Source organism: Balaenoptera musculus, chromosome X (assembly GCF_009873245.2).
Source record: "Balaenoptera musculus isolate JJ_BM4_2016_0621 chromosome X, mBalMus1.pri.v3, whole genome shotgun sequence".
In the NCBI taxonomy this organism is placed as follows: Eukaryota; Metazoa; Chordata; class Mammalia; order Artiodactyla; family Balaenopteridae; genus Balaenoptera; species Balaenoptera musculus.
The window spans coordinates 38,087,830-38,226,381 of NC_045806.1; the positions used below are offsets into that span (position 1 = coordinate 38,087,830).

Below are 138,552 nucleotides of genomic sequence, written 5' to 3' on the forward strand. Positions count from 1 at the left end.
TACATCAGGTAGACATTCAGCTACTGAGGAATGAAGTAGAAAGTTATTTCATAGGCGACCAGGAAAGCCATGTTGCTTTCCTGTACTCCCTATCCACAGTTAGTTTTCAATCTACACATGGAAGGTTGTGAGACATTCTTGTTAAGTTTTTGCAAAACTAGCACAAATGAGAACACAGCTCTCCATAAAGCAGCCTGACTTTTGTAAGACAGTACATGGACTACAAGGGTGGGCCAGGCAAGTTCAAACACATCTGAGTTGAAGTAACTTTAAATGAGACATTTAAACAGATATTACTAACAGATTGTGCAATGTTGTAAGTCATGCACAGTGTAAATGTGATGAGTAACAGATGTTTTTCTCCTTATACTCCTTTTGTACATGGTTAGGAAGTGAAGACATGCACAAGGGTGATACAAGGTATTTTACAAGGGGTATTCATATACCATTCTGTGAAAATACCCCACCCCACATTTAAAAAATCACTTTTGCAAGAAAACCAATTACACATGAAAACCATTTTTTCTAGAAAGGCACAGAAGGCCACATACGTGGAATGCTGGAAGAAGTTCTTTACCAAGATGAAGCTGCAATTCAAAATTCTGTCTAGTTCACTGACAAAAGATAGCTGTTAACACCTAGAAACACTGCAGAACTCTTTTCTTGATGGTAAAATTGAACCATGGGTTTGTAATCTCTTCTTAAATGTAAAACTGTATCAAAGAATTTGGCATAGCCAAAGATGACCTATTGACTTTTTTAAAATAGTGGTTTTGAGATATAATAAACATATGAAAAAATTAACCCATTTAAAGTATTAAATTCAGTGTTTCTTTAGTATATTCAGGAGGTTGTGCAACCATCACCACCATCTAATTTCCAAATATTTCATCATCCCAAAAAGAAATTCCATACCTATTAGCAGTCATTTCCCCATCCCCTCTCCTCCCAGCCCCTGGCAAGCACTAATCTACTTTCTGTTTTTATGGATTTGTTTATTCTAGACATTCCACATATATAGAATCATACAATATGTGGCCTTTTGTGACTGACTTCTTTCATTTAGCATATTGTTTTCAAGGTTCATCCTTTTTATTGCTGAATAATATTCCATTGTATAGACATGACGAATTTTGTTTATCCATTCATCAGTTGATGGACATTTGGGTTGTTTCCATTTCTGGTTCTTATGAATAATGCTGCTATAAACATTTATGTACAAGTTTTTGTGTTGATGTATATTTTAAATTCTCTTGGATATATACCTAGGAGTAAAATTGCTGGGACATGTGATAATTCTATATTTAACATTTCAAGAAACTGACAAACTGTTTTCCACAGCAGTGGCACCATTTTACATCCCCAGCAGCAATGTAGGAGGGTCCAATTCTCCATATCCTTGCTAACACTTGTTACTGTCTGTCTTTTTTGTTTTAGCCATCCTAGTGGGTGTGAAGTGGTATTTCACTGTGGTTCTGATGTGAATTTCTCTAATGACTAATATGCTTATTAGCCATTTGTATTTCTTCTTAAGAGGAGTATCTATTCAAATCCTTTGCCTATTTTTAATTGGGTTATTTCTATATTGTTGAGTTGCAAAATAGCTTATTGATCTTAGTGCAAATGATTTAATACAACTGGAATTTAATTCAAAAAACCTTGGAGAAGTCAAGTGTTTTTGCCTTACAATGTGAATTAGGGAAGCTTTACCTTTTTTTGAACCAATACATTTGTGAAACAGATTTTTTCAACCCTTGTATCCATTAAACAAACAAGAAAATCAGAACTGACTGGATGTCCAGTATGACATGCATATTGTCTTGCCCAAAGACCACCCCAATTCAATGTTGTGATTCAAGCTAAGCAGCCTTCACACTGCTGTCTTTAAACTTCAACTTGCCTGTATTTAAAATATATTGTCTTGTTATTTAATGCATTAAGGTACATATTTTTATATTACAAGTTTGCTTTAAAATTGATACCTTTCAAATTATTTTATTTGAAAACCCATGTGTTTTATTTTAGACTTTTATATGCATTATTCTGAACTGCCGACAGATTTCAAACTAAGTAGTCCATGTGAAAAAGACACAGAACCCCTGCTGCAACTGCAGAGAAGAAAACACCTTCCAAAGGGCAGGAGAAATCACTGCAGCATTTTTAAAAATGCTATACTGAAATATAGCTAGTGACAATGAGCCTCTGGCTTATTTCTACCTCACTCTAATGTTGCATACTGAAATGGCCAATACTGTCAATTTGATTGGGAGCAACGGGAAAGACGAAGCCTCTGACTTTTCTATATGAAAAGTCTTTAACCCTTAAACGATGCAAGCAAACAGATATTTCTGAGATAGCTTGTTTGCAATTATTACAAGCAAATTTATAAAGCAGATTCTTAGATCAGCCCCAAATGGCAATGTCTGCACAGCTACATTTGATTTTTTAGAAAAACCTCTCAGCTTTAGCATTCTCACTGTGGGTAGCAGAGTTGATACTAGTTTGTAAATTTTTGCTGCTATATTACAGATGTAAGAAAGATGAGTTTTTCCGACTAAGTCAGATAGTGTAGAAATATAAACCAAAGTCCCTGGGATCTAATGCATCTAACTGAATATTCCTGCCCCGGTAAAAACCCTTATAGAGCAAAGCATGACAACCCTGGGGTCATTTGCAATGTGCCTAAGGCAGCTAGGAGTTACAGTGGGGTTATCTGAGGAAGACCCAGAACGTGGACTCACACACAAGATACACATAAATACTTCAATACACTGACAAGAAGGCTCTGTGATTTAATCAACAGGGTCCCCATTCCACGGTCTCAGAAACAAAGAGAACCAGTCAGTGGAGAATGAAAGTTTATACACTAGAAAAACTAGATAATCAGGAAACAAAGGATGGAGTAGGAGAGGCTTCCTACTGAGAGAATGATGAGTTTCCTGCTAAATTCCCTAATTCTAATATTATATATATATATATATTTTTGGCCTTGCCGTGCAGCATGTAGGATCCTAGTTCCCCAACCAGGGATCAAACCCGTATCCCCTACAGCAGAAGCACAGAGTCCTAACCACTGGACCACCAGAGAATTCCCTATAATTTTTTAATGGCAATATTTCTATCCATTTCAACCATTTTAGCACCTGCTGTGTGTCAGGGGCTAGACCCTGGAGATACAAAGATAAGTGACTGTTCTTGATCTCAATGATCAAGAACACACACACCCGGTCTTACTCAACTCAGCCAATCTACCCAGTAGTCTGGGACAAAATTTTGTGCTACCCTTGATTCATCTCATATCCCACAGCCAATTCGTCAATAGTCATGGAAGTTAAAGCTTCAAAGTTTTCAAAAATAGATCCACTTCTCACTACCTTCCATCACATCCACCTGAGCCACCACCATCTGCTAGACTACTGCCAAATCCTCCTAACTGGCCCTGCTCCATTCTCACCTCTGCACAGGTCAGGATCACCTATTGGCCACATATGTCAAGTATCACGCCCCTGCTTAAAACCTCCCAACAAGTTGACAATATACTTTACAAAAAATCCCAACTCTTTACCATGGTCTACAAGACTACATAATCCAGCCCCTGTCTGCCTTATTTCATTCCACTTTCTTCTTTATTCAGCACTCTTCAGCCACCCTGGTCATATTTCTGTCCTCTTGCACTTAGAGTTCTAGTAAAAAGCAACTCCCTCCCTCCAGGCATTCATTCTGCTGTTTACTTCCCATTCAGGTCTCTACACTAAAGAGGCCTCCCTCATAACCTTAACTAAAACAGCCACCCCTGCTGTAGTTACCCCAACCACATCACCCTGTTTTGTCTTTATGGCACCTGGTTCTAAACATTTTGATATACACGTGTCATCTCACTAATAGCACTAGTACTCATTCGAGACGCTGGGGATAAAGCAGTATGCCATGTCTTTGGGCTGCCTGACTTAGTGACAGCTACTCCTGGCTGTTCTTTCTGTTAGCTAAAGTTGCCTCTAAGTACAGTTATTTGATTTCTGTTTTGAACATTTGCTTATTCTGTTTCTTAAACGTATTCAATTACCTCCCTTGCTCAGCTTGAGACATCTTCCTCTCCACTTTACTTGCTCTTTTTTTCCCTATATGTGCTATTCTCAGAATCAGACATAAACAGACATTTACCTGATGCTTCTCATACAAAGATGAGCATCTCCTTCTCAATGCAAGCTTTGCCTATTTGCTGTCCTAGCAGTAGATCCTGCCAACGGTAACCTCATATGTATTAGGGTACCATTGAAGTTCCCAAGAGTCTTCTAATACAACACAACTATAAAGGGCTGAGAGTCTGTAGAGCAAAGGCTACCCTCCCTGGCCTCATCAGGCAAATGATTACATAGGTGTTATAATGAATGCACTAGGAAGTCTTTCACATATGACAAAAGTCTAACAGACGTCTGGGAGACCTGGACAAGTAGGAAACAAAACTAGATGACCCCGATTTGAAAAGGAACAGATTTGTTCTAGAGATGGACACTGGCGTGTCTGTTCCTTTTCAAATCGGGGTCATCTAGTAGGTGAGCAAATTAGAGTTGAGGGAAGCCTATAGCTTTTGGAACCAGAGTTTCCTCTCTCATTACAGGACTCATTCATTGATCAGTTGGATCAGATTAAACCAACCTCTCAGATTCTAGGGCTCCCATGAAGACCATGCAGCTTTGCAACTCAGATGTCTCTGAAAAGACTAGGACTACAGAGAAGCCACTGGGTCAGAAATACTAGCCCTATAATCTCAAGTAGTAACTGCTCTGATGCCTGCAGTGCCCGTGTTGCTACCGTCCCAGACTAATTGCATCAAGCTCACCCACTTGTCCAGTTGTTCTGTTCAGCTATAACTGAATATGGAACTACAAAATTCAAAACTCATAGGGAACAGAACAGCAACATTCTTTAGGTCTCAGCTTACTAGGGAGGGGGGACATGGGGCAGACCCACAGCTCTAGTCGTGAAATTTGGTAATCCAGAGAGAAGTCATGGCCCTTTCATCACAAGACATGTGCTCCCTGCACATACATGCATGATCAGTGGCATTGGCCCAATTGTTAAGCCCTGGAAGAGGTACATGGAGGTGAAGGAGGCAATGATCCAGCCCAATGGGCTGCCCAGCCTCTAAGTGAGTAGAACTGAGAATGGCTGGAGATCAGCTCTATTCACCTCCCCACACACATTTCCTGCTTACCTCCACTGAACAGGAGATGGGGCCCTGAAGCCAGCCACATTCACACTAGCCTCCACAGAGGAGGCATGTCCTACAGGTGAGCTGCTACAGTGTGATGCCCCAGGCTCAGAAAGTGTTTGCCCCTTCTACTAGGAAGCACCCTGGCCCAGCAGTAGACATTGACAAGCAGGACCTTACATTATATATCCCATCCCCCATGCTCATTTCATCCTTCTGAGCAGTGCGGCTGAATAAACCTGTCTCCAGTCCAACATGATGGTCTATTAAAGAGAATCAGCAGATTTGTGAACCCAGCCTTGGTCCAATAGTCCAGCAGAAAATGTAAGCCACCTGTTGATGGGGAGCCTCTGCTAGGAATGGGGCAGTATCTCATCAAACCACCCTGTGAAACAGACTTCTGTCTTACTTTACTGACTTTGCTGAGCCTTTGGCACTAGTATTCTTTAAGCTACTAGCCTCATCAGCATTACCACAAGATCCAGCCATTTTTTTCTCGGCTGTGCCACCAGACCTATCTACGCGTCCCACAATGCCTTGCTCCTCATATTCATACTTCAAGTGCTCCATCTCCACAAATATTTCAAACACAGAGCCAGGGGAGTTGCCTCTATGTTTTAACATACCTGCTCAACTGGCCTAGTTCCCAGGACCCAGCACATTGCAAAGGAGACTCCCTTCTGGAAGCCAGACAGATTGAGTTTGCTAACGCTAACTCCCAGCAGGAGTTGTTCCAGGGCTTGGCTAATGGAGAGTTCAACCTCTGCCATGTCACCAAGATCAGAGTGTAGCCCATCCTTTAATTGCTTTTGCTCCTTCACACGTGAAGGTCACAGGTCTGTGTTAAACTATACCTCTGGGATACCCCCAGTCTTGCCAGCCTTCAGGAAGGGCTTTTAGCTGTCACTGAAGCTGGAGAAAACAATCTGGCGTGGACAATGGATGGATGGCCACCTACAGCAAGGACAAAATCCAAGACTATGAATGGAATTAGGGCAATTTACCTGGGCATTGCCTCCTTGGGATACTGCTTCAGGTAGAGTCAATAGCTCCAAGAGGCTTGTGTTCACCTCTTCCTTCTGTCACACTCTTAACATAGAGATCCTTGGCGATTTACCTGACATAATAGGCAACCTTTGAGAAACTCTTTGTGACACCCAAATTTGACTTAGAACAAGGTATGGGAACTTGAAATCTTGCACTCTTCCAAGCTCTGAGTTTCTCTGGATTTTGTATGAATTCTCCCAAAGGCTGTCGTGGCACTACCCTAGAGGGCATCTTCAAAGAAACGGCTTATTCCAGACTTAACACAGGTACCACAGTTACCCCAGCCATGACCACCTTGCTTAGTAAAACTTCACAATGTGTGGACTAAACCACTTGATTTTCAGCCCAAGCCACATTTAGAGGATAAGCTCAAGCCTCGTCAAGCGTGCACCTACAGCTCCTCTCCCATCACTCCCAGTGAATATGCCATTTCATTTCTCACACATAACGTGAATGCTGCACGTCTCCTGCTTCAGCCAGCAATTTCTCGCCCCCAGAACAATTCCACACAAACTACAGCTTCTATCCCTCTGGCACCGATCACTGAATGCTCATCAGATGGACAATACCTGGGGTACATCACTCCTCCCCAGTATCCTAGAAGTCCCCAGCTGCCACCAGTCATTTAGCTTACTCCCATCAATGGGCTCTGTTGCTCAGGACTTCCTGGGGTTTTTTTGGACTAGTTACCCTTGTAAACAGAATGGATTATCCTCTATCTGATTTGGCAACTTGACTTTTTAACTGGCCACTTGCCTTTAAGATTTCTTCCATCCGTGTTTGACACAGCCTGCCGCACTGCTGCTTACTAGTCCATGTCCCTCTCTCTGCTTCCAAACACATGTGGCCCCCTTGTGGGGCCACCCTCAGCTCCATATACAACCAGCCCGCCCACACCCCCAACTGTTATTCTGCCCAATAGGTCTCTTCTCTTCCTAGGGCTCCCCCCAATGGTTTTACTCCCCAAGGGCTATCACAACATGGCCACAGCTCAGCTGAGCCTCTGTCCTGAGGCAAAACTACTGTTAGGTTCAATGTTACCTGTGGGTGCCTGAAAGAGTAGTCTATGTGATGTCTAGAGAGATTCAAAGGCAACTGCAGCCACACAGCGCCCTCACATGGTAAGGAGTAGTGGTGCAGCTGGGCAAACCTCTGCAAAGCAAAACCCGACTCAGAGCCCTAGGGGCTTCTGGCAACCAAACAGGAAATTCTGCAAAATTCTTGAGTCCAACAGAGTTTATGGACATGGACTGAAACCACTTACCCTTTCACAGACTAGGAAACTGAGAAGGAAATAGACATGCGCAAGGTAAACAAAGAAAGTTAGAGGCAGAGTCAAGGTCCTTGCAGGTCAAGTCAAGCCCCTAACACCTTAAAGGATATGACCTGACTTAATGCCTTTAGGCTCAATTTTTCTCCACAGCTAGCTGCTTAGGTATTTTAGAATAACATATCTGAGTTTAAGATGTGGAAGAAGTCACTTGTGGGTAAAAAGTAAAGTCTGAATCAGAGACTTAATGGAGAATAAGAAAAGTAAGTAAATTTTCTAGTTTGTTTCCCTCACTTGCAGACCTAAGATGAGAAATAAGGTATAACAGAGATAGAAAACCGAAGGGATTACCAGCCATTAACTTTAGCTTTTTAACATTCACGGGAACAAGATGCAAGTGATGCCTGGCCAAGGAAAGATTGTTTAGTCTCAAGTCAGGCCAGGCTGCTTTTCGTAAGTGAAGTTGTCCCTACGAAGATGAACTCATTTGGTTACCGAAGATTCTCACCAGGTTGTAGCAAAGACTGAGAAGTTTGTTGAAGAATGCCATTCTCCAAGAGAAACTTCTGTCTAGAAGCCAGCATAAAGGTATCTGAATTTCTTCCTTATTCTCAACTGTAAGATCAAGCTGGTCATGCAAGGGCAATAGGGGAGGGGGATTGGCTGCACACCAGGGGTAAAACTGCTTGCAGATGACACTGAGGCCCTGCTAAGCTACATTTTGGCCAAAATCTTGGCCATAAGCAACTTACAAAACAACCCCGAACAGCCAAAATCTGACAGGCTCAGTTCCCTTTCCTTCAGAAAGAGTCTTGCCCTGGTGCTTTTTGAGCGAACAATTTTTTCCTAGAAAACCAACCACCCACTGGCCATCTGTTTTAGTTCAATCAGCCTCAAAAGACCAGAGACAAACCTGTAGTCTGACAGAGTCAGGTTTGTTGACTCACTGCAATAAGTAAGAATGAACAACAAAGGAGTCATGGGGCATCTCCCACCAAAGGAAATGGTAGTTCTTGCAAGATTGGGGGAGTGGGGGAGTGGACCTTAGGTAAATGATGGGCTCCAAAGGAAAGCAGGGCCGTGTGTAAACACATCAACATCAGGTCTGCACTGCTATGTGGTCCCAAGCTCCTGTGTCCTTAGGGATAACAAAATTAATGCAGATGTGGAATGTTGTATCCTGAAACCCCTTATCTGCACCTGGGTTGGAAATCCAGACTGCTTTGCTCTGTCGTAGAGACTCAGACATTCCAGGCAAGAGTGGGGAGTTTCACCTTACTGATCTAATTTCAAAAAGTTAAGTTTCTGATAGTCTATGATTTTACAGAACAAAGTTTCTCATTGAGTAAGAAAGAAGTCATCAAAGAAGGAGATTTGGACTATATTTTATCAAATGCCTTTTTAGAACATGTTGTTATAATCATATGATTATTTTTCCTTTAATTTGCTGCTTTAATAGATTGGGTTGATAGATTTCCTGATCTCAAGCCACACTGGTCCCTTAGTCATACTGTATCTTTCTTTTGATATGTTGCCGGAGCCTATTTTCAGTTGTGATATTGTTCTATAGCTTTATTTCTCCCTCTTTTCTCCCTCCCGCTCTCCCTTCTTTCCTTCCTTCTTTTCATATTATCATCATCAGGTTTTCATATTAATGGTACTGTCATAAAAGAAACTGGAGTAATGTCTATGTTTTGCTTTAAGAAAAAATAGCATGTTCTTATGATACTTCACAGCTCTGATGACCTGGAGAGAAATGTTTCCTGATAACTTACAATTTACTTAATCTGTTATCTCAACTTGATGAATGGCAAGGCAGATTTTTCCCTTCTCAATCTATGCTAATTTTTACTGTATCATATCCAAGCAGGGCCTATCCATCTCCCATGATTTGTCTGCCAAGTGTTTTCATGAAATTAAGTCTTTGTCCAACTCTGATTAGGTCTTAAAAGTTCTAATGGTATTACAAGCAGGAAAAGCTGAGGTCATAGTGCTTTGCAAATGAGGAAACCCAAGATAAAAAAGCTTTCTCTTGAGTCCTAACAATATTAGAAAGGCAAACTCATACATGAACAAAAGTTAGACCAGGGAAGAGTTATCAAGGCAAGAGTCTAGAATAGGCAAGGTCAGTAACACTAGAACAGAACTAGATTTTCTAGTTATTCTATAGCAGCAAAAACTTCCACTGGAAACAGCTAAAGTAATAAAAAGAGATAACCCCTGCTGACAATTTGAGAAAGCCCTTTATTATTGCCTCTCTTACGATTTGATTAAACAAAGAAAGCTCCATGTTATTAGATTAGTTTTGGTCAACTGATTTCAGAGCCAAAGACAAATTACATTTGAAAGTCACTGACATTTGAACATTATTGAAATTTGAGGCCACTTCTACTGTGAGAGAAGAGCAAGCACACAAACCCTCCTGCAGCATGGAGGGCAGCACTACAGTGTCTAAGGTTTGTTTGGAGTTAAGACCAAGAATTTGCTTGGCTAGGAAAAAGAAATACACCTAGAGTCTCATCCCAACTCAGTCGCTTACTAACTCTGTATCCTTGGGCAACTACACATCCAAAGCTTCAGTTGTTTGAGTTATGAAGTACAGATGCCACTGAGATGCCTAAAGACAAAATGAGAACAAAAGTAGAAAAGCGTTGTGAGCTGCAGAGCACTGCACAGTGTAAAGTTATTATTGCTGATGGGCCAAGACCCTGATTCATTTGAGGCAAGTCTTAATGCCAAGAAGAAAGTCTGGTAGTGCCAATTTCAAGATAAGTCCTACCGTGACAGGGATAATCCACACATAGTAATAAATCGGTTTTAGAATTTGTTGGAGGGTTTTCTGAGAAATCCTCTTGTTTAAACTCACAGCTCCAGCACTGAAAGTTAATTGTATTCAGAAGAGAATTTACATGTGAAGGAACAAAAAAGAGAGATGAACAAGAATCTAAAAGGTGTCTCAAATCACTGATCTATGGTTGTCCCATGCAGTGACGGTCTCTAAAAAACAAATTACCTCGAATCAAATTTTAATGTCTGGTTTCTTATCTGTCCCAAGCAATGAAGTATTAGGCCGAACTTTCTAGTTTAGAACTTAATGGCAGACACCAGATTTAAATGTAGAAACTTAATTTCATTTAAGAATAAGAAGTTTAGAGCTGGAAAAAAAAATCAAAAGTGCCTGGATTAAGTGCTGCCTCTATTAAATCATTCTATTAGCACTTACTTTCAGTTGTTTGCTACAATTCCCACACAGGGCTGCACTTAGAAATTTACATGTTTCATCTTAATCTAGGACAAAGTAAAATTGGCCCTCTGCTCTAATTCATTGTTAACAAACCACTTTGCTACTCACTTGGACCACTAATTCCCAAAGACCAGAGATTGACAGGAGAAGAAAACAGCAGAGAGAGTTAACTAGAGAAAGAGCTATAGTGCCTAAAGAAAAGACCAACATAATTAAGAAGGGAGAAGTATGTATCCTGACAACATTCAGAAAACTTAAATGATGCTTGGCTGCTCTCTTTATCTAGACTGGCTTCCTGACCCGCTAGTTGAATACCAACACCTGAGTCTCATTTTTGACTTTATCAAACATGTACTCCCTTTTATCTTTTTTTTTAATAAATTTATTTATTTTATTTATTTATTTTTGGCTGCATTGGGTCTTCGTTGCTGCATGTGGGCTTTCTCAAGTTGCAGCGAGCCGGGGCTACTCTTCGTTGTGGTGCGCGGGCTTCTCATTGTGGTGGCTTCTCTTGTTGCGGAGCACCGGCTCTAGGCACGCAGCCTTCAGTAGTTGTGGCTCTCAGGCTCTAGAATGCAGGCTCAGCAGTTGTGGTGCACGGGCTCAGTAGTTGTGGCTCACGGGCTTAGTTGCTCTGCGGCATGTGGGATCTTCCTGGACCAGGGCTCGAACCCGTGTCCCCTGCATTAGCAGGCGAATTCTTAACCACTGCGCCACCAGGGAAGCCCCCCTTTTATCTTTTGACTCAAAGGTATTCCTGTTAGGAAATCATAGCCATCAATAGCCTATTGTGGGAAAAACTGATGAAATCCTAATATTAAGTCTTTAGTTACTAGTATTATACCAATGTTGATTTCTTAGTTTTGATAACTATACATGGTTATGTAAGATGTTAACATTAGGGGTAGCGAGGCAAAGAGAATACAGGGACTCTCTGTATTATCTTCCAATTCTTCTCTAAATCTAAAATTATTTCAAAATTTAAAAAAATATTAACCAAAAAAGCCTTCTGTGTGCCAGCATTGTGCTCCACAAGGCTGTGGTTGGCACTGCCAACAGCTGGATATGCCCTTACTCTGAGCATCCAACCCACCCTGCACGTGTGCTCTGGAAACTGACTCCTCTGATGAGGAGGAGGGATATTTCTAGGAGCAGAGTTCTGTCCACAGTGGGAGGCAACAAAGAATTCTGAGAGACTCGTCACTGCCTGTCTCACCCCCGCCCCCCTCCAGCATCAACTGGATTCTGGAGTTATCTAGAGGGTCTCAGAAGGAATGTGACTGCCACAGAAACCTTTACTACGGAACAGACTGTTAACCACTTTCTCTCCTCTTACAAATGCTCCTTGAAGGAAAGCTCATCTGCTACTCCACTGGCACGTGGGACACACGCTGCCAGGCTGATCTGCAGGCAGAGCTCTCCACTGACACACGTTGGCAGTCTGTTTTGATGACTGGAGTTTCTGCTCAGGCAGACCTAGGGGATGCTTAGCAATATCCTTAGCACCCTTGTATTGAAACACTCCTGCTAAGGATTCATGATAATAATCTAATGAGACAAACCCTGTAAAAGACCTTAGTGGTGGGACTTCCCTGGCGGTCCAGGAGGCAGGAAAGACTCCACGCTTCCACTCCAGGGGGCACAGGTTCGATACCTGGTCGGGGAACTAAGATCCCGCATGCCGTGCAGTGTGACCAAAAATTTTTTTTAATTTTTTTTAATTTTTAAAAAGACCTTAGTGGGTATTTTACTAGGTAGGGGTATTATGTGCTAGATGATTTTTTAGCTAATTACTTCCTTAAGACAATAGATTATTTACCCTCTCTTTGCCATAGGGTTCTTGACTCAAGTTTGGGATGTATTAAAGCTAACATTCTCTGCTCCCCTTCCTCAATATATCCTGTGGCCTTTCTTAATATTTAAAGGAGTTTTAAAGCCTCTTGGTTAAGCTGTATTTATTTGCAAGCTCCATTACTGAGCGGTCCAGGAGACTCAGTAAAAGCTTTTTACTGAAAAGGCAAATCACGCAGACTAAATCAATCAACTGTTTGTTCTCAATTTATCCAAAACTTTATATCATTCTTTAACCATCAGCTATAGATGGAAGGAAGGTAATATGAAGATTATTAAATAGTAAAAAAGGAGGGACAAGCTAATGTTTTGTATTATTCACCATAAGATGCAAGGAGCACTGGAAAAATAATGATGAATGAGACAAGCACCCTGCCTTCATGCAGCTTACATGCTTGCAGGGGAGAGAGATAAAAATTAATTAAACATAGACATCAGTAAAATAAGTCATCATAGATACTATGCAGGAGAGAAATAAGGGGCTGATATAGAAAAGAAGGTAGAAGGAAAGGGAAATCTACTTTGGAATGGACTGTCAGGGGAGGCTTCTCTGGGAAGATGACATCGGAGCTGAGACCTAAAGTAAGAAGGAAGCAGCTCCACAAAGATCAAAGATCAGAGGGGAAGAGCACGGCAGGAGCTTATGTAAATCCCTGGGTGGGAAAGCAGGGCGTGTGGGAGCAAGTGAAAATGAGTGGGGCTGCAGCACATCAAGCAGGGGCAAGTGGCCTATGACTGGGTTGGAGAGATGAGCAGAGACAAGTGATGCAGGGCCTTGGAGGTCATGGGATGAAAGTCTGCTTTTGTTCCAGGTACAGAGAGAAGCCAAGGAAGAGCTTTGAGCTATGGGGTGACATGACTGGTTTCAGACTTTAAGATTACTTTTGCTGCTACTTGGAAGGAGGCACTAAAGCAGATCAAGAGTGGAAAAAGAAAGCCAGTTCGAGGCTGCTGCAGCGCTCCATACCTGGACTAGGATGGTGCCAAGGGTGAGTGACTCAAGAGGGCAGATGCAGGATATATCTTGAAGAAAGTACTAGACTCTCCCGTGGATTAGATGTATGGGCTGAGGAAAGGAAGTATTATTGATATTATTAATAAAATAATAATACCTAAATCCAATAAATATCCCCTGAGAAACACTGCAGTAGGCACCATGAAATGTTCTGGAGCATGCATGGGTGGAAGGCATGGGTGATGGATGGCTCAGAGTGACGAATAAAGGTGGAAAAGGAAAGAGTGTCTACCATGTGACACATTGTTAGCATACATTACTTCACTGAGCCCTTACAAGACCACTGTGAGACTAAAATCCTTGTGTTCATTTTAGTGAGGAGGAAACCAAAGCTCAAGGACATTATGTACCGTGCCTGAGTCATGCTGCTAGTAAGCAGTAGAGCCAGAATTTCGGCCCACATCTGTCTGGTTCTAAAGCCTGTCTGTGCTTTCTTCTTTGTTCCACACAGCCCACAAGGAATTTACAAACCTGTGAGGGCATTTGAAGCTTAGGACAAAAATGTATATGTATACTTATGCCACAAAGTTTTATAAGTACTATAAAATGTAGAAACAAATTTCTAAAACAATTCCAATTGTGTGGGTGTACTGGTACAGAAAATCAAGGCATACAGTTGTCTCTCAAGATTTTCCTGCTAATCCTTGATGGAAAGGTAAGACTGTAAAAGAGTTGCTAAAAGCCAAACTATTTCTGTCTCCCAACATTTTGGACCATTTATCAAGTCCACCAGAAAACAACAGACTTTGGCATGACCACAAGATAGACAGGCCATGGTAACAAGAAGTGCATAAACTCGATTGTGTTGTGAAGTAAATCTGCTGCAGGACTGCAAATCAGTTTTGCTGCAAGTACTGAATCTTCGAGCTTCCCTGCAGTTTGACTTAAGCCTAATACTAAATTAAGTAAACATATTTTTTTCCATGGGGTAAGTCTGGGTTTTGACACATTAAATACAACTTTAGGTTAAATACAAATTTGAGGAGCAATGATAAGGCATGAAATCCACATGAGGTTTTTGCCTCTGACGAGGCATTGACTCCCTTAGAGAGGTCATTCATCATTCAAACACAGAAAGGGCAAAGAAAATTATTCCAAGTTTTTTAATATCATGAAGGTGGCACAGACTCATGAAAATTAAACAATTTTAAATGCAGAGTTTCCTGCAATTCTGTCCACAAAACCTTGAGATGTTGTTTTTCATTCTCTATAGATTGCTGGTTTCACTGCTCTCTGTGTGTCACAAGATAAAGTCAAAATTTTGGAAGGAAATAAAAGACCCTTTTCCCATGAATATTCATATGTAAGAAGCCCTCACCCTCAGCTACCCATCAGAGTGGATTATTGCATTAGTTACCTATGGCTGAGTAACAACTTACCCCAAAATTTGCCTAAAACAACAAATATTTATCAAACACTTTCTGTGGGTCGAAAATTTGAGTGGCTTAGTGGGTGGTTCTGATTCAGGGTCTGCTGTGAGGTCATAATCAAAATGTTGGCCACGACCGAAGTCATCCTACACTCAAAGAGAAGGAAAGCCTGGGGCCGGGGGGGATCCATCTCCAAGCTCACTCATGTGGCTGTTCGCCAGAGGCCTTAGTTCCTCACCAGATTGGTCATGCCATAGGGCTGCTTGAGTGTCCTCAAAACATGGCAGTTGGTTTCCCTAAGAGGAAATGATCCAAGACAGAAAAAAGCAAGGAGGAAGCCACAGTGCGATTATGACTTAGTCTTGGAAATTATACAGCATCACTTTTGCCATATGCTATTCATTAGAAGTGAGTCTCTTAAATTTAGTGCACACTTCAAGAGAAGGAAATTAAACTCTACATCTTGTCTTGAAAGGAGAAACTTCAAAGAATCTGTGAACTTATTTTAAAACCACCATAATCACTGAAGTAAAAAACTAATGTGCTTCCCCATGAAACAGAAGGAGTGGCTATTAAATATTAGTGGTGCTCTGTTGTGATTGCCTGTTAAGAGCGATGAGTTTCTTAGTAAGAAAACAAAATAATGGTGACCTACTGTATCATGTGGGAAATCCTTTTGATACAATGGTAGCCATCATCGATATCAGGCAAGCTATTCCAGAATCCCAGAGGTTACAGAACAGAAAGGTTCACAGGTCAAATCATGAAGCAAATAATAAACATACAGTTTATTAAATCTATTTCAAACACAATGAGAAGCAAGAAGGAAAAGATGGGATAGTTTAATACACTTAAGATAAGAGAAGCAGGGTGGAAGAACCACACACCTGAATCTTTAGAATGTCCTCTCTCTCTCTCCTTCTCTGCGCCATCAGCCTTCGCCCACTGATGATGCAGTTAGAAAACTATGTATTGTGGGTTCCAGAGACAGGCACTCCTAGACACAGATGTAGCCTGTCAATAAGCCTGCAGAACAGCTATGAGATTCATTTCTTTTGTTTGGGAAGAGCACGTGTGAAGTCATAACTGTACCCTACAGGATGCCACCAATAGGTGGCCAGTTTAGGGGTGACATAACTGTCAACCAGAAGTAGCATCATCATGATTTGATCTTGGTTTTTCCATTACTTTCTATCCATAAAAACACTCTTGTCTATTCTATTCTATACTCCATTTATTCTACCTATCTTTTAACATATCTTTTAGGTTACTAGCTTACTGTCTAAATTTAAAACCTCTTATATGTTCTGCCTGTCTCACAAGCTACATGCTTACTCATTATCTATACTTAACAGATCCTGTGAATTTTGCATATATCTTATGAGCTTCTAACATTACTATCTATGCTTAACACTTCTCATGGCTTTCATCTGTCCCATTTAATTTTCTTTTCCATAGCAGAATTGAATTATTGAATTATAGCAGAAATATCAATGGTACCAGTTGTATTATTCTCAAAATAATACCAAAAAGAGAGACATATTACACTGTATCTAAAAGCAGAGACAGCTCTTTGCTAATTGAGGGAATATTTTTTCTCAATATGTATTTGGATTATATGATCTCTAAAAGAAATGAGTGATAGCATTTAAAAGACGTGAGTAGGTCACTGAGTTCTGGAGCTGCATAGCTGACAGCTCTCCTGGTCAGTAGTAGATCTCTACCCATACACACACCCTTCCCCCACCACTGCCTGCAGAACAACTGGTGACAAATATCAAGGTCTATCGGGCAAAATGCAGGAGATTTAGTGATGACTTCAGGAACCGGACAGGATCCAGAGAACCTCTTGCAGGTTGAGTTCTCTGGAAGCAGATGCTGTGATAGAGTCTGGGGTACAAGATGTTTATTAGAGATCAATATGTTTAAAAGAAAGGGGAGCAGAGGGAGAAGCTGAACTACAGCGCAGGCCCAATACAGCCTAGTTCAATCCAGTGAGGATCTCTGAAGATAGGATTGTTCATCAGAGTTGCCTCCTATCAGGACAAAACAGCAGGGCCTTTATACCACTGCCGCCCTTAGTCACTGGATATGGGCTGCCCTGGAAGGGCATGAGCTCCCACAAGGCTGCTTTCTGCAGATGAGGCAGACCCTGAAGGCAAATCCTTCCTTGAAGAAAGAGCTGGGTAGTGCAGCTCTGTGTTGAATACAGAGCCACACCAATCTTCTTCTGTGGGATGGGATGTGGTTCTCCTGACAGGGAGGAGAGACTATTCAGATTGAAAGATTTGAAAGATAGTATTCTTGGGAAGCAGAGGCCAAAACTAAGGACAGAAAAGCCAATTAGGAATTAGGGAGAGCTGGCGAAGGGTGGCCTTCTCCAAGGGAAGACCTATGTCTCCGGGTGCATCCCTTGGGAGATGGAAAAGAAACTCAAATGAAACAAGAACTTTGATTTATATCTCTACTCTCTGTTCCTCTTTTCTAAAAACACTTTATCCCTTTAGGGACAGGGTAGCCAGAGGGAATCCTCCATATCTCCGAGAGAACACTGTGGTGATTTCCGGCCCTGGAAAGTTTCCCGCAGTTAAGCCAAAGGTAGCAGAAAGCACCAAGCTCCTAAGAGAAATGTTCTGGAGAGAACATATGCAGAAAATAAGACCAAACCTTTTGGCTATGGTTATAGATAAGCAGATGACACCTCTTAAGAAAGAAGGGAGGGATCCCAGCAAACTCCTAGTTTACTTAGAAACTTCCAACGTTGTGGAGTAAAGTAGCTTTTTCTGAGATGTGTGCCTAGGAACCAGAATATAATTCTAATCTAAATTCTGAATTTTTCAGTTCAGTCACAGGTTCCTATCAAAGGTGGGTAGATTAGTCAGGAAACAATAACAAACCCTAAAAGCTCAGTGGCTTAACCCGACAAAAGATTACTTCTCACTCACATTATACAATCAATACAGTCAATGGAAGACTGTGCTATACACTCAGTCACCCAAGGTATAGAAGCTCCACCATCTTGAAGCTATGCCATTTAGAAAACATGTTCTCCACCCACTTCTACATGCCAACTCATTATCCAGAATCCAGTGTCACGGCTACAACCTCAAGGCAATGGAATTTGGGAACTGTAACCGTCCTGTGTATCCAGACAGTAGAAAATGAAATGGCATTTGGTGAGCACATAGCATTGCCTCTTAGGTAATGAGGAACAGACGGCAGTATGGTTCTGCAGAAAATCCTGATGAACCTTAAAACCCACTTCTCAGTTACTCTTACTTTCATCTGGCCTAAATAATCCCAGATTTGGCACTGCATACCAGCAATGCCAAACAACTGCTTTTGGGAAGAAGACATTAAATTATACTTTTGAAACAAATTGGCATCTAGGGACTATTGCCTTAGCTTATCTATAAACCTTGAAACTGCTGGGGTATAAAAATGATGAGTAGGAAAAACTATATAAATATGCTCAGGTTCAAATAATATTTTAGAAAAAATCTTCACAAACTTAAGAAAACCGGAATCAACAGAGGACTGGTGGTCTGTCAAAAACACCAAGGAGCAAGATAAGCATTCTTCTACACTCTTCCTCAGAAAATAAGATTAAGTAGCTCATTGAGGCTGTTTCTGTGGATCATTTCTTCTAAATATATGAATAAAGAGAATTTTTCCAGAACATTCATGCCATCTAAACTGATAGATAAATATGGCATCTGAATACCTTTTATTCATTCCATCTCTTTCTCAGTTTAATAAAACCATGATAGGTATCGTGGGATGCCTCCTTGAGATGAGTAGATGATTTATTTCCAAACATGTATTCAACATATATTATGTGTGAGGCAGTTTCTTCGGAAGACATAACAGTGATCATACAGAAGAATTCTCTGCCCATTTAAAGCTTACATTCTAATGGATAAAGACAGACAAACAAATAATTCAGCAAGATAAATCGTGGGTCAAAATGTTGTAAGTGCTAGAGAGAAAAACAAAGCAAGGAAGACAAATGGGAGCTCAGATGGGAGCTGTCATGGGCTTCACGTCACTGTGAGATCATTCCTGGTGCTCTCAAGGCAGATAGTGAAGGGGGAAGAGGGCTTGGACATGGAGGTTTTGCCAGAAACGTGCAGAGCTCTGGTCTCCTTTTCATTCCTGTCAATGGTGATACGGAGACTGAGGAATAGATTATTGTAACCAGAGAATGCAGAGTTCTGGAACTCCCTCTGAACTCTTGCTCTCCATTGATTTTTCTGTTTTTCCCATTGAACTGTGCATTCCTTAAAAGCAGGGACTGTACCTACTGGGATTCAATAAATATTGGATGACTAAGTAAATCTCTATGAGATGCATTTTCAAGTGTTGTGGTATAATTGATTAGCTATCAATCTATAGGAATGGCTTGGTAATTGTGGTGGCTTTACAATGTGTCAGCTTGGCTAGGCTGAACTACATTTTCCAGAATTCCCTTTCTTGTATGTTTCCAGTTAGGGTCAGCAACAGGGGAGAGTCTTGGGAAATTTGGAGCACAGAAGGGAAGCAGCAGGCATTTTGTAGCTCATACATATTGTTGCTGATCTGCTGACTCACTCATTGGTGTGAGGCAGCAGCTGGACCTGCAACTGTTCTATCTTTCCCTGGATTCTCCTACAGCATCTCCAATTCCTGAGGCAGGTGTGTGTTTTACTCTTCGAGGAAGCATCACAGCCACACCCACTAAGGTCAGGGGCAACAAAAACTAACATGGATTTCAGTCTGTCCTTGTAGGGTTCTAACCTGCCTTTTCTCTTCCTCACTTTACAGCCATCTTTCCTTCCTGATTGCCTGCCCTGTGGGCTTCACATTCTAACATCAGACACAAAGATTTACACACACACACACACACACACACACACATCCTTGTGGCTCTGCCTCTCTAGTTGAACAGTAATGGATATAAATTTTTAATTATTAACGTCCCCAGGCAGTTAAGAGAAAATATAGCATCTGTGAAAAAACACTAGGATACTATAACAAAAGAACATTCAGAAAACAATCAGAGAGGAGCTTCAAGATGGCGGAAGAGTACGACGCAGAGATCACCTTCCCCCCCACAAATACATCAGAAATACATCTACATGTGGAACAACTCCTACAGAACACCTACTGAACGCTGGCAGAAGACCTCAGACTTCCAAAAAGGCAAGAAACTCCCCATGTACCTGGGTAGGGCAAAAGAAAAAAGAGAAAACAGAGACAAAAGAATAGGGACGGGACCTGCACCAGTGGGAGGGAGCTGTGAAGGAGGAAAGGTTTCCACACACTAGGAAGCCCCTTCATGGGCAGAGACGGGGGTGGGCAGTGGGGTGAAGATAAAGCAGACTTTAAAATAAAGAATGTTACAAGAGACAAGGAAGGACACTACATAATGATCAAGGGATCAATCCAAGAAGAAGATATAACAATTATAAATATATATGCACCCAACATAGGAGCACCTCAATACATAAGGCAACTGCTAACAGCTTTAAAACAGGAAATCAACAGTAACACAATAATAGTGGGGGACTTTAACACCTCACTTACACCAATGGACAGATCATCCAAAATGAAAATAAATAAGGAAACACAAGCTTTAAATGACACATTAAACAAGATGGACTTAATTGATATTTATAGGACATTCCATCCAAAAACAACAGAATACACATTCTTCTCAAATACTCATGGAACATTCTCCAGGATAGACCATAGCTTGGGTCACAAATCAAGCCTTGGTAAATTTAAGAAAATTGAAATCGTATCAAGTATCTTTTCCGACCACAACGCTGTGAGACTAGATATCAATTACAGGAAAAAATCTGTAAGAAATACAAACACATAGAGGCTAAACAACACACTACTTAATAACCAAGAGATCACTGAAGAAATCAAAGAGGAAATCAAAAAATACCTAGAAACAGATGACAATGAAAACACGACGACCCAAAACCTATGGGATGCAGCAAAAGCAGTTCTAAGAGGGAAGTTTATAGCAATACAACCCTACCTTAAGAAACAAGAAACATCTCAAATAAACAACCTAACCTTTCAACTAAAGCAATTAGAGAAAGAAAAGCAAAAGAACTCCAAAGTTAGCAGAAGGAAAGAAATCATAAATATCAGATCAGAAATAAATGAAAAAGAAATGAAGGAAACGATAGCAAAGATCAATAAAACTAAAAGCTGGTTCTTTGAGAAGATAAACAAAATTGATAAACCACTGGCCAGACTTATCAAGAAAAAAAGGGAGAAGACTCAAATCAATAGAATTAGAAATGAAAAAGGAGAAGTAATAACTGACACTGCAGAAATACAAAGGATCATGAGAGATTACTACAAGCAACTACATGCCAATAAACTGGACAACCTGGAAGAAATGGACAAATTCTTAGAAATGCACAACCTTCCGAGATTGAACCAGGAAGAAATAGAAAATATGAACAGACCAATCACGAGCACTGAAATTGAACCTGTGATTAAAAATCTTCCAACAAACAAAAGCCCAGGACCAGATGGCTTCACAGGCGAATTCTATCAAACATTTAGAGAAAAGCTAACACCTATCCTTCTCAAACTCTTCCAAAATATAGCAGAGGAAGGAACACTCCCAAACTCATTCTACAAGGCCACCATCACTCTGATACCAAAACCAGACAAAGATGTCACAAACAAAGAAAACTACAGGCCAGTATCACTGATGAACATAGATGCAAAAATCCTCAACAAAATACTAGCAAACAGAATCCAACAGCACATTAAAAGGATCATACACTATGATCAAGTGAGGTTTCTCCCAGGAATGCAAGGATTCTTCAATATATGCAAATCAATCAATGTGATACACCATATTAACAAACTGAAGGAGAAATACCATATGATCATCTCAATAGATGCAGAAAAAGCTTTTGAGAAAATTCAACACCCATTTATGATAAAAACCCTCCAGAAAGTGGCATAGAGGGAACTTTCCTCAACATAATAAAGGCCATATATGACAAATCCACAGCCAACATTGTCCTCAATGGTGAAAAACTGAAACCATTTCCACTAAGATCAGGAACAAGACAAGGTTGCCCACTCTCACCACTATTATTCAACATAGTTTTGGAAGTTTTAGCCACAGCAATCAGAGAAGAAAAAGAAATAAAAGGAATCCAAATTGGAAAAGAAGAAGTAAAGTTGTCACTGTTTGCAGATGACATGATACTATACATAGAGAATCCTAAATATGCTACCAGAAAACTACTAGAGCTAATCAGTGAATTTGGTAAAGTAGCAGGATACAAAATTAATGCACAGAAATCTCTTGCATTCCTATACACTAATGATGAAAAATCTGAAGGTGAAATTAAGAAAACACTCCCATTTACCACTGCAACAAAAAGAATAAAATAGGAATAAACCTACCTAAGGAGACAAAAGACCTGTATACAGAAAATTATAAGACACTGATGAAAGAAATTAAAGTTGATACAAATAGATGGAGAGACATACCATGTTCTTGGATTGGAAGAATCAACATTGTGAAAATGACTCTACTACCCAAAGCAATCTACAGATTCAATGCAATCCCTATCAAACTACCACTGGCATTTTTCACAGAACTAGAACAAAAAATTTCACAATTTGTATGGAAACACAAAAGACCCCGAATAGCCAAAGCAATCTTGAGACAGAAAAATGGAGCTGGAGGAATCAGGCTCCCTGACTTCAGACTATACTACAAAGCTACAGTAATCAAGACAGTATGGTACTGGCACAGAAACAGAAATACAGATCAATGGAACAGGATAGAAAGCCCAGAGATAAACCCATACACATATGGTCACCTTATCTTTGATAAAGGAGGAAAGAATATACAGTGGAGAAAAGACAGCCTCTTCAATAAGTGGTGCTGGGAAAACTGGACAGCTACATGTAAAAGAATGAAATTAGAACACTCCCTAACACTATACACAAAAATAAACTCAAAATGGATTAAAGACCTAAATGTAAGGCCGGACACCACCGAACTCTTAGAGGAAAACATAGGCAGAACACTCTATGACATACATCACAGCAAGATCCTTTTTGACCCACCTCCTAGACAAATGGAAATAAAAACAAAAATAAACAAATGGGACCTAATGAAACTTAAAAGCCTTTGCACAGCAAAGGAAACCATAAACAAGACGAAAAGACAATCCTCAGAATGGGAGAAAATATTTGCAAATGAAGCAAATGACAAAGGATTCATCTCCAAAATATACAAGCAGCTCATGCAGCTCAATATCAAAAAAACAAACAAACCAACCCAAAAATGGGCAGAAGACCTAAATAGACATTTCTCCAAAGAAGATATACAGATTGCCTACAGACACATGAAAGAATGCTCAACATCATTAATCATTAGACAAATGTAAATCAAAACTACAATGAGATATCATCTCACACCAGTCAGAATGGCCATCATCAAAAAATCTACAAACAATAAATGCTGGAGAGGGTGTGGAGAAAAGAGAACCCTCTTGCACTGTTGGTGGGAATGTAAATTGATACAGCCACTATGGAGAACAGTATGGAGGTTCCTCAAAAAACTATAAATAGAACTACCATATGACCCAGCAATCCCAGTACTGGGCATATACCCTGAGAAAACCATAATTCAAAAAGAGTCATGTACCAAAATGTTCACTGCAGCTCTATTTACAATCGCCAGGACATGGAAGCAACCTAAGTGTCCATCAACAGATGAATGGATAAAGAAGATGTGGCACATATATACAATGGAATATTACTCAGCCATAAAAAGAAACGAAATTGCGTTTTTTGTAGTGAGGTGGATGGACCTAGAGTCTGTCATACAGAGTGAAGTAAGTCAGAAAGAGAAAAACAAATACTGTATGGTAACACATACATATGGAATCTAAAAACAAAAATGGTCATGAAGAACCTAGGGGCAAGAGGGGAATGAAGACGCAGACCTACTAGAGAATGGACTTGAGGACATGGGGAGGGGGAAGGGTAAGCTGGGACGAAGTGAGAGAGTGGCATGGACATATATACACTACCAAATGTAAAATAGATAGCTAGTGGGAAGCAGCCACATAGCACAGGGAGATCAGCTCGGTGCTTTGTGACCACCTAGAGGGGTGGGATAGGGAGGGTGGGAGGGAGACGCAAGAGGGAAGAGATATGGGGACATATGTATAACTGATTCACTTTGTTATAAAGCAGAAACTAGCACACCATTTTAAAGTAATTATACTCCAATAAAGATGTTTTTAAAAAAAAGAAAACAATCAAAAGAAGTTATTAGAACTCAAAAACAAGATAGCAAAAATTTAAAAATTCAGTAGATGGTTTGGAAAATATAGATGAGGAAATCTCCCAGAAATTAGAGCAAAAAGATTGTGACTTCTGCCTTGCTCACTTTCTCTCTGGTTTTCTTGCTTGCTTGCCCTGATGAAGCCAGCTGTCATGCTGTGAGCTGCTCTAAGGAGAGGCTCGCGTGACAGGAAACTGAGAATGGCCTCCAGCCAACAGCCAGGGAGGAACTGAGGCCCCCAGTCCAAACAGCCCACAAGGAACTGAATCCTGCCAACAACCACATGAATGAGGTGGGAAGTGGGTCCTCCTCCAGCTGAGCCTTGAGATGACTGTGGCCCCAGCCAAGGCCTTGATTGCAGTCTCGTGAGAGACCCTAAGCCAGAAGACCCAGCTAAGGAGCACCCAGATTCCTGACCCACAGAAACTGGGAGGTAATAATTGTTTGTTGCTTTCAGGTGCTAACTTTTGGGGTGATTTGTAATGCAGCATTACATAACTAATATACTACTGGTAGGTGATCATTAATCTAAAATTAGTTGATCTGTATTCAGATCTGTTGTAAGTAAAGCATAAGCACTTATTACAGACATATCCTAATTCAATCATATTCAGGTTAGGTGGAAAGCATTACAGTTTTGGAGTATAATAAATGGTGTAAACTTTGTTCTAGTCTCTCTCCCTGACTAACAGTACCATGGAGTAAACTTGGCAGTGAACAACACGTTCTCAGAAGAGAAAGACAGGTTTCCATGGGTCTAGGACTAACTCCAGAATTTGGCAAATCTGAGAATCCTGAAGTCAAAGGAAAACAAAAGATGGATTTGTTTGTCAGTGATTAGGCTTTCCTGGGAAGTTTTCATAAGTGAATAACTCATATCCTGATATACCAAGATACCTAACCCTAGATGAAATGTGCAATTATTAACGTTGTGTCATGCATGTGTGTATGCAGAACTGCCTTACTATAAGTTACAAATCACTGAGAAAGGCCAAGGTTATGTAACTTCAGGATTAGTCTTAAACCTGAGATTCTTTTCTTGCTCTATGTTTTTAAGGGACTATGTCGATATGCCAAGTTGCGATATATTTATAATGTCAAATATGTATGTTGGTCTCATTTTCCTCTTCCAGACATTTGCACAGTATGTGCACCCATCATGTGATTAATAATTGTTCTATATTTAGGAAATATATTCCATGAAAGCAGTGACAGCTGTGGTATTTAGATAATGGTGCAAGGATTTCTGTATGAAAAAAATGTGTGTTACATAAGAGCTGCTTTTGTAGCTTTTAAACAGAGATTTCATATTGCAATGAATCTTTCATACATGTTTAAAAATATAGAAAATGAAGAAGATGAAATGAAGCCTACATTGCTGAGCTCTAAAGGAATTAGTAGTCTTAGATTACAACGCTCCTCATGTGATAGTCCACCAATATTATGCAATGCTCACTTAGTATTGATTTTTTTAGTATTTATTTTCTCACTTCAACTGTATGACTTGCTAAGTGAGTAGGAAAAACTCACTTGTCTTGTCTCTTCTTTATTACTCACACAGAACACTTCACTTCTAGCCACCAAATGGGGGGGGGTTTCCCCCACCAAGCAATTCTCTGAGACACTAGCTGGGTGTCCTATAATTCAATCCAATTTAATTTTGACACTATCTACCTAGAGTTAGCATCAGATCCTACAAGGTCAGAGTTCAGTCCCACAAGACTGCCCCACCCCAACTTCAGATGCCAATTACAAGTCCCAGGTTATCACCTATACTTCTGACCAACCGGCTATAAACTGAGTTCCCACAACCCCCTCCTTGGGTTGGATCATCTGCTAGAATGACACAGAACTCAGGGAAACACTACTTACCAGTTTATTATAAAAAGGATAAGATAAAGGGTACAGATGAGCATCCAGATAGAAGAGATGCATAGGGCAAGGTATGTAGGAAAGGGCACAGAGCTTCCAGGACCTCTCCCAGCACCTCCATGTGTTCCTCAGCCTAGAAGCTCCCTGAGCCCCGTACCACTGGAATTTTTATGGAGGCTTCATCATTTAGGCAAGATTCATCATTAACTCAATTTCCAGCCTACCTCCCCCTCCTGGAAGATGGGGGATGAGCCTGAACGTTCCAAGCTCCTAGTCATAGCTTGGTCTTTCTGGTGACCAGTCCCCATCCAGGAGCCCACCAAGCATTGCTTCATTAGAACAAAAGATGCTCCTAGTACTCTTATCACTTAGGAAATTACAAGGGTTTTACGAGCTCTGTGCCAGGAACTGGGGGCAGAGGCCAATATATATTTTTTCTATTACTTCACACTAAGAGACAGAACCAAATAAAAATACATGTAAACAACTATAGGAAAATATCGTAATAAAAACTGACTTTAATAACTTAAAACTCTCTAAACACAGGAGGACTGTCAAATTCACTTTTGATTACGGGACTAGGTTTTGAAAATGGAAGAACTGGCTAGAACAATTAGCAGAATTGCTTATTAAAAGAACAGCATATTTTTCCACGAAATTTAGGTTGTCTATTTAATGCTTAACTACTTTGGTAGGCAGTGATGGTTTAAACCAGGATAGCATTTACTTGACTTCAGGCCTGGAACATTTTTTTTAATGAGTATCAGAGGAAGAGTGCTGAAGAAATGTCTAACAATACACAGGAAACATCTATGCCTTTTCTTCACCTTCCCTTTAATCACCTAAAAGAAAGTTCATGCACTAAATCCCATGTAACTTATTCATACTAGACAGCCCCAAACTATCATTCTGAGTTAATTCACCATTCTAACATATTTCATTCATTCATTAAACAAATATTGAACACCTACTATAGGTCAGCTCCTTATGCTAGTTGTTGGGATTATGACAACAAAATAGAAACAGTTCCTGCCCTCATGAATCTTGCATTGTATGGGGGGGGTATAGATAATGCAACAAATGATTCTAATAAAATATGTAGTATTACAAAACAAATTTTAAAATGTAGTGTCATTATTGGAGGAGAATTAGGGGAACACGTGGCAGGGAGACCTAAACTACTGAAGGCAATCAGGGAAGGCTGACTTTCCAGCCAGGTAAAAGATGATGTCATTCATTAAGATAATAGAGGAGGGAGAGTAGTGATGGCAGGGGAAATGAAGAATTTTATTCTAGGCCTGTTGAGTGAGCTTACGGTGCCTACACACAAGTTATGATATTTTGGTGGCAGTTGGATGAATCTTGTCTGGAGCTCACAAGAGACCTCTGACTTGGGAGTCTCCACCGTATGGCTGGTAAAGGAAGCCCCAGGGGTAAATGAGCTCACCCAGTCAGAGGACATGGAATGGAAGAGAGGATGCCTAGGGCAATATAATGAAAGACAAAAACATCCAGAAAGAGGTAGAAGGAAAAAGAGTCGGAGAGAGAGCTACCAGAAAAGTAAATAGAAATCCAAGAGTGTACTGCTCCAGAAGGAAAGGGAAAAGAGTGCCTCAGGGAGAGAGGGAACATTGAGTGCCAAATAAAATGACAACTGGGGAATGTTAATTAGATTAGTGACAAAACACTTACTGATAAACTTGGCAAAACCAGTTTGAGCAGAGTGGTAGAGTCGGAATACAGATTGCTAGAGTGGGAGCTGAATTAGGAGAAACATCAAGTATAGACAATTCATTCTGGAAGTTTGGCTGTGCAAGGGAGTTGAGAGAGCTTGGACAGTGAGTGGGCAAGAAAATGAGAATGGATTGAATAAGCAATAGGTGAAGCAGATGAGACAAAAAGAAACTTTTCTGTCTTTCCCCCCCTCTCTCTCCCCTTTGGTAACCATAAGTTGTTTTCTATGTCTGTGAAACTAACACAGTATTGTAAATCAACTATACTTCAATTTTTAAAAAGAGAGAGCTTTTTTTCCTTTGTCTTTTGAATGGGAGCTATTTGCAGATTTACATTTTGATGGGAAAGAGTGTAGAAAAGAAAGGGTTAAAAATAAAAGTGGAGGAGGAAGATGGAGATGAAGAGGAAGAGAAGGAATGACAATGGCCAGAAATAATGAGAATACTAAGGAGAGAGAATTCAGAGCACAGTTTCTACTGCAACTGGAAGGAATGAGGAAAAGACTGGTGCGAATGCTGAGAAAGGTTTGTAGATGTAACTGCAGAAAGTTGAGAGGATTTTATTATCGGGTTTCCAGGCCGCATAAGATTAAAAATAAGAAATTAAAAGATGTGAACTTATTAGGGGCAAGTACATTGACCATTATAAAAGTAACAGTTGATCTTAAAGGCTATTCAATTCATTTATTTAACAAACATTCACCTAGTACTATAATAGGTTTTATGAGAATACTTTGATGAAAAAAACATTGTCTTAATTTTACAAATTGGTGAAAAAAAACAAGCTTCCCCCCTCAGTAAATAGTGACCTCACCATTCCACCACTCATCTAGTTGCTTGGAGGAGAAACCCAGGAGTCAACATGAACTCCTTCCTTTCCTTCACCTACCCTCAGCGCATGCGCGCGCACACACACACACACACACACACACACACACACACACACACACACACACACAACCCCATATCCAACTCACTGGGAAGCCGTGTCAATTCTATTTCCAAAACAGATCTGGAATTTGACTGGTATTTCCATCTCCACTGCCTCAATCTTGATCCAAACCACTAGCATCTTTCAGCTAGACTACTGCAGTAGCCTCTATTAAAGAATAAAACTTTAACTAAATTTTTAAAATCTTATTGGCTTTATTCAGCAATTCATGAATTGGGCAGCATCCAACCCAGCAGGATAGAAAGGAGCTCTGAGGAGTCATACAAGGTAAGAGATTTTATAGACAGATGGAAGCATAAACCAGGAAGTTGGACTAAGCAAAAAAGCAGATTGACTATTGCAAGATTACTTTCCTTTAGGGGATGGCAGGGGTTTATCAGTCAGATTACCTAACTAGTGCTGATCAGGAGATTCCTGATTGGCTGGTTTAAGATTCTATTACTGGGAGAGCCGAAACTGTAATTAAATTACATTTCAGTTTGGTAATGTGGGGCTTAGCATAAGCGACTCCATTTTGAGCCTTCTGTCTAGTCTTTAACACCTTCTAACTTGTCTCCTCCCGATATCCAGCAGCTAGAACGTAGATCAGATCATTATATTCGCCTATGTAAAACCTTCTAATGGTTTCCAACTGCTCAGAAAATAAAATCCAAAATTGTCACCATGCCCTGAAAGACCTTACATGTTTTCCTGACCACCTTTCCACACTTCCCTCATTCAAAACACCTCCTCCAAAAAAAAGAAGTTATCAAAACCTTAAAAAAAAAAAAAAAACCACCTCCTCCACACAGGGACAGGGACATAGGCCCCATCTTAGTTCCTAGAATATGCTAAATTCTTTTTCAACTTGGGGGCTTTGAACTTGCTGTTCCTCTGCCTAGAGCATGCTTCCCCTGGCTTTTGCATGACTGGCTCTTACTCAACCTCAGCGTCACTCCTGAAAAAGACCTTCCTTGATAATTTCACTAAAAGTGTTTCACTTTACCACCTATCATAGCACTTTAATGATTCCCATCATAACACTAAAGACAATCTGTAGTAATTTTATGTGTTTACTTTTGCTGTTTGTATTTCCCACTAGAATGTAAATTCCATGAGGGCAGGGACTATGTGTGTCTTGTCCCCAATTCCTAGAACAGTGCCTGGCATATAGCAAATATTCAAAAACGTACCTTGAATAAATGAATTGCTCAAAAACTAACCAATAAACAAGGCAGAATGAAAGTATACTGAATTACACATAAGATAAAATTTGTGAGAGCATATAAGAAGAGATGATAAATTCTCCTTGTTAAATAAATATAATTACAGTGAGATAGTGTTTAAGACAAAACTAATCTATGCTACTAGAAGTCAGGATGATGCTTTCTCTTGGAGGGGTGCAGGTTCTGTTTCTTTATTTGAGTGCTAATTACCCAGTTGTGTTCAGTTTGTGCACTTTTCTGGATGTATACTATATTTCAAAAAAAAAGTTAAAATTGAGGAAAAACAGCTTATATGGACCATATGACATCAAGGTACAACTGATGTTCATAATGGTGGCCTAAGTGATCAAAAAGATTAAGTTATGTTTATTGTGAACTACTTTCCAAAACTTCAAGTGTATAACATAGTTTTTAAAAGATTTCCGCTAAAAATAGTTAATATTATGCCACCGAGTTGGGTCTATTATCTGAAAAAATTGACTTAAGTGGAACACCTTGTACTTCCATGATGCTCAAGAAATAAAGTATTAATACATTAATGCCATTAGAACAACCGCAAGAACCAGGCCAGGACTACTGCCCCCATTTTACAGAGGAGAACACTGAGGCTCAGGGTAGTTACCTGATTTCTTTATAGGCGCACATGCAGAAAGCCTAGAGTCAAGTTCCTCTGACTCCAGGAGCAGTAAATTATGCTTCTCACTACTCTTTGTATGAGTACATGGTAATCTGGAAGAGAAGAGGCAGAGCCAAAGGGGTTGGGCCATCTCAGGGAGAAGGGTCTGATAAGAAAATGCTCTGAGTGCTGCCAATCTTCAAGACTCCCCTTAACATCTCCCTTGACTCCTCCTCACCTGCTGTGAGTGGCAATGGCATTTTTTTGAGCAATGAAACTATGATTCTTCATTAGGCATTCACCGTGCCTTACCATAGATATAGCTAGGTTCTGAGCACAGCCATCTTTTATTTCTAGGGGCCTCTGCGCATCTGTTCCCTAGTTGTAGATAGTAATATATATTTAAAGAGAAATGACCTTGCAAAATGAATATCCTCTTTTGGGGTATACAAATTTCACCTCAAAGCTGATTTAAGCATTCAAGCCAATGCCTGGGTAACCACTCTGTCAACATCTAAGTTCAAGACTGATTGATTTATGAACCAATCAAGGACTATCAAGTCCAGATTGAATGAGAATGTGGGACATTAGAGGAAAAGGAAGAAGTGAGACCCACTTTGGTACATAATGGTCTCAGGAAGTCCAGTTTTCCCAGAATCCTATCAGAGCTGGAGAGCTTGGTGCAGGCCTCTCCTTGGGCCAATAAGGTATGTGTAATTCAGATAAAACCCACATAGCCACACAGAAATGGCAGTTCTATGTCCCAGGAAGAGCACGAACTTGATCCAAAGTTCTAAGATAAAGCACTAGATAAGACCCAGAATTGATTGGACTTGAGACCAGATTAGGTTTAACAAAGCCATACTCAACTTCTCAGGCCTACAGAAGACCAGATATGTCAGAGAAGAAGTCAGTCGACCCAAAGAACTGCAAGTCTTGCCAGTGTTTTCAACCCTGTAGCAGATGCTGTGATCCATCAGCCCAAATTCCACCTTGAGGACTGAGACATTCATTATCCCCGTGGCCAGGAATTGCCAAAAGCCAAAAAAACAAAAAACAAAAAACAGCCAACTGCCACAAGGTCACACTCCCTCTCTAGGAGCAAACTTCATCCAATGACCAGTTAAGGTTGGGGTGGAAAGCCTAGTCCCATTATCTCAGGGCAGGATAACAACTCTGAAGGGCCATCCCAGCTTCAGAGCTCCCTGGGAAATCAGCTGAGACCTCTGCTGTGTCTGCAGCACAGTATACCCCCACCTGGTCCTGCTTCCTTCACTTCCCCGCAGATTGTGATCACCTGAGAATGATCCTGAATTTACCTCCTATACAATAAGCTATACACTAAGCTCTGGCTCAGTCAGTTTTCTGGGAACAGGGTTCAAACAAACTGTTACAAAATACAGAAGGTATTATAAGTTTGGGAAACAGAAAGACCATGAGTGCAAACAGCTAAAATACGAACGCAGCGGAAAATATCTTCCTTGGAATATTGTTTTGGCAGCGGTAAACTGAGACACTATGAAAGGAGGTCAACGTGAAACCGTCACAAAGCCCATTAACAATGCCGGGGAAATACAAATAGAATCTGGGTAATAAAGTCTAACCTTTTTCTTTTCCTTTGTGCTTTGTCTAGTTCCGCTTGCTCAGACGGTGCCGCGTGCAGAGTCCTTGCACCCAGCACTTAAGACCGGACCTCCTCGTGCGAAACAGCAACACCGACACGGGGATTCAAAATGGTGGCGGCGGGTCGTGCGCAGAGATGCTGCGCCCCGCCCTGCGATCTGGGCTGTGAGCAACACGCAGGCGCCGCCTCGCGAGAACTCCACCCCGCTCCCGCTATACAGATCTCGACAAAGCAGCCCCGCCCACAGCTTGGCCAGTAGCGGAGCGCATGTGCGAGCAAGTCCTGCCCGTCTTTGTTCAAGAATAAAAGCTTTCTTTTGCTTCTGAGCTGAACTCTGTCTCCTTCCATTGGCTCCAAGGACGCCAGGCAGAAGGACCCTTGTTGGGGACCAACTCTGGAGGGTCGGTAACAAAACTGCAATTAAAAAAAAAGATTTAGCTTAGACTTAGTTTTAGTTTTAGGGATGTTTCAACCTACGGCTATTTTAGAACTGGAGACCCAGGCAGAGGTGCTGATTTTTCTTTTGTGGTAAATTGTGCATGGATAGACCAAGGGTTGATATTTTTAATGTCTAAGAAGCTCATATACATCAATAAATAAAAGCATGGACACTTCAAAAGATATAAATGTTTAATGGTATGAGTAGATAACTCAGAAGCAAGCAAGTATTAAGAACAAACAATCTCTAGTAACTTAAAATGCAATTAAAACAAAGCAATATTTTCTCTATTAAATTAGCATATATTAAAAAATTATAAAACGCCGAACCCTGGTGAGGTTTCAATGCAACAAGTTCTTACTGCCAGTGGGGTGCAAATTGGCACAATCTTTTTGGGAAGTACTTTAACGTTTGATAGTAAAACTAAGAGATTAATATCCTTTGTTAAAGTAATTCCATTTCTTGGACTCTATCCTCAAGAAATATTTCCAAATATGGAAAAAGCTTTGTTCTACATATTTTTTTCATCACAACATTAATTCAATTTGCAAAAACATGAAAACAAATGTGAGACATTAAGTCTATATATACATCTGATGGGCTGTTACACAATCATAAATGATTACAAAGAGTTCATAAAAATTCGGAAAATGCCCATAACTTAATGCTAAGTGAAATTTAAAAAGATACATACATTCTGTATTTCCTCTCTGCTCTTGAGTGGAAAATTTCTCTTCCACCTGATATCGCTTTTGAACAATTATATCCCACATTTAAAATATTTTTTTCTCAACAACTTAAGATACTGAAAAGATATTGTGTATCTCAGTTTTACTTAATTTTAAGGTGATCCCTGTTGTCTTGGACATGGCGTCATTCACATCTGTCATCTCTAACAATCAGACAGAATGGTTCACTGAAACTTCGATTGGAACACAATACAATAGAAGGTTAAAACACTGTACCACTGTGGGATGACTTCAAGAATTTTAGGGTTTTTAAATAGTCCAAAACCCTGGATCATTGCCCTAACTGTATTTGCTCTAGCAAATGCAGTGAAAAGATTTTATTTACTGAACTACCAAAGGGAATTTGCCTCAAGGTGACTCAACCCATAAAGCCATCAACAGTAGAGCCCAAGGACTTTCTAGCAGCAAGACTGCATCCTGCTGGTGTTAGCTCTGGCAGGAAGAGTTGCTTCATCATTAACTAGTTAGTCCCTGTGTTATTTGAGTGGTGTACAGCCAGAAGTGATAGTAATGGCTTTATGTTTTGTACAAACATTCCAGAGCAAAATCTACAGTGAGGGACTAGAAACACAGACAAACTTCTATTGCATTTGTCTGCATTTTTCAAACAATAATTCTTGAGGGAGGAAATGCTCATCAGATAGCTTGGTCTGTGACTTAATTCCTTAGCATCACGGCCCTGGATGAGTTTAATACATATAAGTCTATTCCTTTACCAGAGCAGTACTTGGCAAATCACTTATGTATTATCAAAAAAAAAGCGTTCATCATCAAACAATCTGACTGTTTAATTTTACATTTCAAACCCAAAAAATGTGATGAGAAATGTATCATCTATCCTCCTGCCATATAAATTAGCAAAAATTATTCCTAATATGTGTTAAAATACCTTGGCTATGAAATATGAAGTCAATGGTTTTCTTATTTTTTAATACTTGAATTTTATTGTCTTATTTCTTCTCAGTGGGATATGATTTTCTATAAGAAGGTAATAGGAACCTGGATTTTAAGAGCAGATAACATTTGTTATAACAGTATGATTATTTGTCTCAACCACAGATTTACATGCACTCCTATACCAAAAACGAAAACAAAGGGAATTCCCTAGTGGTCCACTGGTTAGGACTCTGCACTTTCATTGCCAAGGAGGGTCTGGGTTCAGTCCCTGGTCAGGGAGGTGGGATCCCACAAGGTGCGCAGCACATCCAAAAAAAAAAAAAAAAAAAAAAAACCCGACTTTCTCCTTAGGTATAATTAGAGCAAGTCCATTTTGTCAAGACAACACTCAGTATTCAACAGAATATAGCAAAGATGTGGAGGAACTGGAACTCTTGTACATTGCTGGTAGGGATGTAAGATAGTACAACCACTTGGAAAACTGTTTGACAGTTTCTTAAAAAGTTGAACATATTCCCACTGTACAATACAGCCATTCCACCTGAAGGTTTTATCCAAGAGAAATGAAAGTATAAAACGATACAAAGTCTTGCACATGAATGTTCATAGCAGCTCCATCTGTAATAACCAAAAACTAGAATCAACCCAAATGTCCATCAGGAGGTGAGTGGATAAGGAAATTGTGGTACATCTACAATTGTCCAATATCTACAGATACCCCCTATCAGCAATAAAGAATGAACTGTTGATATACATAATAACATGGATGGATTTCAAAATAATATGCTGAATGAAGCCAGATAAAAAAGAATACATTCTATTTTGAGTCCGTGTATCCAACATTCTAGAAAATGCAAACTAATCTACAGTGACAGAAGGCAGATCGATGGCTGCCTAGGAATTAGGAGTTGGCAGGGGCAGGAGAGAAGGATGGCAAAGTGGCTCAAGGAAACTTTGGGGGCTGATGGATATGTTCATTTTCTTAAGTGTGGTGATGGTTTCAGGTGTGTATACATATGTGAAAACGTATGAAATTATACTCTTTAAATCCGTGCAGTTTGTTGTATGTCAATAATACCTCCATAAAGCCCTTAAAAATTGGGAGTTCCCTGGTGGTCCAGTGGTTAGGACTTGGTGCTTTCACTGACATGGCCCCAGATCCTGCAAGCAGCACAGTGCAGCCAAAAACAAATAAAAATAAATAAATAAATAAATAAATAATAAAAGGAATACTATTCAGTAGAACAAAGGTTGTAAAAAAACAATAAGATATGATGACTGAATTTCTTTAAAAAGGGATATAAAATTTATACATCCTGTCTTTTAAAGAATTGCTTGGAAAGCTACATTAGGACCAGCAGCAGAGCTGGAAGAATCTTCTGGAAGGGACAGTTACTTAGTGACTTTCTAGTCACTGGGTCATCAGCTATGTAATAATACCCCTGGGAGAGATAGAGATATTCTATTAAAATATCAACAATAACAATCTCTCCCTCAGAGGTTTGGGGAGAGCAAAGTAGAATACTGAGCAAATAAAATCCTGGCTCCAATATAATCTAAACTTCCTCCATCCAAGGGAGAGGGATATAAAAAATTAAAAGGCCCCTAGAACACACAGCAGGCACTCACCTAACAAATTGCAGCCTATTCTGTAGGCAAGGAAAGGTGGCTAGGAAGTGAATGTGAGGACACATATCATCCTGCAGAATCTCTTCTTTTCATAAAACTCCACCCATGGCCAATTTCCCCAAGCATCCATTAGTATTTAAAACTTAAACCCAATTGAAAGATTTTACATTTCACTTGGGTAAGAGCCAAGTAGAGAGAGAGAAAGAAAGAGAGAGAGTGATAGCAAAGAAAGGCCAGAAGCCTGGGGGTCTGCTATCCCTGATTGAATGTGCCAGCCAAGGAAGCAGATATCCTAAACAAGTTAGGAATATTGGATCTGTCTTCTTCCTCGAAGCAAGGGATTAATCCTACTGAATATATCTTCCCTCTGAGGCTGCTTTGGAACTGTTGTTTCACCCTAAATATTCTCTGGATCCTTTTGGAAAATGACTTTGAGATAACATGATGAGAATGAGCTTTGGATCTTGTTTATAATGACAAAACAGAAAGAATAGGTTCACACCTAAAAGTTCTGACATGGACAGTGGCAAGCGTGAAACAGGCAAGAAGATGATGAGAAAGACAAACAATACAAAAAGAAATGAGAGGAAGGGAAGAAAAACCCTAAGTTTGATTATTTGGGGGTAGGGGAAAAGAAAGGAAACTGGATTGCCTAGAAAGGCAGACCCTTGAAGCAAATGGGACTCTACAACATTTATTGATAGATACAGCTTCATAAGGAGATAATGATTAATTCAGCCTAAAAGAACAAATGAGATCATCCAGGCAGAAATTTATACAGAGGGAGAATGGAGCCCAGGTTGCAGCACAAATAAAGGGGTGACATTATGAAACATTTTGCTGCTCTTGCTGGTACATAGAATGTATGTGTAGGAGGTGGAGAGTGGGGCAGGTGAGTGGAGGGCCAAACAGGAAATTGACATTGGCAATATGATTAACTAGACTACTGATCTTGCTTGGAATTCACCAAATACCAGTATTTTAAAAATTGAAGTGTTAACGTTTCAATAGTGATACGTATATAAGTCAAGGATGATTGCTAATGGCTTGCGTGGACTATCATTCAGAAATAACTTCAGTGATGATGGTGAGCATGTGCCAATCTATGTAAGTATAATTACTGGCATGAAACTCAGACAGCTCCTGTCATATGGAAGTATGCAATCCCCTTGGGAAGCTGAACAATGCAAATAGAAATGAATACACAATCTAAGTTGTTGATAAGAGTTCAAGGTGGAAGCAGTCCTGTTGGAACAACTGGAAACTTGCCTGCAGTGGTAACTCCATGTAGCCCAAAGATAATAGGGCAGAAAAAAATTTTAGTCTAAGTGTTCAAAGGGCTGCTTGCTGTTTCTGCTGGGGCATCAGGTATTTATAAGCAAACCATGACTTTGACCTATCAAACGTGGTAGTTTTGTCCTTTGCTCCTCGATTGCAGGCAAGTGAGGTTTCCAAAATGGTGTAGGGAAAGAAAAGACTCTTTTTCCTCTACCCATCTTGGGTTCTCCAGATGAGGCCCTATAAAATAGACTAAGACAGATGAATAAGAAAAAACAAGCAGAATTTATTAACATGTGCATCATGCATGCACATGGGAGCACTCAGCAATGAGAAACTCGAGGAGTGGTTAAAACTTGGGCTTATATAGTCCCTTAAGAACAGAACAATAAATTTGCAGAGATTTGACAAGACAAAGAAACAGGGTTTTAGGCTTCCCAGGGTAGCAAGCTGTTGGAAGGTAAATACAGGGCAGAAACTAATGGAAGGTAAGGGTTATTTGTGGGGGTTCCATTTTGGTGCTGACTTTCCATCTTCTTCATGACCATAAAACTCTCCTGGGAGAGGGGATTTATGGCAGTCCTCATTTCTCAGAAGTGTCTGCTTTTATTTAGATAGGGAAAGCTCTGGAAGGCTTCATTTTGCTTCTGTTGATTCCCATTTGCCTCCAGATCAAAATAATCTTTATGCCAAAGTGACATTTTGGTGTGGCATATTCTGTTACCCTTTGATGGGAACAGGAAAAGTAATAGAGAATGGATTTCTCTGTCCCCAGGGACAGTGTTCCTGGGAGCATTATCCATGGAATTTACTCCCTCCTAGACTCAGCAGAAGCCAAACATCTGTTCTGATCATTCAAAAAATAATGACTGAGGGGCTTCCCTGGTGGCGTGGTGGTTAAGAATCCACCTGCCAATGCAGGGGACACGGGTTCAATCCCTGGTCTGGGAGGATCCCACATGCCACGGAGCAACTAAGCCCGTGCAGCACAACTACTGAGCCTGCGCTCTAGAGCCCATGCTCCGCAACAAGAGAAGCCACCACAATGAGAAGCCCGCGCACAGCAACAAAGAGTAGCTCCCGCTTGCTGAAACTAGAGAAAGCCCGCGCACAGCAACAAAGACCCAACGCAGCCAAAAATAAATAAATTAACTAAATAAATTATTATAATAATCACCATTTCAGATTTTAGTTACCTCAGGAAATTTTTTTAATTTTTTAAAAATTTAAAATTAAATTTTTTTAAAAAATTTATCTTAATGTATCACAGATGTAAACTGAAAGGATTTCCGTGGACACAGGTGCTCTGTACTTGTAGCAAGAGCTGTTAACTCCAGTTTTTTTTTTTAATTTGGAATATGAAGCAATTGAAAATAATGAGGCTGACTCATGCTCATACTTACCAATCCAAACTGTTCTAAAGAACTTTCACCTCCACACATAGGATCGTGGTGACTGATAACAGATATCAGGTCACACCTTCTCTTTTTAAACATTCCTTTCCAGCTCAGCAAATTTAGAATGGTATACTCACCATGCATATACACTGGGATTACAACCTCATTTTTGAAATATTTTAAGGCACTCGTTCACAAATAGAACACAGAAGTAAACATAGCTCCAAAGTCTCGCTTATCAGAGAGTCACTGATGCAGTTGACCATTAATCAGGATCCTGATCAGAAACACATGACAAATTCAGATGGGATTTTTGAATAGACTTTTTAAGAAGGGAGCATTTACAAAAGTATGAGCTGGATTAAGGGAACCAACAAGGAATGCTAAAGCACGCAGGGACTAGCAATGATGGAGAGCCATTACTTGGCCTGAATGGGCATGGGGAAGAAACAGTGTTAAGGGATCCCAGCTGAGAGTTGAGGCTGTGAAAGATGGCAGGACAGCTTTTCGCCGAACGCCGCCAATATGGTGTTCAGGCGCTTCGTGGAGGTTGGCTGGGTGGCCTACGTCTCCTTTGGGCCTCATGCCGGGAGGCTGGTTGCAATTGTAGATGTTATTGATCAGAACAGGGCTTTGGTGGATGGACCTTGCACTCAAGTAAGGAGACAGGCTATGCCTTTCAAATGCATGCAGCTCATTGACTTCATCCTCAAGTTCCCACATGGTGCCCGCCAGAAGTATGTCCGAGAAGCCTGGGAGAAGGCAGATATCAATGCAAAGTGCGCAGCCACAAGGTGGGCCAAGAAGATTGAAGCCAGAGAAAAGAAAGCCAAGATGACAGATTTTGATCGTTATAAAGTCATGAAGGCAAGGAAAATGAGGAACAGACTAATCAAGCTTCAAGTTAAGAAACTTCAAAAGGCAGCTCTCCTGAAGGCTTCTCCCAAGAAAGCACTTGCTGCTAAGGGGGCAGCTACGGCAGCTGCTGCGAAGGTTCCAGCAAAAAAGATGACCGCTACGGGTAAGAAGGCTCCAGCCCAGAAGGTTCCTGCCCAGAAAGCTGCAGGCCAGAAGGCAACACCTCCTCCAAAGGCTCAGAAGGGTCAGAAAGCTCCAGCCCAGAAAGCACCTGCTCTAAAGGCATCTGGCAAGAAAGCATGAGAGCGTAAGACACTGTTATAAACAGAATAGAGGTTCTTTTTGACATGCTGGCAAATCTGTTTAATGTATGGATTAAAGTCTGTTACTGGGGCCGGGATTATGAGGCAGATTGATGGTAGGGTTGTTAATGTTGTCATTGGAGAATCAGTTCCTTAGTCCCACTCTGCCCAGACTCAAAGTCATCACACAAAGTCATAAGTAATGTTCTCATGGGAAATCATAATAATTAGACGACTGGGTTAATTTTTTTCCCTTGTACAAATATATTTCCCATAAATAAGTAAAATCCCAGCTGCTTTTGATGGTTGAGTTTAGTAAATTTTCTTATAAAAATAAACTAGGAAAACAAATACATTAAGAAAAAAAAAAGATGGCAGGACAGAAGGAGTTAGAGGGAGGCAACCATGGCCATGACCTCACACAACTTGCGGGGGGGGGGGGGGGGGGGGGGGGCAGAGATGTTGATGTTGATGGAATAAACACCCTGAACTTTCTCTCCTACCCTTCACTCTCTTGGCAACCCCCACTCCTATGGCCCAACCCAACCAGAAGCTAAAAGGCAGGGGTGCCCAGGCCATGTATTCCATGGGAATCAGAGCAGGGCAGAGAAGGGTGGAAAATCACAGTGGAGAAGGGAGAAATGGAGACTAACCAGCACACGGCCTCAGCTTTTTTGAACAGTATTTATACAAAAGAACAAGTTGAGGAAATTGAAAGCAGTTATATGGTTTATAATTCAAGTCCCTCTTAAGATGATGCTTCTAAGGAACGTCTTGTTTGCCTGTCGTTCCACTTCCATATTGATCAAATTGTAGAGATAATTGTTTGTTTACCTTACCATTTTACATTGCCTTCCTGGTCCCAGTCAGTGGAAATGCCTGGAGCTGCATCTCTTAAGTGAGGCTGATTTGAGCTTAATTGTTCATCCGCTCCAAGGAGAGCACTGCCTGTTTGTTTGTTGTTGTTGTTGTTGTTGTTTTAATCATCTTGTTCAAATTCTGTCTTGAAATATTGAAAGTTAAAGGAATGATTTAAAGAGCATGGACTTCAAGTTGCCTAGAGCCACGTGATTCAGAGGGTTCTCTGACTCTTCGTCTATTTAGGTGAAGGGAAGAGTAAACACGTTTATAAATGTCAGACACGGCCCCTCTAGGGGCTATTGATGCAGACAGCCAGAGACGGCATTTAAAAAATTATCCAAAGGGCTTGATTCAATATCATTGCTGACCAGAAGTCTGGGAAAGAACTGATGTTGATGTGCTTGGAAAGACTTACCTTTCCCTGATCTTCTGTCACTGCACACAAGAACCTCTTTAAAGGGGCCAGCAGCTCTTGTGGTCTGAGTATAGAAACTTAACTTCAGCCCTTGACCAGCTGAGATGACATAGTTAGTTCCTATCTCATGGCTCTACATTCAATGCCCCACTCTGAACTTAAGTCACCTGTCACTTATTAAGAAACTCAACCACAAACGTTTCTATTTCTTCTTGTATGTGGTACACTCTTCTGAGAATTTCATTCGGTCCACATATGTCCTATCTCAGTGATACCGTCTCTGGTTATTACCATGATAATCAGTGTGGTTCCTTCCCACAGTGGGGCTATATCTCAAAGTATTATTCTGATTGTGTTCTATGATTTTCCCTGCCCCCTCTGCTCTCACTGATACACTCAGGGCCAATTTCACTCCTCCAGTCTACACTGTAGATGAAATAAAGATACATTAAGGGACTTCCCTGGTGGTCCAGTGGTACAGAATCCGCCTACCCATGCAGGGGACACGGGTTCGATTCCTGGTAGGGGAACTAAAATCCCACATGCCGCGGGGCAACTAAGCCCACGCGCCTCAACAAGAGAGCCCGTGTGCCACAAACTACAGAGCCCATGTGCTCTGGAGCCCGCACACCACAACTAGAGAGAGAAGAATCCACGTGCCACAACTAGAGAGAAGTTCGTGTGCTGCAATGAAAGATGCCTCAACCAAGATCCCTTGTGCCGCAACTAAGACCCGACACAGCCAAATAAATAAACAAAACAAAAAACAAAACAAAACAAAAAAAAGATACACTAAAACTATTCGGAACTTCCCTGGTTGTCCAGTGGTTAAGAATCCGCCTTCCAATGCAGGGGACATGGGTTTGATCCCTGGTCGGGGAACTAAGATCCCACATACCTTGGGGCAACTAAGCCCATGTGCCACAAACTACAGAGCCCATGCGTTCTGGAGCCCGCATGCCCCAACGAAGAGCCCGCCTGCCGAAAGAAGATCCCGAGTGATGCAACTAAGACCCGATGCAGCCAAAAATAAATAAATAAATAAAATATTTTTAAAACAATATTCAGAGAAACTTCTAACTTTTGTGTCAATGAAGAGTCTCAGAAATGTGTGTGCCAGCTTTTCCTCTCCCAGAGATTAGATGAGACAGAGTTTAGGCAAAGTGGAAAGAGATGGCAAAGTAGAGGCTCAAATGGAAGAAGGACTGAAGAATGGGAGGAATGAATTTTCTGCCACAATAACCAGAGTGCTAAGTAAAAGGGATCCCCCTCCCCCTCACCTTCCAACTGATAACCTCCAGACAAACAACTTTCAACAATATTGGACGTTTATAAGTTTCCTTTTCCACCCCATCCTTGATCAAAAGGTGGGGATGGGAGGCAAGAAAGGAGAATCTTTGCCCCTGGTAAGGTGGACCTAAACAGAAACAGTTGGGAGTATCCTTTTTGAGCGGGGCAACAGTAGACACATATTTACTGTTCCGCATTCATTTAAAGAACTATATCAGAAGGATTAAACTCAGCTGCTTGTGACTGAAAACTCTAAATAATCATGACTTAAACAAAAAGAAGTGTATCTCTCATGTAAAGAAGTCTGGAAGGGACTTCCCTGGTGGCGCAGTGGTTAAGAATCCTCCTGCCAATGCAGGGGACACGGGTTCAAGCCCTGGTCCAGGAAGATCCTACATGCTGTGGAGCAACTAAGCCCTTGCACCACAACTACTGAGCCTGTGCTCTAGAGCCCACAAGCCACAACTACTGAGCCCGTGTGCCACATCTACTGAAGCCCACACGCCTAGAGCCCATGCTCCGCAACAAGAGAAGCCACTGCCATGAGAAGCCCGTGCACCGCAATGAAGAGTAGCCCCCACTCGCCGCAACTAGAGAAAGCTCACGTGCAGCAACGAAGACCCAATGCAGCCAAAAATAAATAAAGTAAATTTATATTTTAAAAAAGTCTAGAAATGTACATACTCCTTACATCTTACTACTCTGCCAGCCTCCTTTTATCTCATGGTCCCAGATAACAATGTGAATTCCAGCCTTCATGTCTATATTCCAGGTAACAGGAAGGAAAGATGAGGGAACAATCCCTCCCTTTAAGAAAACGTCCTGGGAGTTTCACATGATATTTCCAATTATATCTATTTGCCAGAACTTAGTCACGCTTAGCTACAAGGGAGGCTGGGAAATTATAGTCTTTATTCTGGGCAGCAAAAACTGTGGATTCTATTTCTAAGGAAGAAATGGAAAACGGATATTGGGGGATAACTAACTGTCTCTTCCACAAAGATAATCACAGTGATCTTCTTTCATTTTGTTAAAAACAATACAACAAGTCCCAAATGGGATCACTTATGCTAAGCCCCACGTCATCATACTGAGACTTAATTACAATTTCAGCTCTCCTAGAAATGGAATCTTAAACTAGTCAATCAGAAATTACCTGATAAGGGCTTCCCTGGTGGCGCAATGCATGAGAATCTGCCTGCCAATGCAGGAGACATGGGTTCGAGCCCTGGTCTGAGAAGATCCCACATCCCACATGCCGTGGAGCGACTAGGCCCGTGAGCCACAATTGCTGAGCCTGCGCGTCTGGAGCCTGTGCTCCGCAACAAGAGAGGCCGCGATAGTGAGAGGCCCATGCACCACGATGAAGAGTGGCCCCCACTTGCCGCAACTAGAGAAAGCCCTCGCACAGAAACGAAGATCCAACACAGCCACAAATAAATAAATAAATAAATAAATAAAATTAAAAAAAAAAAAACCCCTGTGCCACCAGGGAAGTCCCACCAAAAGAGTTTTTAATTGATGAAACGATTCTAAAATTCATTTAAATATATAAGAATATATTAATAGAAAGAATATATAAGAATATAGTAAATAATTTGTAAGGAAGAGCATTGGGAAGGGATTAATCCTTCCTTCTGGTAAAACCTACTATAAAGCAACAATAAGTAAATCAATGTGGCATTGATGGCAATGTGGCAAAATAAGCAGGTCAATATAACAGAAGAAAGAGTTCAAAACCAGATCTCAGTATATGTGTTATATGAGGTAAAACAAATCAGTGGAGAAGGCAAGGATTCTTCAACAGATAGTTTTGTTATGATTGATTAACTATTTGTGTGTTTGGGGTGGGGGAAGGGGTGTTATTTAGAACCTCACCTTACAGCACATAACAAAATACACACCAATAGATTAGGATTAAATAATTCAGTTTTAAAATATCAAACCGTCAAAAAACCAAAGAAAACATAGATTTTATCCCTTCAGCTCTCTAAGTTTAAAAGCAACGGAAGGGAGTTCCCTGGTGGTCTAGTGGTTAGCATTCGGCACTTTCCCTGTCATGGCCGGGGTTCAATTCCGGGTTGGGGAACTGAGATCCTGCAAGCCAGTGGTGTAGCCAAAAATAAATAAATAAATAAAAATAAATAAATAAAATTTGTTTAAAAGCAATGGAAGAAGTCACTAAAGAATAGATAGACTCACATACATTTAAAATTTTTGCATATGTAAAATGCCATAAACAATACTAAAATATAAGTTGTAAAAGCTAGCTGCAGTGAAAATACCAAGCAAGTGGTTAATACGTTATTATATAAAGCACTTACAGAAATCAACTACAGAAAGACAGGAATTGATCATCTACTACAGAAGAAATTGAAATGGCTATTAAATATGTGAAGAAAGTGTTTTATTAATAACCAAAGAAACACTGATTAGAATAGCAATACCATGTTGACTTTCAGCTTTCAAGTTAGAGGTTAAAAAGCTAACTCGCTTAATGTTGGAGTTGAGGTGGTAAGAAGACAGCCATTCTTCGACATTGCTGATGAGGTATAAATCTGGACAATCTCTTGGGCAAGAAATTTGGTAATTTCAATCAAAGAGCTTTAAAGATGCCACCACTCTCTTACCCGTAATTCTACTTTTAGGATTCTATCTCAAGGAAATTCTAAGAAATATGTACAATATTTTATGCACAAAAATGTTCAACCCCATGTTATGTATTATATAAAAAATGGAAAGTACTAAATGCTTAATGTAAGAGGATAATGGTTAAGTAAATAACAGTCCGTGACATGAATATAGTGTAGTTTTTAGAAATTAAAATGTGGGTAAGTATTGAGTAATTATCCAAGTATTTTATATTCATTTGCTCATTGAAACCTCACTACAGAGATTCTCTTGGCCCTTCCAGGTGTACCCACCACTTTTCTCTAACCTGTTATGTTCCCTGAAGGCTGACCTGTCTGGACTGCATCAACAGGCTTCTTTGCCTTCTAGCTTCTGATTGGCTTGGGTCAATGGCGAGGACTAGCAGGAGATTGTTGGAGGGAGGGAGGAGAGGGAGGTTGGGTGTTATATGTCCTGGTACCCTCTCTCTGGGTTTCCTGTGGACTGACTGCCTTTCTGAACTAAAGGCCACAGCTAGTGTCAGGTAGCCCTTTCTAAACACCTCTGCCACCAGGTTCTGATTACTGCTCTCTCCCCCTACCCCTTTATAGTCATGCCTTCCTGCTGTCACCAGCCTGCGGGTACTGCACGATTCCTTGTGGTTTCTCTCCATCTTCCCACATCTTTTTATTTTTATTTATTTATTTTTTGGCCACACTGTGCCACTTGTGGGATCTTAGTTCCCCAACCAGGGATTGAACCCGGGCCCTCGGCAGTGAAATCTCGGAGTCCTAACCACTGGACTGCAAGGGAATTCCCTTCCCACATCTTTTAAAATACTTCCTTTGTGCTAGTCTCTTCAAATGAGGTGTGCCATTTTCTGCTGGAACCTTGACTGATACAACAACTTAAGAGATTCTACAGTTGAGGAGATAGGCACAGAGAAGTTAAGTAATTTGCCCAAGGTCTCAAAGGGAGGAAATAATACTTGTAGGATATGTCATAATTATTTATATATCTATCTTAAAGTAACTTGTACTGTTTTTATTACAAAAGATAAAATATACAATACAAACAAGTAAAATGAAGAGAGAAAATACTCACATTTCTGCTCATCTATTCCATCCATTATTTATTTAATAAGAGTCCTACATTTTTATCTCTAGCTGAACTCCTACTGCTTTAGAATACAGACTGAGGATCTCACTTTGGCCCAGCTGATCTCAGCAGCTTTGCCTCCCGCGCTTGTCCCCTTGCCATAGCTCCATGGGTTGCCTTTCAGCTGATCCAATGAACTATGTTTCTTTCTACCACAGGGCCTCCATCCACATTGTTCTCTCTTTCTAGGACATTTTTACATACCCCCCCTCCCAAAGTTAACTTCCAGAATGGTCTAGACGCCCGAACACTTTATCACTATGGACCTTTCCAAAATAATATTTATCAGAGTTTGAATTGACACACCAAGCAAGTGGTTTATTTCCTCTACAGCTCCTCTAGTAGGCTGTATGTCACTGAAGGTCTCCAGCTGTCTTGTGTCACATGTGTATCCCAAGTACCTTGCCCTGTGCCTAGCACGTAGTATGAAATCAAATATTTGAATGAAAATAAAGCAATGGGACTAATGAAAAAGTTGGACAGAATCACATTAGAAAGGGCTGAATTCTTTATTTCCTCTTTCTTTGCTTCAAAGTCTAAGACAATTTAGTCATAAGTCTCAACTCCTTTGCTAGAAAGTAAAAGCTATTAAAATTGGATAAAGAAAAAACTAAATCTGTATTTCTTTACAGTTTCTTCAACAAGATACTATTTGATACAAATGGAGGGGGGAGGTGGGCAGATGAGCAAGAGAAATGTTTGTAAGTGGGAATGGATACTAGTTAACTTCCCAGAGTTCTCAACACTTACTCTGAATTCATGTCAAAATTACATCTTTTTGAGGGCTCTAGTGATGACAAATTCAGCTCTAGGAGGATAAGGTGGAAATTTAAGGAAGGGATAAAACTAGCAAGACAAGAGGCTGACTGCACAATAAAATATACGCACTAAATAGTTCTCTTTTCAGTAGGATGGGGAAACACGTGTTTATTTGGTTCTGCACCTTAGTCATCCATTGACCTTCGCTTTTAAACTGCAGGTCCCACTTAATCTGTGATAGCTGAGTTCTTAATTTTCTCGCCTACTTGCTTCGATTTTGGTTAAGAACTTCAGCTTGAAAAACCCCATAGAGAACCAATAACTGCAAAGTCTCCCCCTGGGGGCAGTTCCCACCCCAACCCCCTCCCGAGGGAGGGAGTGCGACTGCGCAGACCTCACAGGCTCCTTGTGACGTCACAAAAGAGCCAAACCAGGTGGGGGGGGGAGGCCCTGCGACCACTTCTTCTAGGTCCGCTTCTTTCAGTACCCGCTTCCCTCAGCTCCCCCCCCTACCCCCGCTCAGTCCTCCCCTTTTAGTTAAAGCGTAAGAATAAAAGCACCAGGTTGAAACCCCCATGTGGCCACGCCCACGCTCTCGCCAGGCCACACCCCCTATTTCGGTGGCGTCGCCAGCCACCTGGCGGGAGGGTTCCCCGCGCGCGCGCGCGCGCGCGCCGCGTACAGGCGGGGAAAGCGGAGCTAGGCCACTTCAGCGCCTCGTCTTCCCACCCCGCAGTGGGCCCGGCTTTCGGGGCGGGTCTCCGAGGGTGAGGATCCGGGCCAGCTTGGGCGGGAGAGACGCGCGCCCGTGAGGGAGGGGCGGAGGAGAGCAGAACATCGCCCCCCAGGCCCGCCCCCCGCGCGCGCTCCAGAACAATGAGCGCACACAACTCAGCGGCCTCCTTCAGCTGCGGCGGCGGTGGCGGCGGCGGGAGCGGGCGCGAGGCACAGCGCGCTCCCAGAGTCGAGGACCCCGCTGCGCCGATCTCGAACCCGGCCTCCGCCTTGTGCGCGGCCTCGTCCTCTACGCCCATGTGGAGCATCCATTCAGAGTGGCAGACCGTCTCCCGTCAGTTTTCCAACCCCCTGTCGAACGCGTCCGCAGCGGACGCGGGGTGCTCCCGGAGACACAGCGCGCCCTCCCAACTCAGCCACGCTCCTGGCCTAAGAACTGACACAGACACCAAGGTTGGCCTCTGGGGCTTTGGCGCCCGCCTCCAGACCGACCGGATCCCTATGCCTGCAACCCGCTCGACCACCTCGGACGGAGCCGTCCCAGCCTCTAACTCGGACACCAGCAACCCCCGGGCATCTATACAAGGATCTGTCCCGCCCTCAGTATCCCCCCGATTGTCCCGACGTCAGTCCGCCCCACCCTCAGTACCCGACTCCACCCGGGTATCAGTACCAGGAACTTCTACAACCAAGAACTCCCTCCGAGGGTCGGTACAAGAATCCATCTCGCCCTCGATGCCCAGCTTCCTCAAAATACGGGCACCTCCACAACCCAGTAACACTCCCCAAGTGTCACTACTTGGGTTCACCCCGCCCTCAGTATCCGGCTTCCCCTGGGGTTCGGTACAAGGACCTCCTACACCCAGTAGCTCCCCCCAACTGTCAGTACAAGAGTCCAGCCAGGTCTCCATGCCCGACTCCCTCCGGCTATCTGCACCAAGATCTGCCCCGCTCTTGGGCTCTTCCCGAGAATCGGTACAAGGGTCTGCCCCGACCTCGGTTCTCAGCACCCCCGAGTGGTCGGTACGAGGATCTACCCCGCTTTCGGACTCCTCCCGAGTGTCGACACAAGAGTCCACCCAGCTCTCAGAGCTAGGTTACCCCCGAACATCGGTGGAAAAATCGGCTCCGCCCCCGGGTTCCCCGGGAGTACCAGTACCAGGGTCCGCTCCGCCCTCAGCGCCCGGCTCCGCCCGGGTATCGGTGGAGGAATCGGCTCCGCCCTCGGGCTCCCCCCTAGAGTCGGTAGAAAAGTCCGCTCCGCCCTTGGCCAGCCCCACTCCTCTACCCACGACCCGGGAGAGCCTCGACCAGAGCATGGAGAGTCAGGAGAAGGCGAATAGAGCGGGACACATGTTCGACGTAGTCGTGATAGGAGGCGGCATCTCAGGTCAGTGTGGACCGTAGCGCTAGCCTGAGGGACCCTGGCCGGCCTGGGGTGAGGGACTTGCAGCCGCAAGGTGGCGTTTGGTGGGGGTCTCCCTTGTGCATGCGAGAGTGCAACGGTGGCCGGGCCCGGGATCCTGCGAGGAGGGGGTGGGGTTGAGCCGGGTTTGCTGGTGGTGTGAACTGGGGGAGGCAGGCACAATAATTTTACTACTACTATGAAATACTAACATTTAATTAGCTCTTGCCGTGCAGTTATATTTAGCAGTTTACGTGGATTTTCTCAATCCTCAGCTGTCCTGTAAGGTGGGTACTTTATTCGTCCCTATTTTACAAAACCTAGAAACGGAGGTAACTCTGCAGATGTCAAATCACCTAACCGGGGAAGTGGCAATGATTTTCTCCCATTTAAGACCCTCACTCCTAATTCCTGAGGTAGCTGCTTTGCCTTACTGATTTCACGCCCTTTGCCCTAAACAGAACATCAGTCTACGGATTTTGGTAGTATTGAGTGTTATTCCCGTCCTGCTCTTCTCAAAGCGCTTTTCCTTAGAAAATTTGGTAACTGGAGAGGAAGGAGGAAGAATCTTTTAGGAAAAGGTTTTTTTAAAAACAAACAAACAAACGTGGGGGCGGGGGGAGAGGGGTGGGCTCTTAGTTTTAACCTACTCCAGCCTTTTTTTTTTAGAACTTGCAGAAAGTGTAAGGCATTTATTATCCAAAGGGAATCTCTCTGTGAAGCAGGGGCTGAGGGCAGATAAGGGAATGTCCTGTTTGTGTCTTTCCCCACTGTCTGAATCTTGCCCTGTGATGAGCCAGCTGGCAAGCCTGGGTTCCTCTGGTCCTGGCTTGGGTTTGTAGCTGACCAGCTGAGTGATGCATAAGGCTTTCCCAGATCTTCCTGGAAACCTCATCATGACTGATATATTAAATTTGTCACTTATGTTGTCATAATTGGTAAAATGTCTGAAATTTAGGAATTGTGTTTCAGCTCTAGCTAGAGCCCCACACTAGTCTGTCCACAACCTGGGAGAATGTTAACCATTTCTGAAATATACCTGCAGGATGTAATTTAGAAAGAGGGAAAAATAAGGTGGGAGGGAGTAAGTAGAGTGCCCCAAAATAGCCATTTTTATGTATAATCCTTTTGAGGAGACTCTTTTGGGTGAAGATAGCTTTTGACTTGGCCTGTTTTGGATAACGGTCTTAATCACCAGAGAAGAGATTGGCATGAGCTGTTGCTTTGACAACTCCAGCCAGTGCCAACAAAAACATGCATGTATGTGGGAGCATCAGGAAAGCAGATCCTGGTGGAGAGTACGAAAAAGAAGTATTTCTCTTGTTTCCCTTCATTCATTTATTAGCTTATTTATTCATTCAACAAACACTTGTTGACTGCCTGCAATGAAGTGGACTGGTGTTTCTAAAAGCCTAGTTCTTGTATGCGAACCTCCTAGAAGCAATGTGATTGTTCGTCACTGGAAAATAAACATGATGATAATGTGTTGTGTAAATTGATTAGGAGTTCTGTCTCTATTCCCATCTCTATACCATTCATATTTCACAATTCAAGGTTCTTTCTGGGATTTTATTCTTGTCTTTTTCTTATTCTGTGTTCCAGTATTCCTTAAGGAGCATTTTGTCTGTTACTTTTTCTCTGCCTGATGACTGGCTCTTTCTCCCTTTCCACACTTTCCTCCAAGTAGTTGGTCGTGAGCAGAATTGGATTTACCATGTAGCTGATGATGCTTATGCTATATGGCCTTACAACTGCAGGTCCCTTCTGGTTCTCATTCTAAATAAATAACCAGTTTCATACTGAATCTTGTATTTGTCTTTTTGCATTCTTTTTTTTTTTCTTGAAGAGGGCACCCAAATTATATAAGCTTCAGGCTCCTCAAAACCTGGATCTTTCCACGGTCACTATTAATTATTAATTTGTTCATTTCCCCTTGGGGGAAGAAGAGAGCATTTCTTGCACGGTAGTTCACACTCCTATTCCAGAACCCAACTTCCACTTCATCAGTGACAGTGGAAAAGGCACTGGGATTCCTTTAATATCATCTCTTATCAGTCAGATTTGATTTTAACACCCAAACTGACCAGAAACGTTGCTCCCTGGCTGTGGTGTCTTGCCAGATGGTTCACAACTAAAATGAAAGTAGATGCAAGTCTGGCTTAGGATAAACCCTGCACACAGACTGGGTGTTTCACGAGCAGGTGAGAGGCATTACTTCCCAAGGGTTCTCAAGCTCAGAAACACCTCATGTTTGTGTGTGCTTAGCGGTATCCCATGAATTACTTAATAGTCCCCATACCAGTTTTAAATGCTTTTGGATATTTCTTCTGTCAGAACTGGCACATTTTAATATGTTACCCACATGCTTATAATATATGGCCAATACTTTGCATCTGCAGTGTTATTCCTATTATATAACAAAATAGCTCCCAGAAGCGTACAAATCCTCAATTCCTCAAAAGCCGTCCATACGAACAGAATTATCTTTCATTTTTTTATAACTATCTCTGCACAAAGAATAGCAGCATCTTAATGTATCTCCTTTTTGTCATTAAAAATCATGGAACAGCATGTCTTACAGCCACGAAATCCCTTTTTCCTCCCACTCACCAATTAAGTAATTTTATGTACTCTATTAGTAATTGAGAAGGGAAGCCCCCACCCTGCACTCATTTGTAAGTAGTATAATGGTGTCTTCAACATGCTCTGGCCCTTATCCATCATCCATCATCTATCACCAAGTCCTTTTTGGAACTTCTTTCATGCCTTCTGTGACACTATTGGATCCTGAATTTTTATCCCACACTGATTGCTCCTTTTCTGTTCCTTTCATTGTGCCCATATTCTTGCGACCTTCTACTTTTGAAACGGCCTCGAGGTTCAGCTATTCATCACTTTGGGTCTCTTATGCACTCTCTCCCTCTCTTTTTCGTTCTAGGGCCTCACCTTTCCCTTTATCTATAGGAAGCTCTTAAATCTCTAGTTTGAATCCTTTACTTTCTCCCAACTCCTGTCCCATAGCTTATCTGCTCTTGGGTATTTCACACTTGACTGTCTTATTCTTACTTCATATTCAACATGTTCAAAAACCTCCTTGCCCTCCAACCTAGCTTCTCTTCCTCACTTCCTTGACTCTGTTCTTGGTACCACCATCCTTTCCATCATTTTTGACACATCCTTCTGTTTTATCTTCTACATCCAGTCAACAGATCCTTCTAACTCCTCCTTTGGGCTGTTTCCTCTCTTGTGTCTCCCCCATCCCCCGGACAGACCCTTAACCCCTTCAACTCACCAGGTTATGACCATCTTCCCAGTGGCCACACTTTGGGCTCTCCCTTCATGTCCATCCCAGACTTGATTTTTTTAAAATACTTCTCTCATCACCTTGTTCTGCTCAGGATGTTCAATAGTCTATTGCCAGCCTCTCAAGCTCCACCCACCCCTCCACATATCTAGTCCCACCTTGTTGGACCAGTAGCATTTCCCACCATCCCTAACATAGCTTTAGTCACACTGCTCTCTTGTCTTCAGTGCTACACCATGTTTATTTTGTCCCTCCATTCCTTCCCTGTTTTTATTTTTTTCCTAACACGGAAGTGCTTCTCTCTGAACATTTACATCCTATCCATTCTTCAATACAGTTAACGCTCTTTTCCTTGATCGTTCCGGTTCTCTTGATTTTTCTCTCCTCTTGTGGAGCTTGTAATCTATATCTGACCATTTGAACTTATTTTATGTCCTGTTTCTTGATGTTATTTTAAATATAGCAGTTGAGTCACTGACTTTACATGCTACTTCTTACTCATAAGCTGATACAGATACAACAAGTGACAGAAACCCAGTGGTATAAGATTTTAAAATCTGCTCCTAACTGAGAATTTCTGAATTAGCTCTCTTTAGGGAGAGAGGATAAAAGGAAAAGAGGGGGGGAAAACGCCCACCTCCGGGGGACAGTGCATACTTCAGAGTCTTTGGGCAAAAGGAGTTTTTAAAAGACAGTCTAGTCCAATCACGTAAGATTTTAATCCTCTCGACGGCATCTCCTTAGTAATTATCTGGCTGTAGCTTTGAGCACATCTAGGGAAAGGGAATTCTGTACCCCTCAAAGCAACTCATTATGGGTAGGGGTGGCCCTGGGGCCTGGACTCGTTCAAGCATTTTGGGAGCCTCTACCGTATGCCAGGCAGTAGCTAGATCACGGGGCAAGAGGTATATAATGAGGAGTAAGAAGTGTCCTTGCCCACAAGGTGCCCCATCCTCTTGCAAGAAGTAATCAAGTGAGAAAATAATTGACATGCACAGAATGAGGGAAATATTAATATTATGAATCTGAAGAAAATGCCAGGACCTTGAGAGATAAGTATGATTTTAACAGGTAGAGATAAGAGAGTGGAAAAAAGACACACCAAACAAGAGAGTATGGAGGAGCACAGATACGGAGTCAGGAGGCCCTAAGCCATACATGAGTAGTGTTTAATTTAAACCCATGACAAGAGTTCTACTGGAGGAAAACAGTTGCCTACTGTGCCTCTAGCGATGTGATCCTGGTAGTTAACTGAGATTACCCCAGTGTGCCACATCTGCCCCACAGTTAGCCAGGGCACAGTGAAAACACTTTCATCATAACACTGGATAGTCCTGGGTGATTAGAATTTTTCCACGTTTTTTTGAAATTAAATTCCAAGTGTCTTGGAGAGAGAGCTTTTTCCAAATAGTGACTAAGCAATAGAACCTCCCTATATTTGTATCCACGAGCTGAGCTCCACTAAAAGAACTGAGAGCATAGCCGCCCAGAACACTGTGCTGTGTAAGAGCAGCTGGGATGGAATCTTTCTCATCATCGGAGACAGAAAAGCCATTTCGCAAGAAGATTGACTAATGTTCTGAATCCTGCCAGCGAGTCCACAACATACCACAGTTTCCCTTTTTGCTGAAATACATCACCCTGAAGAATCATTTCTGCTAGGAGTGTTTTAGGCATTTTAACTCAGAACTTGGCAACACATACTGTACAGTTTTGTAGTGATTAAGGAAAGCTTACATTAAAAAATATGCCACTTAGTTTCAGTGCCTTGGTTATTTAGGTACTCTGAGGTTCACTGCCAGCTAAGCATGAATTTTCTGTCTTTCAGAACACTTCTTGGCCCTAATTTTGTTTTCTCAAAAATAAGCGAGGATTCTTTTACTTTATTAACTTTTAATGTTGAAGAAAGAATACAAGAATTACATTTATTTGGGTTCTGATTCTTTGATGTCTTCATAGTTGAATGAGCTTTGGGGTTTATCTGACATTTAATGGGCAGTTTTAACATTTGGCCAATACTAATTGATATGAATCTATCTATACATAATACTCAGCTAATGTGAAAAATATATTTAACAATAGATCTAGGGACTTCCCTGGCAGTCCAGTGGTTAAGACTCCGTGCTTCCAGTGCAGGGGGCGCGGGTTCTATCCCTGGTCAGGGAACTAAGATCCCGCAGGCCACGTGGTGCAGCCAAAAAAGGAAAAAAAACAAAACCCAATAGATCTAAGTATAGTATAATTATGTAAGTATAGTATAACTATAGTATAATTGGATCATAGAGACCAATAATTAAGAAAAGGAAATGTGGAAATCTGTTATTGGCAAATATTGGGTCATACGATCTTTGTACATGTGTGACATACACATATTTTACATATGATAAATCTTGCCAGTATTTGGATGCAAGTATACCCAAAAAGACTGAGGTGATATTGTAGTTTCATGTCACATACAGGGGTTTGCAAGAGTGTAGACATCCAATGAGCACTGGTTTGAAGACTACATTTGCATGTATGAGATAGATTTCATAATGACAGTTACTTTTCATCTTAAATTTGAGTGATCAGAACTGCACAAAATAAATCAAAAGAAGTCAGTTATATTTTTAAATGTTGTAAGTGTTTGAGACAAGTTGATTGTTAGGACTGCTTTCTCCTTTTATTTGAAAAATGTTTTACAGTTTACCAGCAATTTGTGTTTTCCTTTGGATAATCTGTTCTTTATTATGTTGTCATCTAGTCTTATGAATTAAGGCAGCTTCAAATCTTTGGACCACAGTTCTGTCATCTGTAAAATTAGAGGTTGGATTAAGTTATGTATGATATATCGTCCAGTATCTTTTTCAGTATAGTTGGCTTCCTAAAGGTCTATCTCTTCAGCTTTCTCTTTTGGACCCTCTCCCCAACACTTTTTCCTTCCATGTTGTATTCTGGAAATGGTTTTCGTCATCCATCATACTGACATCCTACACTAACTTAAATCAGAATCTGGGTCTGCCTTACAGGTGCTCATTCACACCTTTTCCATGGCTCCTCTGAGCCTTAGTTTAAAAGCCCTTTTCTAGTTGTTGCCAGGCCAAAGGAAAGAAATCCCACTTTACAGCAATATTCAGTTGATTTATTAGGTAAGACTGTCAATAAGAACATAAAAACCAGGTGATAAGCTTTGAGAGTTGAGTTAATTACATATTCACCATGTTCAAGGGTCACAGAATTGCAGCTTATAATAGCTCAAAGGAACCAAAACGGAGGCTCAGGAGGGTCAAATGCAAATGCCACAAAATTCTTAGTGGCAGAACTTGACCTTGGAATATACCCCGCCTCACTTAGGCTTGCTTTATAGGCTCATTCATAGAACTGCAGTAAACTTTTATTATTGTTTTACTTTGAGGCTTGATGCTCTAAAAACTAGTGGCTGTTGTTTCACAGTAATTCATATTTTAGACTATATTACATCGCATGTTACTGCTTCATGAACATTTTTTTTTTTTTTTTTGGCCGCCCGGCTTGCAGAACCTTAGTTCCCCGACCAGGGATAGAACCTGTGACCCTGCAGTGGAAGCACAGAGTCCTAACCACTGGACCACCAGGAAATTCCCCTGCTTCATGAACATTTAAATTTAAAAATATTAGGCACCCTATTAGGATGGATGACTTTTATATGAAGGATTTATTTCCTTTTTGAAAAGTCCATTCCTGGTGTTTTTAGGACAATGTATAGCAATTATTTGAATAGTTTAGATCAGTGGTTCTTAACCTTTTGGAGCAAATGTCCCTTTGAATATCTGATGAAAGCTATTGGACCTTTTCACCAAAAATCAAAGCATATTTTTATGCATAGACTTTTTTTTCCCTGCACCAGGCCAACATCTGATATTATGGAAATCTCTTAATTGTCACTGTTCCTATAATATAAAGATTTAGGGCTGATACTGAGACTCACAGAAGTGGTGAAAAATAAGAATTCAAAGGATTTATTAGGTCATTAGACAGTTACCAGTAATGAATATGTAAATAGACAATAATAAAAACAGTCAAGACATCTAGGCTGAAAAATAAGGCACCTGCATTTCCTACCTTAAGACCATGATAAATATAACAGTGAACCTGCCATGTTTTGAAAAGAAAGAATTTGGGGAGACAATATTGGTGAAGAAAACGGAAGGCTGTGGTGGTCGATGTGAGTTTTAAATAGTTTTCTAAGATTGGTGTTTACAGATTTTACGTATTGAATTGAAGCCATCGATATTAAATACACATTTCAATTTAATATGCATTTGTAATTACTTTATAAAGGTCATTGGTCATTGAAGGCATCTGACAAAATTCAGACCCAAATGGAGGAGTTAAGTTCTCTTAATTTATGTTAGTCCATTTGTCTCTCCAGTGACCGTGTGAGGCATAGGACCCCTCTATGTAGCAGGGGTTACAACCATGAACCTGAAGTGCCCTTGGTGTTTGAGGTTGGTTCAGGGCTTCAGTGGTGGCACAAAAAGGGAGAAGGAAATGACAGACAGGAAAGGGTTTCATGGAGGAAATAATGCTTGAATCCACAGAAGTGGATTCCACAGAAGTGCTGTGGATTTTGGATAAATTCTGAAATGTAACAAGGATGACCTTTCAGGTGACTTTTTTTTTTTTCAGATTAAATGAGTTAGCTGTGAGCTGTGGCTTAAGTGAAAGACTTTTTTCTTGCATGTCTGCATGTATTCTTCATTCATTCATTTATTTATTCATTCAATAAATATTGATCGAGCACTCATTATGTGATTTGAGCAAAATTTATGGGTTTTGCTTTTTCCCTTCTTTGGGAACATTGCTTCTAAAACTTTAGTATGAACCGTTGTTTGACTGTACTTTTTATTTTCCTCGGAGTATTCAGTCCAATAGTCCAAATGTGCAGTTATGTAAGAATTCTGTTGGTCAGAGATCACTTCACTGAATAATAGAAAATTAACTTAAAATATTTAATATGTGATGTACAGTATACACATTCATAGGTGGTGATGAACGTCAAAGTTGAAGAAAAATACCACTTTAAGAAATAAACAGGAAGAACTAGGAGAGCCAGCAGAACATAAGCCATAGCTACACTAAAGCTTTGCTTCAACACTTAGCTTGTGCTCTAGGCATTGTTCACTTGGGACCCTGCCCAGGTGAGTTTATTACTGTAAATATTTGACAGTATTTTAAGGGCTGAAACAAGCTTTCCCAAAGTGTATTTTTTGAGATGTAATTTTTTTTAAGGCAAAAGGTGGAGAAATGCTAAGTTAAATGAATCTCTTCACTGCAGGACTTATCAGAGCCTTTAATATGCCAGTGTGCACCATAAACGTCCCAGAAGGGGAAACAGCATATGTCCCAACTTCCATGAACATTGATACTTTTCCCCAGAGCATCTTGAGGACTAGTATTCCATAAAACATTTTGGAAATTGCTTCCTAACCACAGTGCATCCTAGTGTGCAGCACCTGAGGATAGCAGTGTGGAGTGCCCTTGGTGTATTTTCAGTTTCAGTGAAAGAATGGGGCAAATAATGAATTAAGGAGTAATTGCATTCCCTAAGTTGTGTGAGATCCATTTATCTAAAGTGAAGATGAATGCTGAACAATAATCAAATAAATTAGGACTGTCTAGACAACGAGTCTGTTGAATTCAGGGCAAATTGAAGTTAATTGTTAGCTTTTATCTATTTATCATTTGAGACAGTTCTGTCTTTTTAGCTTATCAAAGGGATCAGAAGATTTGGCATTTTCAAAAGCAGGTAATTATTTCTCTGAAAGGAAGCACAAAATACAGATGGATATAGATATAGGTAGGTAGATAGATAGATGATAGATAATAAGAATGGCTGTATTGTATGTATGTATGTATCGGGGACAAGTTTGTGTGCACATTGATATTCTCCATTCTCTTTTGCTAAAAAAGCGTAATACTGGTTCAAAGACCAGAAAATGTACTAGTAGTATTAAGAATCTGCGAATTTACTTGGGCATAAAGGTTTAAATGACCAGGCACCCTGTCCTTGTCAGTCTTTCTTAGTTGCTTGAGATAAATATAATCTAAGTAGCATTAGAAACTTCCCCATTGCCCTCATCCAGGTGAGCATGGTTTTCTTTTCTTGGTATGTGGTTCCTCTGTTCATTGCAATGAGTGAGCACCTGCAGCACGGTAGGCTCTATTCTAAGGATGCAAAGGTGTCTAACACATATAACACACTAGTTAAGAGGCAGATCTCTGGGCAAGCGGTCATGTTGCCTTGGACAAGGGCAAAAGGCCACAATGGTTTGGACAAGAGTGGCTAAGATTGCAGTGGTTGGAAGGAGCAGATGTATATAGAGTGCCAGGTGGTAATGTGTGCTAAGAAGAAAAATACAGCAGCTTGTGACAGATGATTATATCACTTGTCTGTATTGAAAGTGGGGTCACTGGACATTTTTCATGAGGAATATGCTACATTTCTAGGTTTGTTCTAGTCATTTGTTGTAGAAGGAAAATCAATAATTGAACTGGAAAGGGTAGCATGAGTCAAGTGGACAAATTTCTCTTTTTTCATAATGTGAATGTACTTGAAGAAGTAAGGTAAAGGAAAGAGCCCTTGGTGAGGTAGAGAAGGCAGGGGTACAGATTTATAGCCCAGGAAGCAAAGCACCATTTCGTCAAAGCCTTCGTTGCTGATATTAATTCCTTCTCCAGGTGTGCTGTGTGGCTTAAATCATTTCCTATCCCATTTCTGTGGGGTTGTAACCATCTCAGGACATTGGAAGCACTGCAGAATCTGTGGAAACACAGTTTCCATGGGCAGTGGCTTTAAGAAGCTGGAGCTTGGTTTGAGGTTGCCGTGGCAACAGCACTGCTGGCTGGATACATCATCTCACCCAGGCTCTCCTGATCTAATAACCAGGATTAACAATTGCCTGAACTCTCATATGAGGTGTGCTTTTAGCAGACTTGGTGTTTTTTTTTTTTAAGCCTCTCTAATAAATCCATTAACCTATTTTATGTTGGTTTCTCTAAAACCCAAATGGTTGAAGAGAGAGAAACCAGAAGAGGAATTATATTGTTGTTTTTTTTTAATAAATTTATTTATTTTATTTATTTATTTTTGGCTGCATTGGGTCTTTGTTGCTGGGTGTGGGCTTTCTCTAGTTGCAGAGAGCGGGGGCTACTCTTTGTTGCGGTGTGCGGGCTTCTCATTCTGGTGGCTTCTCTTGTTGCAGAGCACAGGCTCTAGGCGCGGGCTTCAGTAGTTGTGGCTCGTAGGATCTCAAGTGCAGGCTCAGTAGTTGTGGCGCACGGGATTAGTGGCTCCGCGGCATGTGGGATCTTCCCAGACCAGGGCTTGAACCCGTATCCCCTGCACTGGCAGGCGGATTCTTAACCACTGCGCCACCAGGGAAGCCCATATTGTTTTAAACTCATCATCCCTATTTAAAATACTTAATTGCAAAGTGATTAAAGTTTCTCTTGTGCCATAATCTGCTATTTTCCCTTTTTCAGGTTTTTGCATTTTGAAAGTGATCAGATCCTTGTATACATAATAGGGCTTTAACAAACTCTGTGCATTTAGCTTCTCCAGGCTCTCTACTGTCACAGAAAACCACAGGACATTTGGGAATTCGGGGCTCTTTTCCTCCTAATGGGCTCAGTTTGCCATGATTTGGGAGAGGAAGAGCTCTTGGTGCAGGTGCAGGGATATTTTGCCAGTGCCCGCTTAGACCTCTTCCTTCAAACACACCCATGGGAGATTCACAGGCTAGACACTAGGACACTTGAGAGTCTAGGACACCAATGAATCTCATACACTTGCTGATCTAATAGACTCTCTCCCAGACTTGTTTACCCTTCCCCTCTCTGACCTGAGGCCAGGAGTCTATAGGTCTGACAGTGTGTGTTGGAGCCAGCTTCTACTGTCATGAAAGGACTGATCCTGACTGAACACTTCTCTTCCCAGTTTCGCGGTCAATGATATCACATTGGTAGTAATCACACTGGTGATTTTGAATCAGCCAAATGCTGCAAATCGGGAGTCCCCTCGATCCCCTGAGGCCAGGGATGGTTGTTAACCACTTACCTGTGCTAAACCCTTTCCCTGTCTTGGAGGTGGGGAGGGGTGCCAAGAGAGGTGGGTGGGAAGCAGGCTTCATCTATTGTCCTAGATTCTATGTGGCCATTAAATGATAGAAAATGAATGACAGGAAGAGCTATAATGCACAATGCTCTCAGCTTTGGCTAACCTATATTTCTTTGGAACAAGATGAAATAGGTTTAATATGAGATTTTCTCTTTTCATAACAAATATTTGATTTGAAAGTAAAAAAATATTTGATTATAAAATCTGTTTTTTAGTAGCTACATTGTATTTGGTGACTTACCTTCAGACTTAAAAACCTTTTCTTTTCTAACAGTTTTATCCCATTTACCAAAAAAAAAAAAAAAGACAGGCTTTTATTTATTTATTTTGAAATTTATGTCAAAAGCCCTTAAACTAATCTGTGGAGTTGACATACGATTTTTTTTCTATAAGTGATTACTGAATTTTGTAGTGAGGGGAGGGTAGAATGCATAGTGATACACAGAATAATAACAAAAAAGAATTGAGGAATATAATTCAAGATGCCTGCTTCAAGATGTAAGCAGACATTATCTTAGTTTTTTTTTTCCTTTCGAATCAACAGACAGCCACAGTCGATATATTAGAAAAAGCCTTTCTGGACTGCAAGTGTTCGCCTGTGCTTTATTTATGACTTACTGAGTTATTTATTCAAAATTAGTTATTAGTTATTATTCAAAAATAACTTTTTCTAATGGCATCTTGATTGTATTTCCATATTTTGTATTTTCTAGCTTTAAGTTATCATGGAAGTTCCTTATCAGTCTTCTTCACAATAAACATGCAAACTGAAACATTAGCCCCCCCAATTTATTCAGCATCTTAGAAAAAATATTTTTCTAAATGACTTAAATCTTCCCCCTTCAAATTCCAAGACCTTTTGGAAACCATTTTTCTGGAATCCCTTTTAAATGTTTTAAACATGTTCCTTATTTCTCAAACTAAGAGCTTAAACTTTCCTTGCCAAGATAGGGCCAATCATTTTCCTGTAATGCAGAGACAACCATTTTTTTTTCAGCTTTTTTTGTTTGTTTGTTATTTTGGGAATTTTTTTTTCAACATCTTTATTGGAGTATAATTGCTTTACAATGGTGTGTTAGTTTCTGCTGTATAACAAAGTGAATCAGTTATACATATACATATATCCCCATATCCCCTCACTCTTGCGTCTCCCTCCCACCCTTCCTATCCCACCCCTCTAGGTGGTCACAAAGCACCGAGCTGATCTCCCTGTGCTATGCGGCTGCTTCCCACTAGCTATCTATTTTACATTTGGTAATATATGTAAATCCATGCCACTCTCTCACTTTGTCACAGCTTACCCTTCCCCCTCCCCATGTCCTCAAGTCCATTCTCTACGTCTGCATCTTTATTCCTGTCCTGCCCCTAGGTTCTTCAGAACCTTTTTTTTTTTTTTTAGATTTCATATATATGTGTTAGCATACAGTATTTGTTTTTCTCTTTCTGACTTACTTCACTCTGTGTGACAGACTCTAGGTCCATCCACCTTTTTAATTTTGTTTATATCCTTAAATGCCAAAGTGCGAAATGACCTTTGTCACCAGTGTGCTCATTTGTCCTGGCTCAGCTAGCCCTGCTTCCCTCCCCTCCTTTAGCCTCTGGAGTAGTGTTGATTTACTATTGGCACTGAACCCCACTCACCAAAGTTGTTTAGAATTACACATTATATTCAATTTTATTAAGGCTGCAGCCTTATAAGTGAGGGTGTAAGAAGTAAAAATTTTCACTTTTCAGGAGACTTTGTTGTGGGCATATCAGGCACTTGGTATCCTTATCTGGAATATGGGGTAATGAAATCTATTCTGAAGAATGGTTGTGAGAGGCAACAGGAAAGGCACCTGAAATTGATCTGTAGGATGTAAAGTGCTAAACCAACTGCCAGGCTGCCTCCGGGGGCTGGACAGCTGCAGGTCCCACTGCTGCTGGAATTCAGAGCCACCTCTGCTTCTCTTTAGAAGAGGAGCTACTCGAGTAATTCTAGCAAACCCAAGGGTGTTTTTATCTATCTAACTGGTTTATGGTTAGATTGACTAAGGGGAACTGGGAAGAAATTCAACTTTTTGCATCTTGAGTTTCTCTGCTTTTATATATAGAGGGGTGCTTTGAGCCTAAAAATTATTCATATCTTTTGACCTAGTAATCTCCGTTCTAAGACTTAATCCTACAGAAATAGTCAGATATAACAACAAAGATTTATGCATAAACATGTTTTTCATCACGCCTTCATCCTTTTTTTTTATCATGGTCAGCAGAATAAACCTTTGGCTGTGTCCCAGAAAACACATTGCACCAAGGTTTGCAGACATTAGTTTGCATTTATTTAAAGTGTCACGGGATGCCTTTCTTTGTAAGCAGATTCCAAACATTCGTTGCACACCTAAATCTTGGGTGGATGTCAGCAATGTAAGGGTACACTGTACTTGAAGGAGTCAAAAATGCATACAAACATTAGCAGACAGCAGTGCTGGATATTATGGTTTAGCCTCCCTGCATTTTAGATCTTACAGACCCAAACTCATCCTTGAGTCTGGCTATGTATATTTCATACCATTCTGTGTATGAACAAAATACTGTTGTCAGTCTGGCTCCTCTGAGAGCAGACATCAAGACATAACTAGCCATGTAAGAGGTTTATTGTAGGAAAAGCTGGTGAAGGATAAAGGGGAGAGAGAGCAGGAGGAGGCAAGTTGTTTTAAAAAAACAAACAAACAGAAAAACCCAGGGTACTCCTGTATAATTTCCTATAATCTAGATTTTGTTGATTGCATCCCAGTGGTATTATTTAACATGTTTTTCTGGCCCCTAAGTATCAGATCTAGAGGCTGGATCACATTAGAATTTAGTTTGTTTGCTCCTTCCCTTTCTCCCCACCCTCCCTCCCTTCCTTCCTTCCTTCCTTCTTTCTAACTACTTCATACATGGTGGTATGTGCTTCCATTAAGAGGCAGGTAACATCTGGTTATCTCTCTTTTTTTTTTTTTGTCATGTTAGCAGCTGTTGACAATCATTGCACCAGATCTATTAATTCTTTAGGGGTTGCAAAATGCTGATGTTCTAATTATTCCTGTCTTCACTTATTCGCTAGCATACTTTTATACAGCGAAACCTCCCTTTGTTAGCTATTTGGTTGCTTCGAGGTTTGGTGCAAATAAGGAGGGTAGGATGAATGCCAAATTCTTTTTTGTTTTTTTAATGATAAGTTGCTTCCTTAGCATTCTCCAAAGGTGACCAATGAGAGGTTTTGTTTGTTTAGTATTATTATGAGTGGATTTAAGCCATTGCCTTTGTTATTTTTTATTTATTTATTTTTGGCTGCGTTTGGTCTTCCTTGCTGCGCGCGGGCTTTCTCTAGTTGCAGCCAGTGGGGGCTACTCTTTGTTGTGGTGCACGGGATTCTCATTGCGGTGGCTTCTCTTGCTGCGGAGCACGGACTCTAGGCACACGGGCTTCAGTAGCTGTGGCACGCGGGCTCAGTAGTTGTGGCTCGTGGGCTCTAGAGTGCAGGCTCAGGAGTTGTGGCACACAGGCTTAGTTGCTTAGCGCGGCATGTGGGATCTTCCCGGACCAGGGCTCAAACCCGAGTCCCCTGCATGGGTAGGCGGATTCTTAACCACTGTGCCACCAGGGAAGCCCCTGTTATTTTTACTTGATACTCAAATTGTTCCATCTCTAGCCAGTGGGAGTTCACCTAGGTAGGTTTCTGAGGCTTTTTGTCACACTCCTCGTGGTCTCTGTTAGCCTCCTTGCTTTCTGGTGACTTGAGGTTCCAGACCCATCTTGTCCATTTCCTGCCCTAAATTTGCACTTAATTTCATTGTTCTTTCATCTAAATTTCCTGATCTCCAGGCCCAAAACCCTGGATCTCAGTGACAGCAGCCTGATTACTCATTTGCTTTATTCCGCATTACATACATAATGGCCTCAAAATAATAGTTCTAATCCTAGCACCCACAAAATGATTACTGAACAAAATGTTTGCAGCTCTTTTTTGTCTTTAGGATATATACCATTAGAACTGTCAAGTTACTGAGTTTTAAAATCACTAAGAATAGTTCCTCTCCTCAACCACTGGTATACATATTTAGGTATCATTTGTATCACTTTACTAATCTTATCCCTGGTGTCATTCTTCTTTCTCTTTCACCCTAATATTCTAACATTTTTTTTTCTCCTTGAAGTATGTTTATCTGTGTAGTCTGCTTCGTATTTTTTGTAATAGGAGGATAAAGATAACTAGGTATAAGATAGCATTTGAAGTGCAAAAATGTATTGATAGATTTAAAAATGTGTATACAGACATTTATTTCCTTACTCTGAGCTGAGCAGTCCCAGAAGCAATGATAGCCCAGCAGTGATGGGCACACCTAGAGCCCAGATCTTGATTTCTAATACTGTTCTCCAATAAAAGGAACCAAGGCTCACTGAAGAAATAGCTGACTGTAGGGCTGGGCAGAGAAAGACAAGATGAGCCTGGAACATCTCTTAATGCCAGAAAGTAAGGAAGTGCTCAAGCACACGCATACACACAAAATGATGAAGGCACGTCAAAGGGACACAAGAGCTTCCTAGTGACCAAAGCTGAAACAATTTGAGCAACAAAATAAATAACATAGTATTGAACTATAACCCAAAGTATAAAACAACTATGTATGACTCCATAGGGATATAAGTCAGTGGTTAAGTAAATAAATAAATGGGAGAGAAGAGGCAAATCTCCTGTGCAGGTGAATTTCAAATCATTTATGTCAATACTCCACCCTCAAGGAAGTAGGACATACCTCCCTACTTCTTAAGTGCAGGCGTACATAGACTTACTTCCAAAGAATATAGCATGGAAGGGGAAACAAAGAATAACTTTACAGTGGAGAAACCTGGCCAACATTACCTCAGCCAGGTGAGCAAGATTAACATCAGTGATAAGTCATGTTGATAGCATGCACCCTTGATATAATGTTAATCCACAACATTTTCCTCTGCTTTTCTGGTATTACTATACTTTTGTTTGTTTGTTTTTTGCTTTTTTTTTTGGGCTGTACCGTGTGGCTTGCGGGATCTTAGTTCCCTGACCAGGGATTGAACCAGGGCCACGGCAGTGAAAGAACCAAGTCCTAACCACTGGACTGCCAGGGGATTCCCTTACTATACTGGGTTTAAAAGTCTATCTTTTATGAAGGTTTTTGTTTATGAGTGAAAGCCTGTACTCAGCTTTGAGCCAATAAATAAAGTATGAAACATGGTTCCTGCCTTTGGTAACTTTTAATCTAGTGGGGAAAACATGATCTAGCAAGCATGTAATCCAGGTATAAATGATAGGAGGTCATTATAGGGGGGTTTTAAATTGAGAAAAGCACAGAGATACTGGGGGCTGGTGTAAGCCAGGGGGAATTTCCAGGAAAACATACTTCTGTTTATACAATCAGGATTTCTAGAAGAGTGGTGTGATAAGGGTTGATTTAGGGGTTCAACAAATTCCCTTACATATGATTATCACCAAAACCCCCAAAATATATTTTTTAAATTATTACATTTTTTCAACCAACCTTATGATAGATAATAAAATTAACTTCTGATAGATAATGTAATATATGCTAGATTATAAAATTGGTGGCTCAGTTCATCACAATGTGCTCAGAATTTATTAGATAGCACAGTCAATGAATTGTGTCTGATACCTGCATTTATATTATATGTAGACCTGTTTAAATGTTGAATGTTTCACATGTAGGTGTTAATATGTTCCTTGACTTTGTTTTCCTTTTTTTCCTTTTAGGATTATCTGCCGCCAAACTCTTAGCAGAACATGAAGTTAATGTTTTGGTTTTAGAAGCCCGGGACAGAGTTGGAGGAAGAACATACACAGTGAGGGTAAATGATTTTAATACTTACATATAAAATCTCACACAAACTAGAGATGGGGGTCACTGGAAGTCACAGAGCTGGAGGAAATCTCAAGAGTTTCTGCAGTTAAGCCATTGGTCTTCCATAACCCTAAACTACTGCATTAAATAAGTATCTGTTCTTTTCAACAAGCACCCACCAAAGAGTGACAGCTTCTGACCTTCAGTAGCTTACATTCTAGTGAAGAAAACAAACGTGAACAAATAACTTCAATACAGCGTCATCATTTCCATACTAGAGACCTAAATAGAGTAGATAGCGTCTCAGGTGAGGTTACGGTTTGGCTGGACTTGAAGTGACTGTACATTCACCACACACACACACACACACACACAGAGAGAGAGACATTCACACACAGTATAGGTTCCTTATTTATTTATCCAAGAATACACAACTTAAAAGAAGTGTGACCACAGTAAGCAGAGGCAAATGTAGCATATTTCTGTGTAGCTTTTTCCTTAGTCCTTGTTCCCTAAGAGGTGTGCTTCTCAGGTGGGGTCAGCTAGACATGAGAAGGAAGCCCAGTTTTTGCTACATCACTGCCTTTTTGTGCTTGGGCTTACATCACCATTTTGGAAAAATGCATGCTAACTGGTGTTTACTACTATTTGAAGAAATGGTTGCAGGATGTTGAAATCTGGAACTGATACACAGGGAAGGATGTAAGGTAGAAAGGAAATACGGACAAAGATGGAAGTTTGGGGAACATGCAGATTTAAAGGGGGTGCAGAGGCAGAGGAGCCAGAGAGAAGCAGTGGAGGCTGGGGAGGGAGACCAGATTAGGACAGTGCCATGAAAATCAGCAGAGGAAAGAGAAGGGATGATAAATGGAATCAGATGCCAGGGGCATTTGACACAGGATGAAGGCTGAGTAGGGGCCCTTGTGTTTGGCATTTAGAAGGTCACTAGTGAGCCCCTTTGCTAGAGCACAGAAACAGAGCGTTAAAGGCTGGGGATTGGCAGTAAGGACAAAACCAGACTGTTGAAGTGACTGGAAGGAGAGGAAGCATCTATCTAATTAGAAGACGTGTCAGATTTATAACAGAATGGCTTATGCAGTGATAATAACAATGGGTTAAGCAATACAAACATTCAGTTATTTTACATAAGAAGAAGTCTGGTGGTAAGTAGTCCAGGCTGGTGCAGGGGTTCAGCTTTGTCATCGAATCTTTAGGCTCTTTCTGCCTTTCTGCTCAGCCATTCTTTTCCTGTTGGCTTATTGCCTAATGGTAACCAGATGGCTGCAGCATCTGTCAGCGTCAAGTCCTCATTCAAGGCAGGAAAGAGCGTGAAGAGGCGGCCCCAGTCTTATCTGCAACAAAGCCTTTCTTTTACCAGGAGACCCCAGCAGACATTTGCTTTAGTCTCATTGGCTAGGTTTGGGACACACAGCTACCCTGAGCTGCTAGGGAACCTGGGAAAGCAAGTCTTTAACATTTCCGGGCTGCATAATAGAAGCAGGCATGGGAAAGGGGGAATATAAATGGATATGAAATAGCCAACCAACATCTGAACTAAGATATTGTACCAGCCGTTTCAGTCACACCAAGCCAAGCTCCCCTTCTGTCATTCACTTTCTGCCTTTTTAGATGTACAGGGATGTATCATAAGCCTATTTTTACCTTACTCAGCTCTAAGAGTACCCTACAGCCTCGCTACTCAAAGTAACCTGTGGGCCAGCAGCCTCGGAATCACCCTGGAACTTGATAGAAATGCAGAATCTCAGGCCCTGCCCCAGACCTGCTGGATCTGACTCTGCATTTTGATAAGATCCGTAGGGGATGCTACAGAAGTGCTGCTCTTTGGTGGATGCTCGCTTGCTTTAAATTAATGTGAATCCAGATTAATTGCATTTGGAGAATTTGAGTACCTCCTCAGATGTAGTCCTCTGGGAGGCTATTGGTCTGGGAGTGAGGAGACTGGGATTCTGGCCCCTGTACTGGCCCGACACGCTGTCATACCTTGGGTAAGTACTCTTAGCACTTTACATGTCACTTTTCTCATCTGGGCAGTGAGATATAATCTAAATGTACTTGAAGCTCCCCCCAACTTCAAGTTCTAATGGAAGGCAATGCGTTGTAGTGCAAAAGAAAGATTGCATATTCTGCCTGTACCAGCTTGTTAGATATGATTCTCCTGTCATTTTCTGAAAAACATTCCTTTATGTTGGAGATAGGTATTAAGTTGTCCCTTTGCCCTACTTTTCTTATCTCTAAAACCTTTTGGTTATTAAATAGGAGCATCTGTCGTGTTGCGGATTTTTCAGTTAAGAACAAGTCTCTTTGTACAAGGGAAATGAGAATTCCAACATGCTTATCCCCATCTATGCTATTGTCCCAGGCTGCTTTTTCATGCTACATCATTTATATATGTCAGCACCATATAGGAACTATTGCGTATTAGGCATCATATTAAAATTCCCTTTAGGTATGTGAGAGAGGAACTCTGAAATGCTTAGAAAGTAGGACTTGACATCTATAAGATTTCAAATAAATAGAAGGGAAAAAGCGGGGGGGGTGCTTTACAAAGCAGGGACAGAAATGGTATTTAATCAGAAACTGAATTTAATATTGTTACAGTTGCTTCTACTAGCATAATCAATTAGGATTTGGGGAGGAGATGCCATAAAAATTACTCTGGATCTTTAAATATCGAAATGTCAAATTTGATATTGTCACTTGGCAACTGTTCAGATAGATCTTCTATTTGTTCAGAACTTCCCAATTTTTCCTAGTGTGATTCCCCCATAATTCTTCAGGACCAAATTAATTAAGTTGAAATGCCTGCAGGGCTACCACAGGGTTGGTGTATTTGTTTCCTAATATAGTTGCGTGTTTGTGGCCTCTTCAAAGGCTGAATAATGAGATCAAACGCAAGATCCTAAAGTCTGAGGGGCAACATAGCAGAATATGGTATTACAGTTCCAGTATCTTCATGCTGAATCTGGGGCACCTCCTTTCAAATGTTTCGACTTTGTAAAGAAGCATTCTGTAAAATGCCTCATGCTTTTTACTACTTCACTTAGGATTATTTACTTTAAATAGTGTCTGTGTTCTAAAGACATCTTTTTTGGAAACTTCCAAGAATTCTATTACTGTCTTTGTTAAATTTTATTGGAATACTGACTTCAGTTTTGTGCTTCCTGTCTTGAAAAGGATGTTGGAGGCTAGAGAAGGTTTGGAGCACAACACCAATAGTTAGTAAAAGGGAAAGTTAGGATTATATGAGGGACAGATGAAAGAAGTCAAAGGAACACATCACTTCTGGTATCACGGCAGAGTGGAAGCCTGATTGACTCTCCCTCTTAAAATAAAATGCTGAATAAAATATACTGTGCTGCCCTGAAGTTGGAAGTTTGCAGATCTCCTGGATGTTGAACAGACATCTGAGACTTCACACATCCAAACTGAATTTCTTTTCTTCTTCATCAAGAACACTATTCTAGGGACTTCCCTGGTGGTCCAGTGGTTAAGACTCTGCACTTCCACTGCAGGGGGCACGGGTTCGATCCCTGGTCGGGGAACTAAGATCCCGCATGTCATGTGGCATGGCCTAAATAAATAAATAAAATAAAAATTAAAAGCTTATCCCCAGCACAAGAAACCATGAACAAAATGAAAGGCAGCCAACCAGTATGGTAGATAATATTTGGAAACCATCTATCTGATAAGGGGTTAATAACAAATTATAAGGAACTCATACAACTCAATAGCAAAATAAAACAAAAGAAACAGGGGCTTCCCTGGTGGCGCAGTGGTTAAGAATCTGCCTGCCAATGTAGGGAACATGGGTTTGAGCCCTGGCCCGGGAAGATCCCACATGCCGCGCAGAGCAACTATGCCTGTGTGCCACAACTACTGAGCCTGCGCTCTAGAGCTTGCGAGCCACAACTACTGAGCCTGCATGCCTAGAGCCCGTGTTCTGCAACAAGAGAAGCCACCGCAATGAGAAGCCTGCGCACCACAACGAAGAGTAGCCCCCGCTCTCCACAACTAGAGAAAGCCCGCGTGCAGCAACGAAGACCCAACACAGCCAAAACTAAACAAACAAATAAATAAATAAATTTATATTTAAAAAAAGAAACAAACAAAACCAATAAACTGATTAAAAAAAAAAAGAACACTATTCCAGCAGCCTTCCCCATAAAGGAGGATGGCAACTCCCAAAAAAACTGGGAGTCATGTTCAACACTGTGAGACCCCACATTCATTCTGTCAGGAAATTCTTTTGGCTGTGCCGTCAAAATATACCCAGAATTCAACCCTTCCCTCTGCTTCCGTGGTGCCCACCTGTGGGAGCCACCATGACCTCTAGGGCAGATTATTGCAATAGCCTGTTAAGTAATTTCCCTGCTTTTTACCCTTGCCCCTTATAATCTAAGTGTGACAGCCAGAATGAGCCTTTCAAACCTAAGTCAGATCTTGGCATTTCTGTGCTCAAAACCTTCTAAAGGCTGCCCTTCTCACTCAGAGTAAAAGCCAGTGTCCTTTCAATGTCTTGTGACACGTACCATGATCTGCCCCCTTCCCCCCCACCCCCGCCCTGCAACTTCTCTACTCTCATCTCCAGTTCTCCTTTCCTTGCTCACTCTGTTCCAGACACATTGGCCTGTGTTTTTTGAACACACCAGGCAGATTTCTCCCTTAGAATCTTTGCAGTGGCTCTTTCTTCTGCCAGGAATGCTCTTGTCCCAAATATGCACATGGATAACTCCCACACCTCCTTCAAGCCTTTTACGCAAATATCACCTTTTCTCAGAGGCCTACATGTCCCTTGTATTTGAAGCTGAAATCTTTCCTTCTTTCCTCTGCAGTTTCAATCTGCCTTGTCCTTCTCTAGTTGGTTTTTTTTTCTTTTTCACTGTTGTTATCAACTTCTAAGATATTTATTATGTTTGTGGTTCATTTTCTGTCTCTTCCTACTAAATGAAAGCCCCTTGAGAGCAGGGATTTTTATTTTGTTCACTGATGTAACAGAAGTTTCTTGAACAGTACCTGGCACCTTGTAGGCACTCAAGATATAGTTGTTGAATGAACTAATGAATCCCCAAAGCAAAGTAAAAACATGAAGCCTAGGGATTAAATGAGCTCAAAATTTGACTTTCACCTTGAATGTCTACTGAACCCTGAAGACTCTGCAATTCCACTGTGATGGCTGTATGGCATGCAAGGAACAGGAAATAAAATCCAGAACCTGTTGAAGGTAGGGAATTTAATAGGAAATACTCCAAACTGGAATCCCGTGTGCTATACTCTGTACATGAAAGTGAAAGAGAAATAAACCTTACCATTCTAAAAGGGAGAAAAATAAAGCTTGCCTTCATCCATGGCTTCAATCTAAATTTACACTACCTATATGGTGTGAAAAACCTTGGACAGAATATTTAAAGTGCCAAGGTGGCTGGCAGAAATAGACTCAAATCGTTTCCACCCAGGCCTCAAATAACTTACACAGAAAAAGTTCTAAGGAAAATCAGCAACTCATAGTCAAAAGTGACAGCATACAAGGAAACAAGGCACTGGAGGAAAATAAATAGAAAAAAATGATCCAGAAAGATTTTGCAATAGTTGAAGTATACACAGAATAAAAAATTACTGTAGCATGTTTTAAAGAAAAGACATGCTTAAAATTAGCAACAGGGAAAAGAAACTTGAAAAAAAATGATCAAGTAGTTTAAAAATAATTTCTAGAAATGAAAATGTACTGATTAAAATGAAAAAACTCGGACAGATTAAACAGTGTATTAGACACAGCTGAAGTGAATGAGTGAACTAGATCAGAAGGAATTATCTATAATGCAGTTCAGAGATAAAGATTGGAAAATACGTTATGTGGGGCAATGGCAGGAGCAGCTAAGACATGAAAGATAGTGTTATGATGGTATGAAAAAATAATGGCTGAAGATTTTCCAGCATTGTTGGAAGATACCAGGAAACCTAACAGGTCCACAGCATGAAAAAGGAAAAGAAATTCTCACCCGGACACAGAAGCTGCAGTATACCAAAGAAAAGAGATCTTAAAAAAATTATTTTAAGTCTAAAAGTAATTTTTTTTAGAAAAGAGAAAGACAAATTATGCATACTCTGAAAAAAATCAATAATTAGACTTATGAGTGACCCTTCAACAGCAAAAATAGATGCCAGAAGATAAACAATATCTTCACTGTTCTGAGAGAGAGAGAAAGAGAAAATAACCAGAATTTGTTGCTTGCTAGAACTATCTTTTTATCAGACTGACAAAAATAGAGAGCTTAGGACCCAGATTAGAGGAAATTATAAAGGCTGTGTTTTAAGAAGAAGGAAAATGATAACAAATAAAAGGTCTGAAATTTAAGAGGAGACAATGAGCAAAGATACTGGTAAATATTTAAATAAAATTCAGCAACATCAACAGAATAAAACAAAATATTGTCAAATTTGTTGGGAGACAAATAAACCTGAAGCAAGGTACCTTTATGGTTTACAGATTAGAAGAAGGGTGATCACAGTTGATGCATGAAGGTTTTGTATTTTTCAGTAGAAAGATAATATATTGATAAGCTTTAGAATATATGAAGTATGCATGTTAATATAGCTAGAAAAAAAATAGGCCTGACAGTATAACTTCCAAACAAGTAAAAGAAAAACTTAAAACAAAAGGAAGAAAACCCTTAACCCAAAAGAAGAAAAGAAATCAGGCAGGAAACTGTTAAAGTGGGACAAATGGAAAGCCATAATAAAATAAGTAAAGTTAAGACATTTTAAAAGAAATAATAATATAAATGGGCTAAACTTCTCAGTTAAAAGGGGGGAAATGTCAGAATAAAGAAAGCTCTAACTGAAAGATGGAAAAAGAGATAGTATACAAATACTAATCTAAGCTATTTTAACTATATTAATATCAGACAAAATAAGGTTTAAACAAAAAAATGTTTCATTGAATTAAGTTTCAATACATAGTGATAAAAGAGCCAGAAGACCGAACAATTCTGAACTTGTATATACTGAATAATGTAGCCTCAAAATATAAAGCAAAAATTGACAGGAATCAAAGCTAAATGCCCAATAGTGTAGGGGGGTTTTAACATACTTTTCTAAGTTAATAATAAATGAAGCAAACAAAGGCTGAGCACAATTAATCTTTTTCTAATGGACATGTATAAAACATGCATATTACTTAACAGAAGACTATGTTCTTTTCATGCAGAAATGGAAAATCTTTGAAAATCAACCATGTGCTAGGTCTTAAAGTAAGCCTCAAGGATTGATATCATATAATCCATATTCTTTGACCACAATGCAGTTATGACAGAAAGATAACTAAAAAAATTCCAGTTGTAGAAATTAAAACATGACAAAACTTTTAGAAACATAGATCTAGACAGAAATTGTAATGGAAATTTGAAAATACTTAAAACCGCACAATAATGGAAATACTAAAATAAAGTTGTGGGTGTAGCTAAAAACCATATTAGAGGAAGATTCATAGCCTAAATTTTTCTATTAGAAAAGAACAAAAGGCTCAATATGAATAAGCTAAGCATGCAAGGAATTAGAAAATTAAGAGTATAAAAAATCCAAAAAAGAGGAAAAAAGAGCATAAATCAATGGTATAGAAAATACTCAATGAAGATGATCAATGAAACAAAGGTTGATTCTTTGAAGAGTCCTATTAAAACTAGACAAGTGTGTGATAAGATTTTTCAAGGAAAGGGAAAAAGAGACATCTCTAAACAATAAAAGGGATGAAAATGAAGATATAACTACTGATACAATAAACAATAAATAAATGAAAAGAAGAGGTCATGAACTTTAAAGCAATAGTTTTGAAACATATGCAATGTATATACGATGAGAAAATATAATTTATAAAAAATAACACTGATTTAAGAAATAGAAAATGTGAGTAGTGCTTTAACCGCAAAATAAATTGAATCTGTAATTTAAAATTTTCCCACAATGAAAACACTAAGCCTAGATAGCTCTACAGGTGTGTTCTACCTAATGTTCAAAGAAGAGATTATTCTATTTATATACGAATGCCTTCTAGAGAATAGAAGAAAGTATGATTTCTAACTCATGAGATTAACAGTACTGTAATACAAGAAAACAGACAAGGGCTGGAGAAGGAAGGAGAATCATGGGGCAATCTCAGTCTCACTTATAAACACAGATATAAAAATTCTAAACAAAATGTTAGCAAAGCATATCTTGCAATGGAAAGATAATATCAGGTTATATTACCCCAGGAAGGGCAAGGTTGCATAATTCTAGACAATCGATTTTTTGGAAATAACAGATTAGGTAAATTATCCCAACCCTCCCACTACATATAAGGAGACTAGACAAATTGCACTGTGTACACACGCACACACACACACACACACACACACCTTCAAAGCATCAGAGAGCTAACAAGATAGTGAAGAATCACTAGACCAACATCCAGAAAACACTGACCTGCTTTATCCCCTGGGGGTGGAGAGGTGGGAGTTTGCTGACCACTGAAGAAGCAAGTGAGGGACTGAGAAGTACTTTTCAAAAGTCTTACAAAGCTAGGGCAACTGAAGGTCAGGTCCAGAGCCCACCAAAGTGTGTGTATATGGAGGGATGTGTTGGTAAACTCCTTGTGCTTCGGGTTGGACTGCATCCTAGCGCTAAGGGTGAACAGCAAAGGGACTAGGTCACGTTGCATTTCAACCTGCCTTCAAGTTGTCTCAGGCACACAAAATGCAATAAAGTTATCTAGTATTGTTAGCGTCCCCAGGTGCTGGGCAGAAGGAGACATAAATCCTCTCTGAGAAAGATATAATCCTCCCAGGATTCAGATAATTTCTATATTTTCTCAAATTCAATCAGTGGGACGCAATAAAAAATAATCAGGCAAACAAGGAGAAACGGCAACGCGAATTAGAACTGGTATAAGCAACAAAATAGAAACAGACCCATAAGAAGTTATTACAAACACATGGAGGAATTATTACTCATCAATGCACAATTTTATTTTATTTTATTTATTTATTTTTTTTACAATTTATTGATTAAATCATGGGGAAATGTGTTACTAAAAAAGCTGGGGAAAATGGAAAAGTGCGTTTAAGAAGAGGAAAGTAAATTTCGGTTTATGGAGGAAGGTTTGCATATTTATAAAATATTTTTTAGGTATATGAATCTTTTCATACCTTTTGGTACTCTTTTCCTATGATGCATTCTTCCCTGCAAGTGTTTTAAAATAGGATCAGGGGCCCACCAGTGTGGGCTGAGTGAAGATTTCATCTGCTGGAAATCAGAGAATTAGGCCTAATAAAACTCTGGGTGACCCCTCCAGCAACAACCCCAAAGAAAAGCATAGATAATAAAGCTAAATGCTTTGAAAAGGATCTAGATCGGCAGGGCGTACTACAGTGTTCTTTATTCTTTATGCGTGTTATTGCTGAATCAGCCTCACCAATAACTCGACAAATGGGATTGCTTAATGATGAGTGTACTATAGGGTTGGAGTAGAGGAGAAAGATTTGCTGTTTTCAGTGGCACTTTATAAGAGAGATGTAAGGCACATTTAAATTGTAAAAAATAAACAGGGTTATTTTTTATAAGACATAGAAACATTTGTTTTAGAGTTCTAACTAAAGTCTTCTGGACACTTTTTCTGTTTCTACAGAACCAACATGTTGATTACGTAGACGTTGGCGGGGCTTATGTGGGACCAACGCAGAACAGGATCTTACGGTTATCTAAGGAACTGGGTTTAGAAACTTACAAAGTGAACGTAAATGAGCGTCTTGTTCAATATGTCAAGGTAAGCCTGATGTTTTACTCAACTGACCAATAGGGGAGCATTTTATTTGGGAAAGCATTTGGTTTTGTTTTTAAAAACAAGAAGAAAAGAAAGGCAGAGTACTGGGGGAGGCACCAGAAATAGACACACACACACACACACACACACACACACACACACACACACACACACACACACAGAGCCCAGGCAGCCCCTGAGGCACCTATGAGGCAGTTCTAAGGCCCCAAGGAACACAGCAGTTTGAGGCCACTTCTTAAGACTTTGAATGGGTCATTCATCCTCATCCTTTGCATCCATTTCTTTGCACACTTTGGTAATTTTCTCTGCACCTAGCCATGACTCTTGGGAAGTCTAGCTCAGTTGTGCAGTTTCCTACTATTTAAACAAGAGATTGTTTAAACTCTAAGTTCTGATATCCACTCAAGAAACAGCAGCTGTTGCCCGTGTTATTCTTTCTTACTGAAGCCAAACGTGGGGCAGCTGGAGTCTGGAAATGTGCCTTGAGAAATCAAGTTTCCGATCTGACATTGTAGCCCATTTCCTGGAACTAGAGTCGTCAGGACTGGGGTTATTTACTCATTCTAATGCCAGGATTCCCACACCAGTAACCACATCACTTCTCAACAGACACATTTAAGCCTCCACTCCACCCCAGCAATCATGTGGGTCTGGCATCTTCAGGGCCTTTCAGAGCAGGGAATGAAGGATACTTGAAGTATATGCACACCGATGTGCAATCAGGGAGGTCAGGAATCTTGGGAAACTCTGATAGCTGGTCTGGGTTGGATTGGGATGCTTGGGAGAGTCTGGCAGTGAGATACGTGAAAAAACAAACCAGTAGCCTTTAGAAAAACGAGGTCCAGAGGTCAAGGGAGAAATGAAGAAACTACAAAAGAATTATACAAAGTGTTTATGAATGCTGGCTTCAATAGGCCATGATCAAAAAGGAAAAACTCCTTTGCTTCCCCACTTTGTCATCTCTGCACGGCATGTTGTTTACCCGGACTAGTAAGTGATAACAAAGGTAAGAGTAATAGCAACTAACCTTTATGGAGCACTTTTACCTGTATTATCATATTTAATGTAGGGAGAGAAACCAAATGCTTTGCACTCAACTGCTAATTAAACAGTCGTATAAATTCACTGTCTAGTCCAACTGGGAAGCATATGAGTCTGATGATTATCCTGGAATCTGAGCAAACTTATGCTCTACTTTACAGAGGAGAAAACTGAGGTTCAGTGAGGTAAAGTGACTTGAACAAAGGTATAAAACTAGTAATGGTCTGCCTACCCCCCCTGAGCATATGCTCTTCATGAATTTTAGGATTTACTTACAAATAAGCACGTATTTAAGATGCTAAACACTGTTCTTTTCATTTAAGACAACCTCATCTAATAAAAAGATGGAGAATAGAAATACTATTAGGGAATTCCCTGGCGGTCCAGTGGTTAGGACTTGGTGGTTTCACTGCCGTGGCCCAGGTTGGATCCCTGGTTGCAGAACTAAGATCCCGCAAGCCGCGCAGCACAGCAAATAAATAAATACTTACCATTAAACCGTCCTCTCACATACTTTACCCTGCCAAGGAACACATATTTTCACCCAAGGTAGATAGCAAAGTTAAGGTAAAAAACTAGTGCATCAGTTAGAGGTTAATTTATTTTATCTGAATAAGTGCCTTTCTGCTAGTGTTTCTAATAAATCATATCATTTCTGCAATGAGAAATACTCAGGGTAGTGGATGTTTTTATAATGACCAGGAAACTAGAAAGTGAGGAGGCCAGATTAGGGAAAAAGCAGAAAGATATTCATCTAACTATTCCAGGTAAGACTGATAATAAACTGTATAGCAAAAAATAATTCCACTTATTTAAGAATGTATCAACTCTCACTGTTCTGTTCGCTTCTAGGGAAAAAATGGACTTTTCCCCCCCGACATGATAGTAGATTGGGTTAATAATGCAAATTGTCTTTGTGACACTTTCTGCATCAGCTCTCGTGACAACCCCAGCTTCTGTAATCTAATACAGTGTATTCTTTTCTGTAAATAACACTGAAATGAAGTGGGTGAATCACTGGAAGATTGCCACTGTCTAGTTACACCAAGCCATATTCTTTATGATCCAGATTGCTTCAGCTCTTAAATTTTCCTGATGTGCAGCCTTAAAGAATGCCTGCATTGTTTCTTCTGTCAGCAGACTGTAGTGCATCCAGTTTCAACCTACTCTAGGATGATTTTTAGTGTTCACCAGAGAACTATTCTTGACCTTTGCTTGATTGTGTTTACAGTGCAAGTTTTGACATGACTATGTGGAGTTCCAAGCCTGAGCCTCAGAAGCACTGGGGACAGATGTTAGGTGGTAGTTTCCAACCTGTCCCTTCCCCCAGAGACTAAGTCTATCTGCTTTATTTTTAGAAGGTTCATATGGTTATGCTAAATTCATTCACTGTTTCAGTAAGTCGTTACTGGACAATCAACTCTGTACCAGATATTGTTGTAGGCTGGAAATACAGTGGTGGATACATGATCCAAGTTTCTGCTCACATGGAGCTTGCCATCTCAAGGGAGGAGATAAGTAAATAAATAATATTCGCTAACATTTCTGCCTTTAACCTTCATGGATCTTGTGAATAGAATCTCTATTGTAATTCTGGTTTAGTAGATCCTGATTCTCATGTAATAGGGTTCTTGACTGGTTCCTACGGTGAGCAGGTTTTATGAATGTTGTGAATTCAATACAGCTTTATTTCGGAGACTACATCTGATTTGTGAAATTAATATAAATTAATCATATCTTTAACCTAAAAGGTGGCTTTGAAGTGGTGTCAGCTAGATATGTTTAAAATGTTCTCTATGGATTCTTTTCTTTTGGAAGGTGTAAAGGAAGCAGGTGGACTTGAATGCCTCTTGGATCGATTGATTGATTACTTGCATTAGTAAAGAAGATGCACCATCATTACGATCGTTTTATGAGTTAGTTTCATTGAGTTGTGGAGACTGTTAAATTTAGCAGTGCCAGGTCTTGGAGAAGAAGAAAGAAACACTTGATTCCGCTTTTTTTTTTTTTTCTTTCCATGGGTTCCTCCAGATCATAATAATGCAAGTAGGGTGTCAAGAGGGAGAACACTGCCAGAGATGGAGCAAGGCATTTTGCAGGAACTACTTTAAAGGAGATACTGACATTTTCATGCATTCTCACTTTCTCCCTGCTTTTCACATCCTCTCTAAATAAAAATCAAGACTATAAATATAGACCACACATTTGTTTTTAGAGAACGGTGTGATAAAGATTTATTTAAAACAACATAGGCTTTCCTGATAGTAACAGCTTAGCAAGCAATTTTTCCGAGTATTGGTTCTGTTCTTCCCACAGCCATTTACTCCATGTTTCTATGCCAACGACTGAAACCACAGGCTCTTCAGAACGTGTGTGTTCTGGAATACTAAGTAATTTTTTTTGTTGTTGCTAAGAGGTGAACTTTGTTTTAGCCAGTAGGCTGTACTGAAAGCAGAGGATGTATTTTTTATCAGTTTGTCTTAATGCTTGCCAGATATAACTGCGTCTTTGACCTCTTGCTTCTAATCGGGTGTTTCCTTTGGATTGGGGACAATATATTTTTAAGCTGCTTTTAACACCTTTCCATACCAACTCATAGAACTCTTTTCTTTTGTCAAAGAAAATTATACTTTCACTTTCAACCCGTCTCAGTAGGAAACTCAAGAAGCCAAAGGTGTTAGGCTCTTGTAGGGATGTTGATTGTCGTGTCTTTCTTTTAATCACTTAAATTCATCCCTCCTCGCTCTATGCATTGGTGTTGTCTTCCATCTGTAATGTGCCTATACCTGTGTTACCTCATTTGAGCTTCCCAATGATCCTTTGAGGTAATAAGCATTATTTCTCCCATCTTACAAATGAGAAAACTGAGTCTCAGAGAGATTAGGAGCCAACGTGAGGCTTTCCATCTCTTGAGCCCAGGTTCTGTGAGTTACATCACATTGTTCCTTATTCTGTGAGCAGAGTTAACTTGTGAACCCCTTTAATAAACTGCTCCAAGATATGACAAAAATCACCTTACCCCAACAGGCTTTGGAGTCCTAAGATGCCACTTTGGCTGTAAGGGCTCCTGTGGACTCCAGCGGTTGGAGGGGAGTGGGTGTGCCTAGGAGTCATATGTGGTACTGTTCACCAGAGTGGCCTCTTCTCTTGTATCCTGAGCCATAGATCTGGTCCCCCTCTGTGCTTCAGTGAGCACTTGACTCCTGAGAAACCCCGAGGCCAGCCCAGTTAGGCTCAGCAGGCTGAAGAAGACGGATTCTATTACTGTGTTAAAATACTAAGGCTAGAGGTCTGGGGCATGGCTTGGAATTGTTGGCTGTATATTCTTTTTCATAAGTGACTTATGTAAACTTAATAATCAAAGTATGATCTAGATAAGAGTATTTTATTTTATGCCATTATACTCTGCCTGGTTTAAAAAAGAAAAAAGAGGATTTAAAGTAATTTGTGTAAGTCGAGTAGAAGATGAAGAAAGACAATTAGGTAAGGACAGCCAAGTGGTAATGGGCCTGTGTTCATGATAAAAAATTCTTTGTTGATCATAGAAATGAAGTAATACAAAAGGGATTTTTTTCCTCTAAACTATAATTATACCTAGGATTTTAAAAGCAGAGAGACTCAAAATGTTTACATATTTTAACTCTAATCTATCAAGTATTCAGTATAAAGATATATAGACATAGCTTGTAAAAAACAGTTGCTAGTAACTTCCATTCTTTTTTTCCTCTCCATTTTTAAAAGACTTCATTTACTTCCTGTGGATCATAGGAAAGCTTAATGACAAATTACTCTTAAAGCCTTGTACTGTTTAGAAAGCTAGGTCAGCATTAGCCATTTTCTCTCAAAGGCTCCTTTCTTTTTCCTATAAACTTTCAGGAGTAAATCTCAGATTTAGTTTCTAGAGAATGAAGTTTCTACTCAGTTGAAGTGACAGCCCTATATATAGCAAAGTCAGGTTAATGATTCGATTTTCCCCTTTCATTTGTTTCTTTTTTAAATTGTGATGAAATAGACATAAAAGTTACCATCTTAACCATACTTAGTGGACAATTCAGCGACATTAAGTACATTCATATTGTTGTGCTACCATCCACAGAATGCTTTTCATCTTCCTTTCATTCATTTTTAATAGGAAGTAATTTACTACAGAAGGCATTTTCTAGCCATTCATTGAGAAGTAGTCTAAAGTCACCCTCCTGCCTTGGACTGGCCATCACTGGCAGCATAGAAAGGGGATTAGGTCAGACACAAAGCATTTCTCTCACTGAGGCTGTGGAACTTTTCGATCACCTCCTCAAGTGGGGCCCTGGCATTTTGGTTAATGGCTAAAAGAACCTTGTGAATAGAATGAAACATAAAAGCAGCTTCCTCAAGAGAAACTGCTCTAGTCTCTGTGATTACACAACTCCTAGAGGTTCTGACCTTTCAGGTTAGAATGTAGTTGCCAGTTTGAGGTTCATATCTCCCCCAGCCTCCCCCGTCCTTGCTTTCTACTTCCTCCCTCTGTAGCCCCTACTCCCACCTCAGAGCACACACCCAAATACCCCAACCAAAAGGCTTAATCATAAACTTTTGCAGAGTAGCCTTCTAATAGTTGAAACCTTTAAAAACCCCCTAATGTCCTATGAATCTGTTACCAAACACAAGTTCCAGGGCCCAATGCACGGTGAGGCCAAACAAACTGAAACGTCGGAGTTTGGGGCAGAGAAAGGTTGATGGCAGGGCCAAACAAGGAGAACGGTGGCTCGTGCTCAAAAATCCCGAACTCCCCAATGGTTTTCGGGTAGAAGCTTTCATAGGCAAAATTTAGAGTGAGGGCTGCAGGGTGTGTGACTTTCTCCTGATTGGTGGGTGGTGAGGTAACAGGGCGGTGCTCCAGGAATCTCGTGCTCAGCCTGAAACTACCATCCTCCACCTGGGTGGGGACCTTAGTTCCTGCAGAAGCACTCAAAGATATTGTTATGTATATTCCTTGAGCAGGAACCAGGACCCTGCTTTCATCGCTGCACTATTGTTTCTTTTTTTTTAACATATATATAATTTATTTATTCATTTATTTTATTTTTGGCTGCGTTGGGTCTTTGTTGCTGCATGCGGGCTTTCTCTAGTTGCAGCATGCGGGGGCTACTCTTCGTTGTGGTGCGCAGTCTTCTCATTGCGGTGGCTTCTCTTGTTGTGGAGCACGGGCTCTAGGTGCACAGGCTTCAGTACTTGTGGCACACAGGCTCAGTAGTTGTGGCTCGCGGGCTCTAGAGCACAGGCTCAGTATGCACTATTGTTTCTTGACTGCTCCTCCTTTGTTTCTGCATCCCCCTTCCTTCCCTCATTAGCAACTGTTTGAATCTGCCCTTTGGAACTTAGGGAAGGTCTAGGAGGCTGAATGAAGCCTATTTCCTATGAAGTAGAAATGGGGCCATGGAAAGGATCTGTTACAGGGAGGACCCCCACAGGGTCCTGCTCAGTTTCAAATCCCATATCTTGTCCATTCTGGGCCTCCTGAAGAAGGAAAGTTCTCTTGTCCCACTGACCCTGCCAGAAAGTCTTTCCTGTCATTGCCCTGTCCTGCCACTTAACAAGATCGATGCTACTATATAGCCTTCTGTCTCAGGTGTGGACTCCAAGCTTTTTCACTTGTGTATCAAACTCAATGAACGAATACCTTTTGAAAACCTAGTGGATCTCAGAGTTTTAGTAAGTGACAGTTATTCTTACTTTAGAGATAGGAGAAAGTTGTAAGAATGCAAGTATTTGGTTCAAGGCCCTACAGAAGTGAGTGAGAAAAGAGAGACAGACAGACAGACGACAGACAGATGTGAAAGCCTAGTTGATAATTAACCTTAGCAGACACAGAACTTGGAACTGAAAAGAGACAAATTATGGAAATAATGTTGATACTTTATATCTGAACAGCCCAGTATTGTTTTCATAGCACTTCATTTTATTTTTTGCCTTGTGCTTGGGTTTAGTGCAACTAGAAGAAGAAAATTCTAGGTGGAATCACAGAAAATTTGAGTGTTAATTATAGTTAAATGTAATCAACACTTTGATCCCAAAAGCTGTTGAACTGGGTCCTTTTCATTTAAAAGACTTTGCTCATATCAGGTTTTTCACACAAAGAAAATAATTACCGAACTATTAGTCCATTTGCTTTCATTCCCATAGCTCTCATGTAATTTGTCAGACTCAAACGATACACAGTGAACCTCAGGCTGAGATTTAATTTTGTGTGTTTGCCAAAGTACCCAGTGGCCTAGTTTCCACAGCCATATCCAACAGATAAATGTCTCTGAAAAAAACATCAGGCTTTAGATACATGGGAGGAAATCACTACTGGCTCATACTTCCTGACCAGCAGCGGGTGATAAAAGGAAACCCTGAGACACAGACATGGGTGCAGTCACTCGCTAATCTACATAATTATTTGGGCACCCACCCAAGAAGTCCTGAGTATCTGTGACTTTCCCCCAATCTATAGCGTATTAAAAAATACTTTTCTGATGTCCAAATGTTGGGAAGATTGTGCTAAGAATCTTATGGTCCACTCTCCCTCCCAGTGCAAGCCCTTATCACATCTCTACCATCGTGATCACATGAGCCATCACTGAGGTAACTCCATCCAGTAGAGGGGCAGGGCTGCATCTACCCGGTCACTGGGACACACAAAGTGAATGCTCTCAGTTAACAGCCTCTCTGGCAAGAAGTTCTGCTTTGCCCTGGACCCTCTCCACCTGCTCTGATGTACTTTTCCTCTGTACTGCCCTGTTCCAAGGGGGCAGAGCCCAGACCTGAGACTCAGCACAAAGCACTTGCAGTTTTAGCTAGATGTACAAGTGATTTTGTTGCAGGAAGGGGGACCCCTTCCAGGGCCTGAGAGTGGGCTCTTGTCTAACACTCGGAAATGAATTGTCCAAGGAGACACACGTGCTGACAAAGCAAGAGACTTTATTGGGAAGGGGCGCCCGGGAGGAGAGCAGCAGGGTAAGGGAACCCAGGAGAACTGCTCTGCCACGTGGCTCGCAGTCTCGGGTTTTATGGTAATGGGGTTAGCTTCCGGTTGTCTCTGGCTAATCATTCTGACTCAGGGTCCTTCCTGGTGGCGCGTGCATCGCTCAGCCAAGATGGATTCCAGCGAGAAGGATTCTGGGAAGATGGTAGGCCATGCGGACTGGCATTTCCTCTCTCCTTTTGACCTCTCCCGAATTCTTCTAGTTGGTGGTAGCTTGTTAGTTCCGCATTCCTTACCAGGACCTCCTGCTGTAAGATAACTCATGCAAGTGGTTACTATGGTGCCTGGCCAGGGCGGGCGGTTTCGGTCAGTGGTTCCCCTAACAACTTCATTTGATTTCTGCTATTTGACTCAGTATTGTGGGATGGTGTACCCTTTTGTGCAGGAGAGGTATGTGTGAGAATTTACTCCCATTTGTAGCATTTGGAAAATATTCTGGTTATTGTAGGTCTTCTTTCTAGCCCATGTTTTCCTGTGTTCTCTCAGGCCCCTACCAGTGCTAGCCAGAATATGAAGAAAGCATGCCTAAGGGAATATTTTCCAAGCAATATTAATCCCAAAAGTGCTTTGCAAAAGAGGAGGTTTGTTGGTCAGATAAATTTTGGAAGTGCTCCATATTCTAACCCTATCTTTGAGAGCCAAGATGTCCATTAGCAAATTAGGAGTCTTATGAGGACCAGCAATTTAAAAAAAAAGCTGTTTAACTATAAACCAGGATTCCCCAGATTTATGACCATGGAACTCATTTTCATATAGCACCCAGAAAGATCAGAGTGAGAAATGCAAACATAGAAAATGGTTTTAGGGATTTAGGTTCCCTAAGAAAGTGAGTCTCCCATCTGTCTCTTCCCTTCACACCTTACACATAGTGCATTCTAGTAAATTTGATGGTAATATTGATTATGGCTATTTTAGAAAAGGTATGCCTGTGAATTGATAAGGAAAAATCAGTGCAAAATTGGCATTCATTCAAAGGTCTTGTATGAGGCGGGAAAAGAGGGGGTCATTTGTGTAGAAAGAGAGTGGACCCTTTCTGGGGCCTGGGGGAACTAGATGTGATACGAGATGGGCTATAAAAAAGCAAGAATTCCACTCTTCTTCTTATTCCTTCATTTAATAAGCATTTCTTAGAACCTTGGTATTTACAAGGCAGTGTAGGAAATGAGGCGTAGTCCTTCTCAGGTGTGTTGAGACTAGTCCAGAAGGCAAGACATGTACTTAATTCCATTTAATACATTGTAGAAAACGGCAAAGTGCCATGAGCAATGAACAAAGTGCTCTAGTGCATCAGAGGAAGCTGAAGTGGTTTCCGACGTAGGCAGCGAGGTGAGATCTTTGGGACCATGTCTCTCTCAGATCAATATTCACTCATGCCTACAACCTCCAGGCCTAGAAGCACATCCTAATAGGCTCTCGATGGAGGATCCAGCTCAGTGGCACTGCAGGTCCAATCTTTCTAACATGGAGACTGAGGCACAGAGGTAGGGGCCGGGGGAGCCTGAACCAAAAGCATGGAGACATGAACTCTGCCTCTGCCAGGTACCAGCTGGGTTTAAACAAATTACACACACACACACACACACACAGGCATACCTCAGAGATATTGCGGGTTCGGTTCTAGACCACTGCAATAAAGTGAATATCACAATAAAGTGAGCCACACAAATTTGTTTCCCAGTGCATATAAGAGTTATGTTTACACTATACTGTAGTCTATTAAGTGTGCAAGAACATTATGTATAAAAAAAAGTACGTACTTTAATTTAAAAATACTTATTTGCTAAAAAGTGCTAACCATCATCTGACAACACAGGATTGCCATAAACCTTCAATTTGTAAAAAAACAAACAAACAAAAAAAACACACAGCATCTGTGAAGTGCAATAAAGTGAAGCATAATAAAACAAAGGTATGCCTACTGTACACCTACATATATATTAAAAACTTAATACATATATAATGTGGACCTCTGAATATCTTCAAAGACATAGTGAACTTGCTAAATTTATCAAAAGCTGTCCAAATGTACCACCCTGTGATGCATCTCACTTATTATGATCACAAGATTTTACCTTGGAGCAGTAAAAAGCAAGAGAAATCAGACATGGAATCCAGGCATAGTAAAATCAAAAATGTAAGGAAGAAGAGTAAAGTAACTAAATGATTTTTTAAGAAAAAGATTCAAGAGGAAATAAATATTAATGAAGAAAGTGGACAACCATAACAGAAATATCATTTCCTTTAGTCTTTTTTTTTAAGTTTTTAAAAAAAATTTATTTATTTATTTGGCTGCGCTGTGTCTTAGTTGCGGCATGTGGGCTCCTTTAGTTGCGGCATGTGGGCTCCATTAGTTGCGGCATGTGGGCTCCGTTAGTTGCAGCATGCAGGCTGTAGTTCCCTGACCAGGGACTGAACCCGGGCCCCCTGCATTGGGAGTGCGGTGTCTTAACCACTGGACCATCAGGGAAGTCCCCATTTCCTTTAGTCTTTTTTGAAGTTTAATAAAGATAAGGATTAAAAAGAAATGGCGTAGGTATTTTTATTTTTACTTTTCTTCATTCAAATAATTTGACAACATGCATAGCTAAATGAATAAGAGGAATTCTATACAAACACTATAATGTGATAAGACCCAAGCTTTAGTGAACATTAGGATTACCTGGGATTTGTTAAAAACAGAGATTGCCTGGCCACACACCCCTAATTTAGTAGGCCTGACGGCAGGATCCCTATACCCTGCACCCTGAGTTATTCCGAGGCAACTTCTGCTACAAATCCAGGAATCTTGCAAATGGAAAGGGTTGGATTCCAGAAAAGTTAGTGATACTCACTCACATTTATATGTTACTCTACAGCAGGGTTTCTCAACCAGGGCACTATTGACTTTTGGAACTGGATAATTCTTTGTCGTAATGGGGCCGTCCTGTGCATTGTAGGATATCTAGCAGCATCCCCCATCCAGTTGTGACAACCCAAACTTTCTCCAGGCATTGCCAAATATAACCTGGGGAGCAAAATCACTCCTGGTTGAGAACCACTACTCTACCGGGACCAAAGCCCCTTCATTCTCACTAGAGATAGTGATACTGATCTTTCTAGATCAAATCTGGTAACAGTGAAGAGTACCTTTCCCTAAAAACTCTAGGTTCCCCAAAGAAAAAGCTCTCAAAAGGGTCTGTCCACCTATCCTCTAATGTCTCAGCTATTCCACTCAAGTACTAGACACATCAAACACCAATATCAACTTACGTAGACTTCGGTATAAGACACATTTCCCCCCAGACTCTCTATAGGAGTGTATATCACTCAGAATATCCGAGGGATCTCAATATAGCACTTTACCAACCTCCAGATATAGCGCCTGAAGACAGTGTTATAGGAGGGAAGGGAATAAATGCCAATAAAGGGTTAATGAGTTGTTACAGCTGTGGGCAACTGAGGCTCGATTCCCCCTAGTTCTCCCTGAGGAACTGTGTGGAATGTGCCAAAGAATTGCCCCATGAAGAACAGAGAAGCTGAGATAATTTATCCATGTCCCTCACTGGCTGGGGTTGCCCTTGTGTCCCATGTTGAATGCTGACCATTGGGCATCTGCTGCAGAGTAAGCTTTAGTAATCAGGTGCAAGATGATCCATCCTTAGGATAATCAGTCAAAGTTCAGTGAGATAAGCAAAACTATTAAAGGATTTATTATGGGGATTTGGCCTTACCTAATTGTGGGAGTCTTTGTAAGGCTCTTGTCTTTGCATCTGATGCTGGAGCTTGAAGGGCAGGCAGTCAGGAAGGGAAGATAGATGTATGATGGAGGAAAGCAAGAACAAGCTGGAACCCACAAGCGTGAGCTGGAGTCCAGATCAGTCTTTGTTGCCTCTGATCTTGACACTGTGGGTGTCTTGCAGAAGCCAGGACCCTTCATCATAGAGCTAAATACATATACCAGGCCTAGGAGTTGTAGAAGCTGAAGGAAGATCCCAGAAGGGTGGAGTAGTTGCAGGCCCAGACGCTATCTCATGCCATGAAAATCAGCAATAATGTGTGTGAACTACAAAATGAGTGGCTGCTTCACTTTTACTCTCTAAATTTCCCGTAAGAATCTCTCTTGTGACCCTAACCGGAAATATATAGGAAAGAAAACTCTGGGAAATCCAGTTCAGCCTGAACAAGTTGACACAGTACAAAGCCATCACACCATCTCTTTCCACTATCACTTGCTCAGTGGGCCCACATACAAAGTGGCCATGGTATCAAGGTCGGAGACAATGTATGGGCTCAACAATATGACCTTCCACTCACCAAGCCAGGTTTGACTTTTGGCTATCATTAGTCATCAGGGAAATGCAAGTCCAAACCACAATGAGATACCACTTTGCGTCCACCAGGATGACTGGAATCAGAAAGACAGACAATAACAAGTGTCGACAAGGATATGGAGAGATTGGAACCTTCATGCATTGCTGGTGGGAATGTAAAAGGGTGGCAGCTGCTTTGCAAAATAGTTTGGCAGTTCTTCAAAATGGGGTAGGAGAGAATGGAGAGTGACTTTTAACGAGTAGGGGTTCCTTCTTGGGGTGATGAAAATGTTCTAAAATTAGCTGTGGTGATGGTTTGACAACTCTGTGAATATACTAAAAAGCATTGCATTGTACACTTCAAATGGATGGATTATAGAGTATGTGAATGATATCTTAATAAAGCTGTTAAAGAAAAACAGCCGCTCATCCTCACAGTGTAATATTTTCATCTTTTTTCTAACTGCCTAGTTCTGAGTTAATGGCATTTGTGAAAGAGGAAAAATATTTTTTTCAATGCCCTCTTTACTTACCCAAGAGCATCCAGAAGAACTCATATTATTTCTATATTAAATGGTTTGTTTGTAATGTCTGTATATACCTAGAGTCCCTTGGGAAAGATGGCATAACAATGCATTTGAAACCTTTTATTCTTGATGTTATGGCATTATTTATACCTGAGTGTAATGGTTCTCTTTTTCCAGGGATGAGATTGCACAACTCAAGTGCCCGTTGTTTTACCTGTACAAGTCCTAAGAGAGGGGACTGAGCGTAAGATGAAAATCAGGTCATGAACTTAGGAATGTGCTGCTAGACCTTGAAGTTGTGTGAGAGGTAGAGGGAGCAGAGGCATGAAAAATGCAAACCATGAGACTGTGCAAATATAATAATAATAAATCCAGACGATGGATGAGTTCCCCAGGGAAATGGGTGGGCCAAGGGAGGCTGAGGATCAGACCCCGGGAGAGTCAGTAGATGAGAGAAGAAAGGGTCTTGCAAAGAAGAACAGAGGAACCAGATGGCCGCTTGGGAGAACCAATACATTAAGATAGGATACGGGAATTCCCTGGCAGTCCAGTGGTTAGGACTCTGGCACTCTCACTGCGGAGGGCCCAGGTTCAATCCCTGGTCCCTGGGGAACTAAGATCCCACAAGCCTCGTGACATGGCCAAAAAAAAAAGAAAAAAAGATAGGATAGATGTTTCCATGTCGATTATGATGGCTTTTTCTGGGTAAAGTAGCACTATGTATAATGTTTGAAAAGAGTTTGTCTACCTGCATATGGAAGGAGGAAGAAGATGATTTTTTTAACTACTGATACAACACGATCTTATTTAATGGGTCTCTTTTTAGATGATTTCTTTATTTAAAGCATTGTTATGAACTATAGAAAATAAACCACCAAAAGATTTCTCTTACAGGCCTGTCACAAAACAGTGGGACGAGAATGGTGCCAAGGAATTCATATGGGTTGGGCAGACATGTTCCTAAATCAATGCAGAACATATCTGTTTATTTTCAAGATGATTAAAGAAAAATATTTGGCAGCTTTCCTCCCTGGCCTATGATATTCTTTAATACCACTCATTTCCTTTTTTTTTAATGAATTTATTTATTTATTTATTTATTTTTGGCTGCGTTGTGTCTTCGTTGCTGCGCGTAGGCTTTCTCTAGTTGCGGCAAGCGGGGGCTACTTTTCATTGCGGTGCTCAGGCTTCTCATTGCGGTGGCTTCTCTTGTTGCAGAGCACGGGCTCTAGGCCCACGGGCTTCAGTAGTTGTGGCACGTGGGCTCAATAGTTGTGGCTCGCGGGCTCTAGAGTGCAGGCTCAGTAGTTGTGGCACGTGGGCTTCGTTGCTCCGCGGCATGTGGGATCTTCCCGGACCAGGGCTTGAACCTGTGTCCCCTGCATTGGCAGGCGGATTCTTAACCACTGCGCCACCAGGGAAGCGCCAATGCTCATTTCCTTTTGTTTAACTAAACTATAAAAGTACAGAGAGCTGAAATTCTCCAACACGCCAATCGGTAAATGCTACTTGCTGGCTTATCTTATAGGACCAACAATAAAGGATGATGTGGGAGCCACAAACTGTCCTCTATTTTTGAGCTTTATATAAATGGACTCATACTATATGTATTCTTTGACTTGCTTCTTTCACCAACATTTTTTTTTTTTTGCCACGCTGCTCGCCTTGTGGGATCTTAGTCCCCAACCAGGGATTGAACCTGGGGCCCCGGCAGTGACAGCGCCGAGTCCTAACCACTGGACCACCAGGGAATTCCCGCACCAACATATTTTAAAGATATCAATACATCCATGTTGATTGGTGTTGTTCACAGTTCATTCATTTTCAGTGCTCCACAATGGACATTAGTGTGTGTCTTAGTCCGTTTATATAAAGCTCAAAAATAGGCAAAACAAAACAGTGTATCATCTATGTATGTACACAGGGCAGATGGAAGAAAAGAAAAGGAATGGTAAACACAAAATTCACTACAGTGGCTCTGTCTTGGGCAGAGGGAGCTGGACGTGATGGGGAGAAGCACATGGTGTACTTCTAAACTTCTGGTGATATCACGCTTCTCAAATTGGATGGTGTGCACATGGTTGTTCATTTCTATTATTCCTCTTTAAGCTATCTATTTTTATCATATATGGCATATTTCTTAATAAAATGTTAATAACATAAAATAGCTTGCTCAGTACCATCAGTGTGTTAAGAACGCCCTCCCCCGCCCTAATTGGGCGAGCATCCAAGAAATAAAAAAAATTAAATTAAAAAAAAAACTGTCCTCTCCTGGCAATAGTCTCCCTTTATTATGAACACTGGTAGATTGAAGGTGTGGTTTCTCAAAGGAACTTAAGTATTTGGGGCACAATTCCAGGGACACTGTATTCTACTCGACATCAACTTCTGCTGTGTCAGAGACATTTTAGAGATTAAAGGCCACTTAGTAAGGGTAGGAAGGTTTCATAGTATAGGCACAAAATGGAACTTGACTTTTACCCAAGATTTTTTTTAATTTTAATTTTTCAAGAGCAGTAGCCATGTAGAAGTATTCCAGGAGATCCTGCCTCACACTCTTAGGTCTTAAAGGCAAGTGGTTTAGGATTGCGAAACAGCTGACACTTTTGTGGGGAAACTATAGAATCACATTTAAGATACTGAGAAGGTCTGTTCGCAAGCAGTTCTCACCCAACCAAGAGCCGTCTCCAGGCCCTCCCATTGCCCTACTTTAGAGATTTACACATGCAAAAAGTAGTCTTGAGTTGTTTAGTTTAGACACAGGCCATGGAGGAAATAAGCCTTCCAGGGGCTTGTGAGAAAGGAAGAGGTACGTGCCTGTTCCCACATACATGCATTTCTTTAGCAAATTTAGATTTTTCTGTGGAATAAGAGTAGAGAAGCCAGGGCTTCCCTGGTGGTGCAGTGGTTAAGAATCCGCCTGCCAATGCAGGGGACACGGGCTTGAGCCCTGGTCCGGGAAGATCCCACATGCCGCGGAGCAACTAAGCCCGTGCTCCACAACTACTGAGCCTGCGCTCTAGAGCCTGCGAGCCACAACTACTGAGCCCATGTGCCTAGAGCCCGTGCTCCTCAACAAGAGAAGCCACCGCAGTGAGAAGCCCGTGCACCTCAACGAAGAGTAGCCCCCGCTCGCCGCAACTAGAGAAAGCCCGCACGCAGCAACAAAGACCCAAAGTAGCCCCCCCCACCAAAAAAAGAGAAAAGCCAAAAACTGCTAAGAGTGAAACACTCATGAAATCCTTCTATCAACTTGGTGCCTCTGTCAGCAGGATAAAAATTAATGTCATGGTGGGCCTTTATGATCTTCTTTTAAAATATTCCATGGCTCCCATTTCTAAAAATGATTGCCAGGCTAGACCCTTCTCTTTCCCTGAACTCTTCACCTCTCCTGCCACCTCCCTTTGTTTATCAAAGCTCAGATCATGGGGTCTTTAGGACCTTGTGTGAAATCATATTCTGGTTGGTATCATCCCGTGAAGAAGTTCATTGGGAATGTGGGACACATTTTGTTGAATTTTATTTATAGTACTTAATGTCCCCAGATGATTAAGCATATTGAAGGTTTTTTTAAGACAATTTTTTTCAAAGCGAAGATCAGTTTGGTATGAGACTATTACTTGAACATAAGGAACATATAGATTTTTCCCGATTTCAATTAAGGGAAGAATTATAACAAGAACCAACTGTTCTGAAAGCTGCCCGTGATCTATTACTTAACCCAGTCTCTCTCCTCTCCATAGTTATTTTTGTGTCTGCCTGTTTCTCTCAGAACATGCTTCTGCATTTTCCAAAGTTGACCCTGTTACCCCAGAGCTTCTTAGTTTCCTTGTTTATTCCTTAGAAACATAAAAGATGTGTGGAAGATTTATAAGTTTCACATTTCAAAGTTCTCTTTCTTTTAAACAGGAAGTTTAAGATGTCTCTAGGACAAAACTATCTCAACATTCCATCAACCATATAGGAAGCTGGAAATCTCAAGGTTTATAAACAAGGGTTTTGGGAGCAGGAAATTTCTGTCCCACTGTTTTCTAGCTAATATCCCTGGGCTTTAGTTTCCTCATTTATAAAATGGGAATATTAATAGTTCTTGCCTCCAGAGAGTTGGGGTGAGCATTACATGAGATAACGCACATGAAGAGCTTAGGCCAGTACCAGGCATGGAAAAAGATCTCAATAAATGTTAGTAATAATGGCGGTGATGGTGGTAGTGATGATGATAAAGGATTTGGAGTCTTAAAAAGTTATATTGGAGCACTGCAGCATAGCATTTTCAGATAAGAAATCAGGTCACATAATCTGCCAAGGTTATTTGAATTTGCTACTGTGGAAGGGAAAATTACTTCTTTGTCACTTAATATCTGCCATATATTCTTACTCAGTTGGAGTGTGTGTGTATGAGTGTGCACACATGAATGCAAATGCTCTGATGTCTCATGTCTCTGCCTTGATGGTCAGGAGTTTTGCTTTAGCCCTTTGTAAAAAATACAGCTCTTAATATTGTTCAGTGCACACAGTAGGCTTTCTACAAATATTGAATATGTTTCTATTTGATACAATCAAAATCTTGTGCAAAATTATATTAATAGACAATGTTTTCACCTTATGAAGGTTTACAAGATGTTTTAAAGAAAAAGGAATTAAATTAGGAAATAAAGGGAATTCCCTAGCGGTCCAGTGGTTAGGACTCTGTGCTTCCATTGCAGAGGGCACAGGTTCAATCCCTGGTCGGAGAGCTAAGATCCTGCAAGCTGTGCGGTGCGACCAAAAAAAAAAAAAAAAAGGAAATAAAGTCTCAGAAACTATCTAGACATGCTCTGTTTTCCTAAGGATTCACCCTCCCCTCACAGTAGCACAGTGCCTGTCACACAACTGAAATGAAGTAAATGGCGGCTAATAATTAGCTGTCTTTGTGTTGGAGGTTTTGGTACCAAGCAATAGAAACCAACTCAGGCTCACAAGAGAGGATTTACTGAAAGGATATCAGAGGGCCCACAAAATCAATGGGAGGCTAAAGGGCCACACTTAAGAATGGGCAGAGACCAAGGAAACTCTAGCAATTTAGGGGCAGGAACCACAACCATGGTCTTTATAGCAGGAAGCATCTGCTCAGCATGCTGCCATGGGGAAGGAGAACCCAGAGTCAACTTTCCTCTGTCCTTGGGTGACCCATTGCAGGGTCAGAGTCCTCTGAGAGTGTGTGATTGGCCAAACTCATATCACAGACTCACAGCCTGGCCGAGGCAGGAGAAAGGATCTAAACCATCACCTTCTGTAATGGGAGATGGTACCCAGGACTGTCCTTTCTACACATCTATTCACAGAGGAGAAGATGCAGTTTCCCAAGAAGAAACCAAAGTGCTTACTAGGAAAGGGGAACAGACGCTGGACAACCCAAAATGGCAAATGCCCATTATTCCACATTTCTAATATTTTGATTCTTGACTTTGGGCATGGTCCATAGTCTAGTCAGTCTTTATTTAGCCTGTGTGAACCTTAAGGCATAGTTTGAGATATTCCACTTCGTTATTCCAGTCCTGTATGTGGTCCAGAGACAGTCCTCCATGTGATCATCCTGCTCTCATCTGAGTGGGAACATCCTTTCAAAGAGATTAGATAGGAACTCAGGAGCTGAGGATATTGTGGCATCAATATGAGCTACCTTTATTTATTTGTTTGTTTGTTTGTTTATTCTATGTAAGTAGAAACAAGTTCAAGGCTATTATTTCCTGTAAATTAAAAACAGGTAATATAACACCAGGGAAATCTTGCTAATCTAGTTGAAATTTGGGGCCTGTATAGGTCAAATATATTTACTGTCCATCAAAGGTGATGTTTCTGACACAGTAGAGGATCCTGTTTCCTTGAAAATGGCTCTTAGGCTGGTTGGTTTGGGATTTTTTGAATGTCATCCTAATTTAAGGTATTATCCTTTGCTTTTAAATGTTACAGGGGAGAACTTATCCATTTCGGGGTGCCTTCCCTCCAGTGTGGAATCCCATTGCCTATCTGGATTACAACAATCTGTGGCGGACAATGGATAACATGGGAAAGGAGGTAAAGTGTGTGTGCAGCTTGCACGTGACCTGTTACTGAAATATCAATAGCAAATGTTTAGTATCCATCCTTCCACAGTGCAGGGAACATTGCTCTGGACGTTGATGCATATCATTTCCAGTGTACCCAACAACTCTGCCAAGCTGGTAGTATTTCTACTTTACAAATGAAGAAAATCAGTGCCAAGGGGTTACATAATTTCCCCAAGACCACACAACAAGGGACAGGATTCGAACCCACATGTCTCTGATACTAATGTGTGTGCCTGTGTTTTCAACCTATGCCACTGAGAATTTATGTGACATATTTTTGCCAGGAGTCCTACTTATAGTGATCTTATCCATATGTCATGCCACTTGAGATAGTAAAGGAGAGAAAGATTCGTTTCCCCAAAGTTTTAAAATGGGTGTTAGCTTTCAATAATAATTATGATGTTGACCATCATAATTACATATTAATTTATACATATATTTATGTATTATTATTATTATTTTGGCAACAGCATTAAGGCATAGAATCCAAAGAGCTATCCATCCCAAACCCACCACTATCTATACATAGAATTCTATGCCAATCACACAGTCCAACATAGACAGAGAAACCAGTTTTCAGAGGTTCTCCTGAGGGCCTCTTGGCAGGGCAGTGGGCAGTAACCATCAGACCTAAATGTGGGCCCTTCTTTCTCTGCAGATTCCAGCTGATGCACCGTGGGAGGCACCACATGCGGAGGAATGGGATAAGATGACCATGAAAGATCTCATCGAAAAAATCTGCTGGACAAAGTAACCTTGACTATTTAAAACATTTTCTTTTATCTTCCCTTCAGATCGTTCCTATCCTATCTTGAACTGCAGTGTTTTTCTTCATAAGTTATAGGAAAAAAGTTAAGAGGAAACTTAATGACCTTTCCATCAGTAGCAACTTTGGGGGCCCTTTAGACACTCAGAGCAGGACTGAACATAAAATGAATCTAAAACGTAAGAAGAAAAGTAGGTGAAGGAAGCTGAACTTTTTTTTAATGAAACGGTTGTGTGCTTTGCAATAAAAGAAGTAATTGTGTTTTCAGATAATATAGAGGTCAGCTACAGAAGCAATTTGGAAAGATATTAAAGTAATTTCATATAAATATAGAAGAACTGGAGGGAAGCTAGTCTATATTAATGAAAGATATAAACTATATGTTTTCACTGAGAATCTGTGTTATTAGCTGAGTTACTTACAGATCATTCAGCCAGCATTTTGGGGCTGCTATGTGAAGACACAGTATGAAGCACTGAGGAATGGTGGTGAACTTGTTAGGCATGGCCCCTAACCTCATGGAGTTGATATATTTTTAGCAGGAGAGACTGTCATTATACACATATTATATAATTCTAGGAGAGACTGAAACTGGGAACCTGACCTGTCTGATGGCAAAGGACAGATTCCTTGTTGAAGCAATCTTTAAACAGAAACCAAGGAGTTAGTACATCAACTAAGAATGAGCCACAGAGGATGGGAAGGGACAGGGAAAGATGGATGGTGTCGGGGCAAGGAGTCTTCCAGGAATGCGCCCTAATGGATGTGGAAAACAGGAAAGATAGATGGTGTGAGAGGATGGTATCTTCCATGAATGAGCCATAACAGATGGGGGGAGACAGGAAGGGTGGATGCTGTGGGAATTAAGAATCTTCATGGAAGGTGCCATAGTGGATGGGGGAAGACAGGAAGGGTGTTTAGTGTGGGGAAGTGTTATCTTGCAGGATGAGTAACAGTGGATGGGGGAGTTAGGAAGAGTGGATGGTGTGCAGAGGTGGTATATTCCAGGAATGATCTAGTAGATGAGGGAAACAAGAAAATGGATGTTGTGAGGGGATGGTATCTTTCAGGAATGAGGCACAGTGGATGGAAGGAGACAAGAAAGATGGGTGGTGTGTGCAGATGGTATCTTCCAAGAATGAGTCAGTTGATGGGAAAGAAAGGAAGAGTGGATGGTGTGAGGTGATGGTATCTTCAGGAATGAGCAGCAGTGGATGGGGAGATAGGAGGGTGGACGGGTCGGATTGTATCTTCCAGGAATGAGCTATAGTGCATGAGGGAAGACAGAAAGGATGTATAGTGCAGTAGGATGATATCTTCCAGGAGTGAGCCATTAACCATGGAGGGGGACAGGAAGGGTGGATAGTGTGTGGGGTTGGTACATTCAGGAATAAACCATATTGTATGCAGGGGACAGGAACGGTGGATGGTGTGGCAGAATGGTTTCTTCTGAGAGTGAGCCACTGTTGACAGGGGAAACAGGAAAGATGGATGGTGTGGGAAGATGGTATGTGCCAGGAATGAGCCATAGTGCGTGGGTAGAGACAGGAGGATAGATGGTGTGGTGGGATGGTGTCTTCCAGGATAAGCCACAGTAGTTGGGGGGAGGGTGTGTGGTGTGGGGATAGTATCTTTGGGGAATGCACCAGTTGGTGGAGGATATAAGAGATATATTATGTGAGATGATGGTATCTTTCAGGAATGAGTCACAGAGGATGGGGGGAGAGAGGAAAGAGGGATGGTATGTGTAGATGGTAACTTCCAAGAATAAGTCGGTTGATGGAGGAGACAGGAAGAGTGGATGCTGTGGGGAGATGATATCTTCCACGAATAAAGTCAGCTGATGGGTGAGACAGGAAGAGTATGGTGTGAGGAGATGGTATCATCAAGGAATGAGCAACAGTGGATGGTGGAGAAAGTAAGGATGGATGATGTGAATGATGATATCTTTCTGGAATAAGCCACAGTGGATGGGCATAGATGGAGAAAGGTGGATGATGTGACGGGATGGTATCTTCCAGAAATAAGCCATAGTACATAAGGGAGACAGTAAGGATGGTTTGTTTGGTGGGATGGTGTCACCAGGAATGAACCACAGTGCATGGGGGAAAGGGAAAGGATGGACAGTGTGGTGTTATGGTATCTTCCAGGAATGAGCCAGTTGATGGGAGAGAAAGGAGGAGTGGGTGGTGTGAGAGGATGGTGTCTTCCAGGAATAAGCCACAGTGCATGGAGGGAGACATGAAAGATGGATGGTTTGGTGGAATGATATCTTCCAGGAAAGAGCCATAGTGCAAGGGGAGAGACAGGAAGGATGGATCCTGTGGGGGATGTTATTGTTACCAAGTCCAAGCTCTCTTTGCTCGCCACACGACAGGCCAGTGAATCGGAGACAAGATGTTGAGGCAAGGAATATGACTTTATTCAGAAAGCCGGCAGACAGAGAAGATGACAGACTAGTGTCTCTGAAAAACCATCTTCTCGGAGTCTGGATGCCAGTTTCTTTTATAGAATCCGAGAGGGAGAGGCGGTGAGGAAGTAAAGTAAAAGGGCCATCAGTCTTGCAAAACATCTCCTGGAATGACCAGCCTCTGTGAGGGGATGCGTTAGTTTCTTCTTTCTTGCAGCCCTTCACAGGTGGGCGGGGTCACATTGTCTCCCTGTGAGCTGAACAGCAGAGGGGCAGGGTTCCCTGAGGCAGGCCATTATGTATGATTAGAATAACAAAAGCAACGAAAAGCAAAGGTTAAAGTCAAAGAAACAGGTCCAACGTGGAGTCCGATTTAGCTCTTCCCTGTTACATTATGTTCCAGGATTAACCCATAGTTGATGGTGGGGACAGGATGAGTGTATGGTATCTATCAAGAATGAGCCACTGTGGATGTGGGAGACAGAAAAGATGGATGGTGTGGGAGGATGGTTGTTCTAGGAGTGAGACATAGAGGATGGGGGTTGGGGAGGAAGGGTGCATGGTGTGGAGGAATGGTATATTCCAGGAATGAGCCACAGAGCATAGGGGGAGATGGTAAGGATGGATGAGATAGGGGGATTTATGTTCCTGGAATGAGATGCAATTAATGGGGGCAGACAGCAAGGGTAGATGGTGTGGGAAGATGTTGTCTTCCAGTAATGAGTCAGTTTTGGGGAGAGACTAGAAGTTTCCATGGTATCTTCTAGCAATGAAGGAGAGTGAGTTTGGGGGGGGGGGCAGGGGCCAACAGGAAAGCTAGATGGTTTGAGGGGAGAGTATCTTTCAGGAATGAGCTACAGTGACTGTAGGGGGAAACAGGAAGGGTGGATGAGGTGGGGGCAAGGTATCTTCTAGAACTGAGACAAGTGTTGGGGGAGATAGGAATGATGCGTGGTGTGAGAGACTCCATCTTCCAAGAATGAGCCACAGTGGATTGTGGTTATATGGGAAAATATATGGTGTGGGAGGATGGTATCTTCCAGGAATGAACCACAGTGGATAGGGGAAGACAGTAAGGGGGTAGATGGTGTGAGGGGATGGTATATGCCAGGATTAAACCATAGTGGATGGTGGGTTACAGGAAGGATGGATGGTGTGGGAAGATGGTATCTACCAGGAATGTCTGACTGTGGATGTGGGAAACAGAAAAGATGGATGGTGTGGGAGGATGGTATGTTCCAGGAGTCAGCCATAGTTGATGGCGGTGGGGGGCGGGCAAAAAGGTGGACGGTGTGAGAACATGGTATCTTCCAGGTATGAGCCATTGTGAATGGGAAAGACAGGAAAAGTGAATGCTGTAAGTGGATGGTGTCATCCAGGAATGAGTGACAATGACTGAGGTGGGGGGAGAGGAAGGGTGGATGATGTGGGAGCATGATATCTTCCAGGAATGAGACAAGTGATGGGGGAAGACAGGAACGATGGATGGTGTGAGATGCCATCTTCCAAGAATGAGTCACAGTAGATGGCAGTAGACAGGAAAAAGTGCATGGTGTGGGAAGATGGTATCTTCCACGAATGAACCACAGTGAGTGGGGGAGATAGGCTGTGTGTGGTTGGATGGGAATTTCCAGGAATGAGCCATAGTGGATTGGGGGGGAGGGATACAGGAAGGGTGCACGGTATAGGGGAATGGTATGTTCCAGGAACTGTAGATGGGGAAGACAGGAAAGATGGATGATGTTTGGATGGTATGTGCCTGGAATGAGCCATAGCATGTGGGGGGGAGACTGGAAGAGTGATGGTGTGAGGAGATGGTGTGGTCCAGGAATGAACCATAATAAAATGGGGGGAAACAGAAGGGTTGATTATATGTTGAGATGATATCTTTCAAGAATGAGCCAGTTGATGGGAGAGACAGGAATAGTGGATGGAGTGAGGATATGGTATCTCCCAGGAATGAACCACAGTGCATGAGGGGAGACAAGAATGATGAATGGTGTGTGTTTGGGGGGGAAGGGTGGCATCTTCCAGGAATGCACCAGTTATGTCGGGGGGGGTTGTCTACAGGAAAATTAGATGGTATGGTTGTGTGAGGAGATGGTATCTTCCAGGAATGAGCCACAATGATGGGGGATATAGCAGGAGTAATATAGTGAGGGAACTGGTATCTTCCAAGATAAGATACAGTGGTTAGGAGGAGACAGGAAGCCATTGGAGTGATGGCATCTTCCAGGAAGGAACCACAGTGCTTGTTGGGAGAATGCTACAGGAAGAGTGGATGGTGTGAAAGGGTGGTATCATGAGGCATGAACCACAGTGATTGTAAGGGGAGACAGGTAGGGTGAATGTTCTGGGTGCAAGGTATCAGGAAGGGATGAGCCATACTGGATGGGCTGTACACACGATAGATGAGTGATGTGGGGGATGGTATCTTTCAGGAATGAGCCACTGTGGATGGGGGTGGGGGACAGGTTGGTGCATGCTGGGTGTGAAGAATGGTATCTTCCAGGAATGAATCACAGTGTATGGGGGATACAGGAAAGACGGATGATGTAGGAGGATGGTATCTTCCAGGAATGACCTGCAATTAATGGTGGGGGACTGTCAGGAAGGATAGATGGTGAGGGGGATGCTTTCCTCCAATGATGTATCAGTTATTGAGAGAGACAGGAAGAGTGAATGGTATCTTAAAGGAATGAGCCAATTGATGGGGGATACAGGACTGAAGGATGGATGGTGTTGGGGGATGATATATCTTCCACAAATGAGCACAGTGGATGAGTGGAGATCAGACATGTGGGTATGGGGAGGATATATGTTCCAGAAATGAGTCACAATGAATTGGATAAAACAGGACCAATAGATGGTGTGGGGTGTTGGTATCTCACAGGAGTGAGCCACAGTGATGGGGGAAGACAGGAAAGATGGATGATGTAGTGAATGGTATCTTTCAGGAATAAGCCATAGTGGATGGAGGAGACAGGAGATATGGTTAGTGAGGGGGATGATGTTCCAGTAGCAAGCCTTAGTAGATGGGGAAAAATAATGAAGGGGAGAGATGGTTTCTTTCAGGAATGAATCATAGTGGATGGGATGGATGGAAGGATAAATGGTTGAGGCATGGTATTTTCCAGTTATTAGCCATAAATAATGGTGGGAAATGTGAAGGTTGGATAGTGTAGGAAATGCTCCCCCCCCCCAGTATAGGGAACAGAGAACAGCTTATGAAGGCCCTGAGATGGGGAGATTGACATGTTTTAGCAACGAGTGGACAGTATACCTGGACCATAAAGATGCCATGAGGAAATGATGGAATGAGAGTTTGGAGAAGTTGTTGACAGGCTGATGGTGCAAGATATATTGGCCATATTCAAGACTTTTGCCTTTTGCTGTGAATGTCATTGAAGGATTTTAAGCAGAGTGGGGTTTTTTGTTTGTTTGTTTTTTTAAGTTTTGGACTGTTAAAAGACTTAATTGGCTGTAATGTAGAGAAGGATCATGAGGGGCTGTAGTCATATGACTAGGTAGGGACAGTGGTAGCCTGGACCAGGGTGGGGGCAGGGGGGGTGTTAAGGAGAGAAAGTTTGTTCAAATAAATGCAAACAATATCCTTAATGAACTCTGACAAGCATATTAACCCTTTAGATTGCATTGGGATTAGCATGTTTGGACTAACCCATAATTTCCTAAAAGTAAGGGAAAAGTTTATTTTCCCCAAGGGTTAAAATCTGCATTCCTTCAGAAATTGAGTCCATGAGGTTTTTTTTTTTCAAAAGCAATAGAACTGTTTTCTAGCCATGCTAAATTGTGTTTTAAAAAGATAATGTCCTGTGAAGCATGTACGTATTTACTCCTGACTTCCGCTCTTGTTCTGTGACCAGGACTGCTAGGCAATTTGCATCTCTCTTTGTGAATATCAATGTGACCTCTGAACCCCACGAGGTGTCTGCCCTGTGGTTCTTGTGGTATGTGAAGCAGTGTGGAGGCACCACTCGGATATTCTCCATTACCAATGGGGGCCAGGTATGGAGTGTCCATTCTCACACTAAACTTCATTTGTGATTTTGCCCTCATCGAGTGCAGTAGCTTAATACTTGCTTCTATATTTTGAAACATGAGTGAATTTGAAACATGGATTTTTGAAACGATCTCCAAAAAACTTTTCTGAAAACAAAATTTCTCATTTCCTTTTCTCGTTCCTGAAAATAAGTTCACAACTAAAGAATGTTTCATTTTGAATTAATTAGGTTTGAGGAATTCAGTTTCTTCCTTTTGGAAGTAGGTAAAATTAGACTATTTATGTAGGAGGAGCTAAATTACTAAAATCAACTAATTAACAAAAATTTCTAGTACTTGTAAAATTGTACTTAAAGTCATCTCTGTTCCAGACATGAGGCTTTTTTGTCCCATTCTGTGTCTCGGAGTTATTATTTTATGTTAACTGTTATAGAATGGAAGTGATTTATTGGTCACTCTTTCAATAGTAGATTCTACATTTTGGCTTCTAAATTTTTGCTGCCCACTAGCATTTGCCCAGCTTCCATACTACTTCCATTACTGATGAATGAACTCATTTGACTCATTGGCTGGACACACAGCAAACCAGTGGTGAAACCAGAATCTTAATTCCCTGATTTTCCAGATTCTGAGATTCTTTGTTTCAAGGCTATCCTTTATCGGAAGAAAACGGATATCTCTTTTCTAGGAATGTTATGCCTCGATGGGATAAGGTTTAATTAGGATCAGTTTACTTCTAACTTATGTTCTGTTTCATAGTGTGAGGTGTAGAGTCCTTGTCAACTGAGTGAAATGTTCCTCTCCTTGGGAGATCTCCAGAAGTCCCCAAGTTGTTCTTGTGGTCCCAAGAGTTATTGCCCATTTGACCCTTAGCTTTAGCAAACTTAAGGCAGTTGCATTTTTTAAGTGTCTTTACACAGAAATCCCACATTACTCTTTTTAACCTATATCTTACTTTCTGAGATATCGTGACTCGTATTTTATATTTATATCCCTCATTCAGAGGAGCCAAGATACTTCTAGGCAAACTCCACATGACCTTTTGGAGGGCACAGTTCACATGATGAATCTCAGACCATTATCCCAGTATCTTTACAAAGAACTTAGACTTATCCTTTAATAGTTTAGTTCAAGAAATACTAGACGTGAAGGAGTGGGTAGTGAACACAAATGGAAATAGTTCATGGTCTTTCCACTATACTAACATTCAAAGTAACTCTTGGAAAACAGAAGTCAAATTATAAATTAAATGGTCCCAGTTTTGTGAGGAAGGACGGATCATGAATTTAGGGCTAAACTGCTGTGGGAATATTTTTATAAAGAACTGTGGTTGTGTCATTAGAACAACAACCAGTTATTCAAGTGTAAGAATCATTCTGTGGCTGCTGACACAGGCTTTCTGGAAGAAGGCGATTGTCAAATGTTGGGCTGTTCTTCAGTCTACCTACATGTATTTCTAACCATTCAATGAATCTTCTACAGCAGGCTAAAAACATTCCCCCTGCTTCTTACAAAATGCACTGTATTAAGGACTGACCTTAGATTAAGCTGGAAGCATGACCATGGTGAGTGTAGCAGATGGTGGTAGGGCAGAGCACCTGTGGTCTTACAGAGCTGCTCAGGGGAACTATTTCACAGTGTCTGGAGGAATAGGCAGATGCTTAGCCTTCACCCTTCGGCCCCCGCAGTGAAACTTCCAGGCATTTTGGCAAAAAGTTCTCAAGAGCTGAGGTTTGGATTCTTAGAACATCATTTGGTGATGACCAGGTGATCCTTGTGAGCACCAGAGCCTGTTCTGCCTAGAGAACCCTGGGCTGGGACTTTAAGAAACCGAGGGGAGTTAGAAACCGCATCCCCATCTCAGTGAAACTAGAAAAAAATAATTAATTTAAAAAAAAAGAAACCTGGGACTTCCCTGGTGGCGCAGTGGTTAAGAATCCACCTGCCAACGCAGGGAACACGGGTTCGAGCCCTGGTCCGGGAAGATCCCACATGCCGCGGAGCAACTAAGCCCGTGCGCCACAACTACTGAGCCTGTGCTCTAGAGCCCACGAGCCACAACTACTGAGCCTGCATGCCACAATTACTGAAGCCCGCGCGCCTAGAGCCCGTGCTCTGCAACAAGAGAAGCCACCGCAATGAGAAGCCCGTGCGCAACGAAGAGTAGCCCCCGCTCGCCACAACTAGAGAAAAACCCGCTCACAGCAACAAGGACCCAACGCAGCCAAAAGTAAATAAATAAAATAAATTAAAAAAAAAAAAAAGAAACCTTCTGAAAGTTTAGATTCCCATACAGACTATGAAGCCAAGGCCCCCCTACCCATCAGCTGCTGGGTCACATGTGGGCCTTTTTGGTTCCAAAATCACGCAACTTCATGTCTGCTGTATTGTTTGTGTCTTCTAATGAGCCTAATGCCAGGGCCTTGCCTATTGAAGGAGATCAATCAAGGGTTGTTGTCTTGAGTTGAACAGTTTTTAGCAAAGAGAAGGTCATTATCGTTTGTGTTTATACTTGGAACATAAAGAATAAAGACAAAAGCTTCACACATAATCTCACCCTGTCTACTGTTAACATTTTAATGTATTTCCTCATTAAGATTATACCATATAAGTGGTTTATATATTTTACTTTTTCACTATTAAGTTATTAAAAATATCAAAAAAAGAAAGAAAGAAAGACAGAAACCGCATCCCCTGGGAGAAGCACAGCACCCTCCCCGTCCCAGGGTTCCCTCCATGCACTGCACTCCTGGGCCCTTGAAGCCCACGGAGTTGCTGTTATTTGCATTCGGTCAAGGTGCCAGTGGTATAGGGGAACCTTCCTTCTGATTCTGTGATTTTATTTTAAATTTTTATTGGGGTATAGTTGACTTGCAATGTTGTGTTAGTTTCCGGTGTACAGCAAAGTGAATCAGTTATACATATGCATATGTCCACTCTTTTTTAGGTTCTTTTCCCACATAGGCCATTGCAGAGTATTGAGTAGAGTTCCCTGTGCTATACAGTAGGTCCTTATTAGTTATCTATTTTATATATAGTAGTGTGTATGTGTCAATCCCAATCTCCCAATTTATCCCTCCCCCGCCATTCTGTGATTTTATAAGCTGGTAACAGCTTTTCGTCACCAGACGCTGTGTAGAGCATGATGATTGAGGTATCTTGGTAGACTGCCTCTGTCCTAATGAGTTCTTCCAATAGTTAAGGGTGCAGAGGGTGAGGGTATGGCCTGTGACTTTCTGGAGGTTTCTGATCAGTGGTAAATATGATCTTCCTTCCTTGGGCTTTCATAACATTTCATTTCCTGCCTGCCTTCTCCTGTAGGAACGGAAGTTTGTAGGTGGATCTGGTCAAGTAAGCGAGCGGATAATGCACCTCCTTGGGGACAGAGTGAAGCTGAGGTGTCCTGTCACCTATGTTGACCAGTCAGGTGACAACATCATGATAGAGACGTTGAATCATCAACTTTATGAGGTAATTCAGTTTCGTCAAAAAAGAGCGTATATTATGGGACTTCCCTGGTGGTCCATTGGTTAGGACTACCCGCTTGCACAGCAGGGGGCACAGGTTCGATCCCTGGTGGGGGAACTAAGATCCTGCATGCCACACATCAAGGCCGAAAAAAAAAGGGAAGCTTATATTAAATAGGTCTCCTGTCTTCTGCAGCTTCTAACCAAATATAATCCAAGCAGTGGCGTAATTAATGCTGGCGTATTTCTGACTCAGTCTTCCAAATTAGCAGCCTTAGTTGACTGCCTTATTCTGTTTTGTTGCCTCACAGTGGCCTCATACTGTACACTGTTACCGCTCACTGTCATTCAAAATGGTAAATGTGATGTTTCACGCTCCCTGCAAAGATTGCGACTCACGTTTGAGATGGTATTTTGTGTCTGTGTGTTTTAGTGCCGATACGTAATTAGTGCCGTCCCTCCAACTTTGACTGCCAAGATACACTTCAGACCAGAGCTTCCTTCAGAGAGAAACCAGTTAATTCAGCGTCTTCCAATGGGGGCTATCATTAAGTGCATGATGTATTACAAGGAGGCCTTTTGGAAGAAAAAGGGTAGGTTGCACTTATTCATGTTTAAATTGTATTAAGCGAAGACCATGCTCTTTTAGGAACATTTTATACTACACACTGAACAGAAAAAACGATAAGTGTTTCCAGTTGGTAGAGAAAGGATCAGAAATCTCAGTCTGTCCACTCCTCATAGCCCCGGGCAACACAAAATGACCCCAAGAGCGCTTGCTGGCAGTGAGGGGGAAGGAAGAGGTCCCTCTGGTCGCAGGACCACATTGCCCAGACCCCTGGCATATGTCTCGCCACTTACTCTTCATGAGCAGAGACAAAGGAGCACCATGGAAAGAGCACTCCTTTGAAGTTACACATCCTTGGGCTCCACTTGCTTACTAGCTGTGTGGCCTCAAGTGACACTTCGCCTCTCTCAGCCTCAGCCTCTGTGTAAAATGGTAACAATGAGACCTGCTGTTGGGGTGTTGTGAGGATAAAATGAGGCAGAGTCTGGGCAGATATGGTGCCTGTTGTTGCTAAGCCTTCAGCTCATACTCAAAGGATTCCTTCCTGCCACTTCTAACATGGTTTCACAGGGGTGATTCCCTCTAACACACCCCCCTCTTTCCCATGTGTTCCAGGACTCCAGGGCCATCTCCATTTTACTCATGCACTGATCATACCTGACCTTTATGTAAAGGTCATCGCGATGGGTCATTTTCTAATGTGTCTGGGTGACCGACCAAACATCCTTGTATAGTCACTGTGCGTGTTTAATAGGAAATAACTTCTAAAGTTGGGGCAAAGACCAATAGTTTAAGATTTGCCTTCCTCTTAGCAAAAGAGTTATATATATATAAATATCCCTCTTAAATCTCTGGTGAGGTTACTCAATCTCCTATTGATTTTCTTCTGGTTAAGATTACTGTGGCTGTATGATCATCGAAGATGAGGAAGCTCCCATTTCAATAACCCTGGATGACACCAAGCCAGATGGATCGCTGCCCGCCATCATGGGGTAAGTTAGAGCTGGGTGTTCTGCATTTTTCAAACTCTGTTGGTGTATTGGTGTGTGTGCTGGCAGAACATGTTGTTTTGGACCAGAGCTCAAGCAATGCTAAATAACCCTACAGACAATTTATGTCATGTTTCCATGTATGAAAATATTAGAGTAATAGAGTATGTGGCACAAGAACACTGAGAAACTTTACTAAAATTAACACCACTTTGAACTTGTGCCCATATGTTTCTTTCCCCCGTAAACTTACATGTGGAGGACAGAGTGAAAAACGCAGCTAGACAGGCGGGATGGTAGACCACCTTGCCTACAGGATGTTGACAACCATTCTGGAATGAGAACTGTTTTATCCTGTAAAACCTTCCAAAGTTATGTTTTCTGGGCTTTATTCCTTTCTCCATTCTAGACATCACTACATAGCAAATGTCAATATGTTAATTGTTGGAATTCCCTGGTGGTCCAGTGGTTAGGACTCCGCACTTTCGCCGCCGAGGGCCTGGATTCGATCCCTGGTCGAGGAACTAAGATCCCACAAGCTGTGTGGCACAGCCAAAAAAAAAAAAAAAAAAGAAAGTGAAGAAAAATATGTTAATTGTTACCCTGGGAGATAAGATGGATGACTAATGAGGAAGTGCAGTTCAAAGGAGAGCCGGGCCTTGAGTGTAGGGCACTTTATCCAGTAGGTCACTCCATGGCTACTTCACCAGGGATGGTCCAGGGCAAGGTTCTGTGTCTGGAAGAGGAGAGCTCTTTTTCTCTCCTACCATCCCCTCACACAGCTGCTCTGCCCTCTGGAGACTACGGTTCCAGAGAGGGAATCGGAGCTCCCACAAAGAAATTTCTAAGGAGTGCCGTAGCCTCCCAGTTGCCATGTCTTTTAGTCCTCCTCAAAGCAATACGAACAAAAGGGCTATTTATTCTACCACATTGCAATAAAAGAGCACAGCTTCTATAGCAGTCAGTGACTTTTAGAAACCAGTGGTTTTCCCCTTCACCCCGAGGAGAGTTGAGCTCATGTGCATTGCATCACTGAAGGGAAATTACAAAATCAAAAGGAGCAGACCCATGACCCTAGGGACTTAGAAAAAGGCTATGCTACTGGACTGCTAACAAGACATTTTATAACCACTTATCTGGCTGTAAAATATAAGAAATAGCACCAGCCTCCCTGGTAAAGGCAGGTGCTCACAATGTAAAGACTATAGGAACATTGCACCCTGTTCACCTCTGACCCCCCTGGGCAAGAAAATACATAGATTGTTTGGGCAGTTTGCCATCGCCTTCTATGTGCCAAAGAAATGCAGGAGGTTGAGGTAGAGGTTTCAGGAGACTTGTCGGTCAAGATCAATCCAACTGTAGATGAAAGAATATTGATGTTCTTCTTGCCCTGGGTATTAAATATTGCAGCATCTGCTCTTCTGGGGTTTCTTTACGTTTATTAACAAGGACATGTATTGCAGAAGCCTTCTAGATGGTAATGGGCTTATTTAGGCAGTTCCTAGAAAGTGATACTCTGATCTGTTTTATCTGGACAATTGCTTCCACCCTGTTCTTGCCTTGAAGCTATATTGCCTCTACCCTGCTCTTTGCTCTAGGCAATGAAAGCCTTGAAGACAGGGGTGGTATAATTGCCCAGCACTGTTTGTGATAACTAGTGCCTTTTGGAAACTAGAAAGGACCTTGTACTTTAGAGCTGTGAAATGTTCCCAGCCCAAAGCCAGGATGTTTAATTTCCCCAATAAAACACCAAAGAAAGTTCAATGATAGTTGTCCATTGTTACAATTAGATCAAAGAGGTTATTTCATTCATGACTTGAGATTTGACAGATATAGCCAACCCTAACTGCCCTTTAGAAAAGAAACTGTAAAAAGCACCCAAGATCTAAAAGGGTTTTCAGATAAATCATTTAATCTTTTATCAGATGTTGGTGATTTTCATTGAAATGCTGCATAAGTCTAAAATGATTGATTCTTGCAGAAACCTAAAATTTAACTAAAATCATTACCAGCAAGCCACAACATAAAGTGTTAGTTAAATCAGCAAAATCATGACTATGTCCCCAGAAGTTCAATGGTTCAAATTTCTTAAACAGTCCACAGCTTTGTATCTTTGCTTCCCAGAATGATCTCGATAACAACTCTAAAGGAATTGCCAATCAAATTGAGGAACAGTTTAATTGGGAGGGGGGCTTGAGGGAGAGGATGAAATACCTGTTTTCAGCCCTCGCATTTTCAGTCTTGATCTACTTGTCTTTTCAGTCTAGAACAAAAAAATACAATTTTAAAACTTTTTTTAAATGGAGAAATAATTTCATTGTCCTTTAGCTCATTTGGATTTTTTGAAAGCTTTCTAATAATAGTATAACTAAGGATTTCTTGTCACAATTCAATTCTTTAAAATATACATGCAATTAGTAATATCAGTATAATAAATAGAATCTATTTGATTAAAGGGAAGCAGAGAGATTATAACTGAGTTTTACTGAGTCACTGAATTTGAGGACTGTGCTAGGCCAGTTTTCCAGGAAGCCAACTCGGAGATGGAGATTTGGGTGCAGGAGGTTCTTCAGGAACTGCTATGGGGAGCGCTACCTGGGGGGAAGGGAAGGAATCGGGATTGCGCAGAGGGAGAGGCTGGGCTCCAGTGTTGCCCCAACAGAGGCCAAAGCCATCCCTTGGGAAGCTCTGGAGCGGGGATGGCCCTTCAGAGGTGTCTGCACTGAGGCGAAGGGCTGGGCTTTGGTACCCACCACACTCCGGAGCCAGTCATTCTGGGAAGGGATGGGACCTTGCGCCAGGCAGTTCTCTGCTACAGAGTGCGATTGCTAGGGAGGGGTTGGTTGTAAGCTGAGGGTAATGAGCATTTGGTCCTGAAGAGGGATCTGGGTGGCCCACCATGGCAGCCACTACAGGCACTTTTTTTTGGGGGGCCACGCCTCGCGGCATACGGGGTCTTATTGCTCCCCGACCAAGGATCGAACCCGTGCCCCCCTGCAGTGGAGGCACAGAGTCCTAACCACTGGACCGCCAGGGAATTCCCAACAAGCACTTATTGATATTTGTTTTTCCAGCTTTTATCAAGTACTTGGCAGACAGCAACAGTCATTGCCAGGATAATCATTTAATGCAACATTAATTCATCTAACAGTCGATTTCCTACTGTATGCCAAGGACTGTGCTAAACTTTAGGGGTAAAATATTGAGTAGGAGGTGACCTGTCGTTTAGGATCCCACAGCCTAGCAGGGGTTTTGGACAGAGAGGCAGATGAAGACAGTCTGGCATTTGCTCTAGTAGAGGGAAATAATGGGAGGGTGTGGGGGAGTTGATTAATGCTGAGTAGGTGGAGGCAAGAACACTTTAAAGAGACAACTCTTAAGATAAACCACTGTCCCCTAATCGTTCAAATGTAACCTCTCTCTCCAGCTTCATCCTTGCTCGAAAAGCTGACCGCCTTGCTAAAGTCCATAAAGAACTAAGGTAAGAATTTACACCTGAAACGTATAAAAGGTTAGCTTTATATTGTGCTTGTTGCACTAACAACAGGATAACAGCATTATGAAAAACGCAATAATTCATTCATCTCAAAATCCCAACAAATCAACCTTTTTGTATTTCGCTACGCCCCCTTGACTCAGTCCTTGCCCATATGTGTATATCAATTTAGTTTCACATCTTTGTGTTCATTTTACAGTGGTTGAGAGGTAGGCTTTCCCAGTAAATGGATGGAGAAAAATCATAAAAAAGTTAGCTGTGAATAAAGCTTAAGAGGCCAAGTCCCAATCACCTTGCCAGACCATTAGCCCTTCTCCAAGTTTCTCTGACAGGTACTTTTTCTGAAAAGCAAATCCATACATAGGTCTTCCAACCTATTCCAACTTGTATACATAAAAGTATGCTCCTTTGATTATCTGGGATACAGCTCTGATGTTCCCTTCTCCCAAGAGCTTCCTAGTAGAAAACAATTATTTTAAGACAATGGCTTTTTTCTTTTTTTCTCCCTTTCTGTCTTTCTGTTTTGTTGTATTTGTTTTGCTTTGTTTTACACTGGAATCCTTTGTTCAAGTAAAATCTTACCTGGAACTCTTACCTGGAAACACTCATTAGGCTGTTGGGGGGCTGCCTCTGGACATTTCTGGGCTTCCCTTCTTTAGGGTAACCCTAAATCCTTTGTTAGCTTTTGAAGAGGGCCAATACGCATGCAAATGTATACTTCTCTCTGCATTTGATTTAAAAATTAAGCAGCAAATCCACTAGCGGCCCTTGCTTTGAGAGTTACTTTGATGACTTTGCAAGTCAGGGAAAGGCCGCAGAAGTTCCCGTATTTGCACACGGATTTGTTTATTTGAGCAGCCATGAGATTTGATGTCAGGAAGGGAACTATTTTATTGTTCACCTACTCACTCAATAGAAGAAGAATTTGGGGGTCCAGTGATGGGGAATGATTTGTTCTAGGCTCCACAGCTAGCTTCTGACAAAGTCAGAAATAGCATCTAATATGTACTTTTTTTCATTACGTCACACTAAGCTTGACATTTTCTTTTGGATTTCCTGCTTTCCCTCCTTATTAATAGTAAAATAAATACCAGCCTGGATGTAGACATTTGGTTATGATTCCACATAGTGGCTAAACTTCTCAAAATTTTTATAAGGCAAAAACCCTTAGAACTCCGAGTGTCATTGACTAAAGTAATGGTTCTCAGGACCAACTGCATCAACATTTCCCAAAGAATGTTTGGAAAATTTTTCTGAGGCTGATAGATTATGATTTGGTAGGTTAGGGGTGGGGCCCGAGTACTTGTACTTTTTAACAAGCCTCTTGAGTGATTATGGTGAGCAGCCAGATTTAGAAACCAGTGGGTAAATTCAACTTGCACAGTGACCTCTTTTGGCCATCATTTAAAGTACGTTCTGTTGGGGCTTCCCTGGTGGCGCAGTGCTTAAGAATCTGCCTGCCAATGCAGGGGACACGGGTTCAAGCCCTGGTCTGGGAAGATCCCACATGCCGCGGAGCAACTAAGCCCGTGCGCCACAACTACTGAGCCTGAGCTCTAGAGCCCACGAGTCACAACTACTGAGCCCGTGCGCCACAACTACTGAAGCCCGTGCGCCTGGAACCTGTGCTCTACAACAAGAGAAGCCACCGCAATGAGAAGCCCGTGCACCGCAACGAAGAGTAGCCCCTGCTCGCTGCAACTAGAGAGAGCCCACGCGCAGCAACGAAGACCCAATGCAGCCAAAAATTAATTAATTAATTAACTTCAAAAAAATAGTAAAGTATGTTGTGTTATTTTTAGAGTCCAGCTAATCAATCAATGCATTGCTCCAACATCCTTACCTTATATAACTTTTCTAAAAAATTTTTATATTAATGAGAGGAAGGGATGGAGAAGATAATTTCCTGATGTGTTTGTATGAACTAATCCTTGACTCATTTAATAATGTGAAGTATAGTAAATAATGACTTATATTTCTATTATTACTAGTTTATTGTTCATGAATGAAAAATTGCCTACGAAGTAGGTTGATTAGATTTTAAGGTTCACTCTGTTGTAACAAAGATTTTATTATTTTTTATATACTGAAAATAAGTTAAGCATTATTAAGTTTTTCAGAATAATGATTGTCAATACTTTTGTTTTCTAATTGACTCAAAATGTCAGAATAATTTCTTGTAACACTCATGTGAAGTAGGTAAGAATCAGTCACCTATCTTATCATAGCATAGGAAAGAGGGTACCATACTTGGCTGAGGATGGATTTTGATTCAGTAAATTTTTATTGAGCACTTACTATAGGAGGGATGCTCAGGAGAGTAGACCCTCGACCCTGCCATTAATTAGCTGAGTGATGTTGAGCCAGTCTCTTCAGTGCACTGAGCCTCAGCCTCCTCACGTCCGAAATGAGGGGCTTGGGTTAGACAGAGAGAGACGGTCAGGTGGACAGTACTCTTGAGACTTCTTCCAGTTCTGCCTTTCCTTTATCATTATTGATCTGTAGTATGAACAGCTCCTTGAAGGAGCTGTATAAATGGTGTGTGAGCATTTGGATAAATCTATAAAGTTACATTTTGTCCCACATTATTCAGAGAGATTGGGGACACATTTAAAAAATATTTTCTAATGTAACTTGGCAACATTAAATTGGCGTCTTTTTTTTTTTTTGGCTGTGCTGCACAGCTTGCGGGATCTTAGTTCCCTGACCAGGGATCAAACCCGGGCCCCCTGCAGTGAAAGTGCAGATTCCTAACCACTGGACCACCAGGGAATTCCGAAATTGGCGTCTTTTAAAATCTGTTTATTACTAATAACTATAACCTTCCCTTCCCCCCTTTCTTCCCGGCTCAACATTGTTTTGCCGTTTGTCTCTTTAGCTTCTAATGCTTGTCTTACAGATTTGAATTAAACCCTTTGCCATATTTTTTTACAGTTGCTTATTAGCCTGTAAAAAATATTTTGGAGCACTTTTTTAACAAGTTTTATTGGGGTATAGTTGATTTACAATGTTGTGTTAGTTTCAGGTGTATATCCACTCTTTTTTAGATTCTTTTCCCATATAGGTCATTGCAGACTTTTGGGTAGAGTTCCCTGTGCTATACAGTAGCTCCTTATTATGTTGGAGCACTTTCAGTATTTAAACTATATAAAGACTAAAGAAGGTAAACACCTAAAGTATATAACTGGGTCAGTGGGAACCTGTTCAAACAATTCCCGAAATAGAACCATTCATTTCTAAAATGGGTGATTTTAGTAAATTAGAACTTTTTAATTTCACCAAGAGTGGTTGTGAGTTTAAAATGTATCTGTTTCAAGAAGTGCTTAGATAAATTAAGCTACTGATTTTTAAGATATAAGATGTGCCATGTTCTGTGCTGGTCATTTACATAATGAATTATGCGGGTGACCAAAGACTGTTTGAGGTAACATCACATAGCGCATCATGCCCAACCCCCGCCCCAGATGCCCTTTGGACCCAGTACTGTGTCCACAGACCATTCTGTCAAGTGACAGGTTATTAGCTTGGAATAACCGTAGGCCTTTCCTGATATAGCATATTTTATGTTATGTTTAAAAGATTAAATGGGGACTTCCCTGGCGGTCCAGTGGTTAAGACTCTGCACTTCCACTGCAGGGGGTACGGTTCGATCCCTGGTTGGGGAACTAAGATCCCACGTGCCATGCGGTGCCGCAAAAAAAAAAAAAAAGATTAAATGAGCTTTATATGTTCATAGATCTTTAAAACATAAATATAGGATAGTTAAAAGACACCATCATACTTACTATAGACTTGTAAAAGAGATTATTTTAGAATTTTACATATTCCAGAAAAGTGACTTAGAATCAATTCCTAAAACTGAATTTAATCTCATTTTCCCCATTTTAACTGAATAGATATGGTATTAGGTAGTGAAAGAGGCAAAAATGTAAAAGAGAAGAAAAATTCTGTTGCATCTTCAAAGCACATGACTGTATTCAGGAAAAGAGTTAATCTGAGTGCAGAGATTCATGGAACTGTTCATACAGAAGGCCATTGATTTTAATTTTTCCCTTAATAAATCTAGTTCATTGGCAAGAGCCCTAGAACACATTGTGTTTATTCTATACTCATCAGTCATTACTTCCTTAACATTTTTTGGTTCTTTTTTATAGGAAGAGGAAAATCTGTGAGCTGTACGCCAAAGTGCTAGGATCCCAAGAAGCTTTACAAGTAAGAAATCCCCAGCTTTAATCCCTAGCAGGTTCTGCTCTGTTTGCTCTAAGTGGTAAAGCAAAGCAGATTCTGGTTTCCTGACAATCTTATGAAGAGAAGGAATATGCTTACTGGAGGTTTAACTTCAGCAATCACAAAACACCATTAAAAGCTGCTGTCAGTGTATGCAATTTCTGATGCAGCAGTTTCCTGGGCTGTTTAAATGTTCACTGGATAACTGGCAGCCAGTTGTAATGAGAGGCAGGAGCTACAGGTATTATCTCCAGGGTGATTGAGATCAGTTCCCAGAACAGAGGTCCTGCCCTCTTGTCAATGTCAAATGACTGCTGCAAAATAAAATCCCAGCTGTATCGTCATTTGTTGGTGAAGACACAGTAGTATATACTTGATAAGATAGACTGAATCTGGACTCTCTGCCCAGGTCAAAGTCATACTAATTTGTTTTTCTATCTGCAGACTCAATTCACACTTCATTTAGAAATTTCAGTGCTTTCAATCCACCATTGAAAGCAATTATGAGAATGAAATTCTTTTTAAAGGCCCTACCAGATAGCTGGGGGCTTTCTGAACTGTTCAAAGAGTAAACTTGCAGAATGTGTTAGGGAAATCAGAGAAGGTTCTCTCATGTCCCTTGGGAAACATTTTTCATCTTTAATTGTTCCCTTTTTAGCAGGATTCCCATCATTCACATTTCCAGCTGAGAGAAGGGGTTCTGAAAAAAGCCTTTTTCTTGGACACTGTGCTTTTCTTCTACCTTCTCCCTCCCACCCATTTTTTTCGGTAGTAATGCCTTGGTAGATGGGGAAGTAAAGTCTGTTTTTTAGAGAATGGGGAGATTGGAGCAGACCTTTCCAGAACCTGATTGTTGATGGGGTCCTAAAGACTTCAGAATGTGCATGGAGATGCCCTGTCTTCCAGATATTGGAATACTTCACGTCTCTCCTGGGCAAGAGGTTGAGAAAGTCAAAGTATACACGTTTTGTCAGTTGGTACCTCACAAAAGGCCATTACTTGGTACTGTCGTGTTTCCCCTTAAGTTAGAAAAACAGCGCTGTTTTTTTTTTTTTTTTTTTTGGTACAGACTATAATTTTATTTCTCACGGAACACTTAAAATCTTCATCCTCATGGATTTTAATCATCTGTAGCTATCCAACATCTTTGAATACTTTCCTTATATTTTATTAACTTCCCACATTTAAAGTCCCTCTTTCTTGACGTAGAGAAGATTCATCTCTCAAGATTCCTAAGCAGTGCAGATTCTAACAAGGAGACATACACACGCCTTGAATCTGTAAATGAGAGACAGGAAGAGGTGGCTGTGAGAAGGGGACTAAATATTCTAACACACGTGGTCGCAGAGCCCAGGAGCAGAAACAGTGCTGCTTTTTTTTTTCATGTAAACTTTTTTTAAAGTAAAGCACATAAGAGCCTTTATTGTTGACTGGTAGCATTTCAGCTTTGTCTTCCCTTTGAAAATTTCTCCCCATTTAACTGCAGCCGGTGCACTATGAAGAGAAGAACTGGTGCGAGGAGCAGTACTCCGGGGGCTGCTACACGGCCTACTTCCCCCCTGGGATCATGACTCAGTACGGAAGGTACTACCCAGACCCTATACCACTTGATACAAGGCGTGAGCCAAACGTAAAAATAGACAAGCAAAGCTCAATGGGAATTTAAAAAAATAGGAATCAGCATTCTTATTTCTAATGTCCCAGATAGTTTGTATATTTCTGGATGTCCATAGGAAAAGAAGTATGTCCGTACATAGGACAGTAGCCGACAGCACATAAAATAGTCGCAGGACACTGGTGAGGATTTCAGATGTCAGCGCTACGTGTGAGAATTCTGCAAGCTGCAGTGTCCTCCAAGGGGCCTTCTTGAGCTCAACTAAACATTTAGTCTCGCACAGCTACTCTAGGCTCCTGGACACCAGTCTACATAGAAGGACACGGACTACACATGTCTTGCCGGCAGAGCAGCATCAGACATTCCTCTTCACAGGGAAGCATGCTCACTCACGGGGAGTTGACATGTGTGCAAGATGGGAGAGTTCACCTTAGCTTAGAAGCCCCATGCATCACAGGAGCCATGGTCTCTTATAACAGCCTCGTAGGCAGTGTCCAGGGTCCCCGCAAGGGACATGCCCAGTTACAAGATGTACCACACTCAAGAGAGCCCAAAGTTATAGACTCTTCCCAGATATTTACAATTCATGACAGTTTTCCCATCCCAGATACAATTTACCAATGTGGGGATGCAAGAGGGCCATTTTTACCACAAGCAGTGCTGCCTGGCAACATATATGGCATTATACCTCCATCAGGTTTCTAGAGGAACAGAACTAGAAAGTTAACTCAAGGTCACGTGTGTCCACAGAGGAGGAAGAAGGGTTTGTTAACCCTTACCTTACATGAGCTTTTTGTTTGTTTTTTCTTGATTGAATTATTAAATAAGCAATGATTTTAGTTCAATTTTAGGTTTGTGCCAGAATCAATCATTTTAGACTTGTGCAGTATTTCAGTGAAAGTCATCAATATCTGATAAAAGATTAAATGATTCATGGGAAAATCTACTTAGGTCTTGGGTGCTTTTTACAATTCCTTTTCCAAAGGGCAGTTAGTGTTGGCTATTTGTGTCAAATCTCAAGCTGAGAATGAATAGCCTTTGTTAGTGATAACTGTACTGATGAACTGGAGTGCTTCTGGAGTCTAGAAGGTGGGACTAGGATCAGGAATAGATGAAGCTAGGAATTCCTGAGTTGGAAAAAGGCGTGACAGTGGGTTGAGGTGAAGGCCTTTGGGGTGGAGGTAGCGGTTTAGGAGATTTCATGAAAGTGGCTGCAGACGTGGCAGGAGTCAAAGCTGACAAGGTAGGAGGGGACAGTTGCTCATTCAGCCCAACCTTTCCGTGGGTCTCTTCACTAGGACCTCTTCATAAGAGAAGGCCCATTTTGCTACCCTCAGGCAGTCTCTAGATAAATCCATAGAAACTAACTGTACAGAAGGGTTTTTTTTAATTGAAGTATAATTGATTTACAATGTTGTGTTAATTTCTGCTGTACAGCAAAGTGACTCAGTTATGCACTTACACACATTCTTTTTTATATTCTTTTCCATTATGGTTTATCCCAGGACATTGAATATACTGTAGTTCCCTGTGCTCTACAGTAGGACCTTGTCGTCCATCCATTCTATATGTAATAGTTTGCATCTACTAACCCCAAACTCCCAGAGGTTGTTTTTTAAGGAGATAGACATATAATCCTTCGGACATATAATCCTTCGGGTCTCTCCTTTGCTACAAATCAGTTTCTCTCCCTGTCTTCCCACTCGCCACCATGGTTCCTCCCGGCACCCTGGGAGTATCTGCATGGCTGGGGTCTGCAGTCAGATGTGATCTCATGAAGAACTCACCCCTTACTGTAGGTAGCAGAATGGACTGCAAACAGGAAACATGCAGCACATCGATCTGAGTGTGGTCTTAATGCACATTCTTATATTTCTAATTCTGGCTGGCTAGAAAAAGGTCATCATCACCTTTAGTGATTGATGAACTGACGGCCTGATTCTCCCTGGCTTGAAAGCTCAGATCCTTCGGTGCAGGCCCAGGAAACAAGGAGGAACCTTTCACCTTTGGCTGAGTTGCATGGGAGTTTTGGAAACAATCTGAGTCTCCTTGTCTTCTGCGGGGTAGATGAGGGCAGTGATTGGCTCATTGATCCTCAGCACCTTCGCAGGTAACTCTGTGTGACCTCTCTGTTCCCTTGAAGGGTGATCCGCCAGCCCGTGGGCAGGATTTACTTTGCTGGCACGGAGACGGCCACACAGTGGAGCGGTTACATGGAAGGGGCAGTAGAGGCCGGAGAACGGGCAGCTAGAGAGGTAAGACAGGAAGCCGAGTCGCTCTCCCTCCCGAGTCCAGCAACACAGCTGGCATCTGGTCTTTCCAGATCTTACCACTGATGGTCTATATGTCCACTTCCCTGCCCCTCACTCCACACACGAGGCTCAGCTGTGGCCAGCAGGGCCTTGAATCTGTCGAAGCTACAGAACCTCATTTCATAATACCATGGCCACTTTCTTTCAGGTCTTGAATGCTTTGGGGAAGGTGGCAAAGAATGACATATGGGTCCAAGAACCTGAATCAGAGGTAAGTTTGGCAGCTCCGTCTCCATAGACCAGGAATTGCATGTAAAAATCTCTCATCTTCTAGCCTCTGATGTCATTGTAGATGCCACTCTCCAGGGCAGATCCACGCACTGATTTTACTGATATGTTTTGCCCCTCCTTGTCCGTGTAAGAGTTTTCTGCTAAAGATCTATGTTCATTCATCCAGGATGTTCCAGCTGTAGAAATCACCCACACCTTCTGGGAGAGGAACCTGCCTTCCGTGACAGGCCTGCTGAAGATCATCGGATTTTCCACATCGATAACTGCCCTGTGGTTTGCGGTGTGCAAGTTCAGGCTGCTGACCCGATGCTGAAGTTTCAGCTTCATGCTTTCTGCTTACTCTTTCCCAGCATCATCTAAAGCAAAATGTTGACAAATTGAAAGGCTGTGTCATCGGATCATCTTTAAGTGCACTGATTTAACCCCTCAGTTTAATCTCAGTGTATCACCTCCTTAATTTCCGTAAGATCAAACTCCATCTTGTGATTTGTCTGTAGACCAGCTCGTATTGATTGGTAGAAAATAACCTTGTGATCAATTTCTTAATTTCAAGAAGTTAAAGTTGACATGCTCATAAGAAACAGTTTCTGTGTCCTGTTTTTCTCCCCTTTAACACAAAATGTCTGATGAACGCAGAAATGAAGCATTTAACTTTCTCTCTGTAGAGGCCGAGTAGGTTAAGGCCCAGCCTGTGACTGTCCTTTGAAGTCCTTAGCAAAGGGTGAAGCGTAGGCCTAAAGCCCAGAGACTCACAGCTTCCTGGGGTGAGCAGCTCCCACTTTGGATGAGGGAAAGCAGTGGAGGTAGGATTCAGGCCCTCAGACCAGTGAGGGGACAACATCTTGTGGGCGGCTGCCTCAGGAATCTTCTAATTTCTGTGAAGTTTCTAGACATCTAGCCTTCGTGCTGGTTTGTTTGTATTTTTCCTCTTTTTCTTCTTAAAAAGGACAGTGTTTACCAAGGTAGAATGCATAAACTGACTTGCTGTGACTTGTCTGTAGCTCCCCAGGTGAGCAGAGTCAAATAGTGGCAAGAGTGTCCCCCAGGAGGCCTCCCTGATTCGCTCTGCGTGAAACCGACTGCAATAGTCGGTTTATAGGCTCCTTCTCGTCCTCCTGGAAGGTGGCTAGACGTCACTTGGCTTGTTGTCGATAACATTCTCTGCCAATTCCAGGGAAGCAGTAGTTTCCTTTTTTCGGGTACACCCTGGCCTTCTGAAGGCCCCTAGTGGCATATATCTTTTCTTTTTTCCTACAGCCATAGTAAACTTAGGCAGATCTGTTAACTTAAATATATCTTTGACATGGTTACCTTCGAGTAAATACCATCATGCCAATTTCTCTCAAATAAGTACTGAAATACACGACAAATTTCTGGTTGTTATTTCTTTCTTTTTTTTTTTTCGGGCCTGCTTTGAACACTCTAATTTTTTCAAAGTAAACGCTTCGGGCCCCGCGGGACACTCAGCTAAGAGCATCGAGGGGGCGCCGAGAGTGATTGTTATTTCTCGAGACTATCAAATACAGAAAGGAAATGAGGGCTCTTACTATAACCCCACTTGCCTTAGTTGTTAAGATTTATAAAAGACATGAAATTGAGTGATTTTATATATGAAGACTAAGTTCTCTGTCTTAGGAGAAATGTGGGCTCAGAACAGTGCTCACCTCTTATCTTTCCCATTTTAAAAACTGTCAGGGGAGTTCCCTGGCAGTCCCGTGCTTAGGACTCGGTGCTTTCACTGCCGGGGGCCCTGGGTTCGATCCCTGGTCGGGGAACTAAGATCCCACAAGCCCTGAGGTGCAGCCAAAAAAAAAAAGACTGTCAGATTTTTAAAAACCCCTTCCAAAGGTTTCAGCCATAAAGTATCTTTTTTTAATATAAATATCTGAGAAAAATCAACACAGATGTGATCAAATAAAGCCGTTAAGAAGATTCTGTGGACTCAGCTACCCAGGTGGTAGATACCCAGTAATACCTTATCCTGCATCATTGATGAATGAGGCCTTTCATTTTAAATGAAGTTTCTAGCTAGCTGAAGCTTATTCTTTATGTGCCAAAATTTTTAAATCAATTAAAATTTTGATGGACCTGCTTCCACACATTTATTATATAAACTAGATTCAAATTCCTTTTTTAAAATTAATCAGGTCAATCATTCTGCATCTTGATTATTTTATACTTTTATAATAGAGTATACCGTTTATAGTAGAATGATACCATTTTTAATAGTGATACCCTTGTCTTTGCCCCTGTACTAAATGTCACACAGTTGTTTTATAGCTGGTGAGTCTACTGCTTCTATCTTCTCCCATATTCAGTATTTTGTTTCATATCCTTTTTATCTCCATTATCTCCCCATAATGCAATCTAATCCGCTGGCTATTTTTTATTGACTGGGAATTAAACATTGCCAGAGGAACCAACCCAAGTTTATTACATAATTAACCTTATTGTAAATCCAAAATTACGTCCTCAAAGCAAAGTGGAGGATTTTTCTGCCACTCTTTACCTTGCAATTGAAAAGTGTTTTAGCTAACTTGGGAGTTATGGTATTGTCTTGGATATGCTCCAATACATAAGGACTTGCTGCATTTTATACCAAACTGCTTTGAGAAATCACATCCCTGATCTATTTCAGTTGTTTCTGTTTGCTTACTGATTAACTCGGTTCTGACACACCTTTTGGGAAATGCTGACTTCAACTTAACTGGCAATTGTTTTAACAGTCATCAGCTTGTTAACATATCTAAGTCTCGAATGTTGAAGGACTCCAGAGTATGTGATTTACCCTCTTCTCAAACTTTTTAGCAAACCGATTAATTCATCCTAATTAGATCGCGCCATTAAGCTACAGATTATCAAAAATAAATGCCAGCCCAGGTGTGCCTAGGCATGAAATTGGAGCTGAGAACTCCCAACATACATGAGGTGGTCCAGCACCAAGATGCCATAGGTCTTCTCTTCCACCCAGAGATACTCAAGTCAGTTTAGGCAGCTGATCGAGCCTGGCCCTGTTAAGTCAGCTGCTTCACAGTTCTGAAGGCTGAGTCAGCCTCACTCCGTAGTAAGGTTGAGAATGAGATTTGAAAAGTTAACCTTTTTGTCACAGCTGTTAAATAAGGACTTATATTAGCCTGAAGACAAGATATCGAAGGATTGTGAACTGTGTTTAGTTTGTGAACTTGGCGCCTAATGTTCTGTCTGAAACGTGCCCCAGTGCTACACGTGGGAGTACACATGTGTGTATGTGTTGCCACTGAAGTACGATTTTGCCTGTGTGGTACTGTTTTGTTTGTTAATAAAGCGCACTATCACCTCTGATTCAGACCTGGCTCCTCTATTTAGGTGATGATTTGAAGGTTAAATGGCTTCATATAGCAGGAGGTCACAATGAGACGTTGTCCATGGAGGATGGGCTTAAAAAGCCACCTGGTAGTGACTCCAAATTCTCAAAGTTCAGTTTGACTTGTATTTTTTTCAAGGTTTCCTGGGAGCTGATTAAATGCTAGAATATTGTCTGCCCGACTGGGCCACAGAAAATGTGGAGTTTGATCAGAGCTTTCTCACCTAATTAGCTTATGATTCCTTGAACAAATGCTTTGGTTCTCTGCCTCAGTCTCCCTGTCTGGAAAAGGGTGGGCTGCCTTTGATAGCTTCCAAGGATTCTTTTCACGACAACATTATGTGATTTATGCATTTGTTGCCAGAATTCTGTCTATGTTTGCCTATCAGTATGGTAGGGGCAAGTCACTCAGCCTTTCTGTATCTCGGTTCACTGCTTGTCTTAGGTTGGGTTTTCTAGAAACAGACTCTGACATGCAGTCAGGTTAGAAAGTTTATTGGGGATGGCTCTCAGGAAATACACATAAGGGGGTGAGGAAGGCAGGATTGGGCAGGAGTTGACCTACAAAGCAGTTGCAGCCGGGGCCTCAGCAGATCCTAAAGGGGAGCTGGGGAGGCCCTTCAGAATCGTCTCCCATTGAGGCAAAGGGGTCTGGCCTCTGTATCTCTTCATTAGCCACCCTCTAGGAAGGGGTGTTACCTTGGGTGAGGAACTGCAGCTGTGAACTGAGCTCCGCCTGGAATCCCTGCAGCTGGGGAATCCAGAGAGGGGCACCCACAGTATCCACTTTACACCCTCCAAAAATATAGAGAGTTGCCCTTTGTCAGGTAAAAGATATTGTGGACTTGAGCTTTGATTTTACAGATAGAATGGAGCTCTCTCTGTGAACCTATCCCTATTAGGTAAGAGAGTTGCATTTAGAAGATTGTATTTCTGCACTATTTTTGTACTTTGGGAGATTGTATTCTGCACTATTTATGTGGAAGAAAAATCAAAAATCAAAATTGGAAGGTAGGGGCTTCCCTGGTGGCACAGTGGTTGAGAGTCCGCCTGCCAATGCAGGGGACACGGGTTCGAGCCCTGGTCTGGGAGGATCCCACATGCCGCGGAGCGGCTAGGCCTGTGAGCCACAATTACTGAGCCTGCGCGTCTGGAGCCTGTGCCCCGCAACAAGCGAGGCCGCAATAGTGAGAGGCCCGCGCACCGTGATGAAGAGTGGCCCCCACTTGCCGCAGCTAGAGAAAGCCCTTGCACAGACACGAAGACCCAACACAGCCATAAATTAATTAATTAATTAATTAAAAAAAAATTGGAATGTACTCTGGAAATGATTCAAACTCTGTCTCAATGAAGGAGCCCCCTCTACAGGTTACTAATAGAAAGATTAAAGGTGGAGGTGTGGGGAATGTGCATTTATAAGCAGGAGTCCAAAATCCAATGTCTTCAGGAGTCAGGCAGCTAACAATGAACAGCAGCAGGCATGAGACATTAGGGAGTAGTAGGGACTGTGGTTGACCTGGGAAGTATCTGCCCCTCAGAAGAACGTTTATACTCAAATTCCTTTAAAAGATTCCTAACCGAGCAAAACATATGAAGGCTTTACTCAGAGGTCCAAATTGTTCTCAGGTCTCTAATAAAAAAATGCAAGGTTTGGTTTTTACATCATGTGAATGACAAATTCTTTTTGGATGCCTTTGATTTTCTGAAAAATGAGTACCAAGACCAGCAACCATTTTGTAAAACTACTGGGAATGGGTAAGAAAGGCCTGGTTAAGGGCAAAAAGATAGGGGCGAAAAAGTTAGAAAAAAGCCCTCTTAGACCAGAAATTCCCCTCAAGAAATAACCCTTCCAGCAGCCCATCCCAAGACAATTCTTATCCTCTGCTGTGTCAATGCCATGATGATAAGAGCAGTGCCAAAGTTTATTAGAAAAACTGCACCCTCACTATATGAGATAGAAATCGTAGCTCTTTTGTCAGCATTTAATGTCTGCTGACTATGATATCATTCTAGTAAGCAGCACATCAATATTGAATGGATTAACTTTTTAAAACCACACTGTCTGCTTTACACCGAGATTGTGGTAAAAATGCAAGACATAGCCCTTAGCCAGGAGAAGCTGGCTGAGACATTGGAGGACCAGGATGGAAACAAAGGAAGGTGTTGGGTAACAGTAAGAATTTCTTCTCCTCTATCAGAACTTAGGGCTCTGTTCCCTGACTCAGCAGTGAACAAGACAGATAGAGCCTACCTCGTGGAGAACATAGCCTACTGTAGACACCAACACATTCACTGTGGCTATGGCAGGAAAGCCTGAGATACTCTGAATGCAGGGGGAGTTTCCAGAAGGACATGAGATTTCAGGGGAGGTTTTGAGGATCTGTCCTCAAACCTCTATAAGCATCACTGTGGAGGAAGTCAGTAAGAACACTACATAGGGCAGAGAAAGGAAATAAAAAATAATGAGATGGTATCTTAGTCTGTTGGGGCTGCTATAACAAAAATGTCATAAACTGGGTGGCTTTTAAACAGCAATAATTTATTTCTCACAGTTCTGGAGGCTGGGAAGTCCAAGATCAAGGCACTGGCAGATTCGACGTCTGAGAAGGGCCTGCTTTCTGGTTCATAGACTTCTAGCTGTGTCCTCACATGGTGGAAGGGGCAAAGGATCTCTGCTGGGCCTCTTTGTAAGAGCACTAATCCCGTTCATGAAGGTTCCACCCTCATGACCTAATCACCTCCCAAAGGCCCCAGCTCCGAATACCATCGACTTCGGGGTTAGAATTTCAACATGAATTTTGGGAGGATACAAACATTCAGACCACAGCAGATGGCACGGCTAAATGTTAAAGAAAACCACAACAAGCATCAGTAAGTGCTGAATGTTAAATCCCTTTTGCTCCACTGACTATTTTTCACCCCTACAGTCATCTGTTCCTTTCTACCTGGCCCTTCTCTGCACTCTGAGATCTTTATCAACTATGACTCACTGTCTCCCAACCCCCTGTGCTAAAGGGCTGACTAAATTTGTTTTAAAAGAGTGCCATCTTCTGGCCAAACACTGCTGTTTCCTTCCAACGGAAAACCTTAAGTGTTCAAGACAATTTCATCCTTCGCTAAACTAAAGAGACGTCACCTCCAGAATTTCCTCCAAACACATCTACCTGTGGTTCTCTTACTTTCCGGTTGTGACATGGATCAAAAATATTAATGTCTAGTATCTACAGCCTTTCCACTGCCCTAATCTCCCAGTAAGATTTTTTTGTTAGAACTGCTTGGTTCTTCAGCCTCTGTTGTGTCCATCTCAGTAATGGGTAAGGAAGAACATTGGTGTGAGCTGAGAGAGGTGGAATGGCTTTTACCTTAAATCGGGTAGGGAACTAATCTGGAAAAAGCAAGAGAAGGGAAGTGGGGAGAAGAAGAGAAATTTTCAGAAAATCAACTTGGGGCTATGGAGTGCAGGTGGAGAGAAGGAGGGGTTTTCAAAAGCTGCCTTGACAGCCTAGCGAGACAGAATGTAAGGAGGGTTTTCAGGAAGTTTGACTTGGAGTCGTTTGGTGCAATAAACGTCTGCAACTACGCTTTAAGCACTGGGAGTCAAAACTGTGATTACACATTATATTGTACTGGGATTAACTTGGAGGTCCCCCAAACAGCCTATATTATTCTGGGCTATATGAATTCAAAAAATATATGGTTAATAGTGCCTGACATGTTGAATGATGCATAAGAGTCCTGTAGGTTCCGTTTATGGGATCTCAGTGGAGCTAAACATAAAGCACCTCAGCCACTCTACCCTGAAAAGACCGACATCTAAGCTGGTAAACCGTGCACCCCAGACTAAATAGACACCAAATAGGTCTAGCAGTGAATTCGATTTTATTTTTTTTATTTTTTTAAAATTTATTTATTTATTTATTTATGGCTGTGTGGGTCTTTGTTTCTGTGCGAGGGCTTTCTCCAGTTGCGGCAAGCGGGGGCACTCTTCATCGCGGTGCGCGGGCCTCTCACTATCGGGGCCTCTCTTGTTGCGGAACACAGGCTCCAGATGCGCAGGCTCAGTAGTTGTGGCTCACGGGCCTAGTTGCTCCGCGGCATGTGGGATCTTCCCAGACCAGGGCTCGAACCTGTGTCCCCTGCCTCGGCAGGCAGATTCTCAACCAGTGAGCCACCACGGAAGCCCCGAATTCGATTTTATTAAGAAAATGAGTAAAGGAGTTCTGCTTGCCCTGTAAGTGTCTTCAGCCAGCTCCCGTGGGTCAATGTATCAGCATCAACCAGGGAACACAGGAGATGCACGCAGATGGGGGCCCATCTGCTGGTGTTGAACTGCGCAGAGCAGGCCATAATGTGCATCCTGAAGTCAAGTTCACTGGGAAGTGGGCCAAAGGGAGTGAGAGCAGATCAGCTTCTCTCACAGTCATCATGAATACCTTTGCTATGTCAGCCATTCAATTTTATGGGCTGCATTAGTTTCCTATTGCTCTTGCAGCAAATTACCACAAACTTAGTGGCTTAAAACAACACAAATGTATTATCTTACAGTTCTAGAGGTCAAACGTTTGAAATGGGTCTTGCAGGGCTAAAATCAAGGTGTCAACAAAGCTGGTTCCTTCTGGAGGCTCCAGAGGAGAATCCAATCCTTGCCTCTTCCAGCTTCTAGAGGTTGCCAGCATTCCTTAGCTCATGGCCACATCACCCCAATCTCTTGCTACCATGAACGCATCACCTCCTCTTCACTTTGACCCTCCTGCCTCCCTCTTATGGGACACTTATGACTACACTGGGCCCACTTGGATAACCCAGAATAATCTCCCTATTTTACTATCCTTAACTTACCACATCTGCAAAATCCCTTTTCCCACATAAGGTTCTGGGGTTAGGGTGTGAACATCTTTGTCAGGGCCATTATTCAGCCTACCACGTGGGCCTTGATGTTCTTGAAAACGGAGAGTTAAATGCCAGTATTGGCCTGTCCTCAAATTCCTGCTATTTCAGGCACCTGCATTTGGAGCATTAGGTAGAACTTTGAATGATTTAAAACCACATGGGCTGTCCTCTGCTCCCACCAATGCCCCATCCCCTGCCCCACCACACTCCTGAATATAGCCATTTCCCAGTTTTGCTTTTTAGATACAAAAAGATCGGAATCTGTGGTCCTGAGAAGTGTATTTGTCTTACATAAGCACGAAACTAGACTCCAATTTTGCACCTTTAATAAACTAGAGAACAGAAATTTCTATTCTCCAATCCAAATAAATTTCTGTTCTCTAATCCAAATTCTTTCAGATTCTGCACACAACTGAATACTGTGCTCTTATGAGAACCTTCTTCTCAGGTCTCCCTTTAGGTAACAGAGCTTCCTACCAGACACTTGTCAACCGTTGACCTCCCAAAAGACCACCAGGAAACATGTCGATCAAGCAAAGCTAAGTTTATTCGACTCACTGCTGTAAGGGCGAATATCACATTGACAGGGTCTTAGCAGTGTCTCAAAGTGGAGAAATTAGGGCAGGGTTTATAGGTTTATAGAGTTTATAGGTTTATAGGGTTTATAAGTTTCAGTTTGGGGTGGGTGATTTTTAAGGCCAGTCTTGAAAGGCAGAAAACTGGTTTGGATTGGCAGAGTCTATGACATAATAGCTTAGGATTGGTAGGCATACTGAAGCGGGGGTCTTGAAGTGAGTCTTGGTGAACAAGCTGTTCATCTCAATAAATAGTCTATTTTTGTTGGTTCAAAGTTTTGTATACAAGGAGCAAGTACTTCCTGGGACAAGTAGCCAAGTTATTTTTGATTAGTTCTCATATTGTTTAGCTCAGGGACAGGAAAGTATGTTGGTTTCAGTTCTTAGATTTGACACAGAGCTGAGAATACTTATTATTCTTACATGTACATTTTGATTTGTTGGCCCTAAGAATTTTCTTTGGAAACAGATTCTTGGTTAAATCCTTGGTAGGAGAGCATAAGTGTGAGGAGCTCAGGTTTCTGGAGCCAGCTAGGCCTGGGTTTGAATCTTGGTATTGAGTGTAGATTTTCTCACCTGTTACGTGGAGCTCTTCACTTGTTCTGAGCATTGAATAGGATAAGGCAGGTGAAGCTGTTAGTAACAGTAAATGATAGCCTCAAAAACAAAAATGAATGGGTGGGAGGAATAAATTAGGAGTTTGGGATGAACATATACACACCACTATATATAAAGTAGATAACCAACAAGGACCTACTGTATAGCACAGGGAACCCTACTCAATACTCTGTAATAACCTATATGGGAAAAGAATCTGAAAAAGAATGGATATATGTATATGTATAACTGAATCACTTAGCTGTACACATGAAACTAACACAAAATTGTAAATCAACTATTCTCCAATATAAAATAAAAATTAATTTAAAAAAATGAAGATGCAATAGCAGTTTGTGGTCTGTTATTACTACTACTTCTAAAAATACATCTTGAAGTACTTCTCTCCTCTACTATCATGTCTCTCGTTAGTCTTCTATCAAAATGCCCTGGTTTCTTTCTTTTCTTTTTTTTTTTTTTAAACCACACCACTCAGTAGCCTGAGTGATCTCTTTAAAAGTGCAAATCTGATCCTCAGTCAGAGACGATATCCCTTCAATAGCTGTTGTTGCACTTTGGATGTGACGGATCATGGTTCCCAAGGCCTCGCCTGCTCTATCCCCTGCCTGCTTCCCTGTCCTCGCCTATCCTTCCTCTCTCCCTCAGAACCTTCTAGCCATCTAGTTCTGCGTATAAATCCTCAGACATAGCCAGTCCTTTTCTGTCTCAGTTGCCTCTCTCTGGAAGGTTCTTTTCTCCATTCTTCACTTGGCTAAATCCTTCAGGTCACCGATGACATATCACTTCCTCAGAGATGCCTTTCCTGACAATCCCTTCCTCACAATTAATTCACCATCATAATTCCTTATCTTTACTTTCCCTCCATAAAGATTTTAAATTACATATTTGTTTAAATGATGTTTGATGTCTCCCCAGATGATAAGTCCCACCCCAAATGGGTTATACGTGTGCAGAGATCTGGAGGCCATCAGCCCTCTGGGCACAGGGATGTTGTCTCGCGTGCCTGGAGCCCTCAAGCTCCTCACTTCCAGGCATGGAGTAACCTTATCCATTTACAAAATATGCCATACAAATACAGTCATTTTTTTTCCTATGTGATTTGATGTGAAAAAGTTTGGGAAGCACTGCCTTAAAGCTAGTATTTTGGGTACACATAGAGATATAAGCAAGTAAGAATCAAGGATCACCGTTAATATTCAGATTTTACTATGAAACATCATTTGCAGGAGAAAAATTAAAACTGACTGTTGTTTCCCTGGACCACAATTTCATATGGTGCCCAGTATCAGAATGGTAACGACAGAGCTTCAAACGTATCCAACCACAAATTCAAGTTTGCTGCTCTTTAATTATTTTACTTCCATTGTAACATGTCCTCAAAAGAAGGAATTTAAATGAGCCAATTAGTAACCGGAGGTTAGTCTGGAAGAAATAATTGACAAGACCAGGCCTCAGATCTCACCAGGGCTCCCTGGATTTAAATTGGAATCCAAGAGAGAAGCATTTATTCATTATTTATTTCACTCAATCATTTATGACATGCCCAGTCTTGAGGGGAAGCTGGGGATCTGGCTGAAATACAAAATTAACAAATTAAAATTAACAAGCACAGAAAGGAACAAATCCAGTCTCACCTCAGCTCACTTCAAGGGCTAGGACTGACAAAGGGCACACCCGGGAAGGGCAGCCCCTGGCTTCTCAAAGTCAGGCCAACCTTCTTTTCCACCCTCTGCACCCCCAGACCCAGGCACACACATGAATCTGTCCGAAGTAGATATTCCTAGTTAGGTAAAGAGAGAAGACAGTACTGGGACAATATGAGGGTTGTTTAGCATCAGGTGGGTGCTTTCAAGCGCTTGGCAGATAACATCCTTCATGGATCAATGTCTAGGAAAACTGGATCTGCATGGCCAGTCCCCCTGAGACAGAAAGAAGGATCCTGTGCCTGGCACAATTCCATCTCCTGAGGCAGAGGCAACATAGGGGCATGGCCAGGGTAAGCAAAGGGAAACGACAGTCTTGGTGGTCAGGGACCGTTCAGGGGAAAAGATGGGCTTGCCATGCAAGTGTCCAGCCATCCTCAGTCTAGGTTTCTCGGGAGGTTGGCAGAGAATAACAGCAGCAAATCTTAATCCAGGGCAGGGCACACTTTCAAGTTCAGGCAGGAGGACCACCCCCCCCCCCCCCGCACACACACACAAGAAGCAGAGGCTGGGCCTCTCACAGAATTCCCAGGGGACTGCTGATGGCTACTGGGCGTGGATCCTCTGTCTTGTCCCCTCAGGCAGACCCTTTGTGAGAATATGGGGCCTGAGAGCCAGTCCTAGGCCAGTGGTCTGCACTGTGCACCTTAACTACCATGTCCTCACCATGTCTCCCTAGGAAGCAGGGATAAAGCTGGAACCCAGGCACCGCCCATCTCTTACCCTCCCCACCCCCCTGCTGAATATGACTTTTCATACCCCTGCTGAGGTCTGGGCCCCTGAATCCACCTGCACTAGTCTCCATGGAACCTCGACTAAATCACCTGCCTGCCCGACCTGGGATCCTGCGCTCTGCCCCGCTCACCTGTCTGGGTCACCCTACCAAGACAGGTGTTCTGGTGTGATTGGCACTGAGAGCCTTGATGGGTTGCCTCTGGGGGGAAAACCGTCACTGGACCCAGATGACTCTCCTCTCCTTGGCTTCCTGAAGAAAGATATTCTGGAGCTGAGTGGCTGAAGACAAAATGTAGACATTCTCCAGGCTGACAATAGGGAAGGATGCCCAAGGGAGAGGAAACAGTACTGCCCACAGGTACAAGTCCCAGGGGAAGGTTCTCAGGTCACAGTCAGCTGGGTAGACAAAAAGTCAATCAAACTCATTGCAGCCTTTCCCCCGCTCGCTTATCTTTATTTTAGTTCTTTTACCCATCCACTTTTTCATGTAACTCTTTCAAATAGGGAACCCATCTTTCTTTTTTTTTTTTTTGGGAACCCATCTTTCTGAGGCCGAGCCATGAAGTATCTTTTAGTGTCCCCCTGCTGGCCCCTGGGAAGCACTGGACGCACATAGGACCCTCTTCCCTCCATCAGCAGGATCTTGGTGCAATTTATGTCAAAGCATGTCCTTCCTATGTTTTCCTCTAGGAGTTTTATAGTATCCGGTCTTACATCTAGGTCTTTAATCCATTTTGAGTTTATTTTTTTGTATGGTGTTAGGGAGTGTTCTAATTTCATTCTTTTACATGGAGTTGTCCAGTTTTCCCAGCACCACTTACTGAAGAGACGGTCTTTTCTCCATCGTATATTCTTGCCAACCTTGCTGTAGATTAGTTGACCATGGGTGCGTGGGCTTATTTTCTAGGCATCAGCAGGATCTTGGGAAAGGAGGAGGTCACCAAATGAAAGGGCTCCAGGAGGAGGCCAAGGAGAGACACGAGGAAAAGCTGACATGGAGGAGAAGGGCAGAAAGAGGAGCCCAGGAAGTCATGGGGAAGGAGGAATCATTGGGTCTCCCAACATCCTGCAGTCACCTTGGGCTGACGTTGCCCAGAAATTCATTTTCAGAGTAGATTTTATTCCTGGCTGACTACAATTTGATGAAGCTTATTCACACTAGGGTGAGATGTGCCAGGAATCCACTTGGTGAGTTGAATGTGCATTTTGAGAAACCCCAATCCAAGAGGATTTCTGATGTAATATTTCACCAGTGCGACAAAATGAAATAGTTACATTTCAGGCCTGGGTCAATGTGTCCCTGCTAAGTTCCTCAGATTCCCCACCTACGTAGCAGTTGGCCTTCCCCGTGTCCAGCTGTTCATCCACATTCTCCTCATCCATTTACTGCCCACCTACTATCTCCTTTTGGCATGAGCCTTGATTTTCTGTTTTTGTTTTATTAACTTTATATTTACATGTACTGGATGTTGTCTCAAATTCTTTGGGAGGCAGCAGGCAATAAATACCTAAATATAGCAGCAGATTGTTTAACCAGGTGTGTGAACTCCAGAAATATATAACAGAGATGCTGAAAGGAGACATTTCTCTATACTCAATCCCATGGCTCCCCAAATTATATCACCAGCCCCAACCTCTCCCCTAAACTGTAACAGATATAGTGAACAGACTACCCAACATTGCCACTTGGATGTCCACGGATATCTAATAGATATCTTCAGTCTACTACACTAGACCAAGCCACCAGAGTCTCTGGCTTGGACAACTGCCCTGGCCTCTGAACTAGCCTCCTGCTTCCCCTCTTCCTGTACATTACTCCACATTGCAAAGTGTGTCACAGACCGGATTCCCCAAGAAGCCAACACTGAGATGGAGATTTGCATGCACGAAGTTTATTGGAGGGTGCCCTTGGGATCAACACCTGGGAGGGAGTGAAGGAAGCAAAACGGGGCAGAAAGTGAAGTTGAACTCTGACGCAATTGCAACAGAGGCGTCAGCTGATCCCATGGAAGCTGTGAAGCTGGGATGGTCCTTTGTACTCATGGGCCAGTCATTGGATGTGGGCCCCCTCTAGGAAGGGGCATATCTTTGGGCCTGGGGGCTTTCTTCAGCCCACAGAAAGGGACACAGCCATGAGCTGTCAGCCTCCCAGCTTCCAGCAGCTGGGAGAATGAGGGCGGCAGCAGTCCTGAAGGTAGGATGTGGGCAGTGCACCACAGTATCCACGACAGAGTGATTCTAGTAAACATCTGTCAGACCCACTCCCCTACTAGAAATCCCCCAGTGGATTGTCTTCACAGTTAGAATAAAAGCCAAAGCCTTTACTGTGTATAGCCTAAGACTCCCTACCTGATCTGGCCCCTGTCTAACTCTCCAACCTCACTTCCTGCCATTAGTTTTCTGCTACTGTTCCTCCTGTCACCCTGGCCCCTTTTCTCTTCCTTTATTACTCCAACCATCCCCTCTCCCTTCTGGGCCTTGTGCTTCCTGTTTCTCCTGCCTGCAATGCTCTTCTTCCAAACAGCACCATGCTTCATTCCCTTCATTTAGATCACCGTTTAAAAGTCACTTTCTCAGCGAAGCCTAACCTGACCACCAAATTTCCTATAGCCATCCCTCACTGCCACATCACTCTCTGCCCACCCCCTCACCTTGCTTACATTTTCTTGCTAACACGTCTCTCCACTGACAGAATATATGACAGCATTTATTTATTTATTTACTTACTTATTTACTGTCTACCTATTAGATTTTACATTCCATGAGGAAAGAGTCTTTCCCACTTTGGTTCACGACTCTATTCCCAGCACCTAGAAAAATACCTGGAATAGAGAGAGTATTCAGTATATATTTGCTGAGTTATTGTTGAATGATTTTCATTCTTTGATCCACATCGTGGAAAAGGCAAAAGAACATTATCAAGAAGATGTTGGGACTAGATTGTGTGGTAAGAGAGCAAGAAAAAGCTCTTTCGAAAATAAAAATGTCTAAGCTTTGGAAATACTAGTGATTCAAAAAGGTCAGGTCTTCTAACACATATATATGGAATCTAAAAAAAAAAAAGGTTCTGAAGAACCTAGGGGCAGGACAGGCATAAAGATGCAGATGTAGAGAATGGACTTGAGGACACGGGGAGGGGGAAGGGTAAGCTGGGACGAGTGAGAGAGTGACATGGACATATATACACTACCAAACGTAAAATAAATAGCTAGTGGGAAGCAGCCGCATAGCACAGGGAGATCAGCTCGGTGCTTTGTCACCACCTAGAGGGGTGGGATAGGGAGGGTGGGAGGGAGATGCAAGAGGGAGGAGATATGGGGATATATGTATACGTATAGCTGATTCACTTTGTTGTACAGCAGAAACTGACACACCATTGTAAAGCAATTATACTCCAATAAAGATATTTTTTTAAAAAGATATATGCAAAAAAAAAAAAAAAAAGCTCAGGCCCTAAGTATTCCAGATAAGTGATCTTATAAGGCTGGCTCAGGGAGTGTAGACAGGGAAGAAAACACTCATAGGTTAAGAACAATTCCCAGGTAGGTTTGAAGCCACGTCCACTACTTACTGATTATGAGACCTTAGCCTCATAGGATCTCTCAGACTCAGACTCCTCATCTGTCAAATGTAGGTGGGGGTGATTTCATGATAAAATGAGATAATGTACAGTGTCTTCTATATAATACATGTTTAATGAAAGGAGCTGTTATTATAATTAACAATAAGCATGATTATTATCCAAAGATAGCCTTAGAAGAAGGTATTAATTTTTGTCAAGTCAGGTGTATCTTTTAGGATGCTTCGGACTGTAAGTACCAGAAAATCTGTATGCAAACTTGTTGAATTTATTTCTCATATGACCAGCACTCCCGAGACAGGGTAGGCTGTAAGCAGGGTGCATCAGGGCTACAACTCGGTTTTTTTGTGACTCTTTTGGCCCTGACCTTTTCTGTGTGTGGGCCTCATCCTTAGCTTGAAAGTTAGATGGCTGCAGCCATTACAAGTGTCACATCCAGACACTTATGACGTCCAGAGAAAGGATGGGATGGGACTTTTTCTTTCATGGGTCTGTTTTTAAGAGTGACGGACTCTTTTCCAGAAGCTCCAGCCCACCCCCCCCAACACCCCCCAAGAAGACTTCTTTTTTGCCCTTAGCCAGAATTACATAACATACCCAGGCTTAAGGTAACCATTGACAAAGGAAACAGGCCCACCACGATCAGCTTAGACTAACCAGTGCCCATCTTTTAGGACTGAGGATGTGGCCAGCCTACTTACCCTGAGGCATAGTGGTGGGTGAATAGCTAAACAAAATCAAGATTCTATTAGGAAGGAAGTGGAAGGATGAATATTGAGTAAGTCTAATACCCAACCTTCTGTCCTAACTTGTGGCTCAAAAAGAGACGGCCATTGGGGAATGACCAGTAATGCCTAGAGCTCCCTCTGTGAACCTTGCCCTTATACTGCTCCTTTCTATGCCGGGTTTCATTGCCTACATTGTCCCTTGCTTAAGTAGCACCTGTGGCATTGGGCACCTAAAACAAAGGAAACTCAAGGATGCAGGGAGTTGGCAGGGAGGCTCTTATATTTCTGAAAGACACATAACGTATTTCCTGGTTTTAACATTCCAAGCAGTTTTTAATTTATTTATGTATTCATTTATTTATTTAATTTTATTTTGGCCACGCCACACGGCTTGCAGGATCTCAGTTCCCCAACCAGGGATTGAAACTGGGCCATGGCAGTGAAAGCACAGAATCCTAACCACTAGACCACCAGGGAACTCCCTCCAAGCAACTTTTAGAGGACATGATTTTGAAGATAAATTTTGTCCTTGGAGTGCTTCCAAAATATAAGGATGCATAGTCCAAAGGGCCAACATCATCACTGAATTTCGAGCTCCAGAAGGAGTTATATTTATCCAAACCCAGGCTTGACCAGTGGACTAAGGGCCTGAGCGTTTGACAGCACTGGAGCTCAAACAGCAGAAGAGGAGAAGGGCAGGTAGAGGACAACACGAGACCAGAAAGGAGGGATCAACCATGGGGATGAGGGGCTTAGGGCCCAGGCCAGCTCTAAGTCTTTTCTGAAACAGCTGGTGGTCTCCTTCTCACTGCTCCCACATAACTCCAGGACTTTCGGCTTGATTTTCTAAACCCCAGGGAAGATTCTGGTATTAAAAAGATTTTGACAGCAGGTTAGGGAAAAGAAACTATAATACAGTGAAATGGCCTAGAGGTAAAACAGATATGTCAAACTCAAGAACAAAAACTCAGTGTCACTCAGCGTTTTGCCTTGCAGGGAAATGGATTTTCAAGGAGAATAAACTGAGCCAGAATGCTTATGGAAGAAATGGTGGAGGATTAGAGATGTAAAGAAAGGTGAAAGAAGTGGTCAAAGTGATCATGGATGGAGGCCAGAGGCTGGAATGTCTTTCTGCCGGAGTGGTGTATGACTTGTCAGTGACTCATTGCGTGATCTCAGCAGAAATACCAAGAACAATCACATCAGAAAGTAGCAGCCCAGGCTAAGTGCAGGGTCTGATTAGATCAGCTATTTCTAATACAGGAGCTCGGTTTCTAGTGTCCACAGGCTGAGATGTCATTAAGATCACTCCCCAGGAGAATTTTCAACTCAGATGAGTCTTCCTCAGCACTTAAAAGACAAACTAACAGGAAACAAACAACAAACCCACCACCACATCACACCAAGTTGCCTGTACATTCTCCTAGAGTACACAGCATTCTAGACTATTCTCTTTGGTTACAAGATGTAATTTATTGTGGAAATGAGAACTTGTCCTTCTTAGTTTGGAGCCGAGGTTAAGATGGAAGTTAAGGGATCCTAACAGATGGTCCAGGAGACAAGATCCTAAAAGGTGTACAGTGACAGAGGACCAGGTCGCAGGGGACAAGCAGAAGTTGAAGTTCGAGAGGAAGCAGATAGGAGGGAGGTGAATGTTGGCAGAGGTAAGACATCTCTGTTAAATACACTCAGTTTCCAGAGAAAAACTAGAGGAAGTGAAGAAGTAGGGGAGATCAGGCCACTGGGGCTCAGTCAAGTCTTCTGATGTCCTGGAACATCGGTCATTGCTGTTGAGATGCATCGATAGGTCAGGTGACACAGCGGCCACTCTACTGTCACTCCCTCAGGATCGGCCATCATTACCCCATTCCTGTGCCTTAGTCTGCCCCCTCCTTGTGTCCACTTCATCTTCACCACTGCCACAGAAAGACTTTGGGCCAGGCCAATTCATGGGCCACTGGCTACTCATAGAGTTCTGTCTTTGACTCAGGAAATCAACCCTAGTCCAATCGGTTGCGGCCAGAGTAGTAGGATCACAAAAGCAGGTGACTGGTATGCAAAGATCCACTTCTGACCACTTTTTTAAAAGGAGACCACAGGCATGGCAAACAGTGTTTCATCGATCTCTTTCTTGCATGGGATCTTATCAGTAGATGGGATTGACCCCCAGTCGTGCAGCCTTGAAGATCTCAAATTGGGATGTATTCTTTTAAAACTAAAATATCCATAAGAGTGTCACATAAACAGATGTTTTTTTCCCCCAAGATTCAGAATCTCTCCCTTGGACAAAACCAAAACAAACAAACAAACAAAAACATACTGGGCTTCTTTTAACTTGTCTTTTAAGTTGTATACTGGGCCCTATATATAGGACATCTCTTGGGCATCACCACATACTCTCAGCCTATTTTTTCACTCCAGCCATTGCTGCAGCAGCAACCAGATGTGCAAGTTACTGATAGCACCTTCTTCACTGGCGATTCTGATACATGGACAAAACTGGAAGGGAGTTAACAGTTCAAGGAAAACTTAAACCAGTGGGAGATAAATGCACCCTTCTTTGGTTCCCTCGGGTGATCTCTTCTAAGGTACATCCTGCATAGCTCCTCAGAGGGTCCCTGGCCGCACTGAGCCCCAGTAGCCCACAGCAGTGACCAGTTCAATAACTCACCCTTGGATTGGCTTTCCCTCCTGCCCGGTTTCACTCTTCCTAATCCCATTTCTGCTCCCTGAGATCACTTCCAAAAGTGAACTATCTGCATACAAACCCTTGTTTGAGGTTCTACTTTTTGGGGAGGATCCAGCCTAAGACAACCATGCCTTTCAATCAAGATAGATAGCCTTTCTCTGGTCAAGCAGTTTTTGTTTTTTGTTTTTGGCCATGCCGTGCGGCTTGTGGGATCTTAGGATCTTAGTTCCCCGACCAGGGATCGAACCAGTGTCCTCGGCAGTGAAAGCTTGGAGTCCTAACCACTGGACCGCCAGGGAATTCCCAGTCAAGCAGTTCTTATGATCCAGGGAACATGTCTCACTCTTTAACATGTCGAATTAATGCTTAACTTTCATAGAGGA

General features: G+C 41.7%; 2 protein-coding genes and 1 non-coding gene across 3 annotated transcripts; 2 read left to right on the top strand and 1 right to left on the bottom strand.

The window, feature by feature from the left end:
• The first annotated feature begins 39,242 nt into the window (after window positions 1–39,242).
• On the top strand, window positions 39,243–39,893 carry LOC118888669 (60S ribosomal protein L14-like). Its single transcript, XM_036839992.1, has one exon. It carries the CDS (start codon window positions 39,254–39,256, stop codon window positions 39,887–39,889), a length of 636 nt encoding a protein of 211 aa, XP_036695887.1. The 5' UTR covers window positions 39,243–39,253; the 3' UTR covers window positions 39,890–39,893.
• An 8,934-nt stretch (window positions 39,894–48,827) lies between these two features.
• MAOA (monoamine oxidase A) lies at window positions 48,828–119,889 on the top strand. Its single transcript, XM_036840902.1, has 15 exons — window positions 48,828–49,106; window positions 66,333–66,427; window positions 76,100–76,237; window positions 95,071–95,175; window positions 95,866–95,957; window positions 102,268–102,409; window positions 105,725–105,874; window positions 106,304–106,463; window positions 107,334–107,430; window positions 110,855–110,908; window positions 115,078–115,135; window positions 116,637–116,734; window positions 118,909–119,020; window positions 119,226–119,288; window positions 119,475–119,889. Exons 1-15 carry the CDS (start codon window positions 49,034–49,036, stop codon window positions 119,619–119,621), a joined length of 1,584 nt encoding a protein of 527 aa, XP_036696797.1. The 5' UTR covers window positions 48,828–49,033; the 3' UTR covers window positions 119,622–119,889.
• Window positions 90,797–90,869, bottom strand: TRNAD-GUC. Its single transcript has one exon. It is a non-coding gene; the product is annotated as a tRNA-Asp (tRNA).
• Window positions 119,890–138,552: the final 18,663 nt, after the last annotated feature.

Coding starts and splice junctions, on each gene's coding strand:
- LOC118888669 (XM_036839992.1), top strand. CDS start 39,254: ATGGTGTTCAGGCGCTTCGTGGAGGTTGGCTGGGTGGCCTACGTCTCC.
- MAOA (XM_036840902.1), top strand. CDS start 49,034: ATGGAGAGTCAGGAGAAGGCGAATAGAGCGGGACACATGTTCGACGTA. Junction 95,958..102,267: donor GAAAAAATCTGCTGGACAAA/GTAACCTTGACT, acceptor TTCTGTGACCAG/GACTGCTAGGCAATTTGCAT. Junction 119,021..119,225: donor GAGAACGGGCAGCTAGAGAG/GTAAGACAGGAA, acceptor ACTTTCTTTCAG/GTCTTGAATGCTTTGGGGAA.